General features: G+C 43.3%; 8 protein-coding genes across 9 annotated transcripts; 5 read left to right on the forward strand and 3 right to left on the reverse strand.

Annotated features, from left to right (window-relative positions):
* Window positions 1-5,041: 5,041 nt before the first annotated feature.
* On the forward strand, window positions 5,042-5,935 carry LOC134806130 (uncharacterized). Its single transcript, XM_063779415.1, has one exon. The coding sequence runs from the start codon at window positions 5,042-5,044 to the stop codon at window positions 5,933-5,935; it is 894 nt and encodes a 297-aa protein (XP_063635485.1).
* A 7,269-nt stretch (window positions 5,936-13,204) lies between these two features.
* On the forward strand, window positions 13,205-42,097 carry LOC134794401 (protein borderless). 2 transcript variants are annotated; one of them, XM_063766213.1, is made up of 11 exons: window positions 13,205-13,287; window positions 14,239-14,428; window positions 28,284-28,509; window positions 29,663-29,941; window positions 30,247-30,437; window positions 31,712-31,930; window positions 33,385-33,617; window positions 34,038-34,240; window positions 34,576-34,713; window positions 35,368-35,529; window positions 41,799-42,097. In XM_063766213.1, exons 2-11 carry the CDS (start codon window positions 14,246-14,248, stop codon window positions 42,044-42,046), a joined length of 2,082 nt encoding a protein of 693 aa, XP_063622283.1. In that variant the 5' UTR covers window positions 13,205-13,287; window positions 14,239-14,245; the 3' UTR covers window positions 42,047-42,097. The 2 variants fall into 2 exon arrangements, with proteins under 2 accessions (XP_063622283.1, XP_063622290.1); XM_063766220.1 differs by having other exon boundaries at window positions 13,247-13,287; window positions 14,259-14,428; window positions 41,799-42,096.
* An 8,787-nt stretch (window positions 42,098-50,884) lies between these two features.
* LOC134806149 (uncharacterized) lies at window positions 50,885-51,937 on the reverse strand. The gene has a single exon (XM_063779437.1). It carries the CDS (start codon window positions 51,935-51,937, stop codon window positions 50,885-50,887), a length of 1,053 nt encoding a protein of 350 aa, XP_063635507.1.
* Window positions 51,938-52,109: 172 nt separating this feature from the next.
* Window positions 52,110-64,578, reverse strand: LOC134806158 (uncharacterized). The gene is made up of 2 exons (XM_063779449.1): window positions 62,564-64,578; window positions 52,110-53,210 (listed from the first exon to the last, which is right to left on the reverse strand). The coding sequence occupies exon 2, from the start codon at window positions 53,190-53,192 to the stop codon at window positions 52,110-52,112; it is 1,083 nt and encodes a 360-aa protein (XP_063635519.1). The 5' UTR covers window positions 53,193-53,210; window positions 62,564-64,578.
* Window positions 64,579-76,328: 11,750 nt separating this feature from the next.
* Window positions 76,329-86,736, forward strand: LOC134794418 (uncharacterized). Its single transcript, XM_063766232.1, has 2 exons — window positions 76,329-76,363; window positions 83,237-86,736. The coding sequence occupies exon 2, from the start codon at window positions 84,116-84,118 to the stop codon at window positions 86,366-86,368; it is 2,253 nt and encodes a 750-aa protein (XP_063622302.1). The 5' UTR covers window positions 76,329-76,363; window positions 83,237-84,115; the 3' UTR covers window positions 86,369-86,736.
* An 11,032-nt stretch (window positions 86,737-97,768) lies between these two features.
* LOC134806207 (myb-like protein X) lies at window positions 97,769-99,748 on the reverse strand. The gene has a single exon (XM_063779464.1). The coding sequence runs from the start codon at window positions 99,746-99,748 to the stop codon at window positions 97,769-97,771; it is 1,980 nt and encodes a 659-aa protein (XP_063635534.1).
* A 1,744-nt stretch (window positions 99,749-101,492) lies between these two features.
* On the forward strand, window positions 101,493-103,685 carry LOC134806223 (uncharacterized). Its single transcript, XM_063779465.1, has one exon. It carries the CDS (start codon window positions 101,493-101,495, stop codon window positions 103,683-103,685), a length of 2,193 nt encoding a protein of 730 aa, XP_063635535.1.
* Window positions 103,686-125,152: 21,467 nt separating this feature from the next.
* On the forward strand, window positions 125,153-127,345 carry LOC134806248 (uncharacterized). The gene has a single exon (XM_063779480.1). It carries the CDS (start codon window positions 125,153-125,155, stop codon window positions 127,343-127,345), a length of 2,193 nt encoding a protein of 730 aa, XP_063635550.1.
* Window positions 127,346-129,236: the final 1,891 nt, after the last annotated feature.

Raw genomic sequence — 129,236 nt, forward strand, 5'->3', positions numbered from 1 at the left:
ACCGAAACCGAAACCGAACCTTTTGTAGACTTGTTAAAATCTTAAAAAAATGTCATAAAACCGCTTTTACACACATATTATGGGGCTGTCAACACACAATGCCCTTGAAATTGATGTTACTTAAGCAGTTTTTTAAGAAAATTACTAGAGTTAGACCAAGATAATTCTGCAACGATTTTGATAACACACGCAGTGCAAGTGTTATTTTAAACGCCAAAACTTCTATGAAATTATGACGTTTAAATAACATTTGCACTAGTTGCACTGCGTATGCTATCAAAATAATTGCAGAATTTTCTTGGTCTAACTCTATTCATTCACCAGTCAAGCCAACATGATTGTAGATACAGGTTGAAACAAAAACGCGAGCGCAGCGAGCGCAAATTTTTTGTTGACAATATCGCAAGGCCGGGTCTTCACCTGGGCCTAAACGTCCGAAGTGCCCCAGTGAGGCGAACTTTCATGCGAAGTCAAAGCCGTGCTTCAGGCTTCAGGATAAGTAGTTGAGCACAGACTCCAAGCAATGTCCATTGTATTAAAAAGCGAGTCCTGGTGCGACTTTCAATCCGAAGGTCGCAAGGTACAAACCCCGGCCACATACTCTTGACGTACTCGTACTAATGAGTTTTTCGGAACTTTTATACTAAATATAATTTTGATATTTACCTACTATTTGCATTTCGGTGAAGGAAAAACATCGTGAGGAAGCCGGACTAGTCCCGATAAGGCCTAGTTTACTCTCTGGGTTCGAAGATCAGTCTGATGGCGGTCGCTTTCTTAAAAACTAGTGCCTACGACAATTCTTGGGATTAGTTGTCAATTGGACCCCAGGCTCCCATGAGCCGTGCCAAAAATTCCGGGACTACGCGAGGAAGATGATGAGTTTTCTTATTATTCCTTTGCCCAGGCCCAGTAACATGCGACAGTGCTAATCTCATTTACTCCAATACAATTAGACAGTGTGCGCGTTATAGGTATTAACAGCCTCTTAAGTCTGCGTCAACCGTCTAGTGGCGCCCTCATTAGTGGAATTGTGTTTTATAATAAACCAATTAATTTCTGTACCTATACATGAATCAGTATATGTAGGTACATCTTAATAAATATTGTTGTCCTACTTATTCCCCAACTTTTGGTCTTTGTCACATAGTTTAGTTTCATAGTACGAAGTACCATTTCGTAAGTTTCGGCCCGGCCGAAAGGTTCGGCCGTTTTTTGGCCGAAACCGAAACTACAGCCGAAACATGATTTTTTGGCCGAAACTGGCCGAAACCGAAACCGAAACCGAACCTTCGGTCGGACACTAATAATAATATACTCAAACATCATCAAACATCAACAACCTGCCTGGTACTCCCTTCCGAGATTCGCGTATGACCTAACTGACACGCGCCTACGTCATCATGCTGTTTACAGGTTCTCAAACTTTGAAATGTGGGAGAATTTTAACCAACGGTGAAAATTATTTTAACGGCATTAATTTTAAGTTATTTATGTAGAAACATAGTAAAATAAAACAAATCTAATGTATTAAATTAAACTTTATTTATCTATACAAGACAAACGTTTAAAAAACTAATTCACAGTTACACATTAATTACCAAGCTTACGACGTGAAAAGTTTGGAAAACACTGCGACTGCTGACACTGAGCGAGAAGGAAATAACAATTAACACGCGTTCGACAAGGATGACGGTCAGGGCATGAAGTTATCTAGATCCGAATTGTCAAATGTCCACAGCGCTATCCTGTGTTGCCAGTAGTATAAACAGAATTACCCGAAAGTCTGAAATTTCTTTCGTGAATCGGAAGATATTGCTAACGAGTAATTAAAAATGACGTGTTATTGTAAAATTTAAGCTAAAATACATATAAATGAAAATTATAAAATTATAAAGAAATATTTTAACTTATTAACCATAGGTATAATGTACCCATGTAACATGTTATGTTGAAATAAAGTGGCAATGTTATTGTGACGTAATCGCGTGTCACTCTGGGAATGGAAGACCATGTTTTATTAGACCATGTATCGGATGAGATAGCAATGTCGCACGTAGCCGTTGGCCGAGTGTCAGCTCGGCCCGAGTCGAACGATGTCTTTTTCGCTCTTATTCAGTAATTTTTCTATCTACCTCTAATGGTAAATTTTAAGCGAGGCTAAAGGCTACGCTCAACTAGGGCCGCAAAGTTGATATTCTCAATAGTTAATATTTTGCGAAGCTGAACAGCTGACTATTGATTAAAACGAAGAAAAGACCCTTAAAAGTGTCCCCAGTACAATTTTTCATACGAATGCTCGACCTTAGCCTCACTTTTTACCTCAATTTACCATTGGTTTGTGTTCCACATGTCCTCTACTTCAGCTTAGCCTTTGGCCTCGCTGCGCCATGCTCGGCCTGCGGTCTCGCTTTTTAATACAATGGACATTGGTTGGAGTCTGTGCTTAACTACTTATACTGAAACCTAAAGCACGGCTTTGACTTCGCATGAAAATTCGCCTCGCTGGGGCACTTCGGACTTTTAGGCCCAGGTGTAGATCGGTACCCGGCCTTGCGATATTGTTAACAAAAAATTTCGCGCTCGCTGCGCTCGCATTTTTGGTTGGTTTTTTAGTTGACCCTGTATCTACATGTTAGCTTGACTGGTGAATAAATAGAGTTAGACCAAGAAAATTCTGCAATGATTTTGATAGCATACGCAGTGCTACTATGTAGTGCAAATGTTTTTTATACATCATAATTTCATAGAAGTTTTGACGTTTAAAGTAACACTTGCACTGCATGTGTTATCAAAATCGTTGCAGAATTATCTTGGTCTAACTCTAGTAATTTTCTTAAAAAACTGCTTAAGTAACATCAATTTCAAGGACATTGGGTGTTGACAGCCCCATAATATGTGTGTAAAAGCGGTTTTATGACATTTTTTCAACGATTTTAACAAGTCTACAAAAGTTTCGGTTTCGGTTTCGGTTTCGGCCGAAACTAGAGCCAAAGCCGAACATTCGGTTTCGGTTTCGGCAAAAAAACATGTTTCGGTCGGACACTAAGAATAATACAAGTGTATTGATGCAATATTAATATGTTTTTATTTAGAGAGAAAAGATTCTTACGTGTTACACGATTGATAGATATGATTGATATACCCAGGGGCGTATTTTGAAATTTGGCGCCCCGGGCCAGACGTTTTGCCGCCCCAGAAGTCAAGGAAGAAAAACAAAATGCAATCCGGCATGCCGCCCCTGGGGGTTGGCATATGCCGCCCCTGGAGGTTGGCGCCCCGGGCCATGGCCCGGATGGCCCTAGGGTAAATACGCCCCTGGATATACCTACATCAAAATAGAAAACATGTCACAAGAACAAATTCAAATATCAATGACAGCGTAGACAGCCAGCACTTTCCAACAATCTGGGCCTATATTGGTGATAATTATTTAATGTTTTATTTTTTCTACTAAGGCACACCTCGGACACTGGCGTACTGCGTGGCGTACATAAGTAATATAGTAGGTAATATGCCTTATGGGAAACGGTCGAAGAGATAGTTCAGATCTGGAAACCGCTACCAACTTTTAGTATGTTGTTGGGCATGGCATTGGGTCACCAAAACTGCCGGGAGACAGCGGCGCCGGCCATCTACTTCAACGGAATGACGTCATCAAAATGACTCCCGCCTCGTTGCGAATATTGCATATTGCACCCAAACTATGCATGGCACATAATCGTATGGGGTATTGAATGAAAACCAATTAAATATGCTATATTTCATTTATACAGTGTGTACCAAAATATACAGCAGTTTAAGAGCCATTTACAAAAAAATCAAAATGATGTAAAAAAATATTCGATTATTTGGGTTTTACAACCAAACCAAAAGTCGGACGTTAAAGCAATGTACTACAAAATTAAAGACGACGTCTGAAGTCATACACTGATATCAATAAAATCAAAATTGGACCAAATATGTGGAAATTATGCATCAAAATGTAGGTATTTGCCAGTACAAATGCATTACAGTTGTGGCGTGTGAACACCTAGCTCAAATAGTTTATCTCAGGCTGGCAACACCACCCCCTACACGCCATATTGAATACTGAGACTAGCACCTGAGACTTTTATTTCTAATTGTTTAAATTAAGTACTACAACGTATTTTTATATTGTGAAACGTGCAAGGATATTACACGAAGTATACAAAGTGATTGCAGTTCTCATTCATCTCCCACGTCATCCCTGCCCGGTGACGGGAAATTGGTGACCCCGAAGAAAGAACGCTGACTTCTTCAAACGTCCGCGTCCATACGTGAATCAAAGTTCGTATCATAGACGTCGATCGATCAACAAAGAAGATCTACAAAGCGCAGCCTGGATGGAGTTAAAGAAAAAAAGTGCATCGGAAACCAAAGGCGTGGTCATAACCTTGCATAACCTTGGCACCTGTTGAAGCTCGTCCATAAAGGTGCCCGCAGACGGACGGATTGCGTTATAAGCACTCACTGTCAACTTGCCGTCAATCGCCGAGACCGCATCATTCTCATCGGCCAGTGCGGATCGCCTTACGAAACGTCATACGTCAAACTTGACATACGTCGTCCAGCGACTTCCCGCCTGCCAGTGTCAGCGATTTCACGCAAGTAAAACCTAAACTTTTACTGTTTTCACGGAACTTTTCAGTGTTTTTCGTCCGATAATTTATTTCTAAGAACAAGAGTGTGTGTGCTACGCTAAATACAGTGCCTAAATAATAACAAACTAACCAATAGCTACATATACAAATTTAAATACGTCCCGGTTTTGGAAACTTACTAACTGTTTGGTGTGTGCGGTGCTGATTAATTAACAATACTAACTGGACATTTATTGCTCCTGTCATTATACAATTTGCTAGATTTAACCCTGATTTTGCCACTGATTTTCATACTGTTTTGGAAACATTTTCATTTTAATTTCTGAATTTATGTGCATTTTAAATTGTCTTGTTTTGCCTGTGTGTTTCGTTCTGATTGTGTGTGTAACATTTGGTTGTGGTATCAAACTTTAAAAATGTCTCTTGAGGAGTTGCGGACTGAGCTGGAGGCCCTAAAGGTGCAAAATGCGGCTTTGCAAGCCCAGCAGAACCAGCCTTCAACATCTGACACACCTACATCCGACACCACGGCACCAACAAAAGGCATATGCGGTGTTACAGTCAAGCTGCCTCCGTTCTGGGCCGACCGACCAGCAGTATGGTTCGCCCAGGCAGAGGCACAATTTCATTTGGCAGGAATTAAGGCAGACATGACAAAATTCAGTCATTTCATCAGCATAATTGACCAACGACAAATCGGAGAGATTGAAGACATTATCATGAGCCCGCCGGAACATGATAAGTATAAAATATTAAAAGAAGAATTGATCCGGCGGCTTTCTGTCTCCGAGCAGCAGCGGGTTGAGCGTCTGTTAAGCAGTGAGGAACTCGGTACCCGAAAGCCCTCTGCTTTCCTCCGCTACCTACAGTCTCTTGCAGGCTCATCTAAAGATGACAGCATCTTAAGGCAGTTATGGATGAGACGGCTACCAGGGCAAGTCCAAGCGATTTTGACTGCTCAGTCCGACATCAGCTTAGACAAACTTGCAGAGCTGGCTGACAAAATAATGGAAGTCACTCCTGGTCCACAACAAGCATGTCAGGTAACTAATAATTCGGGACAGCCTGATCTCAATGCTGTAATGGCCCGCCTCGAGCAGCTCACACAGCAGGTTGCTGCCATGACTACAAGAGGGCAGCGTGGCAGATCCCGGAACAGGTCATCCTCGCGCAGCAGAAGCCGAACCAACTCTCCGGCTAGAGGGGCGAGTCGGCTGTGCTGGTACCATAAAAAATTTAATACAAGAGCTACCAAATGCAACCCGCCTTGCAACTGGAACAACTCGGAAAACTCGAACAGCGGTCAGTAATGGCGGGGTCTGACTGCTCCACGGAATCACTCAGCCGCCGCCTTTTCGTCACCGATAAGGTAACAAAACACCAGTTCTTGATTGACACAGGGTCAGACTTGTGCTGCTATCCATACCGCTGGCTCAGGGAGCAGCGGAGACCTACAGAGTGGGACCTTAGAGCAGCGAATGGCAGTACAATTTTGACCTACGGAACAGTCCACCTTAGACTTGATTTTGGACTGCGGCGCGACTTCACCTGGCAGTTTGTGGTGGCAGAAGTTAATTCAGCCATCATCGGTTCAGATTTTTTGGCCCATTACCATCTTCTACCAGATTGCTACACTCAACGCCTTGTGGACGGTAAGACTGGACTTAAGGCCATTTGCTCAACTGCTACTGTCACGCAGCCTAGCATCAAATCTATCAGTCTACGGGACTCTCCTTTTGCACAAGTGCTCGCTGAGTTCCCTGACATCACTAAGCCTCCTGGATTCCAGCGGTTAGTCAAGCACAACACTGTGCACCATATTAGGACCACCGAAGGCCCACCCATCTCCTGCCGTCCCCGACGCTTGGCACCTCAGAAGCTATCTGCTGCCAAGACCGAACTAGAGGACATGGTGCGGACTGGGGTGGCTCGGCCATCCGAGAGTGCTTGGTCCTCTCCCTTGCACATGACAACTAAGAAAGACCAGTCTTGGCGTCCCTGCGGGGATTATCGCGCCCTGAACGCCAGGACCATTCCCGACCGCTATCCAGTGCGCCACATCAACGACTACGCGAATAACCTCGCTGGTGCTACCATCTTTAGCACCCTTGATCTGGTGAAAGCCTATCACCAGATCCCAGTAGCTGAGGACGACATACCCAAGACCGCCATCGTCACCCCGTTTGGCCTCTTCGAATTCCCTTTCATGACATTTGGGTTACGAAATGCCGGTCAAACCTTTCAAAGGTTTATCGATGAGGTCACACGGGGTCTCGATTTTGTTTTTCCATATATAGATGACATCCTCGTCTACTCAGCTGACGAGACTCTACACAAGGAACATCTGCGTATCCTATTCAAGCGGTTGCAGGAGTATGGGCTCGTTCTTAACCCTTCCAAGTGTGTTTTAGGCGCAAGGGAAGTAGTGTTCCTGGGATACCACGTGAGTGCTGAAGGCACTCGCCCTCCTCAGGACCGCATTCAAGCTCTCATTGACTTTCCTCCTCCAAAGGACGTCCAAGGCGTGCGTCGTTTCCTCGGCATGATGAATTACTATCGCCGTTTTATTCCCCACGCCGCGAAATGTCAAGCGCCTCTCGTAGATGCAGTAGTCGCCATCAATGGTAAGGGTGCCAAACCATTTCCATGGACACCCGAGCTTCTGGCGCACTTCGAGGCGTGCAAGTCAAGCTTGTCCAACGCTACCCTACTCCAACACCCGGTCAACGACGCACCTCTGGGACTTTTCACGGATGCCTCCAGCGTCCACGTCGGATCCTGCATCCAGCAGTTCGTGAACAACCAATGGTGCCCTCTTGCCTTTTTCAGCAAAAAGTTGACCCCCCAGCAAGCTGAGTGGCCAGCATACTACCGAGAACTCTTCGCGGTGTACGAAAGCGTACAACACTTCCGCCATATTCTCGAGGTCCAACATGTGACCATCTATACTGACCACAAGCCGCTGTTGTACGCTTTCGTACAACGCAGAGAAAAACTCCCGCCATCGCAACTGAACCAGCTATCGTTTATTGGCCAGTTTACAACGGACATCCGCTACATAAAAGGAGAGGACAACGTTGTAGCCGATGCGATGTCGCGGATCGAGGCCGTCTCGTTAGAAGAAGATTACGAGGCCCTCGCTAAAGCACAACTAGAGGACCAAGAGCTTGCCGACTTACGTCAAGGTAACTCCAGCCTTCAGCTCTCACGCATCGCTGTACCTGGCACAGACGTCTACATCTTTTGCGACGTCTCCACTGGTAAGCCTCGCCCTTATCTGACCCCTTCTTTTCGTCGTGCGGTGTTTGACAAGTTGCACAACTTGAGTCACCCCGGCGTCAGAGCCACCACACGACTGTTGGTAAGTCTTTATGTATGGCCCTCCATGCGGAAGGACTGTCGTAGATGGGCCCAGTCTTGCCTTGCGTGCCAGCGCAGTAAGGTTTCAAGGCATACCTCGTCACCTCTAGGTACGTTCGAGCAACCATCTGGACGTTTCATGCATGTTCACATCGATATCGTTGGTCCCCTTCCTGTTTGTGACGACTATCGTTATTGTCTCACAGCCATCGACAGGGTTTCCAGGTGGCCAGAGGTGTGGCCGATGCATTCCATCACTGCCGATGAGGTGGCCGATACTTTCGTCCAGGGATGGATATCCCGCTTCGGTGTCCCTACTACAATAACTACTGACCAGGGCACGCAGTTTGAGTCTGATCTTTTCAGACGTTTAATGCAGACTTGCGCCACCAAGCGCATTCGTACAACCGCGTACCATCCCTGCGCGAACGGAATGATCGAGCGCGTGCACCGCCAGCTCAAGGCCGCACTTATGTGCCACTCTGGCTCCTGGACGCGCGCTCTACCACTCGTCCTACTCGGCATGCGTACCGCCTACAAGGAAGACTTGAAGGCCACAGCTGCTGAGATGGTATATGGCGAATCTCTCCGCCTACCCGGTGAGATGTTAGTCTCGGCGCCGGACGAAAGCAGACTCGACGATCCCGCTGATTTCGTCGTCCAGCTGCGACGCAAAATGTCGTCTTTTCGCCCAGCTCCAGTTTCTCGCCACTCGACTCGTCCCATCTTTATCTCTAAAAATTTGCCTACAGCAACACACGTGTTCCTACGTGACGACACCGTACGACGCCCACTGCAACCTCCTTATACAGGTCCTTTTGCCGTAGTGAGGCGTTCCACGGACGGGAAAACCCTGACCCTGGACATTAAGAAACAAAGAGGTTGTAGTGAGCGTCGATCGTGTCAAACCAGCTTTCGTGGACTCAGATGAAATCCTTAGTTCTGGTACACCTGCTCCAGCGGCTCTGCAGCCTCAGGACGTACCTCAGGCGCAGCCGGCTAAGCCCGCTCCTCCTATTACTATACCTGCGGATACCACAAGCAATTCACGACCTTACACCACACGGTCAGGTCGTAACGTTAGGTTTAAGGACAGCGACGAATACTGTTATTTTTAAATTGTAGTTTTACTAACGTCATTGTTTGTTATCTTTCTCCGTGGGGGGGGGGTGGTGTGGCGTGTGAACACCTAGCTCAAATAGTTTATCTCAGGCTGGCAACACCACCCCCTACACGCCATATTGAATACTGAGACTAGCACCGGCGTACACGCCGCTCTCTGATCTTTTATTTCTAATTGTTTAAATTAAGTACTACAACGTATTTTTATATTGTGAAACGTGCAAGGATATTACACGAAGTATACAAAGTGACTGCAGTTCTCATTCATCTCCCACGTCATCCCTGCCCGGTGACGGGAAACAGTTAAAAAAAATCCAAATTGGTCATTTTCAGGATAATCCGCGTAAGCTTCTAGTATGTTATTAGCAATATAACCAGGGCCCTATTTAATAAACGTTACAATTCAACCTTTACTGTTATGGCCTGGCGTGGCTTGGACTCTAACGTTGAAACCCTCAGGCCGTATATTATGTTAGCAGGCCTAGCGGGAGTCGCCTCGATGATTTAAAAGTTAAATTGTGATGTATGGTTGAATAACTGTTTTTTTTTAATATTATACGTAACATTTTATTGACGATTTTAGTTTACCTATAAAATTGATATAGGGTAAAGGCACCAGTAGTCAGCCTTATAACGACTTTTTTAAGTTTGAACGTTCGGCATTTCTACAGGATTAGTCGGATAATTAAACAAATGACATAGTTAGATCAATTGTTTATCATAATTTTGAAACAAAATATTAAAAAAATAACAATCCTCTTTATAATATCTCTAATTAAGTTTAAACAAAAAGTGGCACTTTTCTCCAGTAGTCAGCCTCCAAAATCCAGTAAGCAGCCTCTGTGTACCCAGAACTCAGCCTTTATAATATTCATAATAATATGATCAAAATCACTTATATTTATATAATAACCAACAATATGATTATCATTATTTTTTCTTATAAGTACATACAATTCTTATGACACGAAATTTGTTAGTTAAGTACTATGTACTTAACTAAAAAAGTTGTCAAGCGGACCCCAGGCTCCCATGACCCGTGGCAAAAATGCCGGGATAACGCGAGGAAGAAGAAGGTATTCGGTAAAAAATAATGAAACGATTTTATGCAGATCTAATTATCATTAATAAACAAAGTCATATATATACCTACCAGGAAAAAGAAAAATGATAGTTAAATATGTATAGTTAACGTCATAAATATGTATACACTTTTGAACCTTATTTCAATGAGATAGGGTTTAAAAATGCGGACTTATTTTTGACGGCGACGTACCAAGCAACGTCAATGGCTGAGTATTGGATCCGCGAAGTGAAGTGAAGAAGTTCCAGTGGTCAGCCGCATTATAACGTAATTTCAAATGCGGCTGACTACTGGGTTTTACTTAAAATTTACTAGGGCATGCCTAACTAAATTTGAAAATGTAAATTTAACGGTCCTAACGGTCGCATTGGCTCGAAAATAATAAAATAAACGAATAACCCAAAGGTCAGGCCGTGGGGGGCTGAACACTAGATTTATTGGAAAAAAGTGCTATCCAGTGGCCAGCCCCCTCAATTTATAAGTGAAATATTGATATTTTCATCAAAACATAATCCAATTTAATAGATAAACTAATAAACAAACCAATCATTAACAAAAATAATAACTTATAACATTAAAACATAGTTTTTCTTGCCTGTTAAGAGAACACCACGTGCGGTAAAAAATATGGCGGACATGACACTTTTGCACTCGTCGACAATCAGCACATGTATGAACGAGTATATTTCTTCCCCCCGTTCCCTCGCCGCACCTGTCGTGTGACGTATTAACCAATAAGGAATCAAAGCTCCTATTTGAGTACTCGCGATTTGTTTAAACGAATATACCAGATATTTATGACCAATAAACGACTCAAAAGGCTGGCCACTGGTGCTGTTACCCTACATCTACTTTTTCCATAAAAAGTGGTATTTCTTTGTTTCTAGCTCTTAAACCATACATTTTTTTACAAACAATGTTTAGGTGAATTATAATAAATTTAATAACCTTTCATAACATGTAACACACATGTATGTGTGACTCATAGTATAGCTATAATTTACATTTCACGAAATTCGGCAGTGATTATTTGTATGACGTCATTATTCGTCACTGGGGGATAATAGAGATGGTCTCCCGGCAGTTTTAGAACCCAGGTCATATTGCTAATAACATACTAGAAGCTTACGCGGATTATCCTAAAAATGACCAATTTGGATTTTTTTAACTTTAATGCATTTGTACTGGCAAATACCTACATTTTGATGCATAATTTCCACATATTTGGCCCAATTTTGAATTTATTGATATCAATGTATGGCTTCAGACGTCGTCTTTAATGTTGTATTACATTGCTTTAACGTCTGACTTTTGGTTTAGTTGTAAAACCCAAATAATCGAATATTTTTTTACATCATTTTTATTTTTTTTGTAAATGGCTCTTAAACTGCTGTATATTTTGGTACACAATGTATAAATGAAATATAGCATATTTAATTGGCTTTCATTCAATATCCCACACGATTATGTGCCATGCATAGTTTGGGTACAATATGCAATATTCGCAACGAGGCGGGAGTCAATTTGATGACGTCATTCCGCTGAAGTAGATGGCCGGCGCCGCTGTCTCCCGGCAGTTTTGGAGACCCAATGCCATGCCCAACAACATACTAAAAGTTGGTAGCGGTTTCTGGATCTTAAAGAAAGATTTACATTCCAGTTTTAAAGAAAGGTACGTTTGAGATTTGAAACTTGAGTGACCACTGATTTTCTTGCTGCTTAATCATCTTTATTTCCATACAGAGCTAATCACGACCACAGAATAACTAATCCCATCAAAAACATTGCATGTAAAAAGGTGCAATACTCGCAACACTTCTACTACAAAAAAGTTTTGAGATGTAATGTGAAACCAAGTCGGTTATTTTAATCAGTGCCAGGGGGTATTAAAACAGTATCAGTGAGATATCTTTAATTTGTAATACATATAATGACCTGGCAATCGCACGGCTGCATAATGACATAAGGATCATCGTCACCTAATATTAAAAATAATTCTAATTGAACATAACGCTAGCGCTAATTGCAGTTTGAGCATTACGATTTACGAGTACGGTACGAGCAAAGCATTATGTGCAGCATTTTTTTTTTCCTTCTGTGTATGTATTGTATAACTGTGTACTTATACTGAAATAAATGGGATTCTATTCTATTCTAAAGTTTTATATACTTTTTATAACTAGTACGCAGGCCTACTGCTTTTGCTAGCTATTTTATTCTAGGGAGGTCGCACTTCTAACCTAACCTAACCTATTTTTTCACGGATTTCGTTCTGCGGGGGCCGCAGTTCAAACCTAACCTAAACCACTTTTTTGATAGAATATTTTATTCTACGGAGGGTCAAAGTTCTAACCTAACCTAACCCTCCTTTTGTTAGGTAGTTATTCGTTTGTGCGGAGTCAGTCGCACCTAACCCATTTATGTCATGCAACTATTATGCTACATAAATAATTATGTGATGCCACTTGTTATAACAAATAATATGCTTTAGAGTATGTAATAATTATGGCAATGTATATTAGACGAAGTGTAAATATACCTTATGACCATTATACCAATAATAACATTATGTATACCGCTAATTAGGTATTACGGTAGTATGCCATTTATTACGTTATTCAAAATAACGATAAGTATATCAAACTATAATATATGAAAAGTAATTATAACAAATGTAATGCACCCCCGTAGCTTAGCGGTGAATGAGTGAAGACATTTTGAAATAGATGAAATCAATTAGTGAAGGTGGCAATTAGGGCATAGTTCCGGGCGTTAAGTAAGTTTAATGAGTGGCTAGCGTCTCGGGCCGCGGCGGCACGCGGCACCCGCGCAGCAGCCGCGGCGCGGGTCGCACCCGGCGCGCCGTGGACAATGCTTGTACAACGCGGCGTGGGCGCGGGGCTTCCGCCGACAGGGGCACATTTATTAACCATTCCTAGACCTTATCTCTTTGCAATAAGATCTACTCAGGGTCAGCTATGTAGTCTACGTAATAGTTACATTACTCACTGGTTCAATCCGCAGGTTGATCTCGCTAGCCTAGCGGTCAGTGTGAACGAGCTCGTAGGCCTAGTCGGGCCCGCGGTCAGTGAGTCGGTAAGAAGTCTTACAAGCCTACATTTGAACAACTCGACTCAGTTCCAAGTTAGTCTAGTCTTTTTGAGTAGGTACCTACTGGAAGATTAACATTTTGTTTGTGTTGGTGGTCGAGTCAATAATTGTGAGTTCAAACCTCGGTCGCACCGAATAGAGCAGAAAAAATCTTTGTCGACAAAAATGCGCAAATTATGCATTCGGTCAGGACGATACTTATTACTCTTATTAGAGATGGGCCGAATATTCGGTAATTAAATACCTATTCGGTAAACAAATTCTTTTTTAAGGGCGAGCTGGCGCGGGTGCACTTCGCGGTAAGGCATATTAGGCATATATGAGACGGTTCCATTTCTTTTCCTAAACATTCGCGGCCGGTCCAGAGGGAGGGGAGGGGAAAGGTCATAAACACGTGCGGAGTGCAGAAACAGTTTTCAGCATTTTTGGTAGTTTTAAGCGTATTCGGTTCGGTATGATCTGAACCGAACATTCGGCCGAATATTCGTATTCGGCAAAGTCCATATTCGGCCAATCTCTAATCCTTATCATACACAGACAACAGGGTTAAATCAAAAGGACTTGCTAGACTAAAGATGTTAATAGTGTTATACCTACATTTTTTTTAAATCTAAAGATTTTTTAAATTTCGTAATGTCTACTTTTCATCAATAGGTACTTGTGATTTTACGTGTGCCCTAAAGGTATAAACGCATCTTGAAATATTTTACAATAGCTTCGCATCTTCTCTAGAATGATTTTAGTTTTTAGGTACCATCACGTTCCGCGATTGTTATGCCAGTTATGCCACTAAATGGCTTAACATTCCCGTGAGGTGACTGTACCTACAGAAGATCGAATTTTATAAAGCTCAAGTTTCGTGTGACTAAACACCAAAAGAAATTGAGTCGTGTCTTAAAAAATGTGGTCAAAGGACTGAAGTGTTTACAACGCTAGGTCAGTGATGGTCCTGGTAGTGTTCCTGGCGGCGGCGGCGGCGGCGGCGGCGACGTGTGCGCGCGCCGCGCTGCTGCCGCAGCAGCCGGAGCGCCTGCGCGCCACGGTCGGCGGGTTCGCCGTCATGAACTGCCACCTCGACTTCCCCTTCGGCAACGAGATCCCCTACCATCTGCAGTGGGACAAGGATGTAAGGATTCATATTTTACTTTAGATACTTACATGAGGATTTGCTCCCGAAAGTTTATACCTAACTACTTAATGTGGATTATTACCTAATTAATAGTTTTACTATGTATATTAATAGGTCGCCAAGGTAAACTGTGGAATGAACTGTCGCCCGCAGTATTTCCGCACCGATTAGATCTGCAAACCGGTTTACTAATGTGTTGCAGAAAGTTTTTTGACATATTTTTGTATTGCATAATGTTACTTGGCAGCAAAGTCGTTTGGCATTAATTAATTAATTACCTTTCGCATATATCATTTAGCATACAATCATTTCGCAGAGTTTTAAAATCCAGAACCATGTTTTGGCATACTGTTCATTCATAATAGTCTTTTAAACGAATATTGTAATATAAATACATTGCATAATATTTAGGTGGCATAAAGTTATCAAGTTGAGTCTTCGTCTACGAGGAATGGTGTTAAAGATTTAATAAAACTACCCTTTGTCCTTCCACGGGTCTCAAACTATCTGCATACCAAATTCCATGTACCTACTCGTAAATCACTTTAGCGGTTTAAGCGTGAAGAGGTAACATACATACAGGATAGAGTTATGATGCAATTGCTGTTTGCTAGTTTTTAAAGTGTGTTTATACGGTAAAATAATCAGTAAATATAAAGTCCGTCGGGTAAAAAGATTATGAAATAAATTTCATAATCTAATGATAGGTAATTAATAAGTACCTATCTTAATGTTATGCTCTGGCATTTCTGGAATGTGTTCTTTTTTGTTGAGGTCGCAGTTCTAACTTAACCTACTTTGCTCGCAGCCGTTCCTTTTTGTATGAGGTCGCAGTTCTAAACTAACCTAACCTACTTTTCTGGCAGCCGTTCGTTTTTGTAGGGGGTCGCAGTTATAACCTAACCTAACCTATACTTTTCCGGCAGCCGTTCGTTTTTATAGGAGGCCGCAGTTCCAACCTAATATAACCTTCTTTTCTGGCACAGGTTCAATTTAGTTGGGGTCGCGGTTCTTACTTAACCCACTTTTCTGCTAATAGCAGAAAATATCACTATGCCCTAATAAGAGTATGCTGCAGGATGATTATGCTACATACAATTATGCTAAACTAAAGTCAGCGAAAGTAATCTTCTGCTAAATATTATGCTGCAAAATGTATTGTATGCGTAGTAATAGTAATGCCAAGGAATATTTGTGCAAAATTATCATTCGACTAAAAGTGTTTCTGCGATACATGTTATGCGAAGTGTATTTCTGACAAACAATATTATGCCAGATGAGGGGAACCCCTGCATGCAAACCTCTGCTCTGGTGTTGCTGGTGGCAATGGTAATTTGCTTTCCATCGGATCGGGCTATTCGTCCGTTCGTTTGTCTCCTATACCTACTCCTATACCTATTATAAAAGATAGAATAGAAGCGTATAATTATATTCAGCAATCTGTCCCAAAAATGGGATATTTAGGTAATGCTTCCAAGTTTCTAGGTAGGTAATGCTTCCAAGTCGTAATCTAGATATAGTTACCTAATCTAGATGCAGTAACGTGTAAAAACCTAAAGAGTCCGTGACTGAAGATTGTAATTTTGCCTAAGATATTTAAGTACCATAACTGTCTGTAAACCAGTCTGTAACTGTGAAGGTTAGTAAACAACACCTAATGAGAGTAATACGAGTATTACCGCATGAAGTCCTGGTTAAGAACAGGAAAGGTAAATTTGAGTCTCCGCTATGACCCTAATATTTAAGCAACTGGTGTTAGAGGACACGTCTCCGGTCCTGTTTAGTCATTCATATTAGGAGTGTTTTCCTTGTAAACACATTTAGATGAATCGTGTTAGGTACTAATTTTCATAACATGTCCGGTTCGGGTGGGACCAGGGATGTTGCGGATGCAGATTTTTTGACATTGGACGGACGCATGCGGATATTTAAAGGCTCATATCCGCGGATGCGGATGCGGATGTCAAGATTAGGTAGGTACTTAAAAAACGTCAAATACTATTAGGTAGTATCAGTGAGGGCAGCTACCAGACCCCGTGCAACTACGCAAAAATGGTCTTAGATAACCTTCCCTCAATTTCAAATTAATAAAGATTGGCGTTTCCAAATTTTGGAAAAAACATATAGGGTGCGAGAAAAAGGTCATTTTTCACAAACTTTTTTTTGATGCCAATCGATCCGCGAAGCGAAGTCAACATCGGCGCATAGGGTTCCCCTCTTCTGGCATAATATTGTTTGTCAGTAATACACTTCGCATAACATGTATTGCAGAAACACTTTTAGTAGAATGATAATTAGGCATAAATATTACTATGCATTATTATTACTAAGCATACAATACATTTTGCAGCATATTATTTGGCAGAAGATTACTTTTGCAGACTTTGGTTTAGCATAATTTTATGTACCATAATCATCCTGCAGCATACTTTCATTATGGCATAATGTTTTTCTACTTGCAGAAAAGTGGATTATGTTAAGTAAGAACTGTGACCCCCAAACAAAATTGAACCTGTGCCAGATAAGAAGATTATGTTAGGTTGTAACTGCGGCCTCCTGTATAAAACGAACGGCTCCCAGAAAAGTGGGTTAGGTTAGAACTGCGACCTCATACAAAACGAACGGCCACCAGAAAAGTCGGTTAGGTTAGAACTGCGACCTCATACAAAACGAACGGCCACCAGAAAAGTGGGTTAGGTTAGGTTAGAGCTGTGACCTCCTACAAAAACGGACAACTGCCAGAAGAATTGATTAGGTTAGAGCATAATATTGATATACGTACTGGCTATTATAAATAAATGGAGCAATTTTTTTATAATATTATTTTAGTACCCGACAGACTTTATACTGATTATTTTACCATATACACATACACCATAAACACTTTAAAAACTAGTAAACAGCAATTCCATCATAACTCTGTCCGTTGGTATGTTACCACTTCGCTAAACAGAATAAATTGAAAGTCCTCAAATTACATAAAAACAATTTCTCAAAGTTCTCTTGATAACTTTCTGCTACCTAAATATTATGCAATACATTTATCTGCGAAATTAATACTCGTTTAAAAGACTATTATGATCATCAACAGTATGCAAAAATATGGTTCTGGATTTTAAAACTCTGCGAAATGATTGTATGCTAAATGATATATGGGAAAGGTAATTCCGCCAAACGACATTTCTGCCAAGTAACATTATGCAATACAAAAATATGTCAAAAATCTTTCTGCAACACATTAGTAAACCCGGCGCATATTCTTATAATATTGAACTTGGCTCTCATTTCACATTTATGTTTTTGATGGGATTGTTATTCACGCGTCACGGATCACATGCGCTGGACACTGCTATTCGACACATCCTTATATCTTCACTTTAATCGTGTAAAACTCTTTGACCAATTACTACAACATTACCACAGTTCACGCCTTAATTATTCAAGTAGCTTGGGCATAAGTTGGCCTATACGCGTCTTGTTATTTTAATTAAAGCTATTAGGGGTCATTGACATTGCACTATCTATCTATAATAGTGAGTTATAGCATACAGTTGCTTTTTGGGGCCATACTTGTTAAAATTTGTAAGTCTAGGTACATCTGTGGACAGTTAAACAGCCAGACAGCCATTAAGATTTTCGCAGATTATGGGATAGTTTTGGAAATAGTCGTCAAAAATGTAGCGAAATGTAGCTTGCAGAAAGTGACTGTACAGCGGAGCAGTGCTTATTTTCACTATTGCCAACAACTTCGCCCAGCCAATGAATATCTATTGAGCATCAGTTGTTCTGATTATGCGGGTCTAACTAACGTGACTATCACCGGCTTTTTTTGGGCCACTGGGCTGTGGCGCAGGTCTGCTCTGAATCTACCTACAAGAGGGGTTTCAGCCATACCTAATATAGTCTCTTTCAGCCCTTCTACGCACGCTTAATGATGACTGCGGGCTTCTCAAAGGCCTTTGATTTTCTTCACAAATGCAGGTACTTACAGTTCCTCACGATGTTTTCTTTAACCAAAGAGCAATTGGTACCTAAAGATCAAATTATATTTTCGTGCCTACTTAAAAGAATCTCGGTAAGAGCCGCGGTTTGAGCCCATGACCTCCAGTCTAGAAGCTGTTTTTAGGGTTCCGTATCCAAAAGGTAAAACGGGACCCTATTACTAAGACTTCGCTGTCCGTCCGTCCGTCTGTCTGTCACCAGGCTGTATCTCACGAACCGTGATAGCTAGACAGTTGAAATTTTCACAGATGATGTATTTCTGTTGCCGCTATAACAACAAATACTAAAAACAGAATAAAATAAATATTTAAATGGGGCTCCCATACAACAAACGTGATTTTTCACCAAAGTTAAGCAACGTCGGGCGTGGTCAGTACTTGGATTATGGTACGGAACCCTTCGTGCGCGAGTCCGAATCGCACTTGCCCGGTTTTTTGTAGACATTGAGCAACTCAGGATGTAAAAGAATCTGGCAGGATCAAACATGTGACGAATGCCAATCGAAGATACGGATACGGACGGAGCCGCGAGGGCCGCGAGAGTCGAGCGAGACTCGTTGAGCAATCCAGCGCAGCGGAGAGATGAGAGATGAGATGTGCCGCGCTTGCGGGCGCCCTTGCCTCGTACCTATTGTTTGTCCACAACGAGGACTCGCCCAGAGCGCCGCCATTGTGCCCCAAGGCCGGGCCGGGCCGCCACGCATGCCGCAGCCGACCTCTTCCTTTTTTAGGGCTCCGTTCAATGGTGCAAGTCTATCGTGTCCTTCATGTATGGTACTGTCGGTACATATAATGATTATTTACCTAATGACAATTAAGTGAACTATAGTTTTGTACTTTTTGTAGGTAGGTATAATGGTAGGTTAGGTACAGGTAGGATATATTAAGGAGTAATGTAGGTGTATAGTCGGACGAAACTAACTCTGCATGGCATTTGCAATAGGTATGGCAATATCATCAATTCATCACTATTCATTCATTTCTGGTTAATTATTTCGTATAATTCTATATATGGCATGGCAGATTCAATGCGAAAATAGTTAAGTTATTTAACCAATGAAAACATGCACCTAAATAAAACTACGGGTCATACAATATCTACTTCGAAATATGTTTGCTCGATGTTACATTTGACCGAACGCGTTTTTTTAAAAAACCGTAAAATTTTCCAAACTTTTGAAAATAGCATCCTGTAGAAGCTATTAGGTTACGTTAGATTGGGTCGATTCGCATAGATGACCTTCGGTGCCTGACTTCGGTGCCAAATTTTATTTTACTTATTTGATATGCGACTTTATTTCCTAAAATCTAGCCTTAATATAAAAAATATTGGCAGTGGAGGCCTCCATTAGAACCTTACAGTTTTTAAGATATTTGAGATTTAGAAAACACTGAAATCATGTGCAGGCACTGAAATCAATTTCCGTCACCGAATTCAAAAATGCTTACACAAAAATCACATTTCAATTTTATATCTCAATTATATTACAATTTAATCATATTTTTCATTCTTATTTGATGATAAGCGATGTAGCAAGGTTAATGATCTCGCAAGCTTACATAAATTTAATAGATATAGACTCAAGTTTTTAAAATAACCAAATTACGGCTTGTAAAACAACATCTCTAGAAGATATCCCACACTATTCGACTGTCATGATGTATGGTCAGGGGGGTGTCACTACGCAGTTTAGGTACATTTGGCCGGCGCCCTCCCGGGCAGGGCAGGCGTATGGCAGTGGGCTGCCGCTCGACCGCACGATAGTCGTGTCACGTGACGCTCGCACAATGAAGATTCACCGTTCGTGAGCGGTTATAAAGTTTCAATTTTGTTGCAGGCGGCGAGTATAGGTATAATTTTATACCTAAAGCTGACTTTTGTGAAGGAGTGAATATTCTGTAAGTACGGTAGTACAGTTATTCTGTGGTATGGTCCTGGAACGATTTTCAGACATGTCGACCACAAATTCGCACATTAGTGCCATGAAGGAGAAGGTGTTTGTTTCACACAATCCAACCGCACACGCATCAATAAGAAACTTATGTTACCTACACCCGATAAACAAGAAACTTTTGAGTGGTGTTCAATGCTCAATAAATATTTAATGCACTTATGAAGCAATGTGATGCAATAGGATGAAATACTTGTTGTATATTTGAATGACAGAGTTTTAAAGCGTGAAGTCCATTAATTTAAAACTATTTGAAGTGGTCGACTAATGCTTGGAGATCTAATTACCTATTAAATATGATCTCCAGCACCCTCAAACACTTCAGCTAAATTGTAACCTATATTTCGACATAAAGACATAAGACATTGAGGATTGTTACATGTAACATTGGCTATGTTCAATTTGTGTCTATGGCTATCCTTTAGAAATATCGATCAGTGCCTTTGAAGCGATCTCGACATTAGAACTAGAACGCCACTTTATTTTTAATCTCTTGTTCTGTACACCATGTCCCTTGGGTGCACTTACATACACAAGTTATTTTAAAAGAAGTGGGATCTAATTGACTGCATTTATTTAACATGAATGACACATTTAAAGGTATCGAGGTGTAGGGCCTCAGGTGATACAGAGGACAATTAACATACTTTACTTCATTGGTTTGAAGAGAACATCAAGACAGAAAGAAACATTGGGTCTATAAGTTCAACACACGTCTGGTTTTAAAAAAAACTACTCATAGTAAACTAGTGATTTTGTGTAGCTTTACTATGATTTAATTTACTTACAAACATAATTTTATGTTTATACCACATATCTTGTACTTTTTAGGTGTGATAAGTTAGTACAATACAACAAACTAGTTTACAAAGCAGGATTTGAATTCGGTGATCACTTTTTTGATATCGGTGGTCAAAAATCCACCGTAACCTAGGAAATCAATACCAGCGAAGTAAAAATTTATCACTTTTTAGCAATTACAGAAATAGCATGAATGATACAGAAGAGATGTAATCATGATGGATTTACGTACTTTCGAGGATTTCTTAATCACTTGCATAACGATAAATGCACTAAAACTTTCGGAGTAAATTGCACACCGATCTCAAAAAAACCTAGGACCAAATCCACCGAAGGACGGAGAAACGTTTAAAAAATCACTTTACTATTATACTGTGACTGTACCTCTACTTTATTCAATGGTTAAGGCACAAGGCACAACTAAAGCATACTATGTTTGAGACACTTGAGTTCCTTGTCTACAACTTTGTAAGAGTACCGATATGTTTTGCAAATTACACCGTAATCAGTCACTAGCCCGGGACACATCGTAAATTTGGTTTTATTCAATGAGTTGAGCAAACACATTATTTTGATATAAAGAATATGATAAGTTAACAGTATTTATTCAGAGACCATAATTTTATATCCGCAACGCAGGCTTCGTCAGGTAAACACAAATTTACAATCAGCTACAGGCATCATCACAAAAAACTACAGCGATAAAATCCGCAACAGGCTTCGTCAACTCACTTACTCTAAAAATACACATTAATAAAAAACAAAAAAAAAACCTACAAATAAAATACACCCTCCAACTCACCGCCCGCAGGCAATGTACCCAACAGGCTGGCCGCATTTCCCCGTTGAATAGCGATGCTAATTCTCTGGGCAAAATACTGGCCAGCCCTTTGGTCACCCGTGGCATCGACCAAACGCGACGCCAAATCCTTATATAAGCGCCGGGCGCTGGGCCCCCACGACCCTAACGTTTCGACCCCAAAAGGCTCAAATATAACTAATACCTTATGCGTGAATACCCATATATAATAACTCCGATCTAATGCCCCATCGGCCTCATCTCAAAACTCAAAGTCGCTCAACGAGCTATGGAGAGGGCTATGCCCGGAGTTTCTCTACGTGATCGAATCAGAAATGAGGAGATCCGTAGACGAACTAAAGTCACCGACATAGCCCACCGGATTAGCAAGCTGAAGTGGCAATGGGCAGGCCACATTGCACGCAGAGAAGATGGCCGATGGGGTCGAAAAGTGCTCGAGTGGAGACCACGGACTAGCAAGCGCAGCGTAGGACGTCCACCCACAAGATGGACAGACGATCTTGTTAAGGTCGCCGGAAGACGCTGGATGCGGGTCGCTTCCAACCGGCACGTATGCAGGTCCAAGGGGGAGGCCTATGTTCAGCAGTGGACGTCTTATGGCTGAGATGATGATGATGATGATGAATGCCCCATCTTGAGTACCTAATCATTTTTTGTTTCATAAAATCTGGGTACGGGAGTTACGGGACGCTCCCACCGAACATCATTTTTCGCATTAGAATTTTTTTTCTTGTACATATTATATAAATCATAAATAAATAATTTGATAGTGTCCCAGACAGAATATAAGCTGAAGATCATGCCTAAATTAATTCATATTTATTGAACAGTAAATTCAACCATTTATTGCCCCGGACACGTAAAAATGGCCCTCCTGAGAAATGCCCATTGGCGACCCTTTACTAAAACCCTACCCTTTATTAAAAATTCAACGGGTTTGAGAAAAAACGCTTTCGGTGATTCGGTCAAATGAAAACTTCGGGATTTCAATAATCGGATTAAAAATTTTCGGAGATGAGATAGGTAGGTATCCAAAACCACGGCACGATTCCTATTCTCACACATGACACGAGCGGTTTATGTAATCTAGGTTATAAATTCAATTGTACTGATTCATTTGATGAGGCTAACGCATTAGTCACGTATACAGCTCATTTGACCGCAAACGCGCAAGTGTAGAGTGTCAACCGCGGCACCTGCCGGCCCTGCCGCCGCGCCGCCGCCGCCGCCGCGAGACACCGCGGTCAGGGGTAGGCAGTAGGCACAACAACCAGTAAATGCTGGTAAATGGAACTAATTAATAGGTAATGTAGAGCGACATTATGTGCTGCCTAAGACGAGTCGATAAAACTTATCACAAATTCAAAATATTATCGTCTTTGTGTTAGAGTCTGTTTGGAAAGAGAAGGGTCGTGGAATGTATTGGGTTGGGTCCCATACATTCCACGACTCTTCTCTTTCCGCACAGACTCCACCTACCTTAAATAACTAAGTAAATCGTAAAAAAAATTGTTCGATGTTTCATTTGTCCGAAAGGCACAAAAATACGAGTAATTTCATTGCAAACCTAACAACTTCTACCTACTATCTACACAATGACCTATTTCTAAAGTTTATAAAAATAAATGGTTGGTTTTGGAAAGAGCAGCATGGGCAAATTACATTTTATTTTGGCAAGGTAACTTCAGACTAAAATTCTTCGGAGCGAGAGGTTTCGAAAAAAATATGAAATGCTCAAAAATGGAGTGGCATCTCAAGTGCGATTGACTTAGCGACGGAATTATCTGCTGAAGATGCACGTAAGTGAATAATGAGCCCGCAGCGCTAACAGCCGTTCACAACTCGTCATCCAATCGAGAGCAATTTGCAGAGTTTGACGGACTGGCTGACATCAAAAACCCGTGAGACGCGTGACCTAGGCACGGCACAGGCCTCCTTCGAGCACGGGCCGGGCACTTAGCGCACGGGGGCGACGAGCCACTTCCCTGTGCGCTATAAATAGCAAGCAGCAGCAATAACAAGACAATGCGCACGCGCGCACGCGTCCACCTTCTACCATCGTCAGCACTGTTAACTCACTATTCGTATACCTTATTGCAAAAGGACAAGGCCTACCAATGATCAGCTAAATCTGTAAGAGTGACCACTCTCGTCATCAAGCTTGCAATCTGTTGAGTTTACAACTTGCGTCGTCGTTGAGTTTTGATATATAAAACCGAATAAGTACTTCCTTTTTGGTCTGTCTATCTATTATCTAGGAACAATTTGTGTAAGTTCCACAGGGAAGTCATTGAGTAGAGGTAGGTAGTAAAAAAAAATCTTGTCGTTTGTTTAAAACCACGGAGAGAGAGAACGTTTAAAACAGTGGGTGTCTCTGCCTGATGTTGTGAATAGAAAATGATAAGTGGAGGCTTGAATGAGACTAAGTATACTATACCTACCTAAAACCAGTCATTACCGAAGATGTGTTCTATATTATCGATGATCATGTATGAAAGGAGCTAGAGTTTGTAAAACTAAACACACCTATTTATATGTTACTAGACGGGCCCGCAGCTCCGCTCGCGTAAATGAAATAAAGAGTGTGTCAACCCTGACAGGGTTCATAACGGTGATAGGGATTTCTTATTTGTACCCGTTATTTGGATAACTTAATACGCAAAATATCTGAAAAAAATTATGTGATTTGATAAAAGGCAAAATTATACTTTTTCATCTACGTAGTTATTTATTTAAAACTCGTTTCAACATAAAATTATTATTTATTTTTATAAGCCTAATTGCAAAAACGTTCATTAGATTAATTTCCGCCTTAAGACGAATATGGACGACCGACCACCGCCCATAAATCGCCTTTTGGTACAAACGTACGTACTCCCCATTTCCCTTTCTGAATACTACGGTTATGTGAATCCTGGCCTCCGAGAAAAGACAAAACAAAACACCATGTTTCTCGGTCTTGCGATAGCTACTCGCCAGTCCCCATGGCCGAGGATAAGCAGATCTCGAGCAACTGCGTCGTTCCAGCGGTAGGTACCTATGACGTCCAATTGGGCGTCTCCCATTTCGTTGTCCCAAGTACGCTCTCGTCACGGCACGATCCTCTCCCATTCTCTCTAAATGTCCGAGCCAATGTAAGCTTAGCCACTTTTGTCTCTCAGTATTCCGCCAGTATATCGGAACACATCCTTATTTCTATGGCAACAGAGTTATATTACGATATTTGGCCGACTGCTGACTGTACGTTTGCTTATTTTCACCAGGTCGGTTCGCTCAAAAATATCTGAACCTGCACTTAAATTTTATCTACCTACATTATAACTTGCTATCAACTTTAATTGTATTTTTGGCCCATCTCGGCAGCCCGGTCCCCGGACGAATTTGTTTGCCGAAGCTGTGAAATAAATCTGAATAATATAACTCAAAAAGAAACTTAAAACAACAAAATACAAATTACTATTGATATTGATAAGTCATTATCAGTCATTATATGGCATGTCACTCGTATGGGCATAAACTAAGGTAAAAGGTTGAGGTTGACAGCACTTTTTATTTTACTTCGAGTAAAAAAGGCCGAAATCACTGCATACCAACATAACAAACATAATTTTGGTTATTTGAAGTTCGAAACGAAACCAACCGAGAGTTTCCGAAAATAGCCGATAGTCGTAAAATGAAGAATGTTATGAAAATCTCTTTTGCTTATTGTAAATTAAATACGCATCGAAAGCGATAGTTTTTATGCTCTAATAGTTATATTCTCATACTTAGATAATAGATTAGAACAGTTTTTTCTTATCATTCGTGCGTCGTATTTGAGAAACTTGTCAAAAACTTTTTTAGAAATTTGTAAGGCGCCATCTCGTTTCTTCCCTCGTTTTTTATCCCGTTCTGGTTTTTCAATTTTATATATATGATTGCTTTACCGCTATTTTATTTAACTATCACATAGTTGTATGTTGCAGGCAGTACTGTTAATAGGAATATAATTTATGTTATACATACTTAACTATACAGGGTGATCAATCCAAATGGGTCAGTATGGAGAAGTCAGAAACTATGAGAGATAGCGGAATCTGTTCTTAGGAACCATGGCTTCGATTTTAGATTTAATAATAATGGCATTAAATTTTTTTTTTAATCTATCATTCATAACCGGGATTTGAACCTGGTCAATATTCTTGTTGTTTGTTTGTATGGCAACTTTTAAACGATGCGTGATAGGTGGGGGGTACTCGACCAAATATCATAGAAGGCCCCGAGACAAAACAAACTAAATTAAAAAAAAATCAAAATGGCTGTTTTTTTTTTTAATTTTTTCAAGTTGGTCCGAGCGCGCTGAGATTTGGCATGCGGTGAGCCTGGGGGCCCAAGATTACCATGTCAAAAATTTTTTTTGGAAAAATCCAAAATGGCGGCGGACATGGGACAAGTCAAATTTCCGAGCCCGAAGGGCGAGCTTCAGGCCGGGAGGCCGAAGGCCGACCCCGGCGGAGGGCCGAAGGCCCGGAGCCTCCCCCCGACTCCCAAAACGCGAGACCGAGGCCGAGTAAACGAAGGCCGAGCTCCGCGTAGGGCCGAAGGCCCGAAGCGTCACACGAAAGGGGGAAGTTGGAGCTTAAACACGACCCAACACTTTTCCTATTGGGAGTCGCGTTTTGGGAGTCGGGGTGGAGGCTCCGGGCCTTCGGCCCTCCGCCGGGGTCGGTCTTCGGCCTCCCGACCTGAAACTCGCCCTTCGGGCTCGCTTAACCTACTTGGAAATTTGACTTTGCCCGTGTCCGCCACCATTTTGGATTTTCCAAATTTTTTTTTTGACATGGTAATCTTGGGCCCCCAGGCTCGCCGCATGCCAAATCTCAGCGTGCTCGGACCAACTTGAAAAAATTAAAAAAGTCGGCCATTTTGAATTTTTTTAATGTAGTTTGTTTTGTCTCGGGGCCCTCTATGATATTTGGTCGAGCACCCCCCACCTATCACGCACCGTTTAAAAGTTGCCATACAAACAAACAACAAGAATATTGACCAGGTTCGAATCCCGGTTATGTATGATAGATTTAAAAAAAAATTGAATGCCATTATTATTAAATCTAAAATCGAAGCCATGGTTCCTAAGAACAGATTTCGCTATCTCTTATAGTTTCTGACTTCTCCATACTGACCCATTTGGATTGATCACCCTGTATACTACAATGGCATTACAGCAGATTTCTGTATAGGTACCTATAACCCCTGACCCCTGTGCTATCAAACTGCTGAAACTACTCTAACAATTCCGGTCTACATTTTAAATATGAAGTACACTAAACGAAGTTGACATACACTCAAGAGCAATGATAAAACGGAAAACGTAGGTACATAGTCTGTAAATTTTCACAACGTGACCTATTTTCACTACTGCTGTTTAGTTTCATTGTGTATTTGGTATGCAGTGCAGTAGGGCGGTGCGCGTGGGATGCGCGGCAATCGTCCACTTTACGCACTCCCGCGGCCGCGCGCCCTCATTAGCCCATTAACACCTAACGAGACTATTGTCTCGAGTGCCGGCCTTTAGGACTGGGACTGGGAGCCGCCACTGCCAAGCTCTCTCAACTCAAACCCCTTTACTTACCTACGTACCTATACTTATTGTACTATGTCCGCGGTGGATACGGATCTCGGTCTCGAAGCATCCCCGAAACCACCATGCACTCTCAATCACAATCGTGACTTGTGTCGATTCGCGTTATTACGGAGGTTAAAGCTCGCTCTCGCTCTTAAAGCCCCGTCTGGTCACGGCCTTGGGATAGTTGGGATTTACGTAGAGTATAGGTTGCGGTCACGGCTCGGGATCGTTGATAATCGCTCTACTCATCAGCCTTTCTTCATTCGCTCCTTTCGCAACAACCGCAACGTGATCAAGCTTAGCTCTCTAGATAATGTTCGATTATGGGATCTTAGGTATCTTGTGGAATAAATTTATTCAAAGGGCTGCCGCTAGGATTAATGTGCTGGGACATTCCATAAGATGTGTTTGTGACCACTTTGTGACAATCAGCGCCAGTTCTGCAAATAGGTCGTCTCGTCCCACTGATGCGTACCTAATACCTAAAGACCTATAGCTAAGGTAGGGGAGAAGGGTATCACATGGTTTGTAGGTTTGGGCCTCATGCCAGTTCAATTCGGATATATTGACTTCATTTCATATACTTAACATCAGCTCCGATTTGGAAGCAGCTCACCTCTTACAGCTCGACTACCAATTTAAAATATTGCGTTGTTCAAACAATCAATTGCAGGGTGAGATGGTGTTATCCTGGCTGAGCGGCTGGGAGTCGGCGGCGGTGGGCGAGCGCTGGAGCGGGCGCGCACGGCGCGTGGCGGGTGGCGCGCTGGGCGGCGGCAGCCTCAACGTGTCCTCCGTGCGTGAGTCCGACGCGGGGCTCTTTCGCTGCCGCGTGTCCTTCCCCAACCGCAGCCCGCCCTCGCGCAACAACGGCACCTTCTACTACCTCGACGTGGACGGTGAGTAGAGCGTCGACGTCTCGTCACCGTGCATGTCCTTTCCCAGCCGCAGCTCGCCCTTGCGCAACAACGGCACCTTCTACTACCTCGACGTGGACGGTGAGTAGAGCGTCGACGTCTCGTCACCGTGCATGTCCTTTCCCAGCCGCAGCTCGCCCTTGCGCAACAACGGCACCTTCTACTACCTCGACGTGGACGGTGAGTGCAGCGTCGACGTGTCGTCACCGTGCATCTCCTTCCCCAACCGCAGCCCGCCCTCGCGCAACAACAGACCTGCTACAACCTCGACGTGGACGGTGAGTGCAGCGTCGACGTGTCGTCACCGTGCATGTCCTTCCCCAGCCGCAGCCCGCCCTCGCGCAACAACGGCACCTTCTACTACCTCGACCTGGCCGGTCAGTTACTAACTTCACTAGTCACTAGCTTGGGGATCTAGCATGTTTCGCACTCGATAATCGATATATTGTACGGTTTTTGCAAACAGGTTTCTATGCAACTCTATTATCCAGAAAATGTTTTTCAAGACGACCGTTATAACCGGAATTCCGTTTTTCCGTTACGAAGGGTTACATGCTTGACAATTGTCGGCAAACGTACCGGAGACAATTAAGCAATAGAAAAAGAATGTATGTGGCTAACGTGGCTTGCCGTAGCTTAGCTCATTAAGTATTTAAACCCTAAGATATTTAACCTACTAACTATGACAATGACCTTACAAGACAAAGACAAACATGACAAAGTAGCCTAGCCCTTCTCCAAAAATTGAAAAGAGATCGACAACACACAGCTTCGTAGTGACGTCGTAGGTAGCTACAGTAATTGTTGCGAGCACTCCTTTTGTCCAGCGAGTTTCGTTGTGAGATGAAAGGCAGCCACCAGAGCATGACTGTCTAAATTAATGGTTCATCCAACTGAAGCCAAACCAAACCGAAATAGTTATCCAAATATCTATTTTAGGTTCAAATGCCTCTTTTGGAATTGTTTGCTGTGTGTGCACTTGGCAAGGTTGTGTGAACCGCTGGTTATTTCAGTCGCTCGTGATGGCGCCTTTACATCCTCACCCGATTGCGTTCGACAGCGCTGGTTATGAATTACGCTGTCGACGATATAAGGTAAGTAGACCGTCTACTAAATGCGCTGGTATACTTTGCAGGCGGCACAGTGATAGCAGCGCCGCCGGTAAACGTGACAGTGGTGGAGGGTGAGCGCGCGGAGCTGGAGTGCGGCGCCAAGGAGCCGGATGCGGTGGTCGTGTGGAGCCGCGACGGGCGCCCGCTGTCCGAGCTGAGCGACCTAGCCGCGCGCATCGAGCTGCCCGGCAACGGCTCGCTGGTGCTGCCGAACGCGCTCGCCGCCGACGCCGGCCTCTACGAGTGCAGCGTGCAGCACGAAGACCGCTATCAGACCGCCGAGGCCTACCTCGACGTGCAGTGTAAGTGCCAGTACCCGTCAATGGTAATTGGCTCGCCACCCGCCAATGGTAATTAATGCGCTGATTTCATTAATCATTCTCCCAAAAGCCGGAGAAGATTGGTTACGCTGCCATCCTCAAATAAAAAGGCGGGTGATTGTCCACTACTCCGGAAAACTAGCCGCTTTTTGGTTCGAGCGAGGCAGAGTGGCGGCAGTACGTAAAGGAGGATGTTTCATCGCGTATATTTCTTATAAATAGGCATCTACATGTCTAGAAAAAGTGTTTATTTAAATATGTACCTAAATTTTACATTCTTGTTTCAGACAAAGCAAAGGTAGTGTACGCGCCCGACGAACGTTACCTGCCACTGGGCAAGCCAGCGAGCCTGGACTGCCACTTCAGCGCTAACCCGCCGCTCACAAACCTGCGCTGGGAGAAGGACGGCTTCCTCTTCGACCCCTACAACGTGCCCGGCGTCTTCTACAGCCGCAACGGCAGTCTGCTGTTCAATAGAGTGAGTGTCAAGTTCCCAACGGCCTCCGTCAGTAACAACGTCCTTTTTTAACCTGCGATGGGAGGTGGAAGGATTCCTTTTCAGCCCAGCGCAGCGGCTACAGTCGCAGCGGCAATCTACTGTTCAAAAGCGGGTAGAGGGAGCTGAGGGAGTATTAGGAATGTTCGAAATGACTCAAGTTCCAACAGCACCAACGCGTACCAAACTCCACTGAATGACGACGATGACTTCCTGTTCGTCCCTGTCAGACCCCCTACAACTGCTGGCTTAAACTATTTTTATACGTAGGTATAATCAGTCCCTACTTTGAAGACTCAAAAATTACTCGCCCATTCTTACTTGTTCATGTGGACTGTGGAGGAAGGGTTGTACAGTGAAACCTGGATAAGTGAGACTTCAAGGGACGAGCAGATTTGTCTCACTTAAAGAGGTATTTCACTTACCCAGGCTCTCAGTTAGCCAGGTACAAATACATTTCTGTCTCATTTACAGAGGGTCCCATTAATAGAGGTGAGAATAGAGGATATATCTCAGTTATAGAGGTGGTTAATAAGGTATTTTGTAATTCTCTTTAAATGTTTAGGTAAAATAATTCTTGTCCCTAAATATTTTTTAAGTCTGTTTAAATATTTCTTTGAATTTATTTTGAATGATTTTCCAAAGGATAGATTTTCCAATTAAATTTGATACGGAATTCATTGGGTCTTAGAAATGTATTAAATGAAAATTTGTTTATTCGTGTTACTTATCAAGATTTCAGCTTTCGTTTCGATAGTTTTAACTACATAAAGTAACTAAATGAAACTTGAAGTCGTTTAAACACAATTAAGCAAATGCGGAATTTGTGGATAGACTAAGAGTTAGTAAGTATACGGAAATAGATCAATAAAGTCCAAGTTAGAGAGGTCATAGATTGACGTTATCTCAGATACAGAGGTAATTCGTATAAAATTCTAAAAAAACAATTAGGAAAATGTAATCTTATAAATATAGTCTCAGTAAAAGAGGTAAAATACACTCTCTGTCTCAATTATAGAGGTAAATGTAACTATAAAATCACAACAACTAATCCCAGTTATAGAGGTTCGTTTTATCTCACTAACAGAGGTAATTCAGTGCTAAAGTGTCGGGACCGCACCATGAGTCCCAGCTATAGAGGTTTCTCACTTATCCAGGTCCCACTTAACCAGGTTTCACTGTATATTGTATTTCACAGCAAAGCAGTTTACAAGTTACAAGCTTGACCATGATGATGATGATGATAATGTTTGTAGGTGGACGAGTCGCACGAAGGCCAGTACTCGTGCACGGCGTACAACGCGCTGGGCTCCTCGGGCCCGTCGCCGCGTGTGCGCGTGCGCGTACAGCGGCCACCCGTGCTGCTGACGCGGCCGCAGCCGCTGTACCTGGCGCGCCTCGGCCAGCCGCTCGCGCTGCCCTGCGCCGCCGCGCACCAGCTGCACCACGACCCGCCCCGCGTCATCTGGAGCCGCGTGAGTCCACCTACCATCTCCCTAATTACCGAGGGTCGTGGTCTCCTCTAGAACAGGACTTTTCATTGATAATCTGTCGCCATCTCGTTCTATCCGTCGTCGAGTGGAGATCATCGTGGACCATGAGTGAGTGTTAGTGAAGTCGGGTCGGGGCATTGGGCTCCTGTATTTTCGATCGATCACCTTTTCAATAATATCAGTGACGACCGGCTTCTGTAGCTTATCATTATCACTGTTTTTTCCAAGTAACGCGCCCAAAATATACAATGCCTTTGCGTAGGCAAATGGTAGAAAAATCTGGTTGTAATCTTGAGTTCAGCAAAAGATCACCGCCTGAATACACTGAATACCTCTTATATAACGCCGCCGCTTAAAATTGTATGGGCTCTGTCTGAAATAAATATTTATTATTATTATTTGTATGTCTCTTACAAATTCTCGGGACCATGGGGTCCCGGGCATTTGGAAGGCGTGCGTGGGGCCGAAGCCAACACGTAGAAGCCCCTTGTAATAAGAAAATTTACATAATAAATTTACTCTAAATGTAATGTGACACCAAGCGAAGATTAAATTATCCCTGTTTGAACTATAGTAGTGCACCCAAGGACAAGCCCCGGTTAGTGTAGGACTGTTGAAAGAAAAAGGTACAAAAAGAAACCGGGCTATTGGGTTGAGTTGCTAGTGGACTAGTAATCGGGACTATGACACGTTAGAGGCCCCTTGGAGAGCTTTAATGTCATGTAGAACGCCTGCTGGAACCCGTTCACAGGTGCAACAAAAGACCACCCATGAACTGGTCTCAGTTAAGCATTGTAGAAAAAGTGAACAGTATACCGGTCTATAGATTGAAGTTAGGGTGGACAATGAGACTGGGCTATTGTAGAGAGGTCGGACACCTGCCATAACAATGTTATGGCAGGCGAGGCAGGCGGTGACTTGCCGCTGACTAGATGGGCCCCTGAAACTGCCTTCGCGAAGACGACCAGGAGGAACATCGGTGTGATCGGCTCAGGGGTGTCGAGAGGTGTGCGCCGCTTTCTACCCAGTGGCTCTTACCAGGCACTGTGCCAACTCGCGTCTTATGCATCTTTCAATTCCACCCCTGGAGCATATAGCTCTAGCGACTCCTCTCTGGACGGCTAATGAAGGCAAGCCAGAGCTGAGAGTCCTTTGGGGTCCACTTCGACCGACGAAGACACGCCGGAGACGGAGACCCTGACCGATTCTCGGGAGCACTTGGGTCCGTGGGGTCGTTACTCCCCAACAGCTCGCGACAAGCTGCCCTGCGGGCTTATTATTATTATTATTATAACTATATCAATAGTACGAGGGACGCGATGGTTAGGGCTGTTAGTACCCCTGCTTTTTGGGCATTGCCTAAAGGGCCCCTTTAGACAAGAAAGAAGAATAATAGCATGTGAATATTGTATGACGCAAGCCTGCGCTTCTCGCAGAAAGACGGAGCACCCCTGCCGGAGGAGCGCTTCACACTGGAAGAGGGCAAGCTGAGCATCAGCGCTGTGGCGGAGGAGGACCGGGGCGTGCTGATCTGCACCGTCAGCAATGAGGCGGCCGACGTCAGCGCCGAGACCGAGCTGCTCATCGAGAACCTGCCGCCGCGAGCGCCCTACAACCTAACCGCGCGCGCCACCGCCCACGCTATACAACTCGCCTGGGTGCCTGGCAGGTAGTGACGGTCAAATTTGTCTTGTCACAATTTGGTCACCTCTAGAGATTTGAATATACACCTATTTTAAACTAGTGTTGCTGTGCTCTTATAAATTTTAAGCTTTTTCAGAGATGAGATGACTCTGAACTGAATAAACTCTTAAAGTATATTGTAGTTTGGCGAATTATGAAATATTCGGAGTTTTCAATTGAAATCATTTTATCAATTTACTTAGACAGAAGCCGGAAACAATGGGAATGATTGAAATGTCTTGGACATTAGTTTAAGATTTGGTCTGACCTGCTTATTATAAACATCAACCATTGGGGTGTTAGCTAAGGGCAGTGCTTGAGCGGCCGTCGAGGATATCTTTGAGCATGTACCATTGGGCTGTTAAGTAGAGATGTTCTAGTTCAGTACAAACTCAAATTCACACAGACGCGGCGTGGACGCGGAATACACGGTGTGGTACCGAGAGCGCGCGGCGCACGAGTGGCGCACGCTGCGGCTGCTGTCGCGCGGCATCACCGAGGCCTCGCTTACTAACCTCCGGGCTTCCACCCCGCATGAGCTGCGCGTGCTGGCCACTGACAGCCTGGGCGATGGACTGTTCAGCAAGCCCCTTTTCGTCACCACCCTAGGTAAGCGACTATACCTCGTGGCTCGTACCAAATGCGTACCGGCCAAGGCTGCGTTATATGGGAGGTCTAGCCTCTCCGCTCTCCGCCGACGAAAAAAGTCTCATAAATGGACTCAATAGAAATCGCAATTTAACGAGGCCTCACCTGTGTTCCGCATGACACAACACCACAGATATCGGCTAGATTTCAGTCCATTAAGTGTAGGTACCTATGGCTTGTGTAGTTAAGTAGAGAAAAATATTTTTTTCTGAAAACTATACTGCAGATCTTTTTGGCGGAACATGGAACATACGATAATATTGATATAAATCTGATGATGATGATGTTGTTTTCAGATCCCGACGTTGACGAAAGCGAAGCAGCGTTCGTGGCGGCCGTGACGGAGACGAGCGACGGAGCTGCCACCGCGGGCGAGGACGAGCTCGAGGAGGACATCGCCGACACAGGCGACGTAGCACAGGAGCCAGTTGCAGGTAGGTTGCTGACAATGCTGACACAGGAGGCAGGTGTAGGTAGGTTGCTGACAATGCTGAAACAGGAGGCAGTTGCAGATAGGTTAAATGGTCTTCGAAATATTTCAGGATTAATCAAGAATTTGATTTTTTATAAGCATATATTATTCACCAATCGAATTTAAACTGTTGTGAGAAATAAACTAAGTATTTTACGGTTTAGACTCACTTTTTAAGTCACTCGCGCGACATGTTTCGGAGAGCCTAGGTCTCCTTTCTCAAGCACTAACAATGCGAGCAGCGTTCACAACGGCCGTGTATCACGTACTGCGGCGCGCCGAGAAAACCGGTTGAGGGAGGTGTTGCGGGGTTCGGGTGTTTAATCCGGGGGTGGCGGGTTCAGACGCTGGCTTGTATCAATGAGTTTTCGGAAGTTATTTACGATATACCAGTCGCTTTTCGGTAAAGAAAAACATCGTGAGGAAACCGGACTAATAAGGCGTTCGGAGGTGTGACAGCAATCGTTCTCGTAAAAACTAGTGCCTCTGCCTCTGCCAATTCTCGGGATAAATTGCCAAGGGGACCACAGGCATCTATGAGCTGTGGCAATAATCCGGGACAATGCCAGAAAGACGATGACTGGGAAATTTTAGACCATGATTACTATGTTTGTAGGTGCAGGTCAACTGGAGGTGACTGTGCGGCTGCTGGACGAGGCCGCGTTGGTCCGCTGGGCGGGTGCGGGCCCCGGCCGATGCGACCTGCGCTGGTACCGAGATGAACAAGCTGGTCGTCGGTTACTGGCCACCGCGCACACCCACCACGACCACCTGCTGGGTAAGAGGCGGTCTGCTGGACGAGCTGCGACCTGCGCTGGTAACGCCAAGAGCATGCCGGCCGGCGTCTACTGGCCGACGCCACACCCACCACCAGTACACCACTGACTGGAGAGGGTGTGATCCTGATCGGGTTAGGTGCCGAGTCACGCCAGCCTGCTGGGCTGGGACGCCTATAACGGCCACTATGTGTAAGCTACCAATGCTTAGCACAAGCAAATACATAATAATATGTAACTCCGTATGAGATGAATAAAGTCTAAGGAAAAAACGTGCCTCGGAAATCAAGAAAAAAACATTCTCGGACAGATGGCGCCACACCTTTGGCCTATGCTCGGCTAGATGGCGTTGACACATAGGGTCATTGCATCTGTTTACCGTCCAGTGCCTGTTTCCGTCCACTTGGCTTGGCGCAATTCTTTGTAGCAACTACGCCAAGTGGACGGAAACAGGCACTGGACGGTTAACTGACGCAATGACCCTATCAGTGAAAGAACATGGGCCATGTATTTAATTACACAAACGTGTCTACCGCGATATAATCTCATTGTTTTTACCTTTAATTCCGACGTTTCAGCTGAGTTGCACCAGCTGTGGTCACGGAAAGATTGACGTCCCAACAAATGTCAACGGAGATATTATTAAAAAATACATAGTCTAATAAAACATGGTCTTCTCTTCCCAGAGTGACACGGGCCTACGTCACAACAACATGGCCGCTATATATAGCGCTATCGCATATTATAATATAGCGCTGTCGCATGATGACGTAGGCTTGTGTCAGTTAGGTGACCTAGAAAAGACGGGAAGAGAGTACCGGGCGGAATATATTATTATACCATGATTAAAATACCACTAAACTACCCGTATTGTCCACGGCACGACAATAAACATTAAACTTTAACGGGTAGCTGCAATTTCTTTGTCAACCCCGAACATTTTTATAAACTATAGTGTAAATAACATTATTTGCGGTATTTGACGTCTGTCACTCACAACAGCAATACTACGTAAAATGTTTTGCACATCGAAATCACAAAGGAAAACAACTGCACTGCGAACGTTTACGTTCTACGTCTTTTTTTTTAATTTTAGGGTTGGCCGTACACCACCGTTATGAATCGGTAGTCGTCTAAGTAAATCGATATGAATTTTTCATTTTTCTTTTAATAAAAATAAGGAAAAGGTGGATAATTAACTGTAAATATGGATATATTTATCGTCACTTAACAGACAACAAATTTGACACAGAAATAACATAAATAAACTTTAAAATAGATCCCCAGTTAGTTTCAATTTTGACAATGGGTGCGACCTACTCGGTCGGTGTATTAAATACACCGACCGACCGGTAGCTTGCGGGAAAACCATATAATTCTAGCTTTAGTTAAATCTCAAATAAAAATTCATTATACGTCACAATTCGATACCTCAGTCTACGTGCCATCCAATCGTAATCGCTTGCTGTGACAATCGATTTGCGTTAGTTACATCTCTATATACGTCAGTCATAATGTGTCAAATATAGTGTCCGACCGAAGGTTCGGTTTCGGTTTCGGTTTCGGCCAGTTTCGGCCAAAAAATCATGTTTCGGCTGTAGTTTCGGTTTCGGCCAAAAAACGGCCGAACCTTTCGGCCGGGCCGAAACTTCCGAAATGGTACTTCGGACAACGACCAAAAGTTGCGGAATAAGTAGGACAACAATATTAATACCTACATATACTGATTCATGTATAGGGACAGAAATTAGGTCGGGTCGAGTATCAGCTCGGCCCGAGTCGAACGATGTCTTTTTCGCTCTTATTCACTCACTTATTCAGTCATTTTTCTATCTACCACTAATGGCAAATTTTAAGCGAGGCTAAAGGCTACGCTCAACTAGGGGGTCATCCATTAATTACATCACATGTTTAGGGGGAGGGAGGGGTCAAGAAAATGTGACATGTTGTGACAAGGGGGAGGGGGGAGTCATAAACTTTGTGACGTCACTTTAACTTCATTTGGGTTATAAAATTACTAATATTTCCTTTGTCAAAAATATTTTGATAAAATATTAAATAAATATTTGCCGATTTCGTTGAAGAAATGTGACGTCACACCAGGGGGGAGGGGTTTGCCAAATGTGACCAAGTGTGACAAGGAGGGGGGGAGGGGTCAAAAAACCTAGAAATTCGTGTGACGTAATTAATGGATGACCCCTAGTGCCGCAAAGTTGATTATCTCAATAGTTAATATTTTGCGAGGCTGAACAGTTGACTATTGATTAAAACGAAGAAAAAACCCTTAAAAGTGTCCCCAGTACAGTTTTTCATACGAATGCTCGACCTCACTTTTTACTTTTACCTCAATTTACCATTGGTTTGTGTTCCACATATCCTCTATTTCAGCTTAGCCTTTGGCCTCGCTGCGCCATGCTCGGCCTGCGGTCTCGCTTTTTAATACAATGGACATTGGTTGGAGTCTGTGCTCAACTACTTATTCTGAAGCTTGAAGCAAGGCTTTGATTTCGCATGAAAGTTCGCCTCACTGGGGCACTTCGGACGTTTAGGCCCAGGTGAAGATCGGTACCCGGCCTTGCGATATTGTTAACAAAAAATTTCGCATAAATTTCGCAAAAAAAATTTGGTTGACCCTGTTACATGTTAGCTTGACTGGTGAATGAATAGAGGTAGACCAAGAAAATTCTGCAATGATTTTGATAGCATACCTACGCAGTGCAACTAGTGCAAATGTTATTTATACGTCATAATTTCATAGAAGTTTTGACGTTTAAAATAACACTTGCACTGCGTACTGCGTGTGTTATCAAAATCGTTGCAGAATTATCTTGGTCTAACTCTAGTAATTTTCTTAAAAGACTGCTTAAGTAACATCAATTTCAAGGACATTGGGTGTTGACAGCCCCATAATATTTGTGTAAAAGCGGTTTTATGACATTTTTTCAACGATTTTAACAAGTCTACAAAAGTTTCGGTTTCGGTTTCGGTTTCGGCCGAAACTAGAGCCAAAGCCGAACATTCGGTTTCGGTTTCGGTTTCGGCAAAAAAACATGTTTCGGTCGGACACTAGTCAAATACCGCAAATAATGTTATTTACACTATAATTTAAGGGTAGTTTAGTGGTGTTTTATTAACCGCCTTCAAAAAAAAAGGAGGTTCTCAGTTTGACCCGTATGTATGTATGTATGTATGTATGTAGGTATGTATGTATGTATGTATGTATGTATGTATGTATGTATGTTTGTTTGCGATTATCTCGCGTTTGGCTGAACCGATTTTGATACGGTTTTCAGAAAAGTGTTTGTTACATTCTGGAAAAGGTTTTAGTATACATAGATCTGAGCTGATGCTGAACCCTGGCTGTACCTAGTGGAACTCAGGTTTGGTGCAACATAGGCACACGCTGTTTAGGCCATCCGACACACCTTGATGAGCACTTCGGGAGAGTAGTACCCAAGATGGAGCTGATGCTGAACTCTGGATTTACCTAGTGGTACTCAGGTTTGGTGCAACACGGGCACACGCTATTTTGGTCATCCGTCATACCTTGATGAGCACTCGGTAGAGCAGTACCCAAGATAGAGCTGATGCTGAACCATGGCTGTATCTAGTGGAACTCAGGTTTGGTGCAACATAGGCCCACGCTATTTTGGTCATCTGTCACATCTTGATGAACACTTGGGAGAGCAGTACCCAAGATAGAGCTGATGCTGAACCCTGGCTGTACCTAGTGGAACTCAGGTTTGGTGCAACATAGGCCAACGCTATTTTAGTCATCCGTCACATCTTGATGAACACTTGGGAGAGCAGTACCCAAGATAGAGCTGATGCTCAACCCTGGCTGTACCTAGTGGAACTCAGGTTTGGTGCAACATAGGCCCACGCTATTTTGATCATCTGTCACATCTTGATGAGCACTTGGGAGAGCAGTATCCAAGATAGAGCTGATGCTGAACCTATGCTGTACCTAGTGGAACTCAGGTTTGGTGCAACATAGGCCCACGCTATTTTATTCATCCGTCACATCTTGATGAGCACTTGGGAGAGCAGTACCCAAGATAGAGCTGATGCTGAACCCTGCCTGTACCTAGTGGAACTCAGGTTTGGTGCAACATAGGCCCACGCTATTTTATTCATCCGTCACATCTTGATGAGCACTTGGGAGAGCAGTACCCAAGATAGAGCTGATGCTGAACCCTGCCTATACCTAGTGGAACTCAGGTTTGGTGCAACATAGGCACACTTTGTTTTGGTTAACCGACTTGTCGTCGTGTGCCTATGTTGCAGAGTTCCACTAGGTGGGTCAATCAACTTTTTTTCTAACCGCCTTTAAAAAAAGGAGGTTCTCAGTTTGATCCGTATGTTTGTATGTATGTATGTATGTTTGTTCGTGATTATCTCGCGTTTGGCTGAACCGATTTTGATGCGGTTTTCAGAAAAGTGTTACATTCTTTAGAAGGTTTTAGTCTACAGTATATGGATGGTTTGAAAAGCCAATTGGACCCGATAGGTGGCGATGCTATCGGTATACCTACCAACAAATTTAAGTTGCTGAAACCGATTTAGATAAAATAGTGGGGGGGTGAGTGGGAGTCGGACTAGGACTGGGACTGGAAGTGGGAGTGGGAGCAATATACATACAAATCGTTTAGCACCGAAACGTCATATTATTATGTTTTGTCGCGATTATCATCGAGTTAGACCATCACGAAAATTTGTAGGTAGTTACTAGGCCAAAACTAAATGGAGAAGATAGCAAACTAGTATTTTAGCTCAAAACCTAAAATAAATGAAGTACATATCACTAAAAAATAATAAATAAAATAAAATAAATAAATGTAATTAAAAATAAACAAAAAGAAAACTAAAACAAAATAACTTAATACTAAATTACACTAAAACGGAGGCCTAGCCTAACAAACTAGTATTTTAGGACTAGGAGAAGGATTAGACAAACTAGGAGTGCATAGCAAACTAGTATTTTAGCCAAAATCCTAAAATAAATGAAGTACCTATCACTAAAAATAAAAAAATATAATAAAAAAAAATACAAATAAACAAAAACAAAATCAAAACAAAATAACTTAATATTATTTCTTTAAAAAAGAGGGAAACGCCTTCAAAAAACCAACCCACTGAAAAGCACAAAATAATTTTTATATGGCACCCCTATACGTGTCCAGTCCCTATCCCGTCGTAAAGCAAATTTCTGCCGAAAAGTCGTCGGGGCCCGGGGGAGGGTGTCTGGTTGCTGCTGTTAGGAACAGTTCCACTCTCAATGAATGGCTCCCGCGGGCCGGACAGTGGGCACTCGCTTTGGGTGTCGGCGGGCCGGATTGGAACGCGTCGCAGGCCAGATTTGGCCCGCGGGCCGGGGTTGGAGACCCCTGCTCTATACTATCTATTCTCTTCGTCACAAGTATCACAGTAATCATCCCTAGTAGGTAGGTACATAAATTGCTGGAACGCAGCCGATGCTGTCTATAGGTAAATTTTTTGGGTAATAAATATGTGGATAACGTGAGTAAATCCTCTTTCAGGATTGATAGTAGAGATGCAACGGATAGTTGTTTGGCCGGATACCGGATATTCGGCCAGACCATCGGCAGAATATTCGGTATCCGGCTGCCGAATATTCGGCCGGTGGAACTATACCTCGATTTCGGTTTTTCAGGTGCGTATTGTGCAGGTTTTGACCTGTTTCGTAATTAACGTTCGCGTTCGCGCGGACTCATTTCTGGGTTCGAACTGAGTGCGCGTACAAGTGAGTGGAATGTTTAAATTGTTTTAAAATAATAAACGGGTACGATTATGATCGTGACTGTTTCTTAAGGGGCCCACTAATTAACAGTCCGCCGGACGGTATCGGCCTATCGGACGAAATCAAGCATTGTTACTATCCGGTATCCGGCCGGATATTAAAATAATGGCCGGAAGGCCGGATACCGGATAGTAACCGAATATCCGGTGCATCTCTAATTGATAGTAGGTAACTGTAATTCTGTCTTCTTTCACCCTTGAACGCCACGCCGTGCGCGGCGCGTCATTGTGACCCTTGTCGAAGGTTGATTGGGCTGCAGCGCAGCCGCGCGCGTCAATTGAGGTCTTTGGCGGTCAAACGGTTAACATATTTTTACATCACAAAAACAGCTCACATCTGTCTCTGTCCAGCAATGGACTTGTATGGCTGTTTTGATGATTATATTTTATTGTTTAGCTTGTTGGGTATTATGTATGTATATATTGATTGATATCAGAATGTTTCCGACAGTGAGTTCGGTGGAGGAGGGCGCGCGGTACTGGGCCGCGGTGAGGTGCGGCGTGGCTCGCGGCGGCGCCGGCGTGTCGGTGCCGTCGTACTCGCGGCTGCGCGCCGTGGCGGGCGGCTGCGCGGCGGCGGCGCTGCTGCTGGCGGCGGCGGCGGCGGCGCTCGTGCTGCTGCGCCGCCGGCTGCCGTGCGCGCGCCGCCCGAGACCCGCGCCGCAGCTGCCGCCGCCGCCTCCCAAGCGACGATATTGACCAGTGACTACTAAACTCTAAATCAATTAGGTAGTTTTAAGTACATGAGCCATACGAAACCTAGGTAGAGGGTTACAAAATCAAAAATATTTCCTCGTGGTCTCCTTTTAACTCCATTTATTGGTAAGGTACTTTTTTGATCGTTTAGAGTTTAAGTGCTTAAATCTTCCTAAATTAAAACTGTAAAGAAGTAACAAGTATTTATTTGTACCTCTTAGTGTCATTAAGGGTTGACTGAGGCGCATGCAAACGAAAACGTCATAATATCTGTGTAATGTTCTTTATTTATAAGCGGTAGTGTGACCGAGTGTTAACTAGTAAATTGTTTCCAAACAAAGCGTTCAGTACGGTTACCATCAGTTTGTCACTGACATAAACGCCGTCGAGAACGTAATTTACTTTCTATACATCTCGCTCGCACTCGCATATTAGTGCAAACGGGATGTATAGAAAGTAAATTACGTTCTCGACGGCGTTTATGTCAGTGACAAACTGATGGTAACCGTACAGGACCTATACTATACTATACTAGTCAGCTCCCTAGTTCTGATAATTGAGATCTACACGTCGGATCTGCATATGCCCACACACTACGTTATGTACCTACGATATGCATTGTAGAAATGAGTAAGTTATTTAATTTCTCGGTAATAAGTATATTTTTTTATGTATGTAAATAAATGATTAGAATAAATAGACGATCGCTCGGAATGTTTCATTTATTTCCCAAGTGACTCAAGTCTCCCGTCTCCCATGGATACCATCCACAAACGCATGATATTCGGAAATATCTTACTTTTTAGGGTTCCGTACCTCAAAAGGAAAAAATAACCCTTATAGGATCACTCGTGCGTCTGTCTGTCTGTCAGTCTATCACGCCCATTTTCTCTAAAGGTACTGGACCAATTAAGTTGAAATTTGGTACACATATGTAAATTTGTGACCCAAAGACGGACATCTTACGTAAACAAATGAATTTTAAACATGGAGGCCTCTATTGGGGGATAAATGAGAAAATTAAAAAACCGGTTAAATGCGAGTCGGACTCGCGTTCCAAGGGTTCCGTACATTACTTAAATTTAACAATGTATTTTTTATATGTGAAACGCGAACGCGAGTGAATTGCCTTTAAAAAACACGTAGGGGTCGTCAGATCCAAAACTAAGTAATTACTAATTAGTCCGACTCACGCTTGACTGCATATTTCTAATAGAATAGGTTTTCCTGTCATCTAATTATAGGTAAAGAACTATTTAGTATATTATTTTTAAATTTTAGTTTCGGAGATAAAGGGGGGGGGGGGGGTCATTTTTTGATTATTTTCTTAAATTACTTCTAATCTATTTATTTTAAAATTACAAAAGAAAAATATTTGAGATTTTCAAAATAAGCTCTTTCATTTGATATGTAACACGATAGGGTTTAAAAACATTATTAGGTGGTGTCATGGTGTGCCTAAAATGTTGAGTGGAAAAGTTATAACAAAAAATCACAATGGTGGTCTGCGGGTTTTATCGGCATTTGATGTGTTTCGCTGAATATAATATGGCGGTATACAAATATGTTTTCTTAGGTTGCGCTAGCATCTGCGTATACGAGCAGTTTTTTTTTGTAATTTGGAGCCTTTGTCTAATTATTTTACCTGTATGGAATACTTTCTAAGGTACAATGAGATTATGAAATTATATGAAATTTTCATGGATTCAGGGTCTAAAAAAACCACTCGTGTGGTGTTGAGTGGAAGTTCTATCAAATCACATCTACTTTAGTTCTGCCTTCTGCGCCTGGAGATCGCTAGTTACTCGTTATCATCAGTTATACATTAATTTCACAGTTGTCTGTAATGACCGTGCAAAAATAACCATGGCCTCAGTGTCTTATACTATTCCAGGATTTCGAAAATTACATCTATTTCTCTTATTTTTTCGGATTTTATGGTAGTTCTATCTACTACTCGCTAGATAGCGCTAGTAGTAGTAGTATGATTCCGATATAACATACTTACTCTATGGTGATTAGTGATCCAAAAGACTCGAGCCTCTTTTAGCTCTTTTTCCTTTTTTTTTAGGGCTCGCCTCATCTCTTGACGCCTAAAAGGCTAAAAGCCTATTTAGCTCTGTAGCCCTCGAGCCTAGTTCTATTTAAGAGCCTAGACTCTTGGAGCTAATAACCTTACTAAAATACTACATATTTAAAAGCTAAAAGTCTTTATCTAAATATTAAGACTCAGCATTTTTTTAGCCTCGAAGCCTTTTTAGCCTTAAAGCCTAATGTAACAAACGTTCTGCGGGTAGTGTATTGGATTTGTTTACTACGACTGATAATGAAATATTAATATTCCCGTATTAATGTTCCCGTATTAATATTTAATTATCAGCATAACATACAAAACACTAAACTTGCAGATATCTTGAATTAGGTACTTATTATTAGGTGTGTAAAGATTTACACACCTAATAATAAGTAATTAATTACTATTATCTGAGTACAAATGCATTCATAAAAGTTAAGAGTTTATATAAGGCTCAAGCTTTTTTAAGGGTTTAACCTTTAAATAAATTAAAAGTAAAAAAACTTATTTAAAAACAAGCTTTTATTTAAATGCGCTAAAAAGAATAAAATATTTTTTTCCTTTAAAAATTTTACTATCAAGATTTAACGTCATTACACAATTTATATGATATAAAAGCTTGTCGCGAGATTTAAGTACCTACTCGTATTTACTTCATATTATAATTTTAAAATTGTAATCCATCAGATCAAGTTATTTATTTTACTTGTTTATCTACAAAGGTTAGGTTAGGTTAGGTTAAGGGTCTGTCCTTCGGCAGACTTGGCTCAAATTCGGAATATAAGGGTTTCTTAAGGAGATCTAAAATCTGGACCCCCCTTTAGGGGTGGGAATCCCCCTCCTTCTGGGACCTCCCATACAAAATTTTCAGTTTTTTTCGGTTTTTGTTTTTTTTTAAATTAATGTTACAAGACTAGATGGTTAAGTTTATAATTGAACGAAAGATATTAAAATTGTACAAAAACGGTTTTTTTTAATACTCTGTATCTCTAAAAATAAAGATTTTAGAGGCGGGTCAACTTTTTTTTGTAAATATTTTTATGTCCAAATCGGTCCAAAAAAAAGTCTATACATACGGAAATATGTTACTCGTTTAGTACTCTGTACTAACGACAGCCCAAAACTGAAGTCCATTTTGCTCCATCTGTTACCGTTTCCGAGATATATCGTTTTGAAGTTACGAATTTACGAAAAAACTTTGCCTTTCACTCCATCAGGCGCTGATGACTTCTTTGTATGGAAATAGTGAAATCCGACTCGCACTTGACAATTTTTCATAGAAATTTGTTTTTATGTAATTTTGGGCAAGGTTTTAGGATTTGTATGGTAATATTTGGTACATTGGGGTAAAATTCTCTGCCTCCAGAAATAGGTAGGTTAGGGTTATTTTTTTTCTTTTTGATGTCCCTAAAAACGAAACTGTTCCCAGAGATAGATCTTTGCTCCCAGAAATAGGTAGGTTAGGGTTATTTTTTTTTTGATGTCCCTAAAAACGAAACTGTTCCCAGAGATAGGTAGGTTAGGTTAGGTTAGGTTTTTTTTTTGCGTAGGGGAAGGAAATCCTCATTGGATACCACCAGGCCGGCCCTGGTGGCATGCCCGACTCGACTGAGGATGGCATCTCGCCCTAGGATGGGATGCCATCGCCAGTCGCCTACGGACTAAAACCTGCCCCTTTGGGTGTAGGGTGATTTATTATTGGACACGCAGCGCTAACGGTTTACGCTTTGTGTTCAACATATGGGTGAGCAAGGAGTTAGGATTTGTTTAGATGGAGAAATGGATATGATTAATAATGGCGATTTTATTTTGCCGGCTTTTAAAGGTGAGAGTTTAAGGGGACACTTATTGCTGCCCGACCGCCCGCCTCACGACAATATTCAGTGAGTGCGGGCGGCCGCCCGGCCACCGCCCCCTTTCAAGATATTTTTTATATTAAAGAGCAATTTGAAATATTGTTTAAAGGACACCCGGACCAGCAGCATTCACTTGGAAACCAATTAATCCTGCAGGCCATAAGCAAATGTGTAGTGAACAAAACAGTTACATTATTAAATTATACATACAATAAATGATCAAATTAACAATGAGTAGGAGAACGTAGAATATGTTTATTTAAGTTTCAAATCAAGATTAAATATGGTAAAATTTAGTATTTAGTGTTTGAAATGCAATAATTGAAATGTTGGAACATTTAGCCCCCGCTAACTTTACGGGCGACCAACGCTCCAAGAGATAATAGTTATAAGGTAGGCGCGGCCGCCCGGCTGTACCGACGTTGATACAAAATGCTAAAATAAATAGATTGCCTGAATTCAAGTTACTTAAGATTCTAAGACCTTATTAAATGAAATATGAGTCTACTATCAACTTGACATGAATACTTGAATCTTAAAGAACTCATTTCTGCTTCGCTTATATTATTGGGAGAGAGAGATCAGTTAATCTGTGGATAATGTGGTTCATACCTTATTATAATGATGTGTATGGAGTATTTTTCCCCGTTCATGAGCTCCAAGCGTAGCCGCCAGCTCTAACCTGATCATATGACACCACCTGTGTAGAAAGTAGATTTATGACCATGGGTCACTAAATTATCCCTAGCCTATATCATATTATAACACATATATAATATCTCAAGGCAAATGTAGAACATTGTAACATGTAGGTATATGTAGGGATAGATAGCCAGAAATTCATATTCATAGTAAGATACCACATTGTCCCGCAGGACTCAAATATATATATAGGTATGCAAGTCTGCATAAGATAGTCACAATTATCTATGTCTCAGAAAGTCTCATAAGTTAAACCTTTGCACCAGATAAGGGGTGCTGTGACCTGGTCGCAACCAGTCACATCTATATACGGATCTGACGGCACACAGTTCTATCTGTGTCGCAACCTAGCCGCGCTAGCCGCTACCAGTCGGATCCACAGCCCTAAGGTATATATATGTATCCCAGTCGCAACAAGATACATCTATATCGATCCCTTGGCACACTTAAGGATGACTCACGTTAGACCGGGCCGTGTCCGGACTGGAGCTTCCGGCGCTTACTTTTCTATGACATGACAGGTGATCACGTGATGCTTTTCATAGAAAACGATGCGCCGGAAGCTCCGGCCCGGACACGGCCCGGTCTAACGTGAGTCATCCTTTAAGGAGTGTTCGCATGCCTAGCCGCGCTAGTCGCTAACCATTCAGATCCACAACGTATATGTATCCTGGCCTCAACCAGATACATCTATATATTGGCATTAGTTGGGGGTGTACTTGTCCCTCGTGAAGGGATAGTGGTGCTTAGTCGCAACTAAGCACCCCAAGCCTATTGGTGCTTCTAGACCATTTTCTATATAAGGCTAGGCACAAGCCGGCAGACGCATCTCCGACCTGTCCTGAACATATGCAAGCACACCCTCTGCCAGTAACACAGCTATATAAATAAATATATGAAAATATGTGCATGGGACTAACCAGTCCTCTTTTAAATACATATACTTAGCTTTGAAAGACGATGGTCTCGCTGTACGAAGCTGGCGTCCAGCACACGTACCACTTTATACAAAGCACTTTATTTTAAGGACTTTATTTAATGAATCAATCATAAGTTCACAAACTAACTTGCAACTTTCATACGACCGAAAAAAGGAAGTGTGGTTTGCTTACCATAGACAATATAGAAGTTGTTGTTACGTGTTGCCGTTTGTAATATATGTATCGCGGAAGTCCGCGACATACCCGCCGACGCGAGCTATTGCGACGTAGTAAATGTCGACATTAAAAGGCGAGTCCATTCCTGAATTCTCTTCATTGCCTGGATCGCCGCCGTCCTCTTTTGCCTTTCATTATTCTCGTTAACAAGATCATCTGCCGTATCTATGATTTCGTTAATAACATCCTCGTTTTCTTTTCTTGTGTTTATGCTATGTGCTGCGTCTGTGTCCATACTGTCCATATTATTAGTCTCAACTATGTTCCCCTCCGGTTGAATATTGGAATAATCTTCCTTTTGTACCACTGGTAAGTCCAAATCTTCCTCAACTTCCATTCCCTCAATCGTTGAGTTTGGTTCAGCTTCGGCTTCAGATCGATGACCGAAGTAATTGCTTTGTATTGGGGTGTCCTCAATTTCTAGGGGGTACAAGTGCGATATAGACCTGGTAAATATATTGTCATCAACCTTTACCCTAGCAACTCTACATAATCCATCAGTACCTTTAATCAATTCGGAGATTCTTCCTACCTTCCAATTTTCTCTGTTCTTTGTATCTCCCTTTATTTGTACAATGTCACCAATACATGGTTCATCTTGAGATCTAACTCTTGGTTGTTTAGTCGAATGTTTGTAACGTTCCCTTAGACTCAACAAGTACTGATTCATGAACATGTCCCTGTATTCCTTCATGATAGTCTCACCCCGTCTCCATCCCTCTATGAGCTGTTGTTTAGTTGCAGTGGCTGTAACTGGTGCCTTACTCAATGACATCTGGAGTTCGAGACATCTTCCTGGTGTTAAGAAATCGGCTGGTTTCAAAACATGTTCCAAACCAGTACCCACATAAGTCAAGGGGCGTGTGTTCACGACACCTTCCACTTCTTTGATGATAGTTAGTAATTGATTATCGTCAACCAGATGTTTCTGTAAAGTTCGTTTTAGACAGTGTTTGACTACTGCTACTAGTCTTTCGTATACATACATACATACATGCCATGGAGCTAATTGAGGAATGAACTTCCATTGTATCTTTTGATCTGATGGACCTGTGGTTGTCATTATCTCGGATAACAATTTGAATTGAAGAGCATTATCTGTCACAATCAGAGTAGGAACACCTCTGGTGGCCATAAATCTTCTGAACGCCAGTAGACATTCTTCCACAGACATGTCTTTTATTATTTCTAAGTGTATAGCGCGAACTACAAGGCAAGTAAACAAGCAAACCCAACGTTTTTGTTTACCTTCTGCTTTGACATACATCGGTCCGAAGTAGTCAACTCCTACGTAAGTATATGCCGTTTCATACTTTACTCTTTCAGGTGGTAAAGCTGGAGTTTCTGGTAATGTGTAAGGTCCTCCGCCATGTTTCACGCACTGTTGGCATTTGCGAATGAACTTTTGTACCTGAGCTCTTCCTTGTGGAATCCAAAAACGTTGTCTGACTATGTCCAGGGTGTGAGGTACTCCAACATGGTAATTGCTTTCGTGTGCCTTCTTTATGGTATTTGTAGTAAAGTCACAATCCTTTGGCAAAAGAATCGGATGTTTCGCGTCATATGATAAATCAGAGTGCATCAAACGACCGCTACATCTTAGGATTCTGTCAACATCTCTGAATAATCCTAGATTGCGAGTAAGATGTGTCTCCTTACCGTCAACTTCATCCGGGTAAAACTGTCTCTGTATACTTTTTATTTCTTGTACTTCTGAGCTTATTCTGTTATCCACACTTGACTGTGTTTCTGAACAGACTTGTCCGGTTTCCGTCTGATGCTTTTGAGTCTTGCTCAAGTCAATATTCTTTTTAAGCTGATTTTTTCTTTTTGAGTTCAATACAGTTTCCTGTATGGTGTTGTTCGACAGACCCTCCCCCGCGAGAAGAGTAACGTCTCTTGCAGGTCGGCATGGCCAGTTGCGAGAATGCTCTCTCAGAAATTCCGGTCCGCTGAGCCATCGTTGAAAATCTTCTGTCGAATTAGTCGGCCTGGTTGCTACATCAGCTGAGTTGTACTCAGACGGGACATATCTTACAATTAAGTTCTTATTTTTCTTGATTTCTTCTATCCTTCTTGAAATAAATGGCGGTAGCAGCTTTTTGGATTGATACCAATCTATTACTATCTGACTATCTGTCCATAGTACTTGTTGTGTTATGTTCACCTGGAGATGTTTCATTACATACTGGATTAGTCTGTTACCTATTAAAACTCCTAGTAGTTCCAATCTAGGAATCTTTAGATTATCTTGATCTTTTATGGGTATTAATCTTGACTTGCCAATAACGAAGTTCATCTTGTCTCCTTGAAGTAAATATACTACGGCTGCATACGCTGACATAGACGAATCTGTGAAACAGTGAAGTTGGCCATCTTGGCTATTCGCTATGTTCCTAGGTAGGCATATGCGATGAACTTGTTTAAGGTCTTCTAGGATAGTTTTCCATTCGGCTGCCATTTCTTCAGATAATGGAGCATCCCAATGCGACTTTGTCTTCCATAATTTCTGAAGTAACAATTTAGCTGGTAATGTTATTGGGGCAGCAAAACCACATGGATCATATATGGCAGCGATGGTCTTCAGAACACCTCTCTTTGTATAAGCATTTGTAGTGTTTTTTATTTTTAGGCAAATCGTGTCCTTGTCTAAATTCCAATTTAGACCGAGAGTTTTTACAATTTTATCTGTACTAGCATCTGTTATGTTCTGCATAAGTTCTTTGGAGTTGGAACTCCATTCTCTTAGGTTCATGGATATTTGTTGGAATATCATTTTACTGTCTCTAAAAGCGCTGGTGGCCTAGCGGTAAGAGCGTGCGACTTTCAATCCGGAGGTCGCGGGTTCGAACCCCGGCTCGTACCAATGAGTTTTTCGGAACTTATGTACGAAATGTCATTTGATATTTGCCAGTCGCTTTTCGGTGAAGGAAAACATCGTGAGGAAACCGGACTAATCCCAATAAGGCCTAGTTTCCCCTCTGGGTTGGAAGGTCAGATGGCAGTCGCTTTCGTAAAAGCTAGTGCCTACGTCAAATCATGGGATTAGTTGTCAAGCGGACCCCAGGCTCCCATGAGCCGTGGCAAAATGCCGGGATAACGCGAGGAAGAAGAAGATCATTTTACTGTCTCTATACAGACTCATCGCTTCTTCGATGCTGTTTGTTCCTGTCAAGACATTATCCACATAGATGTCGCTGGCTAGACTCTTTAAACGTCCATCATTGGTTCTAGATAAGTGATGTTTGATGGTAGCATTCAACAAAAATGGACTGGATATTATGCCAAAGGGTACACGTGTGAATCTGTAATGTACAAGATTCTCCTTTACAGCTGGTTTAGACACATCCTTCAACCACAGGAATCTTGTGACGTCTCTGTCTTTGTTGTGTAAGCCTATCTGTAGAAAAGCCTTTTCTACATCAGCCGTTATTCCAATTTTGTGACATCTAAACTTTATTAACAAGCCTGTTAGATCTTCCAACATCATTGGGCCGCAGTACATACATTCGTTAAGGCTTTTACTGTCCTTTGTCTTTGCTGACGCATCATAGACAATTCTAAGCTTTTTCCCGGGCGCCGACACTCCATGATGGCTTAGGTAATGTATGGGATGATCTGTAGTCCCTTCGTCTTCGATAATTTCTATAATACCTGTTTTAAACTGTTCTTGTAAGGTCTGATCGTAGATCCGCAAGGCCTCTGTATCTATTCGTTTGAGTAGACTGACGAGTCGGCCATGTGCAAGTCCTATGTTCGACTGTAGATCTGGGGGGTATTCATTCCAAGGCCAGCTGACAAAGTATCTGTTATCCTTGAATATCGTATTCTCATTGAAGTGCTTGATTGCTTCCTCATCTCGGTTGACCTTCGGAGAATCTGTAATGCCAATTGACTCTAATTCCCACAAAGATTTGACATTTCCTGTATCTAAGGGTGGATCAGGTTCATTAAGTCTATTTTCCCACGATGCTTGATAATAGGTGAGGACGGAGAGATCATCATTCCTGTCATGGTAGCTATCTGGTTTTCCAGAGAGGATCCATCCTAATTCAGACTCTACGAGGTACAGATTCTCTTGGATTTGTATCTTCCCGGTTGACATAAAGCTGAGGTAGTAATCATTACCAATCAGGATATCAATTCTATCTGAAAGTGAGCCATCATCGGCTAACACATATTCTGAACTGTTAATCAACTTCGTTAATTCTTGTTTTGGATAATGAATACCTTGAGTGATAGAATCTACAACATTTGCAAATACCGTTTTCAGTTTATCATTTCGAGTTTGTATAGTAAGCTTGACAAGTGGACTCATATTTTCTTTTCTTAGGCGGGAATGTATTTGAAAAGGTTGATGTATTTTGTCTAAATTTATTTGGTTTTCCTCTCATTTTTGTAACTCTATGTTTGATTCTCCTATCATAGGTGGGTTTCTTCGGATGTTTATCCCTTATGTGTAAAGTCTCAGTGGTAAAGGTTGTCTCCATACCTTTAGTCTCAACACTAATCCTCTTGGCATCTTCTTTTGCTGATATGATAGTGTTTAGTTGTTTTCTTATTTCTTCGATGGATTCAGTCTTCAATTTTAGTTTCATTTCATAAATGATGTCTTCAGGAAACTTTTCCATGAAAAGAAATCTTAAATGGTTTTGATTTGTGTCCTCTCCTAGGGACTGTAAGACTCTTAGATGTCTCTCGAGTTCATCTAATGTCTTTCTGCAATCTTCTGGCTTCATGGCCTTCTTAATCTTATATAAGGAAGAATAGTGGGCATCAACAATCTGCACTCTATTGCCATATCTCTCTCTCAGAGTATCTATGGCAATCTTATAATTGTCATTCGTGGTTTCTAAACCATCGATAATGGTTTTGGCTTCACCCTTTAACGATGCTTTAAGGTAGAGTAGCTTATCAACATCTCGTATATTCCTTTGATCAATGTTGGAACTGAATTGGTCCCAGAATTGAGTCCATTCTAGAACGTCACCATGAAAAGATATTAAATCCAACTCTGGTAACTTGCTCCTGTTTTTTGTAGGATCGGATTTGACTTGTCTTGTATCCTTATCAGCTTGAATTCTTGCATTAAGTTCAGCTAAGACTTCATCACCGTCTAGCTGTATCGCAGTTACATTTGAAATCTCATCGGCGTTAGGATCCTTGGACAGGTTGAAGTACTGATAGAGATCACTTTGAAATCTTCCCAGTATAGATTGTAGTTTGGAGGCGATAATAGCAGCTTGCTCTAGCTGATCCTTTCCCCATGGACGACACGCACATAGCTCTGATGCTTTTACTTGATGCTCTTTGATACTTGTGGCAAATGTGGACAGGCGATTCAGCAGGATAGCTTCCATAGTGTTCTCACTCTCACTCTGGAAATGTATTTTTAAACAAGTTATCACAACAGAACTCAATAATGTTGTCAAGTACTTTATACAATTTTCATATTTCCACCGAGTGTGAATTACTGGACCAACAGGAATGTCATCATATGACAGATAATATGTATATGCATGTAGTTGTTATATGAACATTATTCAAAATGAATTCAACTTTCTAATAAGTACAACATGACTAACATGATGATGATGATGAACATAGCATCATGTGTATTACTAAATTCTCAAATTACTCATGGAATACACCAAAATCATTTATTATTAGTTTCATATACACCACACACTATGGCATTATTCAAGTATACAACTTGTTCTCATCATATGAACTAAGTGTAGTTCTCACTTACAGTACATGCCTGTACATGTATAGGTATCTGTACATACATACTAACATTCAGTATTTACTTTACCAAATTTGCAATTTATCTAACATATTCCATATGTTTAAAACACAAACTTCATATCACCAAATATTTATCATAATAATATGTAATTATTATTTGAATACCACTCTATTATTTCATCATCACTGTAGAACAATATTTAGTACTTATTGTCATATGTGTTGCGAGCGCCATCTATTTCTTAGAGATGTAAACACTGTATAAGGTTAATTTTTGAGTAAATTATTCGGGTTACTAATGGATTACCGAAATATTTTTGCCAGATTTTCATATCCCAAACAATTTATCCCAAAAATATAAAATCCAACTAATCATTTCCCAACTAAACAAGTCGAAAAAAAATATTTTCCAAGAGAACGATATGCAAAAAAATATTTTGACATTTCCTTACTTTGGCAACATTTATTTTACCAAATTTTAATTACTCGAAAGTATTAGTTGGCAAAGAATACAAAAACCATAAAAAAACATGACAAATGTAACAGTTATCAAAAAAAGAAATTGCCAATTTTTATTTGAACAAATTTTAATTTCTCCAAATGAGTACTTACCAAAGAATACAAAAACCAAAACTAAACGTGACAAACTATTGTATTTTGTCATTTTCTTATTTTGACAATTATTATTTCACATTTTGTTATTTATTTAATAAATACTTTAAATAATTCCAAATTTAGTAATGGCAAATATTACAGAACAAATGTCAAAAATTATTATCTGTAGGGTGGTACGAATTGCGGTCACAAAACGGTCAAATTGTGTTTTTTTTTTAAACAAATTATAGCCAGCATTCAATGAATGTAGTATGATACCTTTGGGTATGGTGCTTTACGCACACTAGTATCCCATCCCCTCCCCCTGACGCAATCCCCCCTAATAGCATGAAATATGTCCCGGTTGACAGTTTTATTTATGTTTTGGGGAAAGTATACAACATAGGAAAAAAGTGTCAATGAAAGAAATAATTAATTAATTTAATTTAAATTTATTCCATTTATTTGCGTGATTTCATAATTATGTTATATTGAAATTCAACAAGTTAATACATGAATATGATGAGTCTTACCAAAAAGTCGATAATAATCTTTTTTGTATAAAATTTATAAAGGATTATTTCTTACATTCAGTCTTTTTTCGTAACTAATACTTTTCTCAAAAATAATCGGATCCATGTTAAAAGTAGGGTTTGCTTCAGGGGGAGAGGATGGGACACTAGTGCAAAGAATATAATACTCACTAGGAGAAGAACGATAACTCCATACAAAAAAATGTCCCTTTCAAAAGTTCGTTTATACTACTAGCGCTCTGGTAGGATACCATTGTAATTAGAATTGACAACCCGTTTAGCCTAGCGGGTATTGGCAGTAATCCTGTTCAGGAAGCTAATGGTCCTGGGTTCGAATCCCGGAGAGGGAATTTCTTTTTGTATTTTTTCTTTTTTGTTGGGGTCAGGTTTTTAAGAGCCCATCAACGTGCACACTAGCGCCACTGCTAAATAATCGTGATTATTTAAATTTAGCGACAGGTATTTCAAAAAGGGGGCCGCTACTGACTGTATTGTGTATTTAAGTACCTTTTGAATACACCAAACTAGTTTTTATGTTGCTGGATTAGTCGATCTATGAGCTCAAAACAAAAACGGCCGTTTAACTTTGGACGCGTACCTGTCATTAAATTTAAATAATCACGATTATTTAGCAGCGGCGCTAGTGTGCACGTTCATGGGCTCTTAAATTAGCATATCACAAAAAAATTAAAAAATACGTTAAAAGGTAATGATTAGGTACTATATTTAGAAATTCGTCAAATATAAAAGGCAACAAAAAAGTATATTAAGATATAAATATTTTCATTCCTATTAGGATTACTGTATATATGTTAGGAGCAATACATATGAATACATACATTGATATGGCAAATGATTACAAGTTGTTATTACATCTATCCGGTTATCGGACATTTTCTGCTTCACAGCTCCGCGTAGCGTTCTTGTTCACCGGTATCCCGGTAGTCTGGATATGCGGCAGATACGTGCCCTTTGAGCTTTTTCCAAGAAATCATATGACGGCCCAGGATTATATTGTTATCTCACGCTCAAGCCATCTGCTGATTCACTCTCTAAAACAAAACAGTCACAAATTAAACAATATAATCTAACTGCCTAATTACTAACGTCGCTAATTGCTACCGGGTCTAAATTTACCAGCTGAAACAATGTGAGGTTTTACATCTATGATAAATTTTGATTAAAATTTCGGACGCGATATAGCGTCCGCGGGACTTACGGGGATAGTAAGATTAAATTATTATATTTTAATTTGGCAATTAGTACGCTCATTTTTATTTAAAGATTAATATATTTATGTATTTCTTACCTTGAAATTATCGCTGTTTCTGGTTTACCACAACGGGTTAATTTTAACTAAGTCTGTGCGAAGACGCATTTAGATATGTTGCTCGTACATATGAATCGTTTTTATTTTTAAAATTAATAGGTAAATAAATATATTTCAAGTGAATAAATCGTTTTATATGAAAACTGATATTTTTACGTTAAATGACTTTAATGACAGCATTGACATTACAGACTTTTGTCTTGCCTATGTTCTTACCGGCCAGACCCAAATCAAGGCCTATCAAAGAGGCCTATTGACAAAGATTTTTTTTAATTTTATCATGGAGGGTAGAGGCACGTCTACCCTTCATAGATTTTATGAACATAGACAAAGACAAACTGAAATAGATAATAATTTACATATGACTTCAACTACTTCATAAAATACAAATCAAAATATATTTGATAAAATAATTGGATTTGTTCCTAGAAATCGTATAGACGAAGCCAGTTCTAGCAATGTTGCTGTAGTAAAATATTTTTATGGTAATTACTGGCAATCCTCCTCTAGGAACGGAGCACACATGCACAATTATGAAGGGTCACGTCATTCCAAGGAAGTCAATAGGCCTTGCACTAGTGTGCGTAAAGCACCATATAGTTACTCGTACAAAGGTATCATATTAAATTCATTGATTGCTGGCTATAATTAGTTTGCGGATAGTGCGGCATTTGACGTCAAATGAGTTATTACATAATTTGTTGATCTTGTTATTATTGTGTTAAAACGTTATTGTGCCCAATTTGCTTCATAAAAGATTTTTTTGGGAAGAATCCGATTTTGTTTATTAAGATAGAAGTATATCTTGTAGCTACTTACGTGTAACTACTTACCTATTTTTTTCTTTAAAATGTTCTAGTAAAGGTAAAATAGTAAAGATTGAAAATAAAATACTCATTTATGTTTTTTTTTTCATCGATAACAATCCCTTTTTATAAAGCAAGTGAGACCTGGTAGCCGGTCGACGAAGCCCCGCTTCGCGGGGCTTCTATTTTCTGCTCTGAGGAACACAAGGTAACTAACGAACCTATCTAGGTGGAAATATACGTAATACTGTAGTGTTTTTTAATGCGGGGGGCTTCGCCCCCCGAGCCCCCCTTTCGGGGGGCTTCGCCCCCCCGTCCCCCCTTTTGGTAGCTTTCGCGTGGTTTAGACTAACGCAACATATTCTAAAGTATGACTTAATTAATAATCGTTAACAAGTGAGACTCGGCAGCCGGTCGACGAAGCCCCGCTTCTCGCTTCGCGGGGCTTCTATTTTCTGCTCTGAGGAACACAAGGTAACTAACGAACCTATCTAGGTAAAAATACAGGTAATACTGTAGTGTTTTTACAATGCGGGGGGCTCCGATAACAATCCCTTTTTTTAAAGTAAGTGAGACCCGGCAGCCGGTCGACGAAGCCCCGCTTCGCGGGGCTTCTATTTTCTGCTCTAAGGAACACAAGGTAACTAACGAACCTATCTAGGTGGAAATATACGTAATACTGTAGTGTTTTTTCAATGCGGGGGGCTTCGCCCCCCGAGCCCCCCTTTTGGGGGGCTTCGCCCCCCCGTCCCCCCTTTTGGTAGCTTTCGCGTGGTTTAGACTAACGCAACATATTCTAAAGTATGACTTAATTAATAAAAAAACAATTGTTGCATATTACAATCCCCTTTTTTAAAGCAAGTGAGACTCGGCAGCCGGTCGACGAAGCCCCGCTTCTCGCTTCGCGGGGCTTCTATTTTCTGCTCTGAGGAACACAAGGTAACTAACGAACCTATCTAGGTAAAAATACAGGTAATACTGTAGTGTTTTTACAATGCGGGGGGCTCCGATAACAATCCCTTTTTTTAAAGTAAGTGAGACCCGGCAGCCGGTCGACGAAGCCCCGCTTCGCGGGGCTTCTATTTTCTGCTCTGAGGAACACAAGGTAACTAACGAACCTATCTAGGTGGAAATATACGTAATACTGTAGTGTTTTTTCAATGCGGGGGGCTTCGCCCCCCGAGCCCCCCTTTCGGGGGCTTCGCCCCCCCGTCCCCCCTTTTGGTAGCTTTCGCGTGGTTTAGACTAACGCAACATATTCTAAAGTATGACTTAATTAATAAAAAAACAATTGTTGCATATTACAATCCCTTTTTTTAAAGCAAGTGAGACTTGGCAACCGCTCTAAGGAACACAAGGTAACTCACGAACCTACCTAGGTAATAGTGGTTTTTTGGGCAGCTTTCGGGCTGTTTAGTTTCCCAAACCAAACTAAGCACCCACTTTACCTAACCTAGCCGTAACACATTTTTAATAACCTAATGTTTTGGATAGACATAATTTGTCCAGTAGTGGTTTTGCAATACATTTGTTTGAACAAACATTTTTTAAGTAAAGATATTTTTGGAAAAAATAATTTTGTCCAGTGATTCATTTGACGAAAATAAATTTGAGCGAACATTTATAGTCTAAGTAAAACATTTGGAAAAAAAACAGTTGGTCTTATAAAAGTTGCAAAGTAATAGTTTGGGAAATGATCATTTGTCGGAATTTAAGTTTGTTAAATGTTCATATGGGAAAGATTGAGTTGACAAACGTGCAGTTGGTAAAATTTGGTTGGGAAACGAAATTTGGTCAAAAAAGTTTCGGTAAATTAAAAGGATCCCAAATTATTCAACTCTTGAAGAATGCAATTTGACAGTAATAATACACAATATTATGAGGCTGTATACCAAGTTCCGTTCCGTTTTACATCTCACCCTACAAACGTCACATCATGGCAACTGAAACACAAATGTCAGACCCGCAGATGTCATTGCTGTTGGCCAAAATGAAAGAACAACTAGATAAACAAACTGCTCAAATAACAGAAAACATAACTACAATTGTACTACAAAAGGTGGATGAAAAGATACAACCTCTAATAGCTGAAAATGAAAAGTTAAAATCGGAAATGCGAGACCTTAACAACAAGCTATATGCCATGGACCTAAATGCCAGACGCAACAACATTCTCATCCACGGAATCCCCGAACCCCCGCAAGCAGAAAAAATTGAAGATCTAAGCACGACCGTCATAAATACAATTAGTGAGCTCGGAGTTACCCTTGAAAATAGTGAAATGAATAAAGTTCTACGCCTAGGCAAAAAGACAGACAGCAGAAAGATAAGACCCATCTTACTAACAATTACAACTCAGCAAAAGAAAATCGTAATCTTAAAAAACAAAATGAAAATGAAGCCGGGCACCTACATCACACAGGATTTATCAAAAGAAGCAATAGAAAAACGTAAAATCAAAACTAAAAACTTTCGTGAAAATGAAAAGAGAAAAAGAAACTCGGAGACACCAAGCCCTAGAGACACACCGAAAAATACAACAACCAAAATCCCAAAAGTTGATGCCTTTCAGCTTATGCGTGAAAAATCGTACTCCATGTCCGAAAGAAATACATATCTCAACAACTAACTCTTTGGAACGGAAACTACAGCAAAAAACACTACACAACTCAAATACTTCAACAAAAAACCTTTCTCCAATACGGCTGGTCCCCGCGGAGAAGTATGACCATCACCCTCCAACTAAGAACACAAGAAACCTAGAACAAATCCATGTCTGCACATATAATGTCAGGTCACTCCTTTCACCAGAAAGATTAATACTACTAAAAGAGAGCATATCTCACATCAACTATGATATAATAGGCTTGTCAGAAATACGCCGACCAGGAAGCAACATAATAGAAGAAGATGAACATATATTCTGCTATACAGGTGAAAAATCTGGACAATATGGTGTTGGTTTCCTTATAAAAAAGAAATTAAAAAACAACATAGACAAATACTATGGAATTTCAGAAAGAATATGCATTCTAACACTGAAGTTTAATAAAGAAAAAATAAGCATAATTCAAGTATACGCTCCTACACTACAAGCCTCAAAAGAAGAGATTGAAAACTTCTATATGAAATTAAGAGAAGCAATAAAACCACTAGGAAAAAACATAATTCTCATGGGTGACCTAAACGCAAAAATTGGGCAACGGAATCCGGGAGAAGAATTAGTAATGGGAACCCACTGCTATGGAAATCGAAACCAAAGTGGAGAGACATTAGTAAAATATGCTTCGGAAAACAATTTCACTATACTTAATTCAATTTTCAAGAAAAGACATAGGAACATGTGGACGTGGATGTCCCCAAATAGAGAAACCCGAAACCAAATTGATTACATACTCACAAATAAGCCAAAACGTTTTACAAACATAGACATTTTAAACCTGAACTTCCCATCTGACCATAGACTTGTAAGAGGAACTATGATTCTGAAATGCAAAAAAAGCAGAACTAATTATGGAAAAACGCTAACAAAAATTAAAAGTGGAACAGAAATTGAACTCTATTTAGAAATGCTATCGAAAGAAGTCAAAAATTTGAAGTTGCAAGAATCAGATGACATTGAAACCCTCTATGGAAAAATTACGAGTATCATCACAACCTGTCTCAACCCGATTAATTACCCAAAAACCTCAAAAACCCAAAGCATCATCCAGGAGGAAACAAATGAACTCCTAAGAAGACGTCAAATACTGCTTAGTAAAAAACCATTAGACATTGAAGAAAAGAGAGAATTAACAAACTTGTATAAAACAATCAACAAACAAATAAGAAATGATTATACAGACCATAGGATAAAAGTGTTTGAAGAAAACCTGACGACTTCTGGGAGCCTAAAAAGAGCTAACAAAATTCTAGACACTGGAAAGCAATGGATAAAAAACCTAAAGCAAAAAAATGGTGATAAACCAACACAGTCAAGACGAGACATAATAGACATAGCCACAGACTTTTACAAAGCACTATATGAAACTACAGAAAACCAGGGACTGCATGATACCTGCCTGATGTACCAAAACGAAACAACAGTTGAATCTCTTAACGCGACTGAAACACAAGTTCCAGCGTTTACATGTTCTGAAATAGAGAAGACAATCCAACTATTAAAAAGTGACAAGAGCCCAGGACCAGATAATATAACAAACGATGTCATAAAGTACGCGAAAAAAATACTACTCCATCCCCTAACATCTCTATTTAACAAAATCATACAAAACAAGGTAGTACCCAATGCATGGACAGAATCGAGCATCATACTACTATATAAAAAAGGCGACCCCACAGATGTAGGGAACTATCGGCCAATTAGCCTGTTGCCGACCTTATATAAAGTTTTCTCATCAGCGATAGAAAAAAGAATAACACCTACTATAGAGGACAGACAACCAATCGAACAAGCAGGATTTCGGAAAGGGTTCTCTACAATAGACCACATCCATGTAGTGGAACAAATTGTAGAAAAATACGTAGAAAAAAGAAGGACATTATACCTGTGTTTCATTGATTACATGAAAGCGTTTGACTCAATCAACCACATAAGCATATGGGAAGCCCTACAACAACAAAAAGTCCACCAAACATACATAGACATATTGAAAAATATATACGAAAAAAGTACAAGTAGAGTGAAACTAGATAAAACAGGACCAGCTATAAAAATAAAGCGAGGAGTAAAACAGGGTGACCCCCTATCGCCCAAAATATTTATATCTGTACTTCAACACATATTCGAAAAATTGGATTGGTCAAGAAAAGGAATATCTATAAATGGAAAATATCTAAGTCACTTGAGGTTTGCAGACGATATCATAGTCTTATCCGAAAACCCAATACAGCTACAAGAAATGATAAACGAACTCTGCAACGTCAGCAAAAGTATTGGCCTAGAACTGAACACTGCCAAAACTAAAGTAATGAGCAACGGACTTCAAATCCCTATACATGCAAACCAAAAACATCTAGAATATGTAGAAGAATATATATACTTGGGAAAGCAAATAACATTTAGAAAGAGCAGACACTATGAAGAAATAAACAGACGGATTAACATCACATGGAAAAAGTTCTGGAGTCATAAAGAAATTCTAAAATCTAACCTGCCTATGAGACTAAAGCGAAAGGTCCTTAACACATGTATACTTCCTAGCCTCACCTATGCATGCCAAACATGGATCTACAATACCAAGACAATGAACGACATCCAGGTATGTCAAAGAAGCATAGAGAGAAGCATACTCAACATAAAACTTAAGGACAGAAAAAGATGTTCAGATATAAGAAAAATAACCAGGGTCATAGATGCGCTTGATTACTCGAGATCCCTAAAGTGGAAATGGGCAGGTCACTTAGCCAGATTAGAAGACCAAAGATGGACAAAGACGGTCACAGAATGGCAAGGACCTCAAGGTACCAGACACCGTGGGAGACCACAGACAAGGTGGATAGACGATATTGTCTCAATAACTGGGCCTAATTGGACCCATGATGCAAAAAATAGGATATACTGGAAAAGATTGGAGGAGGCCTATACCCAAAAGGGGTCCTTAAATTAGAAATAAAATAAAATTTAATTTAGCAATTAGAATTATATATTTAAGGAATAAAGGGCTTAATAATAATAATAATAATACCAAGTTAACATTATATTAATCGTGTTTACGTACCTTGTGACTTTGGTCTAAGAATGTTTATCCTCCTCCTCTTGTAGAGAAGTAGCTTGGCGTAGAGACGCCTTGTTTTCACGCTCGACTCGAAATTAGTCAGTTCGTACGCTGACTACGCTGTATTTCTCGAAATTCCTATTTCATAACAATACATTAGTTAGGTTTCGTACTCAAGTGCAACAAACAATTATTCTGAGTATATATAGCCTCTGACCCAACGATATAAGTACCTAATTCCTCTCAAGTATACGAATTAGTGCTTACGCATTTTTTAAATAGTAATAATAGTAACATGTCAAGTCGCATAGAAATAAGTCATATTTTCTTAGTAAGATCATTTAAATATCTAATTATTACGTAAATTATCACTGTATCTTTGATCCCGTGGGTAAGCCCTCACGTCTTATTATTTGCGTGTCGTAATGGCGTCACTTCTTGTTACAAAGTAATTGTGTGACGATTTCTTTGTTATAATAGTGTATTCGCTCACAATAACACAGGATACCTAATAATCTTTGTACAGGGTTTGTTTAATTTACATAAAACGAAATTATATAGATCGATAATTAAAATCGATGATTCAAAGTGGATCCTATACCGCATAGGTTTTTACTTGTCACGTTTTCGATTAATCCACTTCCTCAAAATTTCACACAATCACAATGTACTCACCTTTGTTATTTTCACTTTTATTAACAAAACACTGCACAACAAACAAAACACTCAACTGAATAAACGTTCCTCAGTTCTCGCACTTGTCCCGCCATCTTGTGAAAATGAACGAACTACGGAAATCATAGAGGTACAATAACATAGAGAAGACACGGGGAAGTGGCCAAATGACCGAATTACGTAGATTGTTTTTGGTATATTGTCAGGAATGTTAAACGTGTTTTTAATATTGTCGCATTGCGTATGTTTTGTCCCTCACGGAGGCGCGCGCACACCACTTCTATAGGATGCTACTTCTATGACGGAAATACGCTGGCGCCAAGCTCGCGCCACACATATGAAAAAATGGCGCGAGAAATTGAATCATCAAGTCGTATTTAATTTTTAGTCATAAAATTCGTAAAAAATGGTACATCAGATTAATATTTTGAATCATAAATTCGTAATTTATTTATTACATAATATTCAAAGTCGTGATATCGTAAATATGACTTTCGCGAAATAATTCGGTATAACTTTCAAACGCAATATTCATCCTGTAAAGTTCAAAATCGTTTAGCAATATACAAACATCTAAATGTACGATATGTCAATTATAGGTGGCAGCGGCAGCACTGTATGAACAACACTATCCACAGGGTGACCTTTGACCTCTTAAGAATTTGTATTTTATTATTACAAATACTACAATTAATCATGATTATTCATGCAGTATTTTAGATAATGCACACTTGAACATGTCTTAGTATGTTTTGATCAGTTTATTTTACCATTTCTTTGTATATTTAAGTACAGATTTGGTAAATGATTTATAAGATAATTTCATGAATTTATGTGGGTTTAAATCAAATCCAAGACACTCTTCCACCAATTTTTGTACCGACGTTGATACAAAATGCTAAAATAAATAGATTGCCTGAATTCAAGTTACTTAAGATTCTAAGACCTTATTAAATGAAATATGAGTCTACTATCAACTTGACATGTATACTTGAATCTTAAAGAACTCATTTCTGCTTCGCTTATATTATTGGGAGAGAGAGATCAGTTAATCTGTGGAAAATGTGGTTCATACCTTATTATAATGATGTGTATGGAGTATTTTTCCCCGTTCATGAGCTCCAAGCGTAGCCGCCAGCTCTAACCTGATCATATGCCACCACCTGTGTAGAAAGTAGATTTATGACCATGGGTCACTAAATTATCCCTAGCCTATATCATATTATAACACATATATAATATCTCAAGGCAAATGTAGAACATTGTAACATGTAGGTATATGTAGGGATAGATAGCCAGAAATTCATATTCATAGTAAGATACCACATTGTCCCGCAGGACTCAAATATATATATAGGTAATATAGGTATGCAAGTCTGCATAAGATAGTCACAATTATCTATGTCTCAGAAAGTCTCATAAGTTAAACCTTTGCACCAGATAAGGGGTGCTGTGACCTGGTCGCAACCAGTCACATCTATATACGGATCTGACGGCACACAGTTCTATCTGTGTCGCAACCTAGCCGCGCTAGCCGCTACCAGTCGGATCCACAGCCCTAAGGTATATATATGTATCCCAGTCGCAACCAGATACATCTATATCGATCCCTTGGCACACTTAAGGAGTGTTCGCATGCCTAGCCGCGCTAGTCGCTAACCATTCAGATCCACAACGTATATGTATCCTGCGGGCTCAGCACGGTTCCATTTTTATCGACTATCACTATGCGCGTCCCTTTCGCACTTACATACTTGTTAGAACGTGACAGGCATGGTGACAAGGGATAAAAACGCGACCGTGCTAAGCCACCTGGCCTCAACCAGATACATCTATATATTGGCATTAGTTGGGGGTGTACTTGTCCCTCGTGAAGGGATAGTGGTGCTTAGTCGCAACTAAGCACCCCAAGCCTATTGGTGCTTCTAGACCATTTTCTATATAAGGCTAGGCACAAGCCGGCAGACGCATCTCCGACCTGTCCTGAACATATGCAAGCACACCCTCTGCCAGTAACACAGCTATATAAATAAATATATGAAAATATGTGCATGGGACTAACCAGTCCTCTTTTAAATACATATACTTAGCTTTGAAAGACGATGGTCTCGCTGTACGAAGCTGGCGTCCAGCACACGTACCACTTTATACAAAGCACTTTATTTTAAGGACTTTATTTAATGAATCAATCATAAGTTCACAAACTAACTTGCAACTTTCATACGACCGAAAAAAGGAAGTGTGCTTACCATAGACAATATAGAAGTTGTTGTTACGTGTTGCCGTTTGTAATATATGTATCGCGGAAGTCCGCGACACCGGCCGCCCGTCTCGCGACTCACATGAGTAAGCGAGTGCGGGCGGCCGCCCGACCGATGCCACCTAGTGATTGACTATTAATCTTAATTTGATTCAGTCAGACTACAAAGCGTCGTTGTTTAATTTACAGTATAATATATATTTAGGTATTTAGGTAGAAAGTTACAAGTTACATATTTACGAGATAATATCGTATTCTATGCGAGATTTAATTTTGTTGATCATAGATTGCATTCTGGGGCAGGTAGACGAGGTGGCGCTATGCGATACAATATGTTTATTAATATCGTCAGACTGCTGTTTATTATGCGTTTCGCAATTATGGCACTTGGTTTTTGTTTTATCTTCTCGGTGTGGGCAGGTTTTGAAATCATGGTCAGGTGTAGCGCAGTGTGAGCAGATGGTGGTTGTAGATTTGCAGTGCTTCCTAGTGTGCCCAAATTGCAAACACTTGAAGCAATGCAGAAGAGGCACGTGTTCTTCCACATGTACCCTCTGATGGTCGACGTTAATTTTATTTAATTTGATTATTGCGTTGTAGGTGGATGGTGAGGTCATTAGCACGGCGTTATACAGCTTAGGGTTCTTGTTGCCTTTTTTGAAGTGAAGTTTGATTTTATTGCTTTCGGAGTCTTTTAGTGGTTGATTCTGGTTGGTAATGATGTCAACGAGGTCATCGGCTGGTACGTCCACGGAGACACCCTTGAGGACGATCATTGGCTTTAGCGAACGGGATGTCTCAGCAGTAACGCCCGCATTTATTTCGTTAGTTTTTGAGAGTGCCACGTCGCGCTCTTGTTTATTCTTAAACTCAACGCGGACTTTCCCATTAGAGATGTATTTAGTAGCTACAGGAGCAAAGTCTGTGTCGCGGAAAGTAACATTCTTCCTCCAGGTCTGTAGAGTATCAGGCGCGCTTTCGCCGGCCTTTAAGGATGATATAATTATTGCTGGTTTTGATGTTTGCGTACTAGGTGTGGATGGTAACGATCTGGGCTTGGCGGCTATAGAAGAGTAAGTAAATTTAAGGTTGGATTCGCTTTGATTGCTTGTCAGTTTCAGGTCTTGTTTCAGGTCCTGTTTAAAGTTATTTAGTTCCTCCTTGACAATGGATGATACCACGTCTTTGAGTTCGTTTCTGTGAATTGAATGTTCATTTTCTTTATTTAATGCTTTGTTGAGAATATTCTTAGTGGATATTGATGCAGAGCCTAACTTCGTACACAACATCAATATGTTTGCTTCATATATATCAGAGTCCGTTTTCAGCTGAGTGCACGCTTCCAATATAGTTTTCTTATTCTCGACTGTGACACTCTTGTGTTCTTTACTGGTAGATAAATTCTTTTCAACTATGCGGAAAAGCTCATGTACATCCATTGTAAATGCATTTAGTTTGTTTTCGATCTGTGTGATTATCTCTTTTTCTCCGCCCTGTGACGTTTCTAGCACTTGAGCTACCTCTTCAGCTTCCACGCTAATGTCAAGCACGCTTGTGTTATCTGCCATTGTGGCTTGATACACTATAACTATCCAATAAATCTAACACACACTATAATTAGGATTGTTCATTTTTTTTTAAATGTTCTATTTCGAAAACCATTTCGAGATATGAGGTTTTCAAACAGTTTCCGACATTTGCTGCGATATAATAATTGAGGATTGAAGATATTTTAACAAATATCCTTATGACCTTAGTTTGACCTTTCTCGTTGGCTGAATGTAAAGTCATCGCATAATAAAAGTTATCGGACCATAGTAAATCAATCCGTCACTCACGTAATTGTCAAAGTTATCATTGTCATAATGAAATTTTTCAGTTAAACCGCTGCGCTGGTTTGTTATGATTTGATTCATAATTGATACCTAAACAGTAGTTTTCGTTGCTTAATATATCAAAGACCTTGTTCCTACGTGTGGGAATGATTCACAAAAATGATTGTTCGAATCCGCGAAGACCTACGACGTGAAACATGGTGCCGTGAATTGAACTTGGAATACCTACCTACTTACACACAGTATTGCTGTGAGGATCACGTCGATGTAAGTATAAAATTAATATTATTTTACTATAATTATTTAAAAGCTCACTTTGTAGGTAGGGTCGCGGGGACCTATGTGTTTTCTGTGGTAATGTAGCCAGAGTATATAAAGGCAAACCGTTAAACAGAGATGGTGCCTACTAGAAAGAAACACTATACAAGAATACATAGTCATACTCAAAATTCAGCCTAAAACTGCTTTAAAAAGATATAATTTCTAATTTCCAGGTACATGTTGCAGTTCAAGCTGCTGATATCATGGTGGACAAGACTTAAGTTAATAGTTGTGAATAATAAAACATGTTTTTGTTTACCTACTTTTTTATTAATTTAGGAAATATATGTATATATGTTTCCCAAAAAAAAGTAACTATACATATATGTATGTTCATCATGTTCTGCACGAGCAGCTGACAATGATGGCTTCTTGTTGACGAACCAGAAGAGAAGTGTATGGTTTGTTATTTACTCTGTTCCCAGGCATTATTTACTGTCGTAAAGTATTATGACGATTAATATGACGTTTGTTTCGATACAAAATGCTCAACTTTGTTCTGGGCCCAAGTGCCTTAACAAAATCAATCTCCTTCGTACATTACGTATCCCACAGCCGTATCTATATAGGAATCACATGATGACCTGAAATTATAGGATATAATTAGCAAAATTGGCATGTACCTAATATAGTACAATATCCAAACAATGGTGACAAGCCGGTAGAACCCACTGGGTGCTAAGCTACCTTAGCAATGGACGCTTATAACGATTTTAGGAATCCAATCATCTTACGAATCGAATCAGTTAAAAAATATATGATGTAACTTACATTTGTATTTTTGCTCCCCTGATTTCAGCCAACTTATGGTTGGAGTTGGATGCTATATGGATACATACTCCAATAAAACTAAGTTATCTATACATATAATAAAGCTGAAGAGGGTCGAAAGTCTGTACATGGAAGATATTCGAAAAAAAGTTGGCTGGGGATACTTAGAATCGATAACAGAACACGTTCCAGCAGTTTTTAGAATTTTTGTCTGTTTATCTGTTTATCTGTTTGTCTGTTTATTTGAACGCGCATCACGTGAAAACGGCTGAACGGATTTTGATGCAAACTTTACTAATCTGTCGAGAACATCCCCGGCCAGGTTATAATAGGCTATAAAAATTCAACCCCTAAAAGGGGGGCTAGCCACAACACTCGATTGACTTAAGTTTGCCCCTGAATCTTATGGCGCTACTTAGGAAGGAGGGGCAAACTTTTTTCTTATATGTGCTACCACTATAGAGTACCCTGGTAAACTAACAGATGGCGCTGAATTTAATACGTGTTGACATAAATAAGCCACCGAGGAAGGATTTTGCCAAATTAGAAGAATTACAAACACAACTTAACAAATTAGAACTCTAACTTTAGAAAAGAGGGTACGGATATCAACAAATTTAATTGAATAATTATGTTGATTTAATAATACAACAAAACTAAACGACAGCAAAGAGAATAGATAGTATAGAGGGGTCCTATCATAGTAAATTTTGTGGTCACAGTAAATTTACTGCCATCTATCGACACATGACTAAAACTCAAAATTAAAACGTATAAAACTATCAAAAAAATGTATATATATGGATAAATTATTTTATTATTTTTATATCATTGTTCATTCACTAATACCTATGTGTTAAAATTGTTAAATATGAAACGGTCACGTCAACGCCATCTAGCCGGCCATAGGCCAAAGGCGTGTGCGCCATTTATGCGAGAATGACTTTTTCTTGATTACCGAGGCACGTTTTTTCCTTAGACTTTATTCATCTTATACGGAGTTACATATGTCTTTGACGACAGTAAATTAATTGCCTCTCATTGCACAGTGCCATCTTTTGGGGAACTGAGTAATCATTAAGTAATCAAGAAAACTAAAAATGAGTTTACATAGTTACGTAGTGGTAAAATAAACACACATATCAACACGCGTATAATTGCATAATTATTTAAAATTATTAATTTTCTCCGTCATGAATTATACCTAATCGTAATTATATCGCATCCATATCAAATCCATATTCATACGTATACAGCACTTAATAATGGCCACGAAGGTAGGTACTTTGAAAAAAAAATATTGACCTCTGTTATTTGCAGTGCCGGATTAACGCTTTTAAGCAAAATAAGCACTTGCTTAGGGCACCACGTCTAGGGGGCACCAAAACCGTAGGCAAAAAAACGCGCAGGCTGCATCAGCATTGCAGTCGTCGTGGAGTAGGTACCTACATGAAACTTTTATACGTGTACAAGTACCCATCTAATAACGAAGGGTCGTAGGGATCAAGTAAGAGAGTGAGGGTACGTAAGAACATCTCCAACGTAGGCTTTCGATTTGACCTTACGCGGAGGCCCTTAAAGTCGTGGAAAAATATCTTGCTTTCGGGCTTGCGGCCAGCCGATTTTTTCGACATAGGTTACCGATTTTATAGCGAATTTTGCTCTCTTGCACGCCAGATTTGTCGGCCAAGCCGAGTTGCTCCTTAGCCGCGATCCTGAGACCTAACTGTCAAAGTGTTATAAGGGGCCCCGTGAAAGCCGAAGCCCGCGAGCAGTAGAAGAGTCGTGATTACATGCATAGATTCGATTTCAAGCCACTCTTTTGCAGTTCGGCGTTAGGTCTTATGCGAGGCCTTCTGCCTTACGGCAAAGTTGATCTTCTGCCTTAATTACACTTGGGCGTGGATCAAATCCAAGCTTTCCTCTTTCGCAGCTGGGCCTTCTGCCTTGCTCACACTTCGCCAATTCAATTCACTTGGTCAATTCAAAGCTCTGCTTTCTTGCATCTTTTCACCTCTCTTGCATCAAACAACCTCGCTGAGACCCTTAAATATCGAGCCCTATGCGAAGCTAGGCTGATAAAAAATAGTCCCATCCCTTCTCTGTATGAAATCCTGGATTCGCGCCTGGTTGGGACTAAAAGTAAAAATGTACAACTGTCTATCAAATTGCGTTTTTTATATCGAAAAATTTTCGCGCTCGCTTCACTCGCGTTTTCAATTACTTTCTAACATATGACAAAGGTGACATTCGGGTGGTGACTGCAGCAGCATTACTCTGTTGCTACGTTACTGCTGCAGCACTGTCAATTTTCGTGATAAAATTATGTAACTGATTTCCATACTAAAAGTAAAAATGTACAACTGTCTAATCAAATTGCGTTTTTAAATCGAAAAATTTTCGCGCTCGCTTCGCTCGCGTTTTCAATAACTTTCTAAGATATGGTAAAGGTGACATTCGGGTGGCGACTGCAGCAGCATTACTCTATTGCAACGTTACTGCTACAGCACTGTCAATTTTCGTGATAAAATGATGTGACTGATTTCCATACTAACTAAAAGTAAAAATGTACAACTGTCTATCAAATTGCGTTTTTTATATCGAAAAATTTTCGCGCTCGTTTCGCTCGCGGTTTCAATTACTTTCTAGGATCTGACCAAGGTGACATTCGGGTGGCGGCTGCAGCAGCATTACTCTGTTGCTACGTTACTGCTGCAGCACTGACAATTTTCGTGATAAAATTATGTAACTGATTTCCATACTAAAAGTAAAAACGTACAACTGTCTATCAAATTGCGTTTTTTATATCGAAAAATTTTCGCGCTCGCTTCGCTCGCGTTTTCAATTACTTTCTAGCATATGACCAAGGTGACATTCGGGTGGCGGCTGCAGCAGCATTACTCTGTTGCTACGTTACTGCTGCAGCACTGACAATTTTCGTGATAAAATTATGTAACTGATTTCCATACTAAAAGTAAAAACGTACAACTGTCTATCAAATTGCGTTTTTTATATCGAAAAATTTTCGCGCTCGCTTCGCTCGCGTGAGACCAAGGCAGGAGGAGGAACCACCATGGTCTACAAATGCTTAGGGCATCAAAATATCTTAATCCTGCACTGGTCGTTTGCGGAGTCAAACAATTTGGGACTCGCATTTTATACGCATTTTTATGCCTTCCCAAAAAAAATCGAATCATTCGCGAAAGTCTCGCAACGCATTGAGGTTACAAGGGGCACGTGGTCTTCCTCAGGAGTCTGAAGAAGACCACGGTGAGTGACGCTCTAGCCAGGCAGGCCACTTCGCTTTCGCTCGCGCGCGTATACCTTACTGTATCGCCCGATATACACCTACTACTCTGTCGTTAAAATCACGTGTAAAAGTTTAATAAGGGCGAAAAAAACTATTGATTTTGGAGTGTACTTTTATTTAGTGGTACCTAACTGTAAAATATTTTATCTGGACTGCAGTCCTCTAGCATATCCATCTGTCAACTTTACTTCAAGTTTCGCCTCCAGGGGAGAGGGAGAGAAATTAGGACTAGAAATTAGCCGTTTACTGACACAGACCGAATTCCACGCGGGCGAAGCCGCGGGCACAGCTAGTATTATATAACTTAGGCAGATTTCTGGAATCAGCTTTCACAAATTTATAGCGTAGGTATTTTGAAATTATTGATTTAGGGATTCAAAATAAACGAGTTTATTATTATTTATTGGAGAAGTGGCAGCCTCATGGGCCCTTGCCAAAATAAGTACAGTAAATGTAGATTACAAGTAAAATATGAGTTAAACGAGTTTTCCAGACGATATTATTTATAGAAACGCGTGACACTGACATTGTAGACAGGTGACATTACAATCAACTGACAATTACAACTATTTTTTTAATGTTTGTTATTGCTTGTGCTTTATCAAATCAGCCACTACATGTAATTTACGAGAAGTCGTATCTCATATTTTCAATAAATTATAAATATTCAACCGAGCCGTGAATTAATAAATCATTCAAATTGGTATCTTAAATTAACCTATATTTTCAGAAAATAAAATAAAAATGGGGGTCTAAAAAAAATGAACAATCCTAATTTAACTTGCAAGGAATAACAAATTACGAATTCTTTTCTAATAAATTACAAATTTATTAAAAATTAAATGGCAGATTTAAATAAAAATGATACAGAAATTAGTTTTTACTAATACTAATCATAAATTAAGCAACGAATTTTAAAAATTCTTAATAGGAAAAAAGTCGAGTTTCAACTTACGTAATTATTGAAATCGGGCAATTATAGGAACTTGTTTAGCTTAATATTACTTAACTCGGAAACTATTGTACCGAAAATTTTAAAATTTGGTACACTTATTATCTATTAGTTGACAAATTAAGCGGTGTATGAAAACTATATGTCGATACTTATAGGCACGAGAAAATGGGGGTCAAAAATCAAGATTATACAAAAGTCACAGTTTATATGTAGGTTATAATATATAAGGCTTAGAAATTATGAGAAAGATATAGAGATAGGTAAGCTATACAGTATTATTTGGAAAAATTGATGTTAAGTTTGATTTTGTAAGTAAAAAGTTCGATTAACTCTCCAAAATTTAAAATCCTATTTGTCTTAAAAGTAAATGGTAAACTTGTATTCAAATTGGTCCAGAAACTACTTTTTAACAACAATAAACAAGAATGGAGCAAAATATTTTAAGAAATGTACATAGGAAAAAAGTCAAGTTTCAACTTACGTAATTATAGAAATCGGGCGAATAAGGGGACTTATTTTACTTATAATTACTTAACACAAAAACTATTACATGTAAAAATCTGAAACTTAGTATACTTATTGTTCATTAAATGACGAATCGAACGGTGTCTAAAAATTATATGACGTCACTTATTTTTACGAGCTAATGGGGGTCAAAGTTCAAAGTTTACAAAAAATCACAAATTATGTCTGGGTTATGCTATATACAGATTAGGAATTATAAAGAAAATATAGAAATAGGTGAATTATACAGTATTATATAAAAACAATAAGTGATAAGTTTGATTTTGAAAGGGAAAAGTTAAATTTACTGTCTAAAATTAAAATCTTATTAGTGCTAAAACTAAACAATTAACATACATCAAACTTTGTGCAGAAACTATTTTTTAACGACAATAAACAAGAAAAGAGCTAAAAATTTTGGAAAAAGTACATAGGAAAAAAGTGAGGTTTCAAACGACGTAATTATAGATATCGAGCGATTTAAGGGACTTGTTTTACTTATAATTACTTAACAGAAAACCTATCTTATTTAAAAATCTGAAACTTAGTACACTTATTGTCTATTAAATGACTAATCGAGAGGTGTTGGAAAAACTATATGTCGTCACTGAAAATCATGAGAAATTAGAGGTGTAATATCACTATTTTCAGAAATTTAACTATTACTTCAGGAAAAATTGAATAAAATCTAAACTATGGCAGCTATTTCTAATACAATAATTGTTTTATAGATCTAATGGACACAGGCATATAATAACAGTGCCAAAAATGCCGCACGATATGGGAAATGGGTTTTTCACTAACTGCGCAGTTACGGTTTTTCGTGAATAACTCAATAGTTTTTCCTGGGAAAATTTTGAAAATTTCACTGATTATAAAACTCAACAAGACACACACGGAAATATATAGTTTATGGTATGTTATAGATCTTGTTTATGAATAAATCGCGTTTTAGTCTGATTTTATTCGACACTTGAGATTTAGAGAGTGAATGTACTTACATCGTATGTGTCCGATTAAAACTATTATTACCACAAGTTAGCACAATCACTAAAGAGTATATAAAAACAAAAACTGTAATCCTAACACTAAAATTATAATCACTACAAAGTGTTTCCTTGGCCGCCTCAAGTTGTCTGGCACTATTTCGCTCACCACACTTCACCAAGTTGTCTGATTTTCAAAATTCTTTCACAAGAGGATAGAACGAGTCAGCGCGCACAATTTGATATATAACACAGTATGATTTGGTTTAAAAATCCCGCAACTTTGATTTTTCGACCGCGGAGAGACTGCCTTGCAGATTTTCTGGGCAAAACCTCGCTGAATTGAATCCAGCTGGTCCCGCACCATCAATTTGTTGGCAGCTTTATGCCACGCACTCGCAGCATACAGGACGATCGGCTCTATCACCGCCATGTAAATGGTTTTCACTATCTCACTGATGAGACCCCATGACACCCTTGCAGCACACGACAGCTGTTTGTAGATTTCCGTTGCCTTTTGGCACGTTTTTGCTACATGTGTGTTGAAGGTAAGTTTGTGGTCAATGGTGAGTCCCAGCAGTTTGACTTTTTCGACTAGCTCCACTTCGGTTCCTGCCATTGAAATTTTGATGGGGTCCCATTTCAGCTTTCTTGTCAAAACCATGGCTGCGGTTTTATGCGCAGCGAAGTTAAGCTTGTTTTCGGATCCCCATTTGACCACCCTCTGGAGTGTGCGTTCAGCCTGTGCCTTTATGACTCCTGAGTTGCTTCCAGAGAACACTAGGGTGACGTCGTCTGCGAACGCCTGACAATGGGCCTCTGTATCCTTGAGTAGCTCTAGGAGGTCGTCTAGAATTATATTCCAGAATATTGGACCGCCTATAGAACCCTGAACACATCCCTTTGTGGTAGGCTTTTCGCTGACCTCGCCCGCGTAGTGTACCTTTATCACCCGGTCTTCCAAGTAGGAGCATACCGTGTGATAAAGGTTCCTCGGGCAGCGTTTCTTTGCCAATTGGGTTTTTAGCTTTGGCCACCATGCGTTGTCAAAGGCTCCCTCTATGTCAAGTGAGATCAGTAGTACGATGCGCTTTTTCGTTTCTACTTCTGTTTTTATGTGTCTCATCAAGTCATAGAGGGCATCCTCTGTTGATTTCTGTGGCATAAACCCATACTGACGTTCGTTCAGGGTCGGGAGGATGTGCCATTTGATCCTGTTTACCAGCATTTTTTCCAGGATTTTCCCTAGTACCGACAATAGACCAATCGGTCGATACGATTTGGGGTGGGTGTAGTCCTCCTTTCCGGGTTTCCGCAGGATGCAAACATGTGCTAACTTCCAGGCTTTGGGGAAGTAGGCTAGCCTAAGGCAGGAATTCGCTAGACACAAAAATACTTCCTTATTACACTGGATAGCTTCTGCGCATATGTCCGCAGTGAGTCCGTCCGACCCAGGTGCTTTTTTCGGGTTCATACTTTTGACAGCCATGTCCATTTCCACTTGCGTGAATGGTGGATCGTCGTCAGTGAGGTCTGTTTCCACTACTGGATTTCCCCCCTCTGTATCTTCCCTGGTGCACCTGTGATGGTCGGACTCTTCTTCCCTGCGGTCATCCGGATAGAAGCACTGCGCGAGTCGTTGGGCCGACTGTTTCGGTGTTAAGGTTTGCCCTTGTTCGTCCCTAAGCAACGTGTCTTCTTGACGTCTAGCCGTTTTTCTTAGAACTCTGTAGATTTTGTCCCACATTGTCTCCCTCTCCTGCGTGGTACAAAATTCTTTCCAGCTAGCCGTCTGAGCCTCCATTGCTTTAGCTGAGTAGTCTTCCTTTACCTCAAGGTATTGGTCAACTACGTACTGCCTTCTGTTTGGGGCGGCGTTCCTTATTCGCCTTTTCCGCCTTAACACCTCTTTTTGCAGTCGGTCCAGTTCTTTGGACCACCACGGCGGGTTTGCATCTGTCTTTGGGACACCCGGCTTTGGGATGCTCTCCTCGCATGCTTTTGACACTGAGCTGATATAGGCGTTAGTTGCCCTCTCCAGCTCTTCCGTGTCTCCAACGTTGCTCATGGAGTGTTCTGTTAGATCCCTTTGCCGGAGCTCCCGCGACATGGCGTTTTTAAATTTGGTCCAGTTAGCTTTTTTCGTGTTGGGTTAGGTTAGGTTAGGTTAGGTTAGGTTAGGTTAGGTTAGGTTAGGTTAGGTTAGGTTAGGTTAGGTTAGGTTAGGTTAGGTTAGGTTAGGTTAGGTTAGGTTAGGTTAGGTTAGGTTAGGTTAGGTTAGGTTAGGTTAGGTTAGGTTAGGTTAGGTTAGGTTGGGGTGCGGGATTGGTAGACCTCCTCGTGGTGCACCCTGGGAGGGGGAGGATAGCCGCTCAGTTGCGCGCTTGCTATTCTCCCCCTGCGAACTACCAGTCACAGAGTGGTTATGGCAGTCGAGTCTTCTCCTGCGTTGGCTTTAGTGCCGTGTTGTTGTAGATGGCTGCTCCCGAGATGCCTCAGCTAATCTGAGGTGTCAGGGGATGCAGCCGTCTTGGAGGTGGTGCGTTTGCATCGTTTGTTGTCGGGGCCCGGTTCAGGGCCAGCGGCCGCTTGGCGGCGTGGGATGGCGAGCCTTCAAGGTTTGCGGCGCGGCGGGTCTGGCGGTCACAGTCATATGGCTGCTAGATGGGTTTCGGCCCCCCGTCGGGCAACCCGTAACCCGCACTGAGCGGGCCGGGGGCGCTGCTCATTGAGAGTAGCGCTGCGTGGAGAAAACCACTATAATAAATCCCCAATCCTAAGGTGAGCGGACCGTGCCGATGGGATGCATGGCTGGAGGGAGTCCAGTGCCAAGCGTGCGGGGGAGCTCACCCCCGAAAAAAGAGACGACGATGTGGAGCATTGGTAAAGTACAATGAAGGCTGATTGCGAAAAAAGTCCCCTGGCGGGTCTCCAAAAGGAGGAATCCCGTCCGCTCACTTCGGTGACCGGCTGCCCTCCGTATGCAGGGGTGGGCAACAATCGCCTCGTAGGCCGGCAGGTTGCCGGTCTCCGTGAACACAACCTTGGCGAAACGAATATGGACATTGATGCTACGTGGAATAAGGACTTTATTGAATGGGTGGTGAAGGACTGCGACCTGTTGTCGTACTCCAACACCAATGACCTTTGCGTGAACGCGGGAGAGTGCTCGAATGGTAATTTGGGTGCATTGAGGCTGAGGGGTGGCGGTTCGCCGTCGCGAGAAGAAAAGGGTCGTTCTGACAGCGAATTGACCCCAAAAGATTCTAGAGCAGCCACGGCGGAGTTGCCAACGACGGTAACTCCCCCACAGGGTGAACTTTCGGAGCCCTCAACGAGTACAGGGTTACGGAGTCGACTGAGGAGCCGGAGATCGCTCCCAGACATCCGCGTGTCTTTAACCCGCTGTGACTCTCCAGCTCCGAAGAGTACCTCCACGCAGTTGCAGATTGCGTCAGTAAAAGAAAAAGAGACGGAAGCCTGTGGTGGTGAAAACGAGGTAAATGTAGAAGAGTCAGCTTTGATAGACTGGCATAGAGATGAGCGAATTGAGTCAGACTCGGCCATGAGCTGCGACTCACTGAGTGACAGTGACCGACGGTTTTTGCGGAAACGCAATCTGAGCGGTTCTGGGTCGGAATCAGACGGGACCGCCGAGAAGAAAAAGACGCAGCCCACATTAAAGCGGGGTCGTGGTCACGCCATAACCACTGGCAAGTACGCGGGTATGGCCAAGACCCGAGAAGATTACAAAGTAGCAAAGGAGCAATACCGGCGGCAAGAAGCGGAAAAGGCTGAGGCAGAGCTGGAATGCATGACCATCCGCATGCGGCCAACTGTGGAGCGAAGTGTGGCGTCTGGTACAGAGGTAGAGAGCCAGCTAATGTCGGACCTTAACAAGCAAGTTCTTGACAGCGTGGCCGTGGTTAAAAAAGTGGTAGCTACGTCCGGGAACTTAAAAGGCACCTACCAGCGGAAGCTGAAGGATGCGGCCACTGCGATTACTGATTTCGCCCAAATGATGCTAGAACGCACCACCACGGATGAGACCAAATTGCTACAGCGGACTGTCTCCCGTCTGCAAACACAAATAGCGGACCTTAAAAAGGAACATGAAGAACTCAGAAATGAGCTGCGACTCGCTAGAGCAGCCCCGTCCCCGTTGACACCGGCCTCACAGCAGTCGCTCGTGGCACCATCTAACGTGTCCCAAGAGGAGGCCGAGCGCACGATAATGATGAACGTGGGCACAATGGTGAACGCCCGCCTGGAAGCCTTAGAGGACAGGCTCCTTCCAGCTAAAACTGTGCGGCCACCGCTGGCCGCAGACAAAACAAAAAAGACGGCCCAACCTGCATATCAGAAGGACAACAGGCAGGCTGCAACACCTCGCCCAGTCCTGACGGAACAACCTACCGCTGGACCTAGTGGGCTAAATAAATCAAAGGCACCCAATGGTGTGCAACCATCTTCTGCTCCTGGGAATGAGGGGAAGAAAACGGCAGCAAAAAAGGGCAAGAAGAAGAAGGGAAAGACGGCTCAACCTGCGGATGCACCGCGTGAGCCTCGTCCATTACCACCTGCTCCGGCTAACGTGGACGAGACATGGACAAAGGTGGTTAAAAAGGGCACAAAAAAGAAGGCAACAAGTCCTCCAACGCAGCAAGCAGCCCCCAAGAAGGCACGTAAACTACGCCCTCCACGCTCAGCGGCGATTGTCCTCACGCTGAAGCCGGAAGCTGAGGGAGGTAAAACTAACTACGCGGACATCCTTAAGGAGGCTAGATCTAAAATCGACCTAAAGGAACTACAGATCGAGGGAGTCCGGTTCAAACGAGCAGTCACAGGGGCTACCATTATTGAGGTCCCCGGGGCGACCAGCAGCGAGAAAGCAGATGCTCTCGCGGATAAATTGAGGGAGAAATTAAATAACGAGGTTGTCCAAGTCTCCAGGCCTACAAAAACCGCTGAAGTCCGCATCTCAGGGCTGGATGACTCTGTCACGCCTGATGATGTGAGAAAAGCCGTGGTCAAAGTGGGTGGGTGTCACATAGACCAAATAAAGTGTGGCGAAATCCGCCAGGACTTCTCAGGCCTAGGTTCCATTTGGGTCCGCTGCCCAATTACGGTGGTTAAAAAGTTGACCGACAGCGGCCGACTGATTGTTGGATGGGTATCGGCAAGGGTCCAACTGCTGGATCAAAAGCCTATGCGTTGTTTCCGCTGCCTTGAAGCAGGCCATGTCCGCGCGCAGTGTCAGGCTCAAGAGGACCGCAGCGACCTGTGCTACCGCTGCGGACAGTCCGGCCATAAGGCGGCCACGTGTTCTGCCGCACCGCACTGCGCTGTTTGCGCGGCGGCCAATAAACCGGCAAGACACACAATTGGGAGCAAGACATGCTCTGCTTCCAAAACCAACAAGAAGGGGAAGAAGAATGGCGATGGCTCCCGAGCCCCCTCGCAATCCGTCCACCAACCCGCCTCTGATGCGGTCGAGGGTGAGCAGGCAGCGCCAATGGAAACCACATAATAATGGCGTTAAAATTTGTGCAGGTGAATCTCAACCACTGCCTCGATGCTCAGGATCTCCTGTTTCAGAGCATGGCGCAGTGGTTGGCACATGTGGCTATCCTCTCCGAGCCATACCACGTCCCCCAAAGGGACAACTGGGCTGGGGACTACGATGGCACGGCGGCGATTATAACTCAAACAGCTACTGGCTCACCGCCCTTCGAAAAGGTGGAAAAAGGGAAGGGATTTGTGGCCGCGCTCCTTGGTGGCATCACAGTAGTCAGTGTTTATTTCTCGCCCAATAGGAGTGTGGCTGAATTTGAAGCCTTTCTAGTAGAAGTAGGAGCGGTTATTGGTCGCTGTAATCCGCGTCCCGTGATTGTTGCGGGTGATTTTAACGCCAAGTCCGTCGCATGGGGATCCCCAGCAACGGATGTACGTGGGCGGGAACTAGAGGAGTGGGCAGTTGCGGCTGGTCTGGTGGTTGTCAATCGGGGTTCTGTCGACACATGTGTTCGAATACAGGGTGGTTCCATTGTCGATGTAACCTTTGTTAATGCTGCCTTGGCCCGTCGTATTCAGGGTTGGGAGGTGCTTGAGAGTGTAGAGTCCTTATCCGACCATCGTTACATACAGTTCAGGGTCTCCGCACTCCCAGGTACTCTGAGCGGTCCAATTAGTCAGTCACTGCCAGGTGACGGTCCAAGATGGGCACTAAAACGCCTAGACAGAGAGGCATTGGTTCTTGCTGCTGAGGTCCAGGCATGGAACCCGACTCCGGCGTATCCAATAGATGTAGACGAGGAGGCGAAATGGCTCGGTGAAGCAATGTCGAACATTTGCGATGCAGCGATGCCCCGAGCCAAGCCTCTTCCTCCTAAACGTCAGGTCTACTGGTGGTCTCCGGAGCTCACGCAACTCCGAGAGTCATGTGTTGCGGCGAGGCGCCTTTATAGTCATCAGCGAAGGCGCAGGCTCCGGGATCCTGCCCGGGAGACAGAACTATATGCAACATATAGAGAGCGTGCAAAAAGCCTGAAGATCGCTATAAAGCAGGCAAAGGAGGGCTCATATCGGGAAATGCTCGATATGTTAAATAATGATCCTTGGGGGCGACCATATAAGATGGTCCGAAACAAACTTCGCCCTTGGGCTCCCCCCCTAACGCGAAGTCTCGAGCCGGATCTACTGCGAAATGTGGTGGAAGCGCTGTTCCCGGCCTGCGATAACTTCGCACCGCCAGCAATGGCACCCCCCGCTGAAATTGAAGGTGACGAGGAGGAGATACCCGACGTGTCTGATGATGAACTTGGCGCAGCTGTGCTAAGACTTAAGGCCAAAAACAAAGCCCCTGGGCCTGACGGCATACCGGGTCGGGCCTGGGTCTTGGCCAGTAAGGCTCTGGAATCACGAATGCTGCAAATGTTCTCAGCTTGCTTTCATCAAGCCAGGTTTCCACGGCAGTGGAAGACAGGCAAGCTGGTTCTCATAAAAAAGGAAGGACGCCCGGCAGATTCTCCATCTGCCTACCGCCCAATAGTGCTGCTTGATGAGATTGCGAAGCTCCTGGAGCGCATAATAGCCAGCCGTCTCATCAAGCACCTCGCTCGTGTCGGACCTGATGTGGCAGATTGCCAGTTTGGTTTCCGCAGCGGCCGTTCAACAGTGGGCGCCATTCAGCGTGTTAAGGCTCTCGCTGACGAGGCGGTGTCCCGAGGCGAGGTAGTCTTGGCAGTGTCCCTGGACATTGCCAATGCCTTTAACTCGTTGCCTTGGGGCTGCGTTAAAGAGGCGCTGCGGTATCACCAGGTACCAGAATATCTAAGGCGGACAGTCGACGCGTACCTCTCGGACAGGTCCGTCACTTACCCGGGACGGGAAGAGTGGGCAAGATATCCAATGTCTTGCGGTGTTCCACAGGGGTCGGTCCTAGGGCCACTCTTGTGGAATATTGGATATGATTGGGTCCTGAGAGGCGCAAACCTGCGAGGCGTAAACCTCACCTGCTACGCCGATGACACTTTGGTGACAGCTCGCGGGAAAACCTTTAGGGAGGCCGCCATACTGTCAACGGCAGGAGTCGCTCACGTCGTCGGTCGGATCAGGCGATTGGGACTAAAGGTGGCCCTACAAAAATCAGAAGCTTTATGTTTCCACGGGCCCCGCAACGCGCCACCGCCGGATGCGCATATAGTGGTGGGTGGAGCCCGGATCGGCGTCGAGTCCACAATGAAATACCTGGGCCTCACACTCGACAGCCGGTGGAATTTCCGCGCCCACTTTCAGCGCCTGATGCCGAAGCTGCTGGGAGCAGCTGGCGCTCTAGGGCGTATACTCCCAAACACGGGGGGACCCAAAGCGTCATGTCGACGGCTGTACATGGGGGTCGTCAGATCCATGGCCCTGTACGGAGCCCCAGTCTGGGCAGACATTTTAAAGAGAGAGGAGGTAGCTCTACTAAGGGCGCCTCAAAGGGCAATTACAACTAGAGCCATAAGAGGGTACCGTTCGATCTCTTTCGAAGCGGTATGTGTGCTGGCAGGGACTTTACCATGGGACTTAGATGCGAGAGCCCTCGCAGCGGTTCACCGTTGGCGCGAGGAGGCGCATCACAATGGAGACTTGCCAGCACCGAGAGAAATTGTAGGACGACGAGACGCCATTAGACTGGAAATGGTGGACGTTTGGGAGCAGAGGCTGGCGCACCCTAGCGCAGGCCGTCTGACTATTGAAGCGGTTCGCCCGGTTCTTAAAAAGTGGCTAGACCGGACATATGGTGCCTTAACTTTCCGACTGACTCAGATCCTCTCGGGACATGGATGTTTCGGGAGGTATCTTAAGGACAGAGCCAGAAGAGAAATAACTGCAATATGCCACCACTGCGACTGCCCGGAGGACACTGCCCAACACACACTAGAAGTGTGCCCAGCCTGGGAAGAAGAGCGCCGCACTCTAAGCGCTGTAGTGGGACAAGACCTCTCGCTGCCCTCCGTGGTGCGAAACATGGTGGACAGCGACAGGTCGTGGAAGGCTGTGCTGGACTTCTGCGAGGCGGTCATAGCGCAGAAAGAGATGGCGGAGCGCGGTAGGGAAGACGATCCAGCTTCCCAGCCGATACGTCGCAAGCGCGTGGGGCGACGGCGACTCGCATATGACCGCCGACTTCCCCCTTAAGGGTTCCTGTGGGCGATAGGCTCGGGGACGTCTGTCGCCTACACAAGGGTCCCTGGGATGGCGAGCACGCCGTAATAATGGCGCGCAATTAGGGAGGTAGGGGGAATATGAAATTTCGTCCAGAGTTGTGTCCGGAGTCCGGACGGCCGCTGGCGAGGTTGCGGAAGAGTGCCGCAATGTCCCTGTGACCTCGCCATATAGCGTTGAGCCGGCCAAGAGGGGTTTTAGTGGGTATACCGTGGGCCTCATTAGCCTATACGGGAGTCCCACATAACCATCCAGGCCCGTCCCCGCGCCTGGGTGGTATGCGTAATGCATTTCCCCTCTATAAAAAAAAAAAAAAAAAAAAAAAAAAAAAAAAAAAAAAAAAAAAGGTTAGGTTAGGTTAGGTTAGGTTAGGTTGGGGTGCAAGGGCTGGTAGACCTCCTCGTGGTGCACCCTGGGAGGGGGAGGATAGACGCTCAGTTGCGCGTTTGCTGTCCTTCCTCTGCGAACTACCAGTCATAGGCGTGGTGCAGTTGAGCTTGCTCCTGCGTTGGCTTCAGTGCCGTGTTGTGTGGTTGGCTGCCCCCGTCATGCCTCAGTTCCACCTGAGGTGGCAGAGGACGCAGCCGTGGTCTAGTGGTCAATACCATTGGCCTGTGGTGGCCGTGCGATGTCGTGCGTGCATCGTCAAAACCGCAAACTTGGTCCGTTGGTGCCAGGAGCGGCGGCCGTCTCCCTTCGGGGTGGGGGCTGCGAGGAAGAAAACCTCTATAAAAATTACCCATGGTGAGGGCGACGGTTGACTCAGGTCAGCTGTCGGCCAACTCGTAACCCGGCCCGCGGGGTCGGCACGAGGGTCGCTGGCGTTGGACGGGGACCGCGAGGACGGAATACCTCTATAAAAACCACCTAGGGCGGCGGGTGCTGCTAGCTTCGGGGAAGAAGTTAGTGGTGCAGACTATGGTCACCGTCGGCCGAACCGTTATCCCGGGGTGGGTTCTGGTCATGTTTTAGGCCTGCCCTCGGAACCGGTAACCTTGCCTTAATCGGCCGGGTCAAGGGGAGTAAACCCCAATAAAAAATCCATAACTCTTGGCGTGTCGGCTTTCCGCGTCAAGATGCTCTTCGGAGCGGCTGGAGTGAGTACCAGTCATGAGAATCCAAACCTGTGATACCGCCCGACCTCACAGTGTTAATAGGGCCACCTAGGCATCGAGGATCTCTGCCTTCCGTGGAAATTTATTTCTCCTCTACTCGTGGGACTTATTATGCAATTGAATAATCTTAAAAAACAAACCCAACAAAAACCCAAATCCAACCTGACCCCTGCAAACGAAGATCGGACAAAGAATGTTGCTTCTGATTCGGAATTGACGACGAAGGTGGCGACGAAAGTCGCAAAAGTGACGCTTGAGCGTCTAGACGCGGAAAAGGTCTCCGCAACAGACTCGGACGGGAGTGTTACCTCTGTCCGGTCCATGCGCTCAGCCCGGTCAATGCGCTCAAACCGGTCTCGATCACGCTCACGCTCCCCAGCGAATGAGAGTCGCTTCTTTAGCAAGAGACGGCGCCTTTCGAATGAAAGGTCACGATCTAGGTCGCCGAATGTTGACGATGGTCCTAGTACATCGGCAATTGTGGCGCCTGCACGCAGAGGAAAAGGCCGTTCCCCCAACACGGAGGAAAACGTCGGCTATGCAAAGGCTGTTGAAGGGGCCAATAAGGCGAAACGTGAACAACTTCGGCTTCGCGACGAAGAAGAGGCGGAGGACTTATGTCTGTCTTATAAAACCCGCCAAGTAAGACTATCGGAAATGTCCACCGACGAGGATGTGAACCTCGATGATCGCGTCCTTGTCAGCCTAGAAACCATTGACATGGTGGCCCAAAAGTCCAGTCATCTTAAGGGTACCTTTCAAAAGGCCCTAAAGGACTCAGCCAAGGAAATGAAGAAGGTCTTTGAGGAGCTTAGGACACACACGGTATCCGACGAAACCCGGCAACTAGTAGCACAGAACAAGCGCCTTAAAGCGGAACTGGCAGATGTCCGCTCTGAGCTCCGAAAAATTCGCGAGGAAATGCAACGCTTTGAAATTTCACATCGGAGTTCGCTTCCCATAGAGGAGATGAACGTGGTTCAATCTGCGTCGTTGGGACCTCATCCACCGGCGCCATCCAAAAAGAAGGCTAAGTCTAACGAACCTGCGGCCCTAGACATAGAGAGCATTGTCCGGGCTGTTACAACTCAAGTAGGTAGCATGATTAATGCTAGATTTGATGGTTTGGAGAAAGAAGGCAGACTATTGCCAGCCCAAAGTCTCCGTCCACCTCTGGCAAGCGACAAGAGGAAAGAGTCGGCTTCAAACGTGAGCGTCGTCCAAAAGCCCGCGATGCCAGTGGCCTCTGTCCCTGGCAAGAAGGGTCCACCAAACTATACTGAAGAGCCGCAAAAGATCAGCGGCAAGGGCAAGGGCAAGGGCAAAGGCAAGAAAAGCATTGCCCCACAGCCCATTGTCAGCCAGAGTACGGCAACCCTTCGGTCCCATCCAGCGTCTCCAGGTCCCTCAACAGAGGAAGGATGGCAAAAGGTGGGCCCCAAGGGCAAAAAGAAAAAGAAGGCGGCCAATGCTGTTTCCAAAACACAACCGAAACAGAAACAGCAACCAAAGAAGGTACGCAAACTAGTGCCCCCGCGTTCATCAGCGGTGGTTCTGACACTGCTCCCAGAGGCAGTTGAAAGGGGGGTGACGTATGCGAATGTACTTACGGAGGCCAAGAGTAGGGTCGACTTGGCTGGACTCGGCATTTCTGCATTGCGAATCAAGCGCGCAATCACTGGGGGCACCGTTCTAGAGGTCCCAGGAACCACCAGTGGTGATAAGGCCGACCAACTGGCCAGAGCGCTTGCGGAAAAGCTGGGTCCAGAAGCTGTTCGTGTATCAAGACCTGTCAAATGCGCAGAGCTCCGTTTGACAGAGTTGGACGACTCAATATCGCCCGAGGTAGTAGTAGCTGCGATCGCCAGCGTCGGCGAGTGCTCAACAGACCTGGTAAAGACCGGTGAGGTTCGTCGAGGTATTAGAAGACTCGGCACTCTGTGGGTGCGCTGCCCTGTTACGACAGCCAAGAAAGTCACTCAGGCTGGTCGCCTTGAACTCGGTTGGGGCCTCTCGGCTAAAGTTAGCCTTCTTGAAGAAAGACCCATGAGGTGCTTCCGCTGCCTGCAGATGGGGCATGCTGGGGTTCAATGCACAGCGACTGAAGACTACAGTAACCGCTGCTATAACTGCGGTCAACCAGGACATAAGAGGTCAGCTTGCTCTGGATCAACTCAATGTATCCTGTGTCATGCTGCGGGAAAACCTGCGGACCATAAAATCGGGTCCAAAGCGTGCACCAACCCTAGCCCAAAGAATACAAAACGCGCTGGCGATGGCCCCCAGGCCCCCTCCCAGGCTGTTCTCCCCTCCACCGGTGCGGTGGAAGAAGCTGAGATGGACATTGTAACGACCGACCATTAATGACAATAAAGGTGTTGCAAACTAACCTCAATCACTGCGCCAGGGCTCAAGATCTGCTTTTGCAATCCCTGGCTCAGTGGAGTATTAATGTGGCAGTTGTGGCTGAGCCGTACTCAGTCCCACCGCGAAGCGATTGGGTAGCTGACATAGACGGAGTTGTCGCATTGGTGGCAAGAGGAGGCACATTCGAAAGCGTTGTCCGGGGGAAAGGTTATGTGTCGGCAAATTATGAACGTGTCACTTTTGTCGGCATCTACTTTTCTCCAAATCGCTGTTTGGCTGAATTCGAACGGTTCCTGGCGGAGGTAGGCACCCGAGTCAGCCAGCTTTATGGCCGGGGATCAGTGGTCGTCGCTGGAGATTTTAACGCGAAGTCTACTGCGTGGGGTTCGCCGGCGACGGACGTGCGCGGTGAGGTCGTTGAAGAGTGGGCACTTGCATCAGGGCTGACTCTAGCCAACCAGGGAGTTGCTAACACGTGCGTGCGGCAACAGGGCGGGTCAATAGTGGATCTGTCTTTCACAAATGCCGCCCTGGCACGCTGTGTCCATGATTGGAGGGTACTGGAAGATGTGGAGACGCTGTCCGATCACCTGTACATTCGTTACGACGTCTCCACATCGCCATCAGCTCAAACTGGCCAAAATTGCACGCTACCGATTGGCGGCGGAGGTCCAAGATGGGCTCTCGGTAAAATGGATCGAGACCTTCTTTTAGAGGCGGCTATTGTACAGGCGTGGCTTCCTTCGCCGGAAGGTGAAGTAGTGGTGGAGACGGAAGCATCCTGGTTCCGGGATGCCATGACACTAATATGCGATACGGCGATGCCCCGAGCCAAGCCTCCACCACAAAAACGAAAGGTGTACTGGTGGACTGCTGAGCTTGCACTAATACGCAAGGAGTGTACAGCCGCGCGGCGTCGGTACACAAGGCAGAGGCGCCGACGAACAGACGAAGACGCAGAAAGGAACCTTTACGCCTTGTATAAGGAGGCAAAGAAGTCCCTAAAAGCCGCCATTGGAAATGCCATGGACGCTGCCAGAGAAGCATTCCTCGACACCTTGAATGCGGACCCCTGGGGCCGGCCCTACAAGCTCGTAAGAAACAAATTGCGCTCCTGGGGCCCCCCGCTCACCCAAACGTTGGAACCCGAGTTTGTCAGCGACGTGGTTTCGGCATTGTTCCCTAGAGGAAGAAACAACAGGCCGCCAGCAATGGCACCACCACGAGCAGACGAAGTGGAGGAAGCTGAAGTGCCACCTGTAACAACGGTTGAGTTTGGCGTAGCAGTGATTAAGATGCGAGCCAAGAACACTGCCCCCGGTCCAGATGGAGTCCCCGGCCGCGCTTGGGCCCTCGCGCTGAAAGAGCTGGAGCCGCGACTTATCCGTCTCTTCACGGCATGCCTGGAGCAGGGCCACTTCCCAGTAGCATGGAAATCGGGAAAACTGGTACTGCTAAAGAAAGAGGGTCGTCCGTCTGATTCGCCTTCAGCGTACCGGCCGATTGTTTTGCTTGATGAGGTGGGGAAGCTATTCGAGCGCATCATAGCGTCCCGCCTCAACAAGCATTTAAGAGGGGTTGGTCCAGACCTGGCCGGAAATCAATACGGCTTCAGGAGCGGCCGTTCTACAGTGGACGCGATCCTGCAAGTGAAAAGACTGGCACAGGAGTCTGTTTCTCGGGGCGAGGTCGTCTTGGCTGTGTCGCTAGACATAGCCAACGCCTTCAACACCATGCCCTGGGAAACTGTAAATGAGGCTTTGCGCTACCACAGGGTTCCTCCTCACCTGGCCCATATTATCAGGGCCTATTTAAGTGAGCGATTTGTGACCTGGCCTGGGCAGCGAAATTGGGGACAGAAAAGGATGGAGTGCGGTGTCCCTCAAGGATCGGTTTTGGGCCCGCTACTTTGGAATGTCGGCTACGACTGGGTCTTGCGGGGGGCAAACCTTCCTGGAGTTGACGTGTTTTGTTATGCCGATGATACGTTGGTTACGGCCCGCGGACCCAGTTTCCGCGATGCGGCCATTTTGGCAACTGCGGGTGTAGCCCACGTTGTAAACCGTATAAGGCGGTTGGGCCTGGAAGTCGGCCTACAGAAATCCGAGGCCATTTGTTTTTATGGCCACCGTAGAGGTCCTCCGGTAGGAGCCCAAATCATAGTGGGCGGGGTCCCGATTGCTGTCAGGTCGACCCTGCGCTACCTGGGCGTTATGCTTGACAGCAAATGGAACTTTCGGGCCCATTTCGAACACTTGGCTCCAAAACTGCTCAGCACAGCCGCGGCCCTGGGGCGTATACTCCCGAACTTGGGAGGGCCCAAGGCTTCATGCCGCCGTTTGTACACGGGAGTCGTGCGCTCCATGGCGTTATATGGCGCACCCGTCTGGGCTGACGCCATTGGAAGGCAAAACGCTACTCAGCTGAGAAAAGCCCAAAGAGCAATGGCGCTACGGGTAATCCGGGGATACCGTACCATATCTACGGATGCTGCGTGTGCTCTAGCGGGATCCTTGCCCTGGGACCTCGATGCAAGAGCCCTCGCAGCTGTTTACCGCTGGCGCGAGGAGATGCATGAGAGGGATGAGGCACCAGCACCAAGAGAAATAGATGGACGGCGCGAAGCAATTCGGCTGGAAATGGTGGACATTTGGGAGGAGAGACTGGCGCATCCGATTGCTGGTCACCTAACTATAGAGGCAATACGTCCGGTCCTAAAACAATGGCTTGACCGGGACCATGGCCCTATAACATTCCGAGTGACGCAGGTCCTTACAGGACACGGGTGTTTTGGACGATATCTGTGCAACAGATTGGGCCGAGAACCGACGCCGATATGCCACGGGTGCGGTGCTGCTGAAGACACGGCACAACATACGCTGGCTGTATGCCCAGCTTGGACAGAACAGCGGGCCACACTCGTGGCTGTAGTGGGGCGCGACCTCTCCCTGCCTGCCGTAGTGAAAACTATGGCAGACAGCGAGAGATCATGGAAAGCGGTGGTCTCTTTCTGCGAAGGCGTAATAGCAAGGAAAGAGACCGCGGAAAGAGAAAGGGAAGAAGATCCCGCCTCCCAACCGATGCGCCGCAAACGCGTAGGACGGAGGCGTTTGGCGTACGACCGCCGACTTCCTCCTTAAGGGTACCCGTGGGCGGCAGGCTCGGGGACGCCTGTCGCCTACACGAGGGTCCCTGGGATGGCCAGTACGCCGACTTAAAGGCGCACCTTTTTAAAGTGACAGAGGAATACTCCCTCCGAAGTCGAGTCCAAAGATCGGACAGCCGCTGGCGGGGTTTCGGAAGCATGCTCTCGGTCGTTTCCCGTGCCCCGCCTTATAGCCCTGAGGCGGCCAACAGAGGGGTTTTAGTGGGTAAACCTGGGGTCTCATTAGCCCACAACAGGGAGTCCCACATAACCATCCCGGCCCGTCCCCGCGCCGGGTGGTATGCGTAACGCATTTCCCCTCTTAAAAAAAAAAAAAAAAAAAAGGTTAGGTTAGGTTAGGTTAGGTTTTTTTTTTTTTTTTTGCTTTAATGATATTCTGAAAATTTATAGACATATGGTCCTCGCTATGGATACGGGCGACCATATGCCCTGCAACTGAGTTTATACAATACTGAAAGTTATTATGGTGTGACTAATTTCCTGAAGCGTTTACAATTTTAATGACTATGGATGGAGCATGGAGCATTTACAATAAATTCTGTGTTCATGGAACGGTCTTAAATTTCGCTATTATATCTACAGTTGTTTTACAATTTTCCATCTAAGTTCGTGGAGTGGCTTTGGCTATAAAGTGGCTATGGATGGAGTAAGGAGCATTTACAATAAATTCTATGTTCATGGAGCGGTCTTAAATTTCGCTATTATATCTGCAGCTATTTTACAATTTTCCTTCTAAGTTCGTGGAGTGGCTATGGCTATTAAATGGCTATGGCTATGGATATGGATGGAGCATGGAGCATTTACAATAAATTCTATGTTCATGGAGCGGTCTTAAGTTTAACTATTATATCTGCAGCTATTTTACAATTTTCCCTCTAAGTTCGTGAAGTGGCTATGGCAATAAAGTGGCTATGGATGGAGCATGGAGCGTTTACAATAAATTCTATGTTCATGGAGCAGTCAATCACTTAACTATTGAATCTACTATTATGTTTATTTTATACAATGCTAGTAATTATTTTGGTGTGTCTAATTTTCTCTAAGTTCGTGGAGTGGCTATGAGTGGAGCATGGAGCATTTACTATAAATTCTATGTTCATGGGGCGGTCCTAAATTTAACTATTAAATCTGCAGCTATTTTACAATTTTCCCCCTAAGTTCGTGGAGTGGCTATGGCTATAGAGTGGCTATGGATGGAGCATGGAGCATTTACAATAAATTCTATGTTCATGGAGCGGTCAATCATTTAACTATTGAATCTACTATTATGTTTATTTTATACTATGCTAGTAATTATTTTGGTGTGTCTAATTTTCTCTAAGTTCGTGGAGTGGCTATGAATGGAGTAGAGTATGGAGCATTTACAATAAGTTCTATGTTCATGGAGCAGTCAATCATTTAACTATTAACTCTACAATTATGTTTATTTTATACAGTGCTAGTAATTATTTTGGTGTGTCTAATTTTCTCTAAGTTCATGGAGTGTCTATGTGTGGAGCATGGAGCGTTTACAATAAATTCTATGTTAATGGAGCGGTCTTGCTTTTGACTATTAAATCTGCAGTTATTTTACAATTTTCCTTCTAAGTTCGTGGAGTGGCTTATGGCTATAAAGTGGCTATGGATGGAGCATGGAGCATTTGCTATAAATTCTATGTTCATGGGGCGGTCCTAAATTTAACTATCAAATCTGCAGCTATTTTACAATTTTCCTTCCAAGTTCGTGGAGTGGCTATGGCTATAGAGTGGCTATGGATGGAGCATGGAGCATTTATTATAAATTCTATGTTCATGGAGCGGTCAATCATTTAACTATTGAATCTACTATTATGTTTATTTTATACAATACTAGTAATTATTTTGGTGTGTCTAATTTTCTCTAAGTTCGTGGAGTGGCTATGAATGGAGCATGGAGCGTTTACAATGAATTTTATGTTCATGGAGCAGTCAATCATTTAACTATTAACTCTACAATTATGTTTATTTTATTCTATGCTAGTAATTATTTTGGTGTGTCTAATTTTTTTCTAAGTTCATGGAGTGTCTATGTATGGAGCATGGAGCGTTTACAATAAATTCTGTGTTCATGGAGCGGTCTTGCTTTTAACTATTAAATCTACAGTTATTTTACAATTTTCCTTCTAAGTTCGTGGAGTGGCTTATGGCTATAGAGTGGCTATGGATGGAGCATGGAGCATTTACTATAAATTCTATGTTCATGGAGCGGTCAATCATTTAACTATTGAATCTACAATTATGTTTGCTTTATACAATGCTAGTAATTATTTTGGTGTGTCTAATTTTCTCTAAGTTCATGGAGTGTCTATGTATGGGGCATGGAGCGTTTACAATTTATCTTTTGAGTACGTGGAGTGGCCATGCATGGAGCATGGAGCATTTGCAGTAAATTCTATGTTCATGGTTACTTTGTTATTCATTATCTATCTTAATCTAATTCTTCTCTTCTCTCTCTTCTTTTTTTTTTTTTTTTTTTTTTTTTTTTTTTTTTTTTTTTTTTTATAGAAAATAAAAATAGAAATGAATAATCATCGATGCCGTTGTCTTTGCCAGGCCTTGCAGATTGGGTCAGCCTGCCGTTGACAGCAGCATGTGGAGCAGGTGGAGCAGCAATTTAATTTGATTTGATTCTCCTGCCACTCCGGGAGGTCCTTTCCTGGTGGCGTCATGCGTTTGTGGTTTGTTAATGTTGTCGTTATTCCGTGTGTTCTTCCTCATCCTTTTGTCTTGTATCTCTGATCACGCCCGTGTGTAGGGCTTCCAGAAATTTGGGGTTTATGCCCGTGACAGCCTCCACCAGCCACATGGGGGGGAGGTGCTGTTGTGGGCAGTATGTTGCAGGTTTCTTACATTCATACGACCCATACTTTTCAAATACTTTTTTCCCATTGTCTTCTGTCAGCCCTTTGTGCTTTACGCGCTGGTGTCGTAGCATGTGTCCGCTTCTTGTTGAATACCCACATAGAGTACATTGTTTTATTCTATGCAGGTTGCCTCTTGTTGTTGTTGTTTTCTTATTCTTTGTCTTTGTCTTTGCTATTGTCTTTGCTATTGGTTGGTGGTGCTCCTCGTTGTTCTCTTCATTTTCCTGAGAGGTGCCGGAGGTACCTAAGTCCCTAGTCGTCTTCAAATTCTGTGTTCTTTGTTCCAGTTCCTGTTTCGGCTCGTTTGTCTGTTTCTGTTCCTTCCTGCGTTTCAGGTCCGGTTCCACGCACTCACTCGCGTACTCAGGTGCGTCGAACAGGTCAGGCGTGATGGGTGCATTTTGTACGTTAGGTTTTTCTGATATCTTATGTTTGTTGTTTGTCTTTATATTTTGGTCCATTGTCTTCATTAATGTTGTTGTTTCTTCCGTAGCTGTTGCTGCTCCAGATGATGTTGTTGAGGAGCTGGAACTGGAACCGGAGCTGGAGCTGTTTCCGGTTCTGCCGCTGCCGCTGCTGCCGCTGCTGCCGCTACTGCCTGAGCTACTCGAGCTACTCAGGCTCAGGCTTCGCTTGCGGCTCCCCTCGTCCTGTGCATTTCCTTTCCCCTTCCTTTTTCGAGGTGTTGACTCCGTGGTGGAAGACACCTCGCTGGCCTTCTCCTCCTCCGCTGTCTCCCCAGTCTCTCCCTCTGCGGCTGCTTTTACCGCTGCGGGGCAGGGATGCCAGCGGAGATGTGGAGACAGCAACTTTCTCAGTCTCTCCAGCGGGGGTATGGAGCGCTCGGTAGGGGTGGGTGTGTTGGGGGGGGTTGTTGGTGGTGGTGGTGGTGTGCGTGATGGCCGCTCCCGCGGCGTGCAGGCCCGCGCGTCCGCCGACCCGTTCTCCTGCCCAGGCGGCAGCGCCGGTGCAGCCGATTCGCCAGGGCCGCCGGGGCCGCCGGACGCTTCAGTCGATGTTTTTGTCGTTGGCATGGGGCTGGGCGGTGAGATATCTGAGAAGCTTGGACTTATAATCCGCTCGCACGTTTGGTAAAGGTTGGGGGAGGTCATGTTGTTGTTGTCCCAGCTCCCCTCCCTGTCGGCCTGTACGACCTCGTGCTGTGGCGTCTGCGGTGACGCCTGCGGCTCCTGACCGTGTCCGTGTCCCTTCGTGGGTTCCACCTCTCTATATCCCAAGAGGTCCCGTATCGTTTCCTTGATTTCTTTTACTTCTTTGGCTATTCCGGATAGACGCTTGTCCATTTCCTGGAGTGCCTGTTGGTATCTTTCTTCTTTACTTTTGTCCATTGTGTGGAGCACAGAGTGACTTGTTTGTTCGTTTCCTGCGGAGCACAGTTAGACGGAGCACTATGCACGGAGCACTATTGGTGGAGCACTGTTAGTGGAGCACTCAGTGGAGCGCTTAAGTGGAGCACTATAATGGAGCACCGTGGAGCAGTGTGGGGTGGGGTGGGGTGGGGGTTTATCTTTTGGTGGAGCACACAAGATTGCTGGTTAGCTTGTTTGTTTGTTTTGTTTTGTTTTATTTTATTTTACTTTTACTGTTTATTTGTCTTATGTGCCGTTAAATTTTTTGAGAGTGTTTATTATTTTGTTAACGTAATTATTAAAAGATTCTTTTGTATCTTCGTGTTGTATTAGTTGTTCTATGCTGTATGGTTCGATGTCGTAGATTGCACATATAGTTTCATGACTATTTCGATCTGTTGCATATCTTGCGCATTCTTTGATTAGGTGTGCTATTGTCTGTGGTGTGCGGTCATCGCATGGGCATTCGTTTGAGTCTGTTACTTTGAATCTGTTTAGGTTTGTTTTATTGTATCCGTGTCCTGTTAAAATTTGTGTCATCTGAAATGTCATTTCAAAGTTTTGTCTGAAGGTATTTATGTTATTTATTGTCGGTAGCCATTGTTTTAGGTGTGCTCCAGTTATACTTTCTTGGTATGTTTTCCCGTGTTTTCCTATCGTTTCCTTTCTTAATCTGCTTTTATGGTATGATAATGGGAATTTTATATAATCAGGGAATTTATGTTGCGCTGCGGCGCTTTTTGCCAGTATGTCAGCGGTTTCGTTACCAGGTATTCCGGCGTGTGCTTTTACCCAGCAGAATTGTATTTCCTGTCCGTTGTCTCTCATAATTGATGCTATTTTGTGTGTTCTATTTACTATTGCGTTGGTACTATTTCGATTTGCTAGTTCTTGTAATGCGGCCATTGAGTCTGAGAAAATTGTATTTTGTTTCAGTTTTAATTCTATGCATAGTTCGCATGCTTTTTCTATTGCCAAGCATTCTGCTTGGAACACAGTGCAGCTATTATGTAATTTTATTTTCTTGTACGTGCTCCGTCCGTCAGGGTGGTGGATCATCACCGCCGCTCCCACCACATCATCATGTTTGCTACCATCTGTGTATATTCTATTCATGTCCGTGGTGTAATATGGTTCTAGTTCATCTGTGCTGTTTACTTTCGCTATTTCTATATGTAGTCTTTTTGCGGGGTGGAGCAGTTCGTTGACTGGAGCGCGCTTATCAAACTGTATGTCGTCCGGTAAGTACTTAGTAGTGTGCGTTCTTTTGACTTCTTCAATTGATGCTACTTCTCTAATTCTATCAGGTAGTGGTATTAGTCCGGCGAGTGCGATTGCTGCTATGGTAGGTAGTGTGCTAAATCCTCGTATTATTCTTATGGCGAATCCTCTCTGTAGGCTGAGTAGCGCATTTTCTACTTTTTTATAGTTGATGGCGTGTTTCCATATTTCTGCCGCGTATGTTGTTATTGGTACAATCACTTGTCTGTATATTATATTTATGTTTCCTGCTTGGACGCCCCATGTTGGTTTTATGAATATGCATAGTCTTTTATATATTTTCTGTGCTTTTATTATTATGTTTTCAACGTGTTTTATAAATTTTAGATGTTGATCGATCGTTACTCCAAGTAGTTTGAGGTGGGTGTCAAATGGTATATTTATGCTGTCCATATATATTTTCGCTTGTTTTGCTTTTGGTGTGCATGTTATCATTTTCGTTTTTTGCGCGCCGAAGTTGAGTTTGTTGTTTTCCCCCCATTGTTGTATTTGGTCTAGCGCTTTATTAGCGTTTTGTTCCAGTTCAGTTATGTTATCGCCCCAGACTATGAGTAAGACGTCATCCGCGTACGCTTGTGTATGTATGTGTGCTCCAAGATTTCGTTCCAGTAGATCATCCATTATGATATTCCAGAATGTGGGTCCGAGTACTGATCCTTGTATGCATCCCCTTGTTTGTGTTTTATCCACTGTTATATCGGTATAATGTAGGGTTATTTTCCTGTCTGTTAGGTAATTTTTTATGATTTGTATAAGATTATCCGGGCAGTTCATGTTTTTTAGTCTTTTGAGTATTGCTGGCCACCAGGCGTTGTCAAATGCGCCCGCTATATCCAGCGATATGATGGCCACGAGTTTGTTGTTTCTTTTGCATTCCTTTATTTTATTAATTGCATTGTGAAGGGCGTCGTTTGTGTTCCTCTGCGCTTTGAATCCATATTGGTTGTCGCTGCTCAGTTGGTTCGTTTGTAGGAAGTATGTTAGTCTGGTTGTTATTAGTTTTTCTAATATTTTCCCCCATACATTTATAAGACCTATAGGTCTGTAGTTAGTTATTTCTATGTGATTTGTTTTATTTGGTTTAGGTAATATTTTTATAAGGGCGGTTTTCCAACTCTTTGGAAAATACTTTAGTGTTAGACATCTATTCATTAGTTTCGTCACTTGTGCCGTGTAGCATTCGGCGTAGTGTTTACATATGTCTGCTGTAATATGATCTATGCCTGGTGATTTTTTTGGGTTCATACCTTTTATTATGTCTATAACTTCCTGTTCTGTGAATGGTGGTTCATTGTTGTTGTTGTTATTTAGTTGTCTATTTTCATTGTTAACATTATCGTTGTTTATTTCCTCTCTTATTTGTTGTTGGTTTCGGTTATCGTCTGCTCCATCGTCATCAGGGAAGAATTTCCTCATAAGCGTTTCTGCTGTGTCTTGCGTTGAGGTAGTATATGTTCCGTCTTCTCTTCTGAGCGTTGCTGGTGGTGAGAGTTGTAATGTATGCTTTAATAACCTGTTTGTGGTTGTCCAGACGTCGTCTCTACCTTGTTTATTACAGAAGTTTCTGAAGTGTTCATTTGATGTAGTGCGTATTTTTTTGCTATATTCCGTTTGAGCTTCTTTTAGTTCCTGTAGGATGTCTGTGAGGTTTTTATTTGATCGCTTTAGGTCTTGTAGGCGGTGATGGAGATAAATTACTTGTTTCTTCATAGTTGTTAGTTCTTCTGTCCACCATGGGATTTTTGGTATTGGGGTTATCCGTGGGAACGTCTCGTTGCAGGTTTTTGTGATTGTGTTTTCCATGTTTGTTATGTGTTTATCTATTTCTTGCTCATTTAATTCCTCTATATTTATTGCATATAATTGGCTTCTGTCTGCATTGTTTATGAGTTTTCTTTTAAATTCTTCCCAGTCCGCTCGTTTTGTGTTATACCTAAATGTTGTTGTCGGCTTTCTTTTCCCTCTGTCTTTGGGTTGGTCTGTTTGAAAGGTGGTGACTATGGCATGGTGATCTGAGGATATTATTATTTCTTTATCTACTTTCCATTCTGTTATTTTATTTATTATATTCAGTGAGGTTAGTGTGATGTCGACAATGGAGCATCTTGTTTGTCCGCTTGCGTCCGATTCGTATGTCGGTTCTCTGCCATCGTTGCGTGTGATTAGGTCGTATCTCATGGCAAGTTCATATATGTGTTTGCCTCTATCATTGTTCTTGATAGATCCCCATGATGTGTGCCATCCGTTGAGGTCTCCACATATTATGTGTTTGCTGTTTATGTTTTTTTGTAGAAAGATTTCTAGGTGCATAAGTGTTTTTGTAGGATCCTCTCTTGGTTCTATATAAATTGAGGAGATTGTTAGTTTTTTGTTGTTGCCGTATTTTATTTCGATTGCTATAAAGTTTGTTGTATTATATTGAGTGAGTCCTGTGTAGTTGCCATTTTTCTTTCTCACTGCAATGCAAGCTTTGGTGCTGTTGTCGTTGTCATTGTCGCAGTGTTGATATATGTCGTAGTTGTCTATGTTTCTCATTTTATTCTGTATTGTATATGGTTCTGATATACATATTACATCGTATTCTTTTTCTCTGATGTTTTGTAGCATTTCATTTGTGGCTGCAAATCCTCTGCCTAGGTTGCATTGTAGTATTGTTATATTGGTTGTTGCGCTGTGTGTGTTCGTCTTTGGAGTGCCCTTATCGGTATCGTATGGACATCTTTGCTATTTTGCTCCATTTGCTGTACTCTGGGCAGTCTAGGCTGTATGCAGCATGGATGTGCTCCATTCCCTTCTTCTGGCAGTTGGAGCAGTTTGGGTCTTTGCTGTATCGGTTTGGGCATTTGCGTGTGTCGTGCGTTTCTGCACAATACCCGCATCTAGTTTTTGCAGTGCAGATTGATGCTCTGTGGTTATATCCCATGCAATTATAGCATTGGAGCAGTTGTTGCTGCTCCACCGCCATCACTGACTGGTACCCTATTCTAATTTTTCTTTGTTGTTGTATTCTGTTGTATATCTCTGGACTCACTTCTATGATCACGTTCTTTGTATAGCTGTCCCTTCTGTTTATGTGACGTATATATTTTATTAATTTCTCATTTCCAGATAAATTGCTGGTTATATTAGGGTTTTGTCTATGAATTGCTTCTGTTATTTTGTCTCCTACATTTTCGTTTATGACTCCTATTAGTTTTATTTGCGGGTTTCTGAGTTTGGGGACTTCCACTGTAACTCCTGTGTTATTATTTCTGATTGCTGTGCTAAGTTTCTCTCTGTCTTCTTCGTTTTCGCAGTTTATGACTACTTTATTGCTTTTAGTATATCTGATTTGCTGTATTCCGACTCCCAGTTGTATGACATCTACCTTATCTTGTACTTGTTTTAGTGTTTCTGCGTTTTCTTTTCGAGGGTCTATGTTTTCTAGTATGACCGCGTAACTGGTTTCTGTCTTGTTGTTATTATTATTGTTTATTTTGGTTACTTTCCTATGTGTCTGATTAGTATTATTTTCGTTGATTGGTGTTTGCTTGTTTCTCTTTTGGGTTATTGTGGTTTCTTCTCTTGGTTTTTCTTTTGTTCTTTCTTTGTTTATCTGTCTATGTGTGTCTGTCCTTTCTCCTCTTTTTGTGTTTTTATTATTGTTGTTTTCCACTGTTTTTGCTGTTGTTGTTGTTGCGATCTCTTTTTCTTCATCGTCTATTGGTCTTGTTAGTGCTGCGACTACTAATTCGTTGACTGCCTTTTGTTCATAAATTAGTTTTTCTATTTCTGTTTTTACTCCATTTATGATGTCTTCCTTTAGTTTGTCTACGGGAGTTTTGGGTTGGGGTGCCGTTGTTGGAGTGTATTCGTCTGTTTGTACGGCTTGATTTCTATTTTTATTTGATGGTGATGTTATTGTTGTTGTTATTGCTGTCGTTTGCGGGTCATTGTTTCTTGTTATTTTCCCGGTTAGGGTGAGTTCTAGTGCGTATCTTTCTACTTCTTTTTGTATTTTCTTGACTGATTCTGATATTGCCTCTTTGCTATCCTTTTTCACGCTTCGGTTGAGTGTGAGGTGACTTTGGATTAATGCTGATTGTGCATTGACTATGTTTACCAGTCGGGTTGTCGTTAGATCGTATCCTTGTGTGTGCTCCATGGAGTCGTCTAGTCCGATTATCTCGCTTGTTGTTTCTTCATTTGATGTTGTTGTTATTATTTTTTTATTGTGGAGTGAGGTTTCTTTGTTTCCCTTCCTTGTTGTTATCTTTGCAACATCAGACTCGTTTTCTTTTCCTGGTTCTTTGTCCGTTTCATTCTTTTCTTTGTTTATTGTCTGCTCCGTTTCTCGTGTTGCCCCTTCTGGTTGGGTGTTTTCCCTTGTTTCCTTGTCGTTTTCTCTGTTCTGTGTTTGTGACTTTTCTATATCTTCGTCGTGATTTGGTGTCGGTATTTTTTGTATGTCTTGGTTTATTTCCAGTGTTTGCTGGGAGGGGTCTCTTGGTTCCTCCCTGCTTAGTGAGAGGTCTTCTCCATGTTGTCTGTCCTTGTCATTCATGTTTTCCTTGTCTGTTTGTGTATTCCGTATATTTTGGGTCTGTGGCGCATCGTCTTCTGTGTCTTGGTTTTTGTTGGCGCGTGCTCTGGTGAGTCTGATTTCTTTGATCGGTGAGGTTTTTGATGTTTCTGACATGTTTGTTGTCTATTTTTATCTTTGTGTTTTTTTTTTTTTTTAAATTATTATTATTTGTTTGCTTATTTAATTTATATTCACTGTGTTCACTGTGTTCACTATGTTCACTATGTTCACTATGTTCGCTAAGTTTATTGTGTTTGTTGTGTTCACTGTGTTGTATATTGAAAACTTTACCTTGTTTTGTTGTATGCTGTGATGGTTTTTCCTTGCAATCCTTGTATGGGTTAACTCACTGTTTCACTAGGTTGTCACTGTTTCACTATGTATATTTTCCACTGTGGTTTATTGTTTCACTGTTATTGTTTATTATTTTTTTGCACTGAGTTTTTTATTTTATGTTCTGTCCGCGGAGTGGCGTTTTGCTGCGCCTTGAGCAGCGGCGCCCAGCGCCATGGAGCAGCGGTTCACAGGACCGCGGGGCACTTGGCCTCAGTACGCTGGTCGCCGGCTAACTGATCCGATGGCTGTCTTGTATGGAGCGCCTGCGTTAGGGCGCGGCGGCTGCACGTGGAGCACTGACTTTTCGCACTGGGGTCTTTGAACTTTGGATCACTTGGCGGTTCACTGAACTGTTCTCGGAGCAATGGAGCACCAGACGCTGGACTTATAGCGTTTGTGCTCTAAGTGTTTTGGCGCAGGGCTCGGAGCGCTGTTCGCGGAGCGCTGAGCCTCGGCTGCGCCGTGGCGGAGCTGCTTTCGGAGCAGCAGTGGGCGCGTCCGATCCACTCCACGGCCGGGGACCGACTGGTTAGGTTAGGTTAGGTTAGGTTAGGTTAGGTTAGGTTAGGTTAGGTTAGGTTAGGTTAGGTTAGGTTAGGTTAGGTTAGGTTAGGTTAGGTTAGGTTAGGTTAGGTTAGGTTAGGTTAGGTTGAGGTTTTTCAGTGAGGCGTTTATAGAGCGATTTCGGCGATTTTTGGTATAGAAATAAAGACAATTTTTGGCTATCCATTCCGGTTATCGAAACAGCTCTTACTTGACGACTTGGCGATTTATTGGATTTCTTGTGCTTTTTGAGTAGGTACGGTTTTTGTGCGGTTTTGGTTTTTCACTAAAAAATTTCTATCTTTTTTCTCTTATTTTTTGTGTTCTCTGTTTTAGTCTTTAAAAATCTAGTTTCTATTTCTCTTTCTTTTTCCGTTTTCTCTGCAGCGCTGGGCCTTTTGGTTCCAGAGTTATAGGGAAAACAATTCTTTGTTTTGAAGTTTGGAAACTTGTCTTAATTTTCGGAAAAAAAATTTATCTTCTGTTCTCTTCTTTGTTCTTCTTTTTTAGTGATTAGGTTATTAGGAGAAAGATAAGGGCTATCTGTTGCCGGTTCAAACATAATTTTCTGACTTCAGGATCAGAAGTTATTAAGGAATAACTGAGTGCTATTTCCTTTTTTCAGGCGCTTTCAACTACACGACTTAAGTTTGTAAATTTTTGAAAAACGATAGCGTCTGAACGCAGGAAGCTAGAGTTCAAGCGTTTCTAGATTTGGATAGAGGAGGTTAAACTCCATATTCCTATTCTTGTTTGGAAATTTTTGGACAACTAGAAGGGGGTGAAAAAAATCTTCAAACCCAATTTTCGTAACTTTGTCAAGTGTGATACGGATCACACTTGACCGTTTTTTCGAAAAAAAAAATCTGTGGCCGCCTCCTCCATAGTTATGGAGGGGGTAAATCCGGATCCGGGTGGGAATAAAGGAGGGGAACGTAGGGAGCTGAGAAACAGGGGGGATAAAGGGAGTTCTGGGGAAATGGGGACCAATATGGTGTCCCAAAGGGACGTGATGCCAGAAATGAGCAATGATTTGGACGATTCTGGGAGGGGGTACATTGGCGGGGGGGATGTCTCCCCAACCCCTACTTTGGGGAGATTGTGGGCGGATGTCGATGAGGAAGTAAACCTCTCGGAGATGTCTCCTGACGATGGAGACAATCTCAAGGAGGCTGATAGGGAGGGTTCAGGAAGTGGTGCGAAGACCTTGAACCGGAAAGGAAAAGGGGAAAAAAGGGTAAGAGCCCGCTCAGTCAGCGAGGAAGAGGCCCCGGAACGCAAACTGGGCACTTCCCACCGTGGCCGTGGCAAAGGTCATTATACTGGGCTTGGCGCCGCTAGAGCCAAACTGCAGCAGGCGCAACAGGAAGAATATGAGACAGATGCTGATATGGATACCAACCATAGTCCCAAACCAAGACGGAGCACGGGCAGGCGGTCGCGTAGCCCAGTATGCATGAATTTAACACGAGATGTGTTCGATACTCCTGGTGATCGCATCAAGGCCTATGCCCAGGATATTATGAAGGATGCCGGTAAGAGCAAGAATCTCAAGGGTGCGATATGGGGCAGTATTAACTCTGCGTGCAAAGAGTTAATGGATATTGCAGACGCACTTGGGGAGTCAGATGTTGTCCGCTCCCTTAAAGCAGACAACCAAAGGATGCGGAAGGAGTTGGAACATCTCCGACTCGAAACGAAGGCACTGCGCACGGCTTTTTCGGAGCGCAATCTGACGAAGGAACCAACGGTGGGGAGGAATGACGATATGTCCGCCCTCCTTCAAGATATGGGCACTCTCATGGACACTCGTCTAGGGGAATTCAAGCGCGAAATCTTCGTGTCTTTGGGAGAGATGGTCAATGCCCGCCTCGAGAGGGTGGAGGGACGCCTACCACCAGAGCCCATCCTCCGGCCGCCGCTGGCTTCCGACAGGAGGGTGCTCCTAGACCTGGAAGTGACGGGACACCAAGATTTTGAGCCTAGCGCCCCAAGGCCGAAAAAGAGAAATAAGGGGGCATCTCAGTCGGTCTCCCAAATGGCGACTAGTCAAACATCAGGGGGGGCGTCCAGAGTGGCTGAATTGACCCAGCTGCTGCCGTCTCCAGTTGGGCAGGTCAAAACCAGGCCTGTACCTGCACCAAGGGCCAAAAAATCCCAGGAGGCGGTCCCTGCTGCCAGGGCGCCAAGGGGAGTGGCTCGGCCGAGTGTGCCACCGCCTGCACCCCCACAGGATAGTTGGACTACGGTGGTCAAGAAGAACAAGGGCAAGGGCAAGGGTTCTGCCCCGCCCCAGTCCCAACAGCAGCAGACTCCGACCAGGGGTACAGCCCTGAAAAAGACGACGGCCCCGAAACTAGTGGCCCCAAATATGGCGGCGGTCGTGGTGGCTCTTAAGCCTGAGGCTCAAACTGACTACAGGACGGTCATGGAAAAGGCCACCACGCTAAAACTGGCGGAACTTGGAGTTGATCACCTCAAAGTGCGCAAGTCGGCCACAGGGGCGCGAATCATTGAGGTCCCCGGAGCGCAGAGCAGCCAAGCGGCTGACAACCTGGCAGACCGACTCCGTGATCTAATAGGCGATGTGGCGGATGTATACCGGCCAGTAAAAAAAGCAGAAATTAAGATTTCCGGATTTAACGAGTCCGTCACTCCGGAGATCATAAAAAAGGAGGTTGCCGCCAGAGGCAATTGTAAAGAGGAGCAGGTGATGGTTGGCGCAATCAGAATGGCAGCAAATGGGTCCGGCTCAGTCATCATACGCTGCCCACTAACAACGGCTAAAGTGGTCGTCACAGCAGGACGCATTGTGCTCGGATGGTCAGCGGCGCGTGTAGAGGCTCTGGAACAGCTACCTTTACGCTGTTACCGCTGCATGGGGACGGGACATACGAGGCCTCTGTGCCCGTCTCCGGTGGATAGAGGCAACTGGTGCTACAGGTGCAGCAAACCAGGTCACATGAGCAAGGACTGCACTGCGTTGGCCCCCTGGTGCGCTGTATGCCACCACGCGGGACTAAAGGCGGGGCATGTGATGGGCGGGCAAGCTTGCACCCCCCCACCAGTTAGAGGGAAGGAAGCCTGCACTGCTGGCCCTGGTGCTGCTGCCGCGGCCGCTTCCCCGAATGTACCTGAAAATCGGACGGAACAACAACTTATGGATATTTAATGTCACAAATGCAAAATTTAGAAATACTCCAATGCAACGTAAACCACTGCGCTCGTGCACAAGATCTTATGATCCAACACATGGCGGAGTGGGAGGTTGCTGCGACTGTTGTAGTGGAGCCGTACTATGTCCCTGCGCAATCAAACTGGGTAGGCGATAGGGTTGGAAATGTAGCCATAGTGGCACCGGCTATGGGTGGTCTGCCCCTCTCCAGAGTGTCATGTGGCTCTGGATACGTATTGGCCAAACTGGGGGACATTGTACTAGCTGGTGTTTACTTCTCCCCTAACAAACCACTGCGGGAGTTTGAGGCTTACTTGGAGGGACTCGGACGGGTGGTAGCTGGTGCAGTTCCCTCCCCCATAATGGTCCTGGGAGACCTTAATGCCAAGTGCGCTGCCTGGGGCTCCCCTAGGACCGATCCCAGAGGAGCGGTACTCCTGGACTGGTTAACTGGACTCGGACTTGAGGTGGTCAACCGGGGCGCAGCCGACACTTGCGTGCGCCGCCAGGGGGGATCAATTGTCGATGTCACACTGGCCTCCCCAGTGGTGGCAGCACGCATAGCAGACTGGCGAGTCCTAGCAGACACGGAAACCCTCTCTGACCACTTATATATCAGAATGAGGGTCTCCAGAGCCCGGCAATGCCAACAGCCCAGACCGGCGAGAGGAGCGAGGAGCCTGCCGAAATGGAGCCTGGCCTCTCTGGACCGTGAAGCGGCAAGGGAGGCAGCTATGGTAGAAGCTAGGTGGGGGCGGCAACTACCCGAGGATGCCAACGTGGACATTATGGCCCTGGACTTCCGGGCCTCCCTCACGAGGACTTGCGACGCCTCAATGAGAAGAGCGGGGCCACCTCGAAGGAAAAGGGCCACATATTGGTGGGGTCCAGAGGTTGCCGCTCTACGGCTTACCAGCAATGCGGCACGTCGGCAATACACGCGCTGCCGAAGAAGGCGGCACACACAAGAGGAGCTAGACGCGTACTACGTAGCGCTAAGTGAGGCCAAGGGGGCCCTGAGCATCGCCATTGCCAAGGCGAAAGATGCGGCGCACACGGCCTTTTTGGCCTCTCTAGACGAGAACCCATGGGGGCGGCCCTACAAACTTGTAAGGAAAAAGCTCCGCCAGGCCGCTCCTATGGATGCAATGCAAATGGGGCCCCTCCAAAACATATTAGAGGGGCTGTTTCCTCCAGCTCCAGAATTCAACCCGCCTGCAATGGTGGTGCCCCGAGAGGAGGAGCTGATGGAACCGGAGATGGTACCCCTTGTGACGGAAGGTGAAATGGCCTATGTGGCCCATAGATTAAGAGCCTGCAGAAAAGCTCCTGGTCCGGACGGAGTACACGGAAAAATAATCCCTGTAGTGATGGAGTACCTTGGAGACTGCCTCAAATCCATCTTTGACCAGTGCCTAAAGGATGGGCTTTTTCCAAGGTGCTGGAAGGAGGGTAGAGTGTGCCTCCTCCGGAAGGAGACTAGACCGGCGGATTCCCCTTCCGGATGGAGGCCCATTGTGCTGTTGGATGAGTCCGGAAAAATGCTCGAACGCATAGTAGCTTCCCGGATCACCCGGCACCTAAATGAGACGGGGCCAAATCTCTCGGACCGCCAATATGGGTTCCGGAATGGCAGGTCCACAATGGACGCTTTGGGGGCACTTCGTGCCTTTTGTGAGGATGCCCAAAGAAGAGGGGAGGGAGCCATTGCGGTGTCTTTGGACATTGCTAATGCATTCGGTACCCTCCCGTACTCGGTGATTCGGGAGGCACTCAAGTATCACGAGGTGCCCCTATATCTAAGGCGAGTCGTTGACCACTACCTATCGGACAGGGTGGTGGTCTGCGACACTCCTAACGGACGGTTAGAGAGACGAATGGCCTGCGGCGTTCCTCAGGGGTCCGTGCTTGGACCCCTGTTATGGAACGTTGGCTTTGACTGGGCCATCCGTGCAGTGCTGCTCCCCCGAATGGCCCTCATGTGTTACGCTGATGACACAATGGTGGCCGTCCGGGGCGAGGAACTGACAGAGGCATTGCGGAGGGCGGAAGTGGCGGTGGACCTCATAGTCCTAAGAATCCGCCTCCTAGGACTGAAGGTCTCCCTCCCGAAGACCGATGTGATAGTCTTCGGGAGAAGAGGATGGAGGGTGCCCGTGGGTGCCTCCCTTAGAATAGGTGGCGAGGACGTTCAGGTGAGGCCCCATATCAAATACCTTGGCCTCACACTGGACAGGAGGTGGAATTTCGAGGAGCATTTCCGCCAAATTGCTCCCCGCATAGTGACGGCAGCTTCGGAGCTGGGACGGCTGCTGCCCAACGTGGGAGGGCCCTCCCACGCATGCCGACGTCTTTATGCTGGAGTAGCCCGATCGATGGCCCTCTACGGGGCCCCGATCTGGGCCGACAAACTGAGTCCAGCCAATAAAGCCTTACTGCGGAGGGCCCAACGAGTTGTAGCCATACGCGTTTGCAGGGCCTACGTGACAGTAGGATGGGCGGCGGCGTGTGTGTTGGCGGGCACCCCACCTTGGGAACTGGTCGCTGAGGTGCTCGCCGATGAGCATATGCGGAGGATCAGGAGCAGGGAGACAGGAAATTTCCCTGCTCCTGAAGAAGTGCGAAATGCGCGCAGAATTGCGCTGAGAAGGCTGCGCGAAAAGTGGAAGGAGGACCTGGAGAACTCTCCCTACGGAACCCGTACCATAGGGGCAGTTCTCCCGTCGTTGGACAGATGGCTGGATCGGACGCACGGCAGGGTGGGGTACAGACTGGCGCAGGTGTTGACCGGACATGGGTGCTTCGGTCACTACCTGCACAGGATTGGTCGCGAGCCTACCCCAGCCTGCCATCAGTGTGGTGAGACGGATGACACGGCCCGGCATACCCTGGAGGTGTGCAATCGCTGGGTCGTGGAGCGTAGCGCGCTGGCGGTAGCCACTGGGACGGATGATCTCTCGCTGCACAGCGTTGTGGCGGCCATGTTGAACAGCGAGAGATCCTGGGAGGCGGTGGTCTCCTTCTGCGACACTGTTATCTCGCAAAAGGAGACCGAGGAGAGGCAACGGGAGGAAGACCCGAATGCACATCCGATCCGGCGCAGACGATTGGGAGGGAGGCGCAGGCGGTTTGCCATCAGGAACCGTGCCATACCCCAGTAGGGCAGCGGGTAGGGGACCCGCATAACACTGCCCTGCACGGGAGGGGGGAGAGTTAGTTATGCGTTTGCTGACTCTTCCCAAACCTGGTGTGTAGTCCCGGTTCGTTAACCGGGCCAGGACTGCCGGGGGGGTGTCGTGGTGACATGCTCGCGAACCCATTGCACCCCCCTAACGGCATAGACGGAAACGCCGCAGGGGTTTAAGTGGGTATTCTTCTCCCCTCCCTCTGACTAGCAGAGGGAGTTACGGGAGGAGCGAGTCCCACATATCACCCCCAATGGGCGTCCCCAGCCCGGGGGTGAATGCATAAACGCATTTCCCCTGCGACAAAAAAAAAAAAAAAAAAAAAGGTTAGGTTAGGTTAGGTTAGGTTAGGTTAGGTTAGGTTTTTTTTTTTTTTTTTTTGCTTTAATGATATTCTGAAAATTTATAGACATATGGTCCTCGCTATGGATACGGGCGACCATATGCCCTGCAACTGAGTTTATACAATACTGAAAGTTATTATGGTGTGACTAATTTCCTGAAGCGTTTACAATTTTAATGACTATGGATGGAGCATGGAGCATTTACAATAAATTCTGTGTTCATGGAACGGTCTTAAATTTCGCTATTATATCTACAGTTGTTTTACAATTTTCCATCTAAGTTCGTGGAGTGGCTTTGGCTATAAAGTGGCTATGGATGGAGTAAGGAGCATTTACAATAAATTCTATGTTCATGGAGCGGTCTTAAATTTCGCTATTATATCTGCAGCTATTTTACAATTTTCCTTCTAAGTTCGTGGAGTGGCTATGGCTATTAAATGGCTATGGCTATGGATATGGATGGAGCATGGAGCATTTACAATAAATTCTATGTTCATGGAGCGGTCTTAAGTTTAACTATTATATCTGCAGCTATTTTACAATTTTCCCTCTAAGTTCGTGAAGTGGCTATGGCAATAAAGTGGCTATGGATGGAGCATGGAGCGTTTGGTTAGGTTAGGTTAGGTTAGGTTAGGTTAGGTTAGGTTAGGTTAGGTTAGGTTAGGTTAGGTTAGGTTAGGTTAGGTTAGGTTAGGTTAGGTTAGGTTAGGTTAGGTTAGGTTAGGTTAGGTTAGGTTAGGTTAGGTTAGGTTAGGTTAGGTTAGGTTAGGTTAGGTTAGGTTAGGTTAGGTTAGGTTAGGTTAGGTTAGGTTAGGTTAGGTTAGGTTAGGTTAGGTTAGGTTAGGTTAGGTTAGGTTAGGTTAGGTTAGGTTAGGTTAGGTTAGGTTAGGTTAGGTTAGGTTAGGTTAGGTTAGGTTAGGTTAGGTTAGGTTAGGTTAGGTTAGGTTAGGTTAGGTTAGGTTAGGTTAGGTTAGGTTAGGTTAGGTTAGGTTAGGTTAGGTTAGGTTAGGTTAGGTTAGGTTAGGTTAGGTTAGGTTAGGTTAGGTTAGGTTAGGTTAGGTTAGGTTAGGTTAGGTTAGGTTAGGTTAGGTTAGGTTAGGTTAGGTTAGGTTAGGTTAGGTTAGGTTAGGTTAGGTTAGGTTAGGTTAGGTTAGGTTAGGTTAGGTTAGGTTAGGTTAGGTTAGGTTAGGTTAGGTTAGGTTAGGTTAGGTTAGGTTAGGTTAGGTTAGGTTAGGTTAGGTTAGGTTAGGTTAGGTTAGGTTAGGTTAGGTTAGGTTAGGTTAGGTTAGGTTAGGTTAGGTTAGGTTAGGTTAGGTTAGGTTAGGTTAGGTTAGGTTAGGTTAGGTTAGGTTAGGTTAGGTTAGGTTAGGTTAGGTTAGGTTAGGTTAGGTTAGGTTAGGTTAGGTTAGGTTAGGTTAGGTTAGGTTAGGTTAGGTTTTTTTTTTTTTTTTTTTGCGTGGGTGAAGGAAATCCTCATTGGATACCACCAGGCCGGTCCTGGTGGCATGCCCGACTCGACTGAAGATGGCATTCCGCCCTAGGATGGAATGCCATCGACAGTCGCCTACGGACTAAAACCTTCACCCTGTGCGGTTTAGTTGTACCAGGAACGCGGTGCTATTGGTATACACGTTGTCCATGGGGTGTGATTTATGTGGGAATTTAAATGATTTAGTGTGGTGAATTTATGTTGTAGCATTGTTGTTTTGTGTAGAATACCTAATGTCTGTATTAGTGTGTGAGTGGACAGGTAGTAGGAGAATGTGGAAGGGATTTTGGGTTTGTGGCGAAGTAACACGAGTGAGAATCAACAATAAAAATAATTACAATTTTCGCCGCCGCGCAAGAGCAACAATCGGTGAAGCCCCGGCGCAGCAGACAGTAATACTTATAGTGTAATTTTATAATCTAAAATTCTTAATCTAAAATACTTATACAAATGATTACACTTATAGTTTATTTCAATCTTCTGTATTTTGTTTTTCTCTATTTTTAATTTTGTTTTTATAATTATATATATATATTTTTTTTTTTTCTTTCTTTTTCATATATTTTTTCAAGAAATATTTACAAAAATTACTTACAGCTAGTATTTACAAAGTTAATCTTAGTCAAATCCAGTATGTTATGGCATTTGTCACATTTATTCATTAAGTGTTATTAAAGTTCTTTAAGTTTCGTACTATGTGCTTTATAAAATCTTGAAAGGCTTCAGTTGTTGTTCGGTTGTCTAATACGTCAGTTAGTCTGCTGTGGTCAATGTTTAGAAGGAGGCATGTTAGTTCATAGTCTAGTCTTTTACGGTTAAATTTGGGGCAGCTTTGTATTAGATGTATGATTGTTTGTTTACTGAGATTGTCACACGGACAGTGATTGTTATCTGTAATTTTCCTTTCGTTTAGGTATTCTTTGTGGTATCCATGATTCGTGAATATTTGGGTAGTCTCGAAGGTAAGACTATTGTTTGTTAGGTATTTATTGATTGATTCGTAGTTCGGAAAAATCTTTTTTGTGTATTGGCAATTTGATGGTGTGTCGTACATTTCTACTGTCGCTTTATGTGCTTTTTGTTTTAGATGGTATTTAATGTATGAGATGGGTATTATGGAGAAGTCTGGAGTCTTTTTTAGATTTGCGGCCGCTTTGGCCGCCCGATCAGCCTGTTCATTGCCCTCGATGCCACAGTGTGCCTTCACCCAGTAAAAATGTGTGTCTATCTGTTGTTTATGTGTGTGTATGTGTTTATGGATTTGGTTGGCGATGGAGTTGTAGCTATATGGATTTGATAACTCTTGTAGTGCGGACTTACTGTCAGTTAAGATTATATGTGTGATGCGAGTGGTGGTGTCAAGTGGTAGTTTCAGAGTGTTGGTGTGGTGCTGGAGACACCGTAGCATCGCGAGCAATTCAGCCTGGTACACAGAGCAGGAATCATGTAATTTATATTTTTTGATCGTGTGGGAGTGGTTTGGTCCGACAGTGACGAAAGCCGCCCCGACTTTATTGTCGTGGCGGCTTCCGTCAGTGTAGGACGTCCACGCACCATCCGGTCGGCCGTTAAGGGCCCGTTCCACTTCCATCTGGTCCTGTAATTCCTGATAAGTTATGCCCTCCCTATGAGCTGGATGTAACATATCGGAGGGTGGGACGGGTGAATCTATTTGTAGGTCCTCAGGTAAAAGGGTAGACACGCCTCTCAGTTTGGTATTTTCTAATTCCGCGACATAGTTAATTTTTGCGGGCAGAGGTGTGAGTCGAGCTAGAGTAATTGCGATTGGTGTGTTTATTGTTCTAAATGCGTGTGTTATTTTTATTGCTATAAGTCGCTGCAGCGAGAGTAGTTTTTTATTTATGTACTGGTATTGGAGAGCTTTATGCCATATGGACGCGGCGTATGTCATGATGGGTTCGATGACTTGTCTGTAGATTGTCCGTATGTTTTCAGGATGGACTCCCCACGTGGGACGTATGAACAATTGCATTTTCTGGTATAGGTTCCTGGCTTTACCTAATGTGTGTATGACGTGTTTTTTAAATTCCAGCTTGTTATCTATTATTACTCCCAAATATTTAATTTCTTTTACGAATGGTATTATTTGTCCGTATATGTTGATTTTCGTCTGCGAAGCCCTACCAGTAAATGCGATTGCCTGTGTTTTTTCTTTACCGAAGTCAAGCTTTACGCTTTCCCCCCATGCTGTGATTTTTTCGATAGCTAGGTTGGTGTTAGTCTCAAGTTCCTGGACGCTCCCCGCACGGCAGACCAGTAGGACGTCATCCGCATATGCTTGCGAGTGACATCCCGCCGGCAGCTCCATGTCGAGGAGATCATCCAGGACCAAATTCCATAGCACAGGGCCTACAACCGAGCCCTGGATGCAACCCCGGGTAAGTAATTTTTGGGCGTGATAGTCAGCAAAAGCGAGCTGTACCTCTCGGTGAGTTACGTAGTTTTGTAAGATCATGTATACGTTCCTTGGGCATTCGACGCGCCGGAGACGCTGGAAGATGGCAGGCCACCAGGCATTGTCGAAGGCGGCTCGAATATCCAAGGAAACAGCTAATACCTGCTCTTTCTCTTCCTTTCCCAGATTTATTATTTCAAGTGCATGTTTGATGGCATGGGTGGTGGATGTTTGTAATCTAAAGCCGAATTGTCGGTTAACTATTTGTTGATGTTTGTGCATGTGGTATACTAGTCTGTTTATTATGAGTTTTTCAAGCAGTTTTCCAAAAACCTTGACTAGTCCTATGGGTCTGTAGGAGGAGAGCTTAGAGTAGTCCTATTTATTGGGTTTTGGGATGATTTTGGTAGTAGTAGATTTCCAGTAGTCAGGGAAATAGCCGGTTTGCAGGCACCGATTCATTATAGCGGATATGGTTTCCGGGTACATCTTTGTAACTTGGAGGCATATGTCTGCGGTGAGGTGGTCAGAGCCGGGCGCCTTTTTATGATTGATAGTTTCCAAGGCTCCAATGACCTCACCGATGGTGAATGGCGGCTCATTAGGAGTGTCCGGTGGTACTAATACGTGGTTTCTTATGTTACTTTGCAGGCTGGTGTCTTCGGTGTCATCGGGATGGAAGCTATTGAGCAGCGCGTTTGCGGTCTCCTTGCTATCCCTCGTGTGCGTTCCATCAGGTAAGATCATGGTTGCCGGTGGTTGTGCCATGGGTCTGGTTCGTATGATCCTGTTTGTAACTGACCATACGTCCTCCTTTGTTTGTCGTTCACAAAAGTCTCTAAAGGTGTTGGTTGACGCAACGCTGCATGCATCTGAGTACTTTTTACGTAGTTCTTCTCTTTCCTTTAATATTTCAGCAAGCGGAAGTTTCCGGTGAGCAGCCTTGCTCAGCGTATGGTGGTTTCTGATGACTTCCTTTTTTATGTTGTTTAGGTCATCGCTCCACCATGGCGGTTTCTGCGGCGGCCTGATGGATCTTGGTAGCAGGTCATCGCACATTTTTTGTATGTCTCCGGTAAGTGAAGCTATTATGCCATCCAGTTCCTCCTCATTACTTTCATTTACGTCCTCAATGCTAGGCATCTTACCCTCCAGCTCTTTTTTTATGTCCTCTGTTAATTCTTCCCATTTGACTCCAGTAGTGTTGTATTTGAAGGTGCTTAATTTTATCTTTCTGTTCCATTTCGCTGTTTTGTTGAAAGCTGTGGTGATCTGATAGGTGATTGCGTTGTGATCTGAAGATGGACATATGCCCTTGTCAACTTTCCAGTTTTTTATTTTAATCGGGTTGCGATGCTGATTATTAGTGACGAAGGTGACATCCACAATTGACGTTCTAGGTTGCCGATGTGTGACGGTCTCAAATGTGGCGGTGCGGCCGATATTGCATGTCTTGAGGTCATGTGCAGCTATAATATCCGCTATTGCACAGCCTCTGGGGTTGTTCTTTGGATTTCCCCATAGACTGTGCCACCCGTTGAAATCACCTCCGATTATGTGCTTGGCGCCTCGGGTCTCTTGCAGAAACTCTTCTAATTTAACTAGAGTATTGTTTGGATCAGTCCTGGGTTCAATATATATAGAGACTAGGTATATCTGTGTGCCTGTATTTTCGCTAATTTGCACTATTGACATGTGTGAGTCGGAATATTTTGTATAACCCAGGGTGCTGATACTGGAGTCCTTTACTAATAGTGCAGCTTTAATAGGTGTGGCGTCAGTAGGGAATTGATACACGATGTATCCTGGAGGAGACTTGACGATCTTTTTATTGGCGGTGTAAGGTTCTGTGAGGAACACAAAGTCGCACACGGTATCTTTGTCATGTAAGTATACTACTACTTCCTGATGGGCGTTTCGCCCATGTCCTTCGTTTATTTGTAAGCAGTTGTAGGTTCCTGTTTTGAGTGTATTGCCGTTTCTTGTAACGTTTCTATGGTCCATAATTGATTTTTCCTCTTATTTTTGTAGACATCAAGCATATGTAAGGGCAAGAAGCCGAAGTGGCACTATGCTTAGTGTTGGTCTGTAGATTGTTTTTTGCGGCATGAGAGGCGCAATTATAGCACCTGATTCGGTTGTAGTCATCTTTTACTGGGCAACGCTTGTATTCGTGCCCAGTAACTGCGCAGTGAGAGCAAGTGGCAGTGTCATTTTGAGTGCATCGTTTGCGGGTGTGTCCAATCTGTAGACACTGGTAACATTGTAGTAGTGGTATGTATTCACCTGCATACACCCTCTGGTGGTCTACGTTTAATTTAGCAACTTTGATGACTGTCTTGAAGATCTCGGGTGTTGTCTTGAAGACTGCGTTATACAGCTTTGGGTTTCTGTTTGCTCTCAGAAAGTGTAAAGTGAAGTCTCGCTCATCTTTGATGACTGCGGCGAGTTCAGTATTCTGTCCGATGATGACGTTCGCTAGCTGATCTGCTTTAACGTTCTCCGATACGCCCTTTAGGATAATCATAGGCGACAGGGATTTGGACTTTTCAGCGATGACCTCGCAATTTAAGTCGTTCGTCATAGAGATTGCCCTGTCGCGCTGCTCCGGTGTATCAAATTCGACACGTACCTTGTTATTTGACACGTGTTTTGTGTTAGCAGGGGCGAAAGTAGAGTTCCTGAACGAGATGCTCTTCTTCCACATCTCCAGGGTCTCAACGGGGCTGTTGACTGCGGCTTTAGCGGTAAGTACAAGAGCCGGTTTATTTACAGGAATGTCCGGTGGTGATGTGGTAGTGCGAGTGATAACTTTGGGACGAAAATCTGTGCTTGCTGCCACAGTGGCGTATGATTGTCCGTTTCCACCTTGTCGCGCAGTACCACTCACTGTGCAATTTCTCCAGTCATCCTTGATCTTTTGGAATTCAATTTTAATAGTATTTTGTATGAGTGTGGTGATGGTCTCTTCTTGAACGCCGCTTATAGTTTTATCTCGTCTCGCTTGGCTGGTGGGAGTAGGCGGTGGTATTTCGTTGTTTTGGAGTGCATCCGACGAGGGTGCCCTTAGCGTGTTATTCATTCGGACCTGACAGGTGAGTGATTTGATGGAGTTTGCTATACTGAGTACCTTTTCTTTTGCTTCTCTGGTGACGCTCCGTTGGCTGCATTTTTTACCTGGTAATAGGGTGGAGGTTATTTCGTCACACCATTGAGTTACCTTCTCAAAGTATTTCATCATGTCGGTAAGCTCGTGTGGATCTTCAAGCGAGGAGTGTGTACCTGACTCTATACCACTATAGTGGAGTGTCATTTCTTGTGACAAATCCTTGTTTGGCTCGTGTTCCGTTTCCGAAGTGTCTCGTGCGGTGTGTGTCACAATGGATGTCCTGTTGGCACCCGCATCTAATTCTAGATCCGTCTCGGGAGTGAGCTCATCATTTCGTTGTGCCGCTGCGACGTTGGTTGCCGAGCTGTATGAGCTTGTTCTTGATCGAGTAGGAGAATCAATGGCCTCTGGAGGCGATTTAGCCTGTGTATTTTCTTTGTACAATTCCGAGCAGCCGGGTTGAGGTGATTGACGATTCTGTGATGATCCGTCTTCTGCGCCTTCTATGGCCCGGGTGCGTGATCGCGTATGCGCGGGGGAGTGGGTTGACAAGTGTATGTCAGACATTTTGGCAGAATTTAGCGTATTGATTGATATTTATTGAATAGTATTAATAGATTTACCAATTAGATTTTTGTTTACTGTCATATGTTTTTAATAAGTTTGGAATCAAATCCTATCGTCCAAATAAGCCACACTTATACAGAATTAAAAATAAGTCTGTTGAAATCATAAAATTTTAAAACTCTAATTACAGATAATCTATATGGACAACAAGCATCAAAAGTGTTCTTAAACTATTTTTTAATGGAGTACAAGTAATCGAGATCAAAAAATGTGGAAAAAAGTGCAAGACAAAGTGCAAGTGCAAGACAAAAAAGTGAATTTTCAAATGATATTTACGTAAGACCACGCTGTTTTAAGGAGTGGCGCGACTAGATATTACTTTACACAGGAACTAATCTATAGAAAATTCTGAAATTTTGTATGATTATTGTCCAATAACAGATACATTAAAGCAGTATGAAATAAGTGTGCGTCGTCTTTCAAAGTTTTGAGAAATTAAATGACAAAGTAACAATTTTCTTGAAGTAAGTTTTTTAGGTTACAAAATCTTGAATATCTCAAGAACTATTACACTAATCAGAGTTCTGTTTGCTGTTATATATTAACAATAAGTTTTAAAATCGAATCCTATTATCAAAATTAGCCACACTTATACGGGATTCAAAATTAGTCAGTTGAAATCATAAAATCTTAAAACTCTAATTACAGATAATTTAAATGAACAAAAAGCATCAAAATTATTCTTAAACCTATTTTTTAAACGGGGTCAAGTAATCAAGATCAAAAAATGTGGCAAAAAGTGTAAGACAAAAAAGTGAATTTTCAAATAATATTTACGTAAGACCACGCTGTTTTAAGGAGTGGCGCGACTAGATATTACTTAACACTGAAACTACTTTATAGAAAATTATGAAATTTTGTATGATTATTGTCCAATAACAGATACTTTGAAGCAATATGATTTAAATATGCGTCGTCTCTCAAAGTTTTGAGAAATTAAATGTCAAAGTTACAAGTTTCATGAAAATAAGTTATTAGGTTACAAAATCTCGAATATCTCAAGAACTCTTACACCAATCAGAGTTTTGTTTTCTGTTATATGTTGCTAATAAGTTTAACAATCAAATCCTATTATCAAATTTAGCCACACTTATACGGGATTCAAAATTAGTCAGTTGAAATCATAAAATCTTAACACTCTAATTACAGATAATCTAACTGGACAACAAGCATCAAAACTATTCTTAAACCTATTTTTTAATGAAGTAGAAGTAATCAAGATCAAAAAATGTGGAAAAAAGTGCAAGACAAAAAAGTGAATTTTCAAATGATATTTACGTCAAACCACGCTGTTTTAAGGAGTGGCGCTACTATATATTACTTTACACTAAAACTAGTAGATAGAAAATTCTGAAATTTTGTATGATTATTGTCCAATAACAGATACATTAAAATTATATAAAAAAAGTATGCGTCTTCACTCAAATTCTCGAAGAATTAAATGTCAAAGTTGAAAGTTTCTTGAAAATAAGTGTTTAGGTTAGTAAATCTTGAATATCTCGAGAACTATTACACCAATCTGAGTTCTGTTTTCTGCTATACAGTCCTAGTGGATTCAGGAATCCAATTCTAATATCAAAATTAGCCTCACTTATCGGGAACTAGTTTTTTCCAAAACACGTGGTTTTAGTTTTTCTTCGAAATCTTCGGGGTTTTCATCAGGAAAATTATGAAACTTGCACAGATTATAGAGTTTATATAGTCGCTTTGGTTAATATATGGAAAATAGTATGTAAAAGATCTACTTTGCGAGTAATAGGCGATTAAGTCACTTTCCTTCCGACACTTAGAGATTTGAGGGTTGATTGTACTTACGCCTACTTAGTCCGATCCAATCCAAAGTCATATCCGTATGACAGATTCACTAAGGATCACTCACATATAAAAACTGTGTCACTATCACTAATATTTCACTTTTCACAGGAGTTATGATCTATAGCAACGGAAAGTTTGTCACTATTTTGCTCACTGTGCTTCAGTAAGTGGTCCGATTTCACAAATTTTTGCACAATCGTAAAGTCCGAGTCAGCGCGCGCGTTTTGATGTATAACACATAAGGGTTTGAGAGAAAAAACCGAGAGTTTTGAATTTTAGAGCGCGGAGCGACGCGGAAACGATGCGTATGCTCTGGCGCTTGGCGCGCGACTGTTAGGTTAGGTTAGGTTAGGTTAGGTTAGGTTAGGTTAGGTTAGGTTAGGTTAGGTTAGGTTAGGTTTTTTTTTTTTTTTTTTTTTTTTTTTTGTGTAGGACTACAAGTAGTACCAACGGCCCTCGCGAGGGATACGGGCGACCGTTGGACATAAAACTATGGAAGATTCCCGCTGGTGATACGGGTAATCTCTATATTAATTAACGTAACTCTACGTAATTTATTGTACTATGTTAAAAAAAATTACTATTTAATATTTTGTCCTGTAGTTTATGTATTTACTGTATTAATTTTTTTAAGTTCTGTTGTCTAATTATTTATATGTTGTATAAATGCTAAGTGTTGTTGAATTTTTTCAGGGTATTTATAATATGGTTTATGTGTATTTTGAATGACTCGATAGTTGACTCTTTTTGGATTATTTCTTTAATGTTGTACGGCTCTATGTTATGTATATTACAGAGTATTTCATGATCTGTTCTGGTATTTTGATAACGAGGACAATGCTCTAATAGATGTCGCATGGTCTGAGGTGTGATGTCATCACATGGACATTCATCAGAGTCGATGATGTGGTGCCTCTTTAGATACGTTTTATTATACCCATGACCTGTTATGATTTGCGTCATTTGAAACGTGAGATCAAAATATTTTCTAAACGTGTTTATATTTTCCAGTGTAGGCAGCCACTGTTTAAAGAGAGCACCTGTTATGCACGTTTGATATGCAGTGTCTTGTACTTTAATTGTATCCGTACGTAAGTTCCTTTTGTGGTACGACAATGGAAATCTAGAATAGTCTGGTGCTTTGTGCTGCGAGGCCGCAAGTTTAGCCGCCATGTCAGCCTCCTCGTTGCCAAGGAGGCCAGCATGTGCCTTTATCCAACAGAATTGGACATCTTGCCCTTGCTGCCTCATTTGTACAATGGTTCGGTGTGTTCTATTTATGATAGAATTAGTGCTATTTCGGTAGGTAAGTTCATAAAGTGCGGCTTTAGAATCGGAGAAAATTGTTGCATGTTCCAGTCTGAGTTCCCGGCACAAACTGCATGCCTCCTCAATCGCCAGACACTCAGCCTGGAACACAGTGCAACAGTTATGCAATTTCAGCTTTTTAGTTAAGCTACGGCCATCCGGAAAATGTATTACAACAGCAGCCCCCACTACTTCATCGTGTTTACTACCATCAGTGTAGATTCGGTGCATTTCAGTGGAGTAGTAAGGTTCTAGGTCTTTCAAGTTGTTTATATCCTTCAGTTCAATTTGTGGGCGTACGATGGGATGTAATAGATCCGTAACTGGCACTCTCTTGTCGTAAAGTATATCATGTGGTAGGTATTCAGTAACTAAGGATCTCTTAACACGCTCAATTGAAGCAACTTCACGTACTTTATCAGGTAGAGGTGTCAGTCCCGCCAGCGCGATTGAAGGAATTGTGGGCAACGTACGGAATCCATGAAGGATTTTAATTGCGAAACCGCGCTGGAGGCTAAGCAAAGAAGTGCATACTTTCTTGTAATTAGTTGCCTGCCCCCAGATTTCGGCTGCATATGTTATAATTGGCTCTATTACTTGCCTATAAATCGTGTTAATATTTGCCGCATGAACCCCCCATGTGGGCTTAACAAATATGCATAGTCTCTTATATATAGCTTGTGCCTTTTTAATTATGTACTCCGTATGACGAATAAATTTCAGGTGCTGATCAACAATGACACCTAGCAATTTGAAATGTGTATCAAAGGGTATAAGTACATTGTCCATATATATCTTAGCAGCTTTAGCCTTCGGGGTGTAGGCAATCATCTTGGTTTTTTGGGGGCCAAACTTTAATTTATTATTTATGCCCCATTCGAAGACTGTTTTTAATAAGTTATTAGCATTTCGTTCTATTTCTTCAGTGTTCATGCCTGAGCAAATCAGCAAAATGTCGTCAGCGTAGGCTTGGACATAATTGCCATCCGTCAGGTCTTGCTCTAATAGGGTGTCAACAATAGCATTCCAGAAGATGGGTCCCAGTACCGAGCCTTGGACACATCCTCTGGTCTGCTCCTTTGTCACTGTAACGTCAGAGTAATTTAATATTATCTTACGATCGGTAAGGTAACTGCAGATTATTTTTAGTAAGTTGTGTGGGCAATTTATGTCGGAGAGTCTCTTAATTAATGCAGGCCACCAGGCGTTGTCAAAAGCTCCTGCAATGTCGAGCGATATGGCAACTACAAGTCGATTATTGTTTTTGCATTGCTTTAGTTTATTGATGGCATCATTGAGGGCATCCGTGGTGGAACGCTGTTCTCTGAAACCATATTGTTTATTACTGCAAGCATGGTTAATTTGCATATAGTAGGTGAGTCGTGTGGATATGAGTTTCTCGAGTATCTTTCCAAAAACATTAATTAAGCCAATGGGTCGGTAAGCTGATGTTTCTTTGTAATTAGTTTTATTTGGTTTTGGGATTGTTCTTATGTATGCAGTCTTCCAGGAGGCAGGAAAATACTCTAGCGTTAGGCATCTATTGTATACTTTGGTTATGGTTTCAGGGTGGCATTCGATAGATTGTTTGCAGATGTCCGCAGTGAGGTGGTCTATTCCTGGTGCCCTTTTAGGGCTCATGCTTTTTATTATGTCCAACACTTCTTGCGTGGTAAATTGTGGCTCATTATTTCCTATTGCAGGTTCGTTATTTACTATATTATTAGCAACGGTTTCTCTTATATGCATGTGGTGTAGAGTATCGTCAGCGGCGGTGTCTTCTGGGAAGAACTTTACGGCGAGCCTTTCTGCAGTATCCAGGATAGACGCAGTGTATGTACCGTTATCTGTTTTTAGTGTAGTAGGCGGTTGCGGTTGCGGTGAGCTCTTTAGAAGGCGGTTAGTAACAGACCATACGTCATCCCTTCCCTGGCGACTGCAAAATTCTCTAAAGTGATCTGACGACGTTGTTCTTATTTTGTTGGAGTACTCTGCTCTTGCATCGTGGAGTTCTTTTAAGATGTTAGTTATGTCCTTTTTACTCCGTTTGAGGTCTTGTAGGCGATGATGCAGCGATATAACCTTTTTCTTTAATTCAGTCAATTCTTGTGACCACCATGGAATCTTTTGATGGGGTTTTTTAAGGGTAAGCGTTGCGTCACAAGTTTTTAATATGACATTAGTCATTTCATTTATATAGTTGTCAAGTCCATTGTTGTCCAGTCCGTCTATGTCAGTCCTAAGTATATTGTTAGCATCAAAATTCTCTTTAAGTTTAGTTTTGAAGTTGTCCCAATTTGTTTTGTCAGTCTGATATTTATATGTTGATGTAGATTTCTTCTTATTGTTACGTATGTTATCCGATTTGATTTTAAATTCAATTCCATGGTGGTCAGATGATGGAATAATTTCTTTATTGACCTTCCAGTCCAAAATATTGTTTGCTGTGCGTGGAGTAGCCAGGGTGAGATCGACTATGGAATGCCTGATTTGGCCGTGCTTATTTATTTCTGTCTCAAACGTGGGTTCGTTGCCTATATTGCAACTAATTAAATCAAATTTGATAGCGAGGTCATGTATTTTCCTCCCTCTATCGTTATTTCTTACAGATCCCCATGTAGTGTGCCACCCGTTAAGATCCCCACACACGATGTGCTCTCTATTAGCATACTGTTGGAGGAATTGCTCCAAGTGCATCATCGTGTGTGAAGGATCCTCACCCGGCTCTATATAGACAGAGGAGATCATTAATTTCCTGTTATTGTCAATCGTAATTTCAACGGCAATAAAGTTCGTAGTATCAAATTGAGTAAGCCCGATGTAATTTACGAGCTTTTTCTTTACAGCAACGCATGCTTTGTTTCTGCAAGTGATATCGTTATGTTGATACAGGTCATACCCGTCAATGCTCTTAACTGACGTTTTATTCTTACTAATAAATGGTTCTGATATGCAAATGATGTCATATTCATTGTCTCTAGCACATTGTACCAATTCTTGAAAGGCATTATTTCCACGGCCTAAATTACACTGAACGACATTGATGTATTGTTTTCTGTTAGTGTTTACTGTTGGGACGCCCTTAGGAATAACGGACAGAGATCCTGGCTATACGATCCCACTTGATCCAGTCCGGACATTTTTGGCTGAACGCAGGGTGATTATATTCTTTGTCCTGGCCCTGGCAGTTGGTGCAGCAAGGAACTGTTGAGCTTCGTGGGCAGTTACGGGTATCATGCGCGTCTGCGCAGAAACCGCATTTACTGCTAGATGTACAATTAGCCGCGCGATGGCCGTAGCCCATGCACTTGAAGCATTGTATAATCGGCGATTGGTCAACCGCGAGGACCGACTGATAGCCGACCTTAATTTTTTGTAAAAGCATTTGCTTGTACAATTGTGGACTAACTTCAACCACTACATTTTTTATCGAGTCATTGCGCCCTTTGATGCTACGTATGTATTTGACTTGCTTACTTTCTGCGCTAACGCAGTCCATAATTCTGTGGTTCTGCTTTATAATCGCGTCAACTATTCGCTCGTTTGCGTTGTCATTTATTACGCCCAGGAGTTTTATGCAGGGGTTGCGTAGTTTCGGGACTCCGACTGTAACTCCTGTAGTATTGTGCTTGATAGCTGAGCTAAGTGTGGTTCTGTCATTTTCCGTCTCGCAGTTAATTACAACTTTATTATTCTTGGTGTGACGTACGCTCTTTATGCCAACACCCAGCTCTACTAAGTCTACCTTCTCCTGCACTTCATTCATGGCGTCCTTACTCTCCTTTCGAGGATCCAACGTTTCCAGGATAACAGCATAGTTGGTGTCCTGGGTGGTTTGGATGATATTTCTATTTTTTGGGATTGCGGCGGTCTTTCTTGGAGCACCAGAAGATGTTGTACCCGACGTCCCTGCTCTATCTTCTATGCTCGTTTCTGCACGAGCTCTCTTCTTCTTTGCTTTCTTGCTGAGAACTTCGGTAAAGCCATCGTTGTTTTCCTCCTCATTCTCTTCATCTATCGGGCGTGTTAGGCAAAATACTACTAGCTCATTGATTTTCTTTTGCTCATCAACGAGCTTTTCAATTTCTGCCTGAACCCCTTTGATTTCTGTTTTAAGGTCAGTATTCGTAGAATTGCCAGTAAATGCCGCTATGTCCTCGCTAACGTATACGTCCGTCTGTGTGGCGAAGCTTCTCGTTGCCGATTTTGGGGGCCAGTCAGTCTTACCAGTAGAGGTAGATACTACTAGGCGTTTTGCGCTCAATAGTTCACATTCCTGGCTGTATCTATCTACAATTTCTTGTATTTCCTTGACACAGTCGATTATTTCGATTTTATTGCCTTTAGTAACGCTTCTATTTTGTTTAAAAATACTATGTATTTTATCCGCTTTTTGTTTGATCATGGTCCTGAGCCTGCCACTAGAGTTCCGTGTGCTTGGGCTGACAACGGAGTCGCTACTCATAAAAAGTCTTTCCATTTCGAAGGACTCGGTGGTGATTGGGGCATCCGGTACCACCAACGGGGTATCCGGTTCCACCCTCGAAGCCGCCGGTCCTGGTGTAGGTAGCGGCGTTGACGCATGAGCCGTATGCGTTTGGTCATGAATCTCCGCACGCGTTACCACGAAAGTTTTATTTTGCGCATTATGCGCTTCCGATTCTGAGTCGAAATCGATGAGGAGGGGGGGGGCACTGTGTATTACTTGCCACTTCCTCATATTCTCCTGATTGTGTTTGCTCCGCAGGAGCAGATCGCGCTTTTTTAGGCGAGTTGGGAGGTGTGTGAAACATTTTTTTTTTTTTCCCGGTTGCAAAAAAATACAGATTAAGAAAATTGATAATTTGTGATGTGGACGAGATATCAACACAAATTTAATACCAAAAAATAAAACTACTAAAGTACTACTAACATACAAATTTTAAGATTTTTAAGTTGAAAATTAGCGAAGAAATTAAGAAATTAAATTTTTCAAAGAAATGTTATATTTTGAAGCACAAAGAAAGATTTTTGAGAATAATTTATAAATAAAATGTTAAAAACTATAAAGTCTATCAGACAAATTTAAAACGAGAGAAATCTACCAGCTAAAAATGGAGAAAATTTAGTTTAAAACGATTGCCGCTATATTTCTTGCAGGCACCGCAAAAAATCGAGGGAATTTTAAAATTAGTCTATGAAGTTCTAAGAAAACTATTTAATATTATTATTAAGAATTATAGCAATGACTAAGGCAAATTTTATTGTAAAGTAAAATTATAAAAAAGTGAGAAAACGGACGAGTTAAGAATTTTTAAAAACTGGGAAAATTTCAAGATTACTAAAAATTAAATATCTCCGAAACCAAAAACCGTACAGACAAATAAGTAGTACCAAAAAATAGGGCTTATTGAGCTTTAAATTTATGCCAAGTTTCAAAATTTTAAGATAAGATTCGCTAAACAAACTATTGAAAAGAGTGAAAAAGTTAGGTTAAAATACGACGGAAGGAAACTTTGAAGTTATGCAAAAAACTGTAAGAGATACAAAGTTGTATATAAGACAAGAATAGATGGAAAAAATTCACTTTACTAGATAAAATAAAAACTAGAAAAATCTATCGGATGGATTCAGAGATATTAATGTAAATGTAGATTGCCTGTAGGTTTTTGGCAGGTGCAATTAAAAAGTATAGAAAGTTGGATATTTCTAAGTGTAGTTGTATAAGAAGAGACTATTTTTAGAATGCAGTTATTTAGGAATTACAAAAACTGATTTTTGAGAACAGGAAAAATTATGAAAAGTTGAAAAATAGCTGAGATATGAATTTTTGAAAAAGTGAGTTTTTGAAAAGAAGTTAAAATTAGAATATTTATGGAACTAGAAGGACTATGAAGGTTAGGTTAGGTTAGGTTAGGTTAGGTTAGGTTAGGTTAGGTTAGGTTAGGTTAGGTTAGGTTAGGTTAGGTTAGGTTAGGTTAGGTTAGGTTAGGTTAGGTTAGGTTAGGTTAGGTTAGGTTAGGTTAGGTTAGGTTAGGTTAGGTTAGGTTAGGTTAGGTTAGGTTAGGTTAGGTTAGGTTAGGTTAGGTTAGGTTAGGTTAGGTTAGGTTAGGTTAGGTTAGGTTAGGTTAGGTTAGGTTAGGTTAGGTTAGGTTAGGTTAGGTTAGGTTAGGTTAGGTTAGGTTAGGTTAGGTTAGGTTAGGTTAGGTTAGGTTAGGTTAGGTTAGGTTAGGTTAGGTTAGGTTAGGTTAGGTTAGGTTAGGTTAGGTTAGGTTAGGTTAGGTTAGGTTAGGTTAGGTTAGGTTAGGTTAGGTTAGGTTGAGGTTTTTTCAGTGAGGCGTTTATAGAGCGATTTCGGCGATTTTTGGTATAGAAATAAAGACAATTTTTGGCTATCCATTCCGGTTATCGAAACAGCTCTTACTTGACGACTTGGCGATTTATTGGATTTCTTGTGCTTTTTGAGTAGGTACGGTTTTTGTGCGGTTTTGGTTTTTCACTAAAAAATTTCTATCTTTTTTCTCTTATTTTTTGTGTTCTCTGTTTTAGTCTTTAAAAATCTAGTTTCTATTTCTCTTTCTTTTTCCGTTTTCTCTGCAGCGCTGGGCCTTTTGGTTCCAGAGTTATAGGGAAAACAATTCTTTGTTTTGAAGTTTGGAAACTTGTCTTAATTTTCGGAAAAAAATTTTTATCTTCTGTTCTCTTCTTTGTTCTTCTTTTTTAGTGATTAGGTTATTAGGAGAAAGATAAGGGCTATCTGTTGCCGGTTCAAACATAATTTTCTGACTTCAGGATCAGAAGTTATTAAGGAATAACTGAGTGCTATTTCCTTTTTTCAGGCGCTTTCAACTACACGACTTAAGTTTGTAAATTTTTGAAAAACGATAGCGTCTGAACGCAGGAAGCTAGAGTTCAAGCGTTTCTAGATTTGGATAGAGGAGGTTAAACTCCATATTCCTATTCTTGTTTGGAAATTTTTGGACAACTAGAAGGGGGTGAAAAAAATCTTCAAACCCAATTTTCGTAACTTTGTCAAGTGTGATACGGATCACACTTGACCGTTTTTTCGAAAAAAAAATCTGTGGCCGCCTCCTCCATAGTTATGGAGGGGGTAAATCCGGATCCGGGTGGGAATAAAGGAGGGGAACGTAGGGAGCTGAGAAACAGGGGGGATAAAGGGAGTTCTGGGGAAATGGGGACCAATATGGTGTCCCAAAGGGACGTGATGCCAGAAATGAGCAATGATTTGGACGATTCTGGGAGGGGGTACATTGGCGGGGGGGATGTCTCCCCAACCCCTACTTTGGGGAGATTGTGGGCGGATGTCGATGAGGAAGTAAACCTCTCGGAGATGTCTCCTGACGATGGAGACAATCTCAAGGAGGCTGATAGGGAGGGTTCAGGAAGTGGTGCGAAGACCTTGAACCGGAAAGGAAAAGGGGAAAAAAGGGTAAGAGCCCGCTCAGTCAGCGAGGAAGAGGCCCCGGAACGCAAACTGGGCACTTCCCACCGTGGCCGTGGCAAAGGTCATTATACTGGGCTTGGCGCCGCTAGAGCCAAACTGCAGCAGGCGCAACAGGAAGAATATGAGACAGATGCTGATATGGATACCAACCACAGTCCCAAACCAAGACGGAGCACGGGCAGGCGGTCGCGTAGCCCAGTATGCATGAATTTAACACGAGATGTGTTCGATACTCCTGGTGATCGCATCAAGGCCTATGCCCAGGATATTATGAAGGATGCCGGTAAGAGCAAGAATCTCAAGGGTGCGATATGGGGCAGTATTAACTCTGCGTGCAAAGAGTTAATGGATATTGCAGACGCACTTGGGGAGTCAGATGTTGTCCGCTCCCTTAAAGCAGACAACCAAAGGATGCGGAAGGAGTTGGAACATCTCCGACTCGAAACGAAGGCACTGCGCACGGCTTTTTCGGAGCGCAATCTGACGAAGGAACCAACGGTGGGGAGGAATGACGATATGTCCGCCCTCCTTCAAGATATGGGCACTCTCATGGACACTCGTCTAGGGGAATTCAAGCGCGAAATCTTCGTGTCTTTGGGAGAGATGGTCAATGCCCGCCTCGAGAGGGTGGAGGGACGCCTACCACCAGAGCCCATCCTCCGGCCGCCGCTGGCTTCCGACAGGAGGGTGCTCCTAGACCTGGAAGTGACGGGACACCAAGATTTTGAGCCTAGCGCCCCAAGGCCGAAAAAGAGAAATAAGGGGGCATCTCAGTCGGTCTCCCAAATGGCGTCTAGTCAAACATCAGGGGGGGCGTCCAGAGTGGCTGAATTGACCCAGCTGCTGCCGTCTCCAGTTGGGCAGGTCAAAACCAGGCCTGTACCTGCACCAAGGGCCAAAAAATCCCAGGAGGCGGTCCCTGCTGCCAGGGCGCCAAGGGGAGTGGCTCGGCCGAGTGTGCCACCGCCTGCACCCCCACAGGATAGTTGGACTACGGTGGTCAAGAAGAACAAGGGCAAGGGCAAGGGTTCTGCCCCGCCCCAGTCCCAACAGCAGCAGACTCCGACCAGGGGCACAGCCCTGAAAAAGACGACGGCCCCAAAACTAGTGGCCCCAAATATGGCGGCGGTCGTGGTGGCTCTTAAGCCTGAGGCTCAAACTGACTACAGGACGGTCATGGAAAAGGCCACCACGCTAAAACTGGCGGAACTTGGAGTTGATCACCTCAAAGTGCGCAAGTCGGCCACAGGGGCGCGAATCATTGAGGTCCCCGGAGCGCAGAGCAGCCAAGCGGCTGACAACCTGGCAGACCGACTCCGTGATCTAATAGGCGATGTGGCAGATGTATACCGGCCAGTAAAAAAAGCAGAAATTAAGATTTCCGGATTTAACGAGTCCGTCACTCCGGAGATCATAAAAAAGGAGGTTGCCGCCAGAGGCAATTGTAAAGAGGAGCAGGTGATGGTTGGCGCAATCAGAATGGCAGCAAATGGGTCCGGCTCAGTCATCATACGCTGCCCACTAACAACGGCTAAAGTGGTCGTCACAGCAGGACGCATTGTGCTCGGATGGTCAGCGGCGCGTGTAGAGGCTCTGGAACAGCTACCTTTACGCTGTTACCGCTGCATGGGGACGGGACATACGAGGCCTCTGTGCCCGTCTCCGGTGGATAGAGGCAACTGGTGCTACAGGTGCAGCAAACCAGGTCACATGAGCAAGGACTGCACTGCGTTGGCCCCCTGGTGCGCTGTATGCCACCACGCGGGACTAAAGGCGGGGCATGTGATGGGCGGGCAAGCTTGCACCCCCCCACCAGTTAGAGGGAAGGAAGCCTGCACTGCTGGCCCTGGTGCTGCTGCCGCGGCCGCTTCCCCGAATGTACCTGAAAATCGGACGGAACAACAACTTATGGATATTTAATGTCACAAATGCAAAATTTAGAAATACTCCAATGCAACGTAAACCACTGCGCTCGTGCACAAGATCTTATGATCCAACACATGGCGGAGTGGGAGGTTGCTGCGACTGTTGTAGCGGAGCCGTACTATGTCCCTGCGCAATCAAACTGGGTAGGCGATAGGGTTGGAAATGTAGCCATAGTGGCACCGGCTATGGGTGGTCTGCCCCTCTCCAGAGTGTCATGTGGCTCTGGATACGTATTGGCCAAACTGGGGGACATTGTGCTAGTTGGTGTTTACTTCTCCCCTAATAGGCCACTGCGGGAGTTCGAGGCCTACCTGGAGAGGCTCGGACGGGCGGTAGCTGGAGCAGCTCCCTCCCCCATAATGGTCCTGGGAGATCTGAACGCCAAATGTGCTGCCTGGGGCTCCCCTAGGACCGATCCCAGAGGAGCGGTACTCCTGGACTGGTTAACTGGACTCGGACTTGAGGTGGTCAACCGGGGCGCAGCCGACACTTGCGTGCGCCGCCAGGGGGGATCAATTGTCGATGTCACTCTGGCCTCCCCAGTGGTGGCAGCACGCATAGCAGACTGGCGAGTCCTAGCAGACACGGAGACCCTCTCTGACCACTTATATATCAGAATGAGGGTCTCCAGAGCCCGGCAATGCCAACAGCCCAGACCGGCGAGAGGAGCGGGGAGCCTGCCGAAATGGAGCCTGGCCTCTCTGGACCGTGAAGCGGCAAGGGAGGCAGCTATGGTAGAAGCTAGGTGGGGGCGGCAACTACCCGAGGATGCCAACGTGGACATTATGGCCCTGGACTTCCGGGCCTCCCTCACGAGGACTTGCGACGCCTCAATGAGAAGAGCGGGGCCACCTCGAAGGAAAAGGGCCACATATTGGTGGTGTCCAGAGGTTGCCGCTCTACGGCTTACCAGCAATGCGGCACGTCGGCAATACACGCGCTGCCGAAGAAGGCGGCACACACAAGAGGAGCTAGACGCGTACTACGTAGCGCTAAGTGAGGCCAAGGGGGCCCTGAGCATCGCCATTGCCAAGGCGAAAGATGCGGCGCACACGGCCTTTTTGGCCTCTCTAGACGAGAACCCATGGGGGCGGCCCTACAAACTTGTAAGGAAAAAGCTCCGCCAGGCCGCTCCTATGGATGCAATGCAAATGGGGCCCCTCCAAAACATATTAGAGGGGCTGTTTCCTCCAGCTCCAGAATTCAACCCGCCTGCAATGGTGGTGCCCCGAGAGGAGGAGCTGATGGAACCGGAGATGGTACCCCTTGTGACGGAAGGTGAAATGGCCTATGTGGCCCATAGATTAAGAGCCTGCAGAAAAGCTCCTGGTCCGGACGGAGTACACGGAAAAATAATCCCTGTAGTGATGGAGTACCTTGGAGACTGCCTCAAATCCATCTTTGACCAGTGCCTAAAGGATGGGCTTTTTCCAAGGTGCTGGAAGGAGGGTAGAGTGTGCCTCCTCCGGAAGGAGACTAGACCGGCGGATTCCCCTTCCGGATGGAGGCCCATTGTGCTGTTGGATGAGTCCGGAAAAATGCTCGAACGCATAGTAGCTTCCCGGATCACCCGGCACCTAAATGAGACGGGGCCAAATCTCTCGGACCGCCAATATGGGTTCCGGAATGGCAGGTCCACAATGGACGCTTTGGGGGCACTTCGTGCCTTTTGTGAGGATGCCCAAAGAAGAGGGGAGGGAGCCATTGCGGTGTCTTTGGACATTGCTAATGCATTCGGTACCCTCCCGTACTCGGTGATTCGGGAGGCACTCAAGTATCACGAGGTGCCCCTATATCTAAGGCGAGTCGTTGACCACTACCTATCGGACAGGGTGGTGGTCTGCGACACTCCTAACGGACGGTTAGAGAGACGAATGGCCTGCGG

This window comes from Cydia splendana, chromosome 1 (assembly GCF_910591565.1).
Source record: "Cydia splendana chromosome 1, ilCydSple1.2, whole genome shotgun sequence".
NCBI classification, from domain to species: Eukaryota; Metazoa; Arthropoda; class Insecta; order Lepidoptera; family Tortricidae; genus Cydia; species Cydia splendana.

What these genes read in the sequence shown, in the direction of transcription:
- LOC134806130 (XM_063779415.1), top strand. Translation starts at nt 5,042, where the DNA reads ATGTCTCTTGAGGAGTTGCGGACTGAGCTGGAGGCCCTAAAGGTGCAA.
- LOC134794401 (XM_063766213.1), top strand. Translation starts at nt 14,246, where the DNA reads ATGGTCCTGGTAGTGTTCCTGGCGGCGGCGGCGGCGGCGGCGGCGACG. An exon ending in GCAGTCTGCTGTTCAATAGA is followed by an intron (nt 30,438 to 31,711) that starts GTGAGTGTCAAG and finishes TAATGTTTGTAG; the next exon opens with GTGGACGAGTCGCACGAAGG. An exon ending in CTCGCCTGGGTGCCTGGCAG is followed by an intron (nt 33,618 to 34,037) that starts GTAGTGACGGTC and finishes AAATTCACACAG; the next exon opens with ACGCGGCGTGGACGCGGAAT.
- LOC134806149 (XM_063779437.1), bottom strand. Translation starts at nt 51,937, where the DNA reads ATGTCAACCGGGAAGATACAAATCCAAGAGAATCTGTACCTCGTAGAG.
- LOC134806158 (XM_063779449.1), bottom strand. Translation starts at nt 53,192, where the DNA reads ATGGAAGCTATCCTGCTGAATCGCCTGTCCACATTTGCCACAAGTATC.
- LOC134794418 (XM_063766232.1), top strand. Translation starts at nt 84,116, where the DNA reads ATGCAATTGAATAATCTTAAAAAACAAACCCAACAAAAACCCAAATCC.
- LOC134806207 (XM_063779464.1), bottom strand. Translation starts at nt 99,748, where the DNA reads ATGTCAGAAACATCAAAAACCTCACCGATCAAAGAAATCAGACTCACC.
- LOC134806223 (XM_063779465.1), top strand. Translation starts at nt 101,493, where the DNA reads ATGGGGACCAATATGGTGTCCCAAAGGGACGTGATGCCAGAAATGAGC.
- LOC134806248 (XM_063779480.1), top strand. Translation starts at nt 125,153, where the DNA reads ATGGGGACCAATATGGTGTCCCAAAGGGACGTGATGCCAGAAATGAGC.